Raw genomic sequence first — 143,095 nt, 5'->3', positions numbered from 1 at the left:
CAAAGTATGGCTCATTATGCTCAAGATCTTGGCCTTGTTTAGGGGGAGGAGTTGGTGCTGGAGTTGTAAAAGGAAGTCACTAGGTGAGCGTTGCAGGGAGGGAAAGGAGTTTGAGGGAAAAAATGTGAAGGAAAAAAACGTCCAGTGGCATCTGTTAGGATTTTGATATATATATGATGCAGTATTGCAGAGGCTGGTAAGCAAATGGCTTCAGAGCAGTTTTCTGAGTTGCATCAGAATAAATGCTGATAAAAAAGGAGAAGAAAAGTTTTATAACCCAGGGTGGAAATGTGTATGCTGAGTAGCAGACGTGCAGCAGATACTCTGTGTGATTTGAGCACATGTAATGGTGACAAGAGAATATGGTTAATTCCATTTGCCAGATGTTTACTTTCAATCTCTCTCTCATTTTTCCCAAATGATAATGGTTCATTATCAAATTGTCAACATTTTCTCAGTGTTGATAAAACTCCAAAGATGGGAGAGATCCCAGCAGTCAACGTACATAGTTATTTCATGCCCACGCTGAAGGAGATGCACTAACAGAGACTCTGCTCTGGCAAGTGCTGGTAGAGTGGTCTCACAGAAACCCTAGACTGGACAGTCCTGACTGGATATAAAACCTGTGGAAGCTCGCCAAAGATCTCACTCGTGTGCTTTTAGATGTTTAGTCTTTTGTGTCCTTCTGAGCTTACGCAGCAGTTCAGCTCCTGCAAAAGGCTGAATATTTTAATCATTGGAACAAAATCCAAAAAGCCCTTTTGCTGTGTCTGTGAGGTGTTGCATCAAAGCTGTGCCTGCTGGAGATCGCCACATCTGAGATTATCACCTGACACACCGTGATAAAGCTTAAATGCCTTTCCAAAAGTGACAGACTAATCAAAAGCAGATTTGTTTTTAAAGTTGTTCTTGGGAGATTTCATTCTTGTTTGTTGTTTTGTTTGGGTTTTTTTGGTTTGGTTTGGTTTTTAAAGACAAAAAATAGCTGGTCGTTCCACTCACGTAGTAAATGGGTGACATCTTGAGTGCCGATGAAAGAGTGCTGCAACTGTAGGTAATAATTCCTAATTCTGAATCACACTTAATGGCTTCTGTCTTCTAGGAAACAACACATTGGGAACAGTATAAAGTTAGAGGAACTTCCCTATAATTTTGAAGCAAAGATTGATGTAAACAGAGGTAGAAATGTTCTGAGGAATATGTTTGCAACTACCTTCCTGTTTTACTGCTGCAAAGAAGTTTTGTGATACTTGAATAATCTAAAACTGGTAGAAAGAGAGCAGCTCTTTTATTAGATTAAATGAGAGCTTTTGAAAATACAAACTTTTTTTCATAAATACATCATTTATTTCTAATAAATTACTATGCTTTTACCAATAAGTTTTAACTCTGTCGTTAGTCCATCAAATGAGAAAAACTTTGAATCATATAGAATGCTAAGGTGTTTTGATGGTATCTTCAGAAAGTATGAGTTTAATCTGTTTATTGCAAAAAAGTATACAAGGAAAATCAAATCACTGAATTATTGGGAAAAATGCCAGCAATTTCATGAACTAAGTAACGCAGCATTATGTGAACTTCCCTGTGCCTGCTTTTATCTGTGAGCATTGAGTCCTCATTTAGTTAATTTTGACAAGTCAGAGCAAAAAAAATAAGATTAGGTATTTTCCACATACTTATAATGATTTCAGCAAATAAGTTGCAGGACATCTAGAAAATCCTGAATTCAGCATACTGCATGATTTAAAAAACCCTGGTGTTACTGCTGATTCTTAGATGAATTAAGGAATTGTCTCTGCAAATAATTAATTTTGATTTGACCACAGTATGCAGTAAAATTCATAATGGCCATTTCTTATCCTTTGAATCACAAGATACCTTTGCGTTAGGTCATCTGTGAATAGTGAACAGTTTCCTGGCTGTTTAAAATATTGTTTTTATAACGCATGTATTCTTCTACCACCTCACGCTCTGTATGCTAGGAAATGCCGACGCTGCTGTTTTGCCGTTAAATAGTATTGGGAGAGAAGCAGAAATGTCAGTTTGTTCTTAGAAGGAAGTAATGCCAGGGACAGAGGTTTGAGTATCAAGATCCTGCGAGGCATCCTTGGCTCTTGCTATTGCCTTGTTTAGATTGCAGCCATATCCCTTTTTCCTCTTTATCAATTGGAAAATAGGAATGTAAGTGTGATTAAAAATACGGCTGGCTTAAAGGGAAGGTTAAGTGATAATTTATTCAGCTGACAAACATCCACATTGTGACACTTCTACTAATAGAGTGTGCTTTGCTTGGCAGCCGAAGGGATGATAATAGCCCATCATCTCTTGGAAATGAAATTACACTAGAGGTAAGACGCAAAACGTTCACAGCGAAGGTAATTAACAATTGAGTGTAATAGCAGTTGACAGGGTGGTTTCCCCACTGGGTAGGATTTCAAATTGAAGCTGAATATCTTGTGAAGGCTTGCTTCAACTCAAAGTTCTGAGCCTTATAAACAGTGGATTCGGAACTGGAACCACCATGTGAAATCCTCTGTGCTGAGTACTAGTAGGTAAGATGATGGTAATGTGGGCATCTGATCGTCCCCGAGTGGGGAGTTGTGAACGTGGATTATTATGCCCAATGCTTGTAATGTCTTCCAGGAGCCTTGGCTGAGAGATGCAAATTATCATTCATTGTGATTATTTCATATCAAACTAGATAAACTAAACCAGCTTGAATTGATCCTGTCTTTAAAATTATCTACAAACTTAGCATAGGACAAACTTTCTATTTTTGACATACTTTTAGTTTTTCTGATATATATGGGTAAAGGGATGAATTATAAAGAACATAGAGAATTATAAAGAACATAAGGAACGTTGCGTCAGAAGAAGGACTTGAATTCTGATCAGTTAATTTGGAAAGATATGAAACCTTAAAGGAACCAGTTGATTCTCAGGGGTAATACTGAGAAATCACCAAGGGTGGTAGCAGAGGCAAGTTCTCCGATACAGCAACTGCATTCAGAAAGCTTCAATTCAGCTGGGGTGTTAGGTTATTTCCAGCGGGTGGAGTCGGTGCCAGCAGCATGTTGAAATGGCAGGATGCTCGGGGTGGCTGGCAGGATGCAGCGCTTTCTGGGTATGGGTGAAAACAGCGTCGTCTTATGCCAGATCGTACAGAGGTCTGTGTGTGCCAATGTTCTGACGTCCCAAAAAATGTGTGGGGATTCCTTTGGTTTTAAACAATTCAAGTTGCCAGCAGAAGTGGTGCTAAAATATGGGGTTTATTTCTGCTCCCCCCGCCTTCCTTCTTTACTATAGGAATTACAGTAATGGAGAGAGATGTCCTATAGCTTTCAGAATCCTCCCCCGGTGGTTTTGACCCCCTAGTGAAATGCAGGAGATACTTTGTCGCTGGTGTGGACTTCCAGACAGAGGTTCAGCAAAAGAAACCCAATCTCCTGTAAATTCCGTAGATACAAAACTTTTGACAGATGTTATGGAGTTTTCGTAAGCGTCATCTCTGTTATGTTTTTAGGTAATTGTGCCATGCTCTTTTACTTTCTTTCCTAAACATCAGGTATTCTCTGTCCCAGATTTGACAACATGTTGGAATAATTCTGCAAGTGGAGAGAATCCCGAGGTAAAACACCCAGGCAGAGCGGAGAGCAAGGGCTTCTTCACCAGTTACAGGCATAGACTGTGCTGGGCAGTGGGGAAAGGTAAGTGTGAGCCCTCTGCAGCTGCTTTCCATGGGACGAGTGACTCGATTAAGATATCTACTGAGCAACAAACGCACGTGAAGTAGCAGGTGGTTGTCTGAGCCAAGTTAAGAAAGATGTGCCTAGGCACGTTAAATCCAGCTCGAATAATCTTCATCAGTGAGGACAGCAGATTTATGTTCCTATGAACAGGCTGTGTCTGAAATAGCGGACACGGCTCCCAGAAGGGATTTTCACAGGCTTTGGCAGGCAGCCTCCGGAGGGATTTTCACTGGGTGGGTGTTCCCAGAACAGATCGTGCGCATTATTTTAAGGGAAAGTTAAGAAATGAAAGCATTTCCCCTCTACTCGAACACTTGGCCAAGTTTGAAACTCCTCCTTGTGGGGTTCCTGCTCTGCTGACCTGGCTGCAGGATGCCTGAGAAGTGTAGATGAAGCTGGGAAAAGTTCTCGCAGTCTAATGGCTGGCTGTCCTTGTGTTAGGTTTCCAGGGACTGTGCTGTGTCTATATGCCTGTGTATAGGTCCAGTAAAGCTAAATTGAGAGAACTGGATGATGATGCTGGAGGAATGGGAGAGTGCTTTGCTCCCCCCCCTCCAAACTGGGTGTGCTACCGTAGGTCTGCACACCCAGCTATCTTGAAGGGTGTCCATGAGAACTTTGAATGGTGACTCTTTTTGAAGTCCACCAGTACAACCAGCCCGCTGGCTGGGCAGAGTGGAAGCCATCCTGCAGCAGCAGAGAGGGAGGGCATCCGTCCCAAGGCCACAGCCTCACTCCTCTGCCTTGAACACACAGGGAAACTTTCTTTGCCAGTAGCTGCTTCCCAGAGCTCTGTCCTTAGTTGTAATCCATTTGCTATGCTGGCTACGGAGAAAGCAGCTCCCAGCCAGTTTCATAGAGTGTCCTCCCTGCCAGACCCCCTGCTCCCATTGTACCCATATGCCTTTGGGCCAGCCTGGGCTCTGCATCTTTACTGGCCAAAATTGGATCTTGCCCTGGCAAGTTAATGGGATTGATGTGGCAGGTGATGTTCAGGATCAGTTCTGGCAGCGCAGACAAGCTGTGCTTAGGAATTATAGTGGGTTATTTTCTCCAGGGCCTGGGGAAATTTGTGGAAGACTCCTCCAGCCTAAACCTGGCTGCTTCTTAATCCACTCTTTCTTGTCTAGATAGTGAATGCAAACAATCCCTAAAACAAGCGGCCCCCGTGCCAGCTGGTGTCCTGTAAGTGCAGTGGCTGGTGCGTGCCCCATGTCCATAGCCCCCAGCCACGCTGGTGGCCTCCAGCAACGCTGTTCTGAGGGACCGCATCCAGGAGAGAGGTGTCAGTGGAGAGCGGTACAAGGCTCCCTCTTGTTACTGTTTCAGGAAACCTCATTAGTTTCAGGAAAAAGTAAAGAAGTTTTTTGTTTTGTTTCTATAATGACTCTTGCCGTGCCATCTGCTGCTTTTTATTCTTGAGCCTGGCGGGTGCCATGTAGCTGATCAATAACTCGGGCACTTACTTTGGCAGTAGGAGAGACCTTCTCAGTGAGGACCTGCACCCACACACCGGTGGTCCCGAGGTCTGTGCCCTGCAGCAGCACTAGCCAGAATTCCCCTGCTTCCTGGGAAAGGTATCTGGATTTTTCCATGCTACACGATCCATACCTGTGTCACTTTAGTCACCTGTACTTTGAGGGTCTGGCACATACATTCATTAATAAAAATATTTATTTTATTAAATTAAAAGCCTCGGCACCCTGCTGATGTCAACAGGTTCGAGTGCCTTGGCATTCCTCCCCCTCTACTCTACCCTGGTGAGGTGACATCTACAGTACTGTGTCCAGATCTGGGCCCCCCAGTTTAAGAATAGGGAACTACTGGAGAGAGTCTGGTGGAGGGCTACGAAGATGATCAAGGGAATGGAGCACCTCTCTTACGAGGAAAGACTGAGAGACCTGCGTCTGTTTAGCCTGGAGAAGAACGCACTGCTACTTGGAGAACACCTCTGGATAATCAGGTAAAAAAAATCCGTCAGACTTCTGAGAACTGATGGAAAGTCTCTCAGAACTGTGGCTTTCCAGTTTAGCTAGTGACAATTCCTACAAAAACGATACTCAAGTTTTGAATTAGTTTAGTTTTTAACAGTTGCCTTCATATGTAGCATTCTTTTTGGCTATTTTGATTTAATATTTATGAGACTCCTAATAACTGTGTGGCCTAAGTAAAGCCCGTAGACAGAAAATTTGCCTTATCGTCTATTATCAATACCAGAAAACTCTTACTGAAGGTATCAACACCAGGTGTTCGTGTTAAAAATCATAAATTAGGCGTTGCAAATACATAGTTTGGGTTCTCTTATATCTGCATTTCAGCTTCTGACCACGCTGCCCAGGGAGGTTGTGCAGTCTCCAAATTTGGAGGCTTTCAAGCCCCAGGTAGACAAAGCCATGGCTGACCTGTTCCAGTGTTGGAGATGATCCTCCTTCAAGCGAGAGACTAGGCAAGAGCTGTTCAGGGGTCCCTTCCAACAGGCCTCTCTGTCATTTTGAATCTGAATTACATTTATCAGCTTTTTCCACAGTCAAGAAAACTTAACTTTTACAATTACATGAAGTCTTGAGAGCATAAAGGAAACCTTCTCATGTCAAGACTTGAAATAACAAGCACGGCAGCGCTAAAGGACAGGGGTGCCCGAGATTCACTTCATGGCAACTATGAACGCAGTCTCAGCAAGTTTCCGATTTGACCTTGAGCGCTAGCCCAGAAAAAGAGACACTTTGGGACCTTATTTTAGGAACATTGGACTCGACAAAGTGACTTTCTTTTTTGAACATATCTGGTATAATAAAGAAAAATTTGTCCCAGCTGCATAACCTTAGGACTCTGTCCAGTGGGGGACTCGGTAAGAATAATTCCCTGAGTAACATGGAGCTCCTATGAATACAAGCACCTTCCTCTTTATAGAAGTACGTGGGAAAGTAACGCTCTCGGATATATAATGTGCTGCGGAATCACCGGCATAACAATCCTGATCAAAACTGACACCTCCCATCTGTTTCTATATGCAGTCTGTTCAGCATAAATCATACACAGATGGTGTCACGGTGTCAGTGTCTCACAAGTCATGCTGCAGTCACCGGGTGTTAGCTCGGGCTCAGTTGATGCCTAACTTTGCCACTTTACCCTTAATTGTTGAGTGTGTTTCATCCATAGAAATAACCTTTTATCCATTCGAAGCCAACTGCTCGCTGGTTTCTATGGCGTGGGTGGCCAGAGAACAGGTTTTTCCACCAGCCAAGCTGTTCATCTTCCAAAGCTGCCTGGCTGCAGTACCATTGTCAACAAGTTTTGCAGAGGATCAGGGGCTGGTAATGCATACCGACTCCCTCCAACCCATTTCCCATCTCTTTGCCACCCACATAGTTAGCCTGATTCTCAGAGCAACACATGCTTTCGCTCTCTCATGCTACTAATTTGTTAGCTGGGGTAGCTAGTCATCTTGCTTTATGCCACTTGATCTCCCGAACTAGACAGAGCGTTGGAAGAATAGCCTACCTTCACATAAAAGCCTGCCATCGGTCAAGGATTTTGAAGGATTGGATAATGGTGATGTAGGGCTTAACCCTTATTATTTGTGACTACTGTTGAACATCTGGCACTTTAATAGGAGTTGTTTCTGGCTCAAAATCCAATCAGCTAAATTCTTCCTCTCTGATTTCTCCTTGAAGTTGCAGCTGAGCATATTCTGCATTTGAATGACTGAAATTAACTTTTCTCCTTCGTGGTTTCTTCTTTGGCCGTATCAAGGATCAAGTTTGAAATTCACCTCTCTCTTGCTCTGATTTAGAGCCCGATCAGCAAAGCTGGAGCAAACTCCAAAGTTTCTTAATTCTCCTTGATGTTGTCGAGATCCAGAGTCTTGGCTATGTCCTGTTCGGAGAGGTTGCTAGTTCAAAGCTTGGATGTAAGTCTGGACCCAATGAGCTGGAATGGCTGGGAGTCACCTGCGCCTCAATTTACCTGATAACTTTGTCAGACTGCTGGGCAACCACTTTTAGCAATGCAGCTCTACCTCTGTGATGTGACAGCTCTGTTCCAGAGCCCATGGCACAGGATAGACTTTGTCCAAAGTGGAATGAGTTCTTAGTTTGCAGAGACAAAGCTTCAGGAAATTAATTCCTCACCTCAGCAGCGGCTTCGGCTCTTCTTGGATATCTCCAAAGCATGTGAGAAAATCACGCTGCGAGTGTCAACAACATCTGAGTATCTTGCAAATCAGAATGGCCAAAGTTCAGCTGCTGTCCTCTCGCTTTGACATGCATGTCTGTCTTCAGATGTAAGGCACCACATCAGTGATTTATTTCAAATAAAGCAACAGCAGACAAAACTCCAAAGCAATTTTCAGCCTGAGTAATCACTGCAAATTTGCTCCAAATGTTGAACAGATGGAATCTGTATATGACTTCTCTGAGTATAAACACAAGCACCCTGTCATATTTCAATTGCTGATGTAACAACACAATGTGGCTCTTTCTAAAGGGAAAGTACACGAATTTGGGGGGCTGATTATTTGTTTTCTCAGTGCAGTAAAAGATCTGGTGTATTCACTTGCAAATAACACATGACAGTTGCCAATTGGTTCCACTCCATTCAAATATTTGCTCAGCAAAGCAGTAGTATGAGTTCTCTGCAAAAGGTGTATCCTCGCTATCAAAACCAATTTATGCTTAATTTGGCTCTGCTGTTGCCACGTTTGGTCACTTCCGATAAGCAAACCGGCATGAGAACGGAAGTGGAAGAGAGGGGGGCCTTTCTTGAGTCGAAATGAAGGACCCCGCCAGGGCTCTCCTACTGTCTCCTCACTGGCCCTCTGGCTTTAGGAAAGTCTCTTACCAATTCATGCCTGTATCCCTGAACTGAGAATAGGTGGGATTTTCCTTCTGTGAAATGTTTTGAGAGCTGTTGATGAAAAGTACACAAGTTAATATTCTTAATGTTATGGCTCGAGATGGGGATTTCAAATGGGGAGAGGGAGGCTCTGTCCGGCCTCTGCTGCGGGTGTTTGCGACGGCACGTAATCACCGCTGTAGCAAAGGAGGAACAGGGGTGAGACATCCTCCTGCTTCTCAGGGGAATGACTGGGGACCCCGCAGCTTCTGTGGGAGGTTGCATGGGACAGGTTGTGCTGACCCTTCATGGCTGGAGTTCCCCAGAAGGAACCTGCACCCTCATCCCCAGTGCCTCCATAGAGGACTGGGATCACAGGTTCCCTATGAACGTGTGGAAACTCTCTTGCCATTCCCTGCCTTGATGCCTGGCTTTTACCTTTCTGTATTTTCTTTCTATTCTGAAGAATGAGCTGTGATATTCCTCCTGCCTTCTCCCCCTCCACTGCTGCGGGTCTCTTAGTGCAGTTTTCACCTCCTGAGCACCTGGCATCGTTTTCCCTCTTCCCCCTCTGCCAGCCCCAGCCCTGTGAGTGATGGGAGCCATCCTGGCGCTACCCCCCTCGCTCTGTCACCAGTGCCACAGGACTCGCCCTTCAGAAAACAAGACCCTGCTGCAGGCAAGCTCCCGGAGCTTCTCCTGCTACTTTTTTCCCAAGCACATAAATTCATTACATCCAAAACGTATCCTGAACGGAAGAGGGGCCAAACAGCCAGATGACTGCTGTAGCTGATTGCAGCCTCTGCTGGAGCCTCGTTAGCGTTTTAGCTCTCGGACATGGTTGCGGGATAGATTTGCTAGCTTCATTTGCCTCCACCAAAAGCTGCTTTAGGCTTACACTTGTGAGGCCAAGTACCCTGAAGGAGGATTTAACATGACAGGCCTATGTGTTAATGTTTTACATAATGTTTAATAAGAAAACCAGCTGTCGTTTGCTCTTAGTCAGTTGACTGGATCTTCAGCAGTTTCCAATACTTACAGCAAACTTCTCTCCCGCCGGAGATGCTAAAGGTGTCAAAGCCTCACACGCAGCATAATGTTTGGGAATGTGTGATCTTCTGAAATGTGCGCAGGAATTTCCAGCTTCTGCTCTTTCTTTTTAGATCCTGCTAATACCGTCTATATAAATACACAGGCATGCAAATTCTCACACCTCAAACTTCCTTCTATGTTAGCTTCCTCCTCTCCTTTTTAATAGATGCCTTAAAACTCTTCGTGTCGGTAGATTCTCATCACCAGCCTCCACTCTGGATCCAGTTATATCTGCCTGACTTTTTCTTATGCCCCCCCGACTCTTTTCCACCTTTTTCCCTCCACTAGAAAAAGAGAGAAGAGGAAGGAGGGTTACAGCAGTGTTCCCACTACAGATCTCCCAAGGGATCTCTCTTGTGCCTGCCATCGCTGTCACAAAGTGCAGAAGTTGGTCCGTGAGCTTCCCGTTGTATCACTCGCTGGCTCTGCTGCCTTGTTTGTGAGCCCTGGCTGATCTGATGCTTATGGCAAGGGCTTGCCGTCTACCCTTTGAAATCTGTCACACTGAAGAGCTGTCAAAATATTTGCCAATAATAATGGTGACTGAGAAGTGTGTAGTCTGGGGGCTACAGCAGCAAATTGCAATTTTGTTTTTTCACCTCCACTCTTCCAAGTCTGTCCTGCGTGTGCCTGTCCCCCCTCTGACCTGTGAGCAATTACTTTCAAGCACGCAGATTCAGTCAGACTTTTGTTGCTCTGATTCTGTTTTTCAGTGATGGGTGGTGTGTCACGGCTCACCAGTCACAGGATGGTCTCCTGATTCTCACATGATCAAGAAAAGGAAATTTATTTTAGTGCCCCAAAGCCCCTGCTACTCCCTGCTTGCTGTGTACCTTTTTTCAGTTGTGTTCTGAGCTGCTGCATGGACCTTTTCAGGCCACGTCGTAGATGAGCCTCAACATCCTTTAACTGGAACCTCATCACCCTAAAGGCACTTTGGTCTTTGCTGGCTGTTTCCATTTGCCGTTCTGCTGCTGTCGACTGGGAACTGCTGAGTTTCATCCCACTGTTGCTATTGGGTGGATTTAACGACACTTTGCAATCTGATATAGCACCTTCCCCATACTCAGCTAGGTAATGCTTCTGGTGGTGCTATGTATGAGAATGAAATGGAAGCACATTCAAAGATACAGTTATCTTCTAAGTGACAGAAAAGAATGGTCTTGTTTTTCACTTCCCTTCTTGATAGAGAAAGCCATGATTGAACAACAACGCAGACTTTCGAAAATCAGGATGATAAAATCTTGCTGAAAAAATGATCATTAGTATGTTCTGAGCTAAGCTTTGTCTTGGACCCTTTGTAATGAATTCTGTGGGGAAGGCAATACCAAATGTTATTGTTCTGATGCTTTATCCCTCCTCAATATCTCTGTCTGGGGGCAGTCCCTAGTACCATGGATCTAACTCATACCGCTTGCAACAGGAACAGGCTTTAACTCTGCATGTCTTTTACCCTGCTCCTGGAGGAGAGAGCTTGGCTTGCAGGATTGATCTGGTTTAATTTTTCAAGACCTGGGTCACAGGCAAATGTTTTTTCTCTTCACTTGGGCCACCGAGAAAGTATTCACCTTTTCTTTTATGGTTTGGTGTCAGATGGAAGATGCTTTACTGAAGACAGACTGAGGAGGGGCATGCCCCTGGGGACCCGACCTCAGCCGGGCTGTGACACTGCCGGAGCTGCTGAAGGAGAGGCTGACCAGCTGAGAGATCATGAGAGTTGTGTGATGTTTCGTAAGCCACCCGCTTGTCCCTCCGCGTGAAACATAGGTAAAAAGGTCATGTTGTATTCGATTGTATTACTCTTCAAAAATCACAGTGTAGTTTTCCAAACTAAGTCGCTCCATGTGTGACTTGCCATCTGAATAATATTTAGCCCCATTGGCTCTTTTTAACTTTCTGCAGATTTTAAACTGCCGCAGACTTTTAAATCCTTCCTATTTCATAGAGCTTTCACTGTTTGAATCCTTGAAAAAAGTTTCCTGTACTTACGCTTTTGAGAGATGAAGCTGTGCCAAAATGCCTTCACAGATCCTGAAAATGGTAATTACAGAAATGGCAGTTACATGTACGCACCAGGAACCTGGGGAGCTGCGATGTTTCTGGCTGCAAATAGATACGAGGCCCAGGAAAGTTTCATGTTCGTGTGGTGACTGTTGATAACAGAGAGGCATGGAAGAAATTTGGACCAAAGCAAGTACTTTTCTTTCTTTTCCCATTATTATTGCTATTTTCAGTATTACTTTTGGTGACATATGGCTCCTCAGAAGAAAGCCCCCACTTAAGTGTCTTACTGGTCTCTACTCTCTAGAAGTTTATGTGACAATCTGGGCTGGGGAAGGAGAAGAGAAAGAGGGGCTATAATGGGGAGAACAGGACCAGAAGCTCCCTGCGTAAGTGAATGCCAACCTAGACGTGGTGAGTATTTCTTTTTCCTCCGTGGAAAATGCTAATCAGAAATAAAATTCCTAAAAATTACTGGGTTTTTTTCATTCTCAGCAACTGAACTCTGGGAAACTGTCAGTTTTTCACCTTAGCCAAGTTTATCTAGATTTTGGCTTTCCAAAGAAAAATATTTTTTTTCAAAAGAGCAGAGATTTACCCGGAAAAGTATTTGGCTGAAACATACTCTGGTTTTTCTTCGGATAAAATAAATCTTATTTATATATAAATATTTATATATTTATGTAAAATATATAAATAAATCTTATTTATATATAAATATTTATATATAAATATAAATTGTATACTGTCTGTTGGAAAAAAAAAGCTTTGAAAGAAAATTTCTGGCCAGACGCAGCCTTTGTCCTCGGCCCTGCAGCTGGTCCGAGGCCTCAGATCAGAGGGAATGTAGATTGCAGTCATGCTGCAAGCGACCTTCCTCTGGAATTTTTGAAGGTTGCTGGTTTTGCACTGAGTATTTTGGTCTTGGTGGTCTCTGGCACGTGGCAGCTTTGCGTGTTACGGGGGCGTCTCTCCTGCGCTGTATATAGCTGCCGCTGCTGTGTCTCTAAAGGTAGGAAAGCAGCTTGAGTTGTACTCGATAGAGGAATCGAACACACGTAATGGGGGCCCAGCACAGCTTTTGTGATTCCCAGGGTGTTGGTGTTCTCTTAGCAAGCCTTAAAGCAGCCTCGGTGCTGCTCTGACTTGGCCTGGCTCATGGTGGCTCGCAGCAGCACGCTTACGCTGGTTAGATGTCCCCAGGGGCCTTTCTGCAAGCGCTTGCTCCCTGCAGGGTGTGTACCCTGGGTGTCAGCAGCACAAAGCATTTCTCTTGGCTTCCCAACAGTACCTGGAGATTTCTCCGTGCAGAGATAATGTGGAACAGGTTTACGGCTTCTTTGTGTTCCTGGAGCTGTACACAGGTTCTGCTTTGACAGCCAGGATCCAGCGAAGAGGAACTCAGTAAGAGGCATGAGGTCAGCTTCTCTCTATAGCGAGCAATTTATATTAATGTTTGTATTTTCATCACATATGTAATTAAGACTGAATGGACACATTTAGCGTATCATGTCTATAAACACAACCCTGTCTTTGTTGAGTTGTGACATCACTGGTGATGAAGGTCTTGCATCGCTGATCTCAAACAAGGACATTTTCTGCAGCTAATCTCTGATGAGCAGATCTTCCAACAGACACCCTGAAAACATATTTCTATGTATCCTGAAACAAATTTAGTAGCTTGATATTTTTCCTAGCAAATGATGAATTATTTATGCTAATTAAAGTAATTGTTTTACTCTTATTCCCCCATCATCTAGTTGAAAATCATTTCTTTAATCCATCACAAATCTGTTGAGAGCATTTGGAGAAAGAGGAAAACCTAAAAATCCATCGCACCCGAAACGCTGCTGTGCCTCACCGATAGCTCCCGCAGCCGTTAGCTGCTCGGCGCCCCAGGTCAGTGGGGGCGGCCTCTGAAAAGACTTCCGTTGTTTTCTAGAAACCTTTTTGTAAGAACACTATCAAAAAGATGGCAGGGAGCATCCACATATATTATTCACAGTTAATACCAATACTCTTTTTTGGTCTTTTTATAAGCAACGCCAGGTGAAGAAATCTGTAACGACCTGCAACAGAGCAACCTACTTAGCTCTGCTTTGAGGTGGGTCTGTTCTTAAGTAAAGGACTGCTCAAAAATTTTTGCAAATGCTATTCAGTAACTTTTTCTTTATCACAGGGACAGCGCTGGATTTTGTAGATGCCTTGCCTGCAATTGCTAATAGTTTTTCAGATTATGGAAAAAGGGATTGTGTGAGAAACTTTCACTTGATTTTCTCTGATAGTCTTTTACATTTTGCCTGGAAAAAAACCCTAATAGATTTCTTTAATTTTTTTAAATAGCCTCTTTGCTGCCTGTTTCCTTTGTAGGGCCGCATACACTGGCACATTCACGTACAGCGTGCTGCTGGCTCTGCATTATTCAGATACGACCCTTCTCAGAAACAACCTGAAAAGATAATTTCACTTGCAATTCACTTCTAGATTAATCCTTCCTCACTGTAGCTAACTAATCTAATTGAGGTTTTAGGTGGATCTTACGAAGTTGTGCCTCTTTTCTCTCCATTAGCAGCAGAAATCAGGGGTGACTGAGCTCATAGCTCGTTGGACTCCAGCTACATGCTTGAAGTGTGGTGGGATGAATCCAGGTTACTGCCTCATGCCCTTTGTGCATCCGTACTGGTGTTAAAAGCAGCATCACAGAGCACAGGATCCAGTCACGTGTGTTGGAGGCTGTTCTTGTTATTCACAGTAGGGTTTGCAGCATATTTCCTGTGTGCGAAAGCAGAACTAGTGTTCTGGGCAAGCTTTATCCTGGTGCTTATTGCCGTCTCCACGTTCTGTGGACTGCAGTGAAACTGATTGCCTCATCCCTGGTTTGCTATTATCCGTTTTTGGCAGATGGGAAATTGAGGGAGGGAGAAAGTAAGGGCAAAAGTATGCATGAGATTTGGGCTTTTGGGGTAGCAAGGCTACCTGCCCTTTTAGAGCTAGTCCCTCTCTCACTGAGATCCAGCCCTTTTCGGGGCAAGTGTTTGGGTATAAGACTTTGTGTCCATATAGTTAAATAAAACAACATCCGGTAGTGAGCTTAAACACTGGACAGTAATTATGCATATCGCTTAGTTGGCAGGTTACTGCCTGCCGTGGCGGGGCGATGCCAGTTGGCAGTCTGTGGCGAAGGGATGCTCCAGAAACCATCCCTAACAGGCAGGATGGAAGATTCTGTGCAACGTCTGCCTCCCTCCTCAGTCCCCTGACACCCTCCAGCAAGCCTTACTTCCTCAAACCCTCCTCTGCGCCCTCATGCCACGCTGCATGGCACATAGATTTCACACACACTTGCTATAAAATCATCCCTCTGCTGAAATCACATGATGTGTTTAAGTCCCATGATTTCAGGCATTTTGAATTAAACATCATTCCCTGTCCCAATAATGTCGTAAGCCCACACAGCACTACGTGGATCCCAGAGGACACGCAGGACCGAGTCTATGCGGTGTGGATGTGACCCACTGTGGGTCTCTTGGCCTCCGTCTTGGTCCTATTGTTACTTAACAGTACAGATACAGGCTGGAGGTCTGGAGCCAGGTACCTCCGAGGGAAAAGAGCAGGTGATGGGGGTGCAAGCTGTTAAGACATGGAGCTGAGGGAGCTCCTAGTGTTTAGGACAAAAGAGGAAGAGCCACCTGCAGCACAGAGGCACTGGCCAAAGGATCTTCTTTGGGCCAGCAATGTCATTTGGGGATTTGTGCAAGCTGATGGTGCTGCCAAAAAGTGATGTCCTGAAGGGAAGGCTGAAGCAGCCTTTGCCTGTTGGGATTTTTATGTGCTAGTTGTCCAGATCTCCAGCCCATAGTCTGGCGCAAAAGTCACATGATTCATATGTCCTATTTTAGGTGTCTAAAAGATCTTTGGATCTTAGTGAAGTGAAACCCACCCTGAAATCAGGTAGACAACTACATTTGGATGAATGGCTCTTTGTGCTGGGACTTCTGGGGAAAGTTGACAGCCTGAGCCTGTTTTGGCTTCCCTATACCTTCCTCCCCCCAGTGCTATTTGGTACCAGAGTTAAATGCAGCAGAAGCTGTGCCCAGCAGGAACAGTGCCCAGCAGGAACTTCTGCACATTTGACACTTCTCCGAGCTCTGGCACTGACAGCTAGAACAAAGCTAGGATGAATGAACTCGATCACAGATGTGAATATCTGTTTCTATCAGAATACCAAAAAAAGAGGCAATTATTTCTGATAATTTTCCTTTCTGCAAGTCTGCAAGGCTTTTTCCCCGCAGAAAATGGGAAGTACTTTTTGGTTAGACGTCTTCTGTAAATTCTATGCTTTGTGCTCCTTGTTACTGACTAGTAACAAGTGGCTACTGTTTTCTATTGTTATTTTTAGAACCTAGATATAAACGGTGCAATAAAAGTAGAGGGGAGAAAATAATGTCGTGCTTCAGACTTGCAATGTTTTGAAACCAGCTTCTAAAGTCAGAGGCTCATGCAGTAAGCTCTGGTATACCTGGCCATACTGGCAGGAGTTGGGTAGGTATGTCTGCAATGCGGGGAATTAACAGCAAGTCTCAGGTGACAGGTCTTCCAAATAAACCAGACATGACATCTGTAGATCACAACCTCTACCAAAACCCAGTGGCTGAATTTCATATGGCTCACTAGGAGGAACGAGTCTGAAATTTTCAGCAGTAAGCCTCCTGCCTTAGGCTCTAATAGCTGGAATTAATGGAGACTGTTGTCAACCACTGAATATGGAGTTAGGGCCTGTCAATAAATCACTGAATGCTGATATGTTATTTCTGGCTTTGTGGTGCTGGGCAGTCGCGAAGGTCCTTCTGTAACTGATCTAACCTTTGTAATTCCATTTCCTTGTCTGCAAAATAGGATAGTGGGTGATCATATTTGCAGAAAAGATCCACTGATGAGAAGAACTAGATTGCAGCTTGCGGGTATGGTTGTCTGCCCACATGCTGAGCAAGCCTTTTCCTTGTCCTTGTTAAGTAATGGTCTGCTTGTCCTTTCCTTCACCTTGCATGTGGCGTTCCCCTGAGGGGAACCAAATGGGAAGGGCCCCGTGAGACAGCCTTGCTCGCACCGGCATTCCTATGCTGAGCAGTATCTGGTAGCTGGCTTTGAAGGGTTTCCACTCAGCCCGGTGCCAGGCTTAGCACATCACTCTTAGGATGTGCCTTGCTCTCTTCATTGCCCAGCAGCGGTTCATTCCCTCCAAATACAGTCCGTAATGTCAAAGCAAAACCCAGTGCCTTTGTTTTGCGAGAGTAATGTTTACGTGACTTTTATGTGGAAACTGATTTCCACGAGGTTCACTCAAATGTTTAATCAGCATTGTTCAGATGTTTTAGCCACTTCCTACTGAACCTCAAGACTGTAATAAAACCTGAAACTGAGCAATTTATTTGCAAGCCTTTAAGACAATTCAGAAAATTATCTTCTCTTCACAAATGCATCCTCCAGGAGCACAGAAAGTAATAGCTTTCTATTTCACCCACAAAGAAGAATTAAATTTCATTTTCAGTTAGACTTTTGCACATTCACATCCTTCCTCTCTAGGGAACTTGTTTTACTAATAGCTACAAAGCTTTCCAAGCTCCCAGAAAGAAGCCAGAAAGGACTGTAACAAGCAGATGTTTCCACAGGACACCATGGTTATGCAGGTAGCGCAGACGTGGCCCATCTGCTAACCGTCCTGCATTTCAAACTCTGGGCACTGTCTGATCAATTGTCTTCTCGTGGAGAAAAGGCAGATTTTTCTTGTATTACCATCACTCTTGGAAAATAAAGCAGACGAGGTATGCTCATAAACTACTTTTGCCATGGCTATACTAGGAAATATCTTTACTTAATTAGTTCAATGGATTGTAACACTCACTCACAATCACACATTGAGGTGCACTTGGGTTCAGGAAAAGGCAATATTGCATGTGGAAGGGTTAAACTGAATTTGTTCTTCCTGCAGAGTAGCCAGATGTGGTTGTTTTCATCTCCAGGCAGACAAGCCTGGCTGTAGCCCTATGAGGATATAAATCACTGTGAAGACTTTCTGTGAAACTCAGCAGTGTGGGTTTATATGATCCCAGTTTCATCTTTCTTTGTTCAGCTGTGAAGCCAAGTCTTGTTGGGGTTTTTTTGGGTGATTTTTTTAACTTCCTCAAGTCTTAGTTCCAGGTTCCTACATCTAGTTTGGTTGTTGACTGTAGACCATTAGTTGAAGTAGTGTCTATTTTCTGTGAGTTTCCTATGAAGAGTTGGACAGTAAAGCAGCTAGCACTAGAAGAAATAACCAGAGGTGCTACTTAAAGACTCTTTAGATTAATTTTTGAAGTTGTCTTTTTATTAAGATACCAACAAAAGCCATACAGTATAATTTAAAATATTGTTTTCTGTTCTTTCACCAGCAATGGCTCTGTGTACATAAAACCCCAGAGAGACTGGGTGTAAACCAGTGCAAACAACATTACTTTTCACCCACTGGTGACTGATCAGATGAGCACAAGAAGTTGGTCCATCTCTGCTGTCACTGTTTCTTAGCAGCAATGTATCTGACTAAAAACTTTGTTCTCAGGTTTTGTATATGGCTTGAGTCCCTCTCTCTGGGAATGTGCAGTGCTGAGCAATGCAGCTAATTTTTTTCTAACGAATATGATGAGATATCCTAAACTGTCCTGATGGCATATGTACTTGTTCTGAGGTCATCATGCCCTTTCGTTTAACTCTGCTCAGGCACTTGTGCTGCCACATAAGGATCAGCAAACACACCCTTTCTGAATCGTTAGCCCAAACTTGTGTTTTGTTCTCTTCTAATTTGGGAATTTGGGAGAAAAACAAAACCTCTGTGACATTAACTTGGTGAGTACTTTTCTTTAAGTTGAATTATCTTGAAAGGCAGAAGTAGGGTGGAACTGAAACTTCACAGCGAAAGGGCTGTACCTTGCTTGAAGATAACTTAGACCCACTGCATCTTTAGTTGATACTCAGAGAGTTAGAGTTACAGCTCTCTTGGGTAAACACAGATTTGATTTTTCTTTTGATATTTCTTTTCCATCTCCTCCATCTCTTGCTCGGTTGAAAACTTCTGTTATTGGTCTGCATATGTCAGTTGACAGAACGTTTCTTTGGCACATCCACATGAAGCTTGTGGATGATGTTTACTGCTCCTCAGGCTGTAATAGTAATTATGCATCAAATGGCAGAGCGAAGCCTCTAGAATTCCTATCTAGAGGTATGAATTTCCTCTAAAATATGAAGCCTGTAACAATGCTGTCCACCTTTTAACCATGTACTAATTCCATATGTATACATAAACTTCTCCCTAATTTTATTTATATGTTAAAAAGATCTTTTGTATTAAATCTTCTTCTGATTTAAGTGTTAGTTCTTAAATGCTATTTTTGGATGTCAGTGATTTAATTCTCACTGCACAAGGAAATGCTTTTACCCTGAAGTACACATGGGAAACCTGTGGCAAAGAACTTCTGTGTGGCTGCCAACAGGGAGGAGGACTTGGTGAATCAGAGGCAGAGGAAGGCCCTGTGGGTGTGCGGCTGTGCTGGAGTCCCGTCTACCCAAGCAGAGCTAATGGGTTTTGAATTGAGGTGTGGAGGAATCATTGTTTCTCATACTGCTTACAAGGGAGTAAACCAGGGGGCCTCACTCTCTGCTCTTCAGTGCCACCTTGTAAACACAGCTTGAGGACCTGGATAGCGCAGACCCAGGATGATTTAAATTCATTATTTAAATAGATACAGTGACTATCTTATTGAATCTCAATGAACTGTTTATGTGTTTGAAACGTTACCCCTACTCAAACACCAAGAGAAAAGAAACCTTCATGTTTTCATTGAGCTCTGTTGTTCCATTTTATCTCATAATAAAAATTGCCCTATTTTATTTCCTTTGTATTGAGCCTAAGATCAAAGCAATAACTCTGTTAAAAAGCAATCAATTCTAATCAACTTAATAAGCAGAAAAGGAAGTGCTTTGACTAAATGAAAAGCTTTTGGCCAAGTCTGTGTGGCTACCAGAGTGTGCTTGCTGGCACTGCTCCGTGCTGCGTGTCCCAGTTCCCTTGGTCCCTGCCCCAGTCTGTCCCCGGCAGTGCAGAGACGGCCTCGCAGCGCTGCAGGTATCTGCCTGCTTTTCCCACTCTGGGAGTGTGGGCAGCATCAGTCTATTGAGCTCACATGAGAAAGGCCTGAATAATTACACCTTGGAGACTTTCCTGGAGCTGAGGGTAAAGAGCAGGCAAGCGAATTTTATTCACTTCTAATCTAAGCAGAACTTACCCAGCTCTTGGTATCCAGCGTGGAACATTTCATTTCATTACATTTTTTCACTTCCCACTGCCCAGCCCAAAACCAAGCAGTAAGTTGGTGCATGTGCACAGGTCATTTACTTCCTGGGGCTTTCACATACCAGGGCCACATTTCTGGAATTCCTTCTATTCTTTAAAACATAAAGCTCCAGTTATCTCCAAGATGCTGGTGTTAACTATGTTCCAGGCACCAAACTTCAGCTTTTTGCGACCAGTTAGGACAAGATACTGCTCCTCCAGGGGAGGCTGCTGTAAGCAAGGTAGACCACAGTTCAACAACTTAATTTACTGTACAATTTGTGCAGCTGATCTGGAACGCCAAGCAAGAAAGCAGTGACTGGCACTGGCATTAGCATTAGCTTTAGCTTCAAGATGGGAAGCAGCCTTTGCTGTCTGGTTCTGCCTATTCTCTCCCAAAGGCTATTTCTGATATGCACAAGCCTGCAAAGAGGAGGAGGGTAGAAAAAGAGGGAAGAGCAAAATAAGTGCACAAGACAGAGGCTGAAGCATCAGAAGACCATCATCTGCTGTAGCCACAATTCAGATTAGCCAGTCATGCAGGACATGCTGGCAGCACTGCAAAGAGATGCACTCTTTGCCGTAGCCAATGCAAATATTGCACCAATGTATATATCCTGGTTACATAGGTAAAAATTTATGTAAAAATGACACGCATTTTTATTGCGTGGCCTCAGAATCCCCTACAGAAAAGCACTCTCAAAACTCCTTCAGGTCTCAAATCTGACTGATTACTGACCTCAGCAGTGAGTTAAAAGACAAGAAGAAAACTTTTATTTTGGCCTCTTAAACTAGAACAGTATTTATCAGTCCTCAGATATCTTTGGTACAAAGGCACTATGTTAATAGTTTTAAAATGACAAAATCTGACAAAAACCTGGTAGAAGATGTCCTTATTATGTATTCTCATGTGGACTTGGGAGGACACTTGAGAATTATTATAATGATCTATGGAGCTTGTACTCAAACTTAAAGGCAATAAACGATTTTGGTTCTTGAGCAGGGAGCAACTAGCGTTGCATCCTCGAAGGAGGCCAGAGAAGTGTTTTAAATGCTGTCAGTGAGAGTTTTAAATCCACTCAGGACTTCGTTAGCGTTTGCATATTTTGTAAGACATTCAGATACTACAAAAGTGATGAGCAGCAAGATAAAACCACAAAGCAGAGTGGTAGTAACAGCTACCACTGTAATAGCTGTAGTTGGGTCAAGGACAGACTAAGTCCGTTTGTCAGAAGTAAATTGTTGAGAGTTTACACTTACCTGGACTTATTTGATCTAATAGACATCTGTGGCGAGCTGCCAGTAAGGATAGCTCTCAGAAAGTGAAGGTTAATGCAGAGTCTGTGGATTGCTTTGCCAGTGAGGTAGAAGTCACATCTGCTTCATGTTACCAGCAGGGATTTCAGAAAAGCGTATCATGACCCGTGTACCTTTCCATTGCACAAACAGATCCCAGACCCACACAAGAAGAAAGTGCCTTGTAAAATGAGATTTTTGTTCATTACATAGAGATCATCTTTCAAAAAAGTATATAAATAACCCACAGAATTCAATCCCATTGAAGGTATAGGTTGTAAAGATCCTATTGCTACCTCTTGGTCTTAAAGCTACAGACTTCAAAACACATCTTATTTAAGAATTATCTATTATCCCTAAGGTGATTTGGGGGTAACTGTGCTTTAAGAGGTGCCTAATTACATATTTAGCTGTGAGGCTGGAACCCTTTTGTCTCTTGGGCGCTAAACCTGCCTAAAATACATACTGACCCAATGTACAGTCTCTTAAATAATTGAAAGACAACTTAAGACATTTTCTCATTGGATATTTGCCAACTAGAATAGCTCACAGGGGTCTTGTGGAGAACATAGCAATGGCGTGGAAGATTTGACAACAGCACCGAATGCAAGAAAAGGAAATGTCTTTATTAAAGGGCCTGATCCAGCTATAGTTAATGAAGGAGGGTGTCTTACTAATGCTTTTGAAAGAAAATTGAGCTGATCTTGGATAAGATTTGAGAAGTTTCTGATGGATTTTGATACTGCTGTTATAGCTTTTAATCCTGTAGGTAGGCTGCTCTGACAAGAAGGTGATCAGGAGAAGTCAGTGTGGCTTCACCAAGGGGAAGTCATGCTTGAGAAACCCAATAACCTTCTACAATGAAATGACTGCCTTGGTAGACAATTGTCAAAAGCAATGGATATTGTCTACCTTGACTTCAGCTGTTGACACTGTCTCCCAGAAGATCCATGTAGAAAAGCTGATGAAGTATGGGCTGAATAAGTAGACAGTGAGGTGGGCTGAAAATTGGCTGAACGGCCAGGCCCAGAGTGTGGTGATCAGCGGAACAAAGTTGGAAACCAGTAACTAGTGGTTTACCTGAGGGGTAAACCTCAGGTAGCACAAGTCTTATGAGGAGAGGCTGAGGGAGCTGGGGTTGTTCAGTCTGGGGAAGAGGAGACTGAGGGGAGACCTTATTGTTCTGTACAAGTACCTGAAAGGAGGCTGTAGAGAGACGGGGGTCGGTCTCTTCTCCCAAGTCACAGATGATAGGACAAGGGGTAATGGCTTCAAGTTGCGCCAGGGGAAGTTCAGGTTGGATATTAGGAAACATTTCTTTACTGAAAGGGTTATCAGGCATTGGAATGGGCTGCCCAGGGAGGTGGTGGAGTCACCATCCCTGGAGGTATTTAAGAAACGTGTAGACATGGTTCTTCAGGGCATGCTCTAGTGTCCAAGATTACTGGTTTGTGGTGGGGTGCTGTGTGGGTGGGTGATGGTTTTTGGTTTGGTTGTTGTTGTTGTGTGTGTTCAGGTGGTGGGTGGTGGTTTTGTTTGTGGTGGTGTGGTTTTTTTTTTTTTTTGTTTTTGTTTTTTTTTTATACTGTTGGTTGGACTCGATGATCTCTGAGGTCCCTTCCAACCACTATGATTCTGATTCTGATTCTGATTCTGATTCTGATTCAGTATTGAGTCCAATCCCATTTAACATCTTCATTAATGATCTGGCTGATGGGGCAGAGCAAAACTCAGCAAAACTGGGAAGTGTGGCTGATATGTCACACTGTCATCCAGAGGGACCTTGACAGGCTGAAGAAATGGTCTGACAGGAACCTTATAAATTTCAACAAGAAGAAGCACAAAGTCCTGCACCTGGGGAGGAACAACCCCATGCACCAATATATGCTGGGGGCCACCCAGCTGAAAAGCAACCTGGGAGAAAAGGACCTGAGGGTCCTGCTGGACACTTAAGTTGAACAGGAGCCACCAATGTGTCCTGGCAGCAAAGATGGGCTAAAGGTATCCTGGGCTGCATTAGGTGAAGTATTGCCAGCAGGTCCAGGGAGGTGATCTTTCTGCTCTATTCAGCACTTGTGAAGCCATACCTGGAGTACTGTGTCCAGTGCTGGGCTCCCCAGTACTGGAGAGAGTCCAGCAATGGGCTGCTACGTTAATTAAGGAATTGGAGCATCTCTCTTATGAGGAAAGGCTGAGTGAGCTGGGACTGTTCAGCCTGGAGAAGAGAAGGCCGGGGAGGATGAAGGGAGGGAAGGGGGCAGGTCTTATTAATGTATGTAAATACCTAAAGAGGATAGAGCCAGGCTCTTTTAAGTGGTGCCCAGTGACAGGAGCACAAACTGAAACACAGGAGGTTCCCTCTGAAGATGAGGAAACACTTTTTTGCTGTGAGGGTCACTGAGCCCTGGCACAGGTTGCCCAGAGAGGTTGTGAAGCCTCCATCCTTGGAGATATTCAAAGCCATCTGGGCATCGTCCTGGGCAACCGGCTCTAGGTGGCCCTGCTTGATCAGGGGGGTTTGACCAGATGACCTTCGGGGGTCCTTCCAACCTTAATCAATCTCTGATTCTCTGATTCTGAAGCCTTTCCCTGTAACAGACTGTGAAGGCAGAGGATGAACTTATAATTTCAATCGAATTTAATACTGAGCATCTTTGCTCTAGCTAACTTAATATATGACAACAATTTATTGGTGTAATTCTTTTCCCAGATCAAATAGTTTGAATGGGAGTGTATTGAAGGAATCGATTACCTGAGACCTTTGGGACTGCAGGAAGCACCCACAGGAAGAAGAATGCCTAAAAATAGATGTGGCAGATGAATGCGAGCATTTCTGGGTGCCAGATTACATGTTACACAATCATGCTCATCCTTTGCCACCCACGACTTCCTCTGGACGCACACCTTGGCTTGGGCTGCACGAGAACCGCACTGGGGATCTCGCATCCTTTTTCTTCAGAAGGAAGTGGTGTGAAGCAATTCAGCAAAAGGTGAATCTCAGGCAGCTGATGACTGGGCAGGCCCAGGTACAACAGGTAGCGCCAGGCAGTCTTACAGAGGGCAGAGCTGTACGCAGACATCAAGTAGCTCTTTAGCCTATTAAAGGACTCGTGACATGGCACTTGGACTGTGCTTTTCAAAGTACTCTCTGCATAATCGTATTTTTCATTGCAAAGCTTTATAGAGCTTTAGTACAAAAGTGTAATCAATAACTACTGTGTTTTCTGATGTTTGCTAACAATCAGCTGCGACATGCTATTTAACATGAAAGCAGCAAGTATCTGCATCGTTTCTACTATAGATTGACACTGAATAACCTGGCAAATATATTAACCTGTTCATTTGACTTTAGTTTGTCTAAACGCTTCAATCTAGGCTGCCTTCCCTTTTAAATATCTCTATATAAAACAGTTGCAAACGCTAAAGCCAAACCAGCAAAACATTGGGGGAATCATCAGGTGAATACTATTATTTTAAATTTACTTTCAGGTACTTCTCCTAACAATATCAGGGATATAATTCTTGTATTCGATAAAGCGCATCTTGATGATAAGCCAGGTACTAATTAACATACCCTGCATTTAAGATTCCCTAGTGACAATCAAAGGTCTTGCGAATGATTAACAATCAAAGCTAAAGATAACAGTTGACTTCAGATCAATCTGATCTTTACCAGAATGCATTTGGCTACAAAGACATGAAGTAACCCCTGTAATCCTTTAAGTGAGGTTACTCCGATCATAAAGAGGCCATAAAAATAGCACTTGAAATTTAAGAGGTTTACGGTGGTCAGCGCCCGAGACTAGTTGCTCTGAAGAAACATCAAAGGAAAATATTCATTACAGATAAAGCCTGCTTAGGCTCGGGAGGCCATCTAACACCTATAGCACAGCTTTCAAGCTGGGGAAAATGCACTTCTTTTTCCTGTCCTCTACACAACTGGTTAACTTTCAGTTCTGTCTCTCCCTCTGCCCCCTCATCTTCAATAAATGCAAGAGATCTTCTCTTATACAACGTTTAGGTGACTTACTCTCTTTGGAGCGTGCTGTTACACTCCACTGTAAATATGATCAACTCTCTGCTTTTTCACCTTAATGTTCTGCTTTAACTATGCCGAATCCTAAAGCATATTCTATTTCGGGAGCATCCTAGATTTTGGCACGCTCATATATCAAGTCCTCAGCAACCTGAAAGTAGAGTGATGGTTAGTGTTCAAGGCTGCAAATCAGCTTAGCTTGCTTGCTGATAGATATGACAGAAACACGTCTGCAACTAGTAATTTTCTCTTGCCAGGACATTTTTAAGGACAAAAAGGAAGATTTTAACACGTCCAATTGGAAATCGCTCTCAGACACGCTATCTGCATCTTCTTAACATACTGTTCTGGGGCTGTTAGCATAAAAAGAGCAGGAAGAACAATTTAAACCTTACTGAAATCGAGCAAATTGGATTGTGGTGGCTAAGTTCAAGTGAAAGCTTCTTGTCTATGAAGAGCTTACAACTATTTGGCTGGCAGAAAGCCATGTGATCTTACTCTTATAATTAGAAGGAGACTTCTAGGTGGTGACAATTCCTACCGCTCCGCTGGCTGCAGGTGTGCAGGTGCGGAATCACAGAGGTACTGAAATGAATCGTGAGGGATAAACAGCAAGAAGGAAAGGCAGGGGCCTGCTGCTCTGTTGTCAGTGCTGCCACTTGCTCTCCCTGTGACAATTCTGTTACTGTAATTTCCACTCTTATTTATCCCTTTAACACCAAAGACTCAGGAATGGTGGACTTGGTTCCCAGTGTGGTCGGTAGACTGCAAACTCAGAACAGAACGGCAATTTCTGCCTCTAACCCCAAGCTTGCCATCTAAGAATAAGATATAATCCAGCAGGTTGCAGACAGCTAAATGGGAAAACGTGGGATCCAGTGGAGACGTTATGCTTTTTATCAGAGGCAAGAGGCTCCAAATACCAGAAGCCTAGCCAGCTGCTAGCATTTTGGTGTCATCATGGCAAAAGAGAATTTAAGAAATATTTGAGCATGTCTGTGGAACTTCACAGAGTGCCTATCTTGTGTGAGGGACAAGATAAAGAGAGATGATGCACGTTTGGGCTCCAAATAAGTGGGTCCTGACACAAGTCTGCTGAGAAGCATGTTTTGATCCCTCTGAGAATGACTACAAGACAAGAGTAGGATGGGGTGGAGCGTTGAAGAGCTGAGAGCGAAAAGATGAGAAAGAACAGACATTTGTGCAATGCAAGAGGATGAGAAAGTGAAGGATCCAGGCAGCAGCACAGCAAAATTATTTTCTAGAAGGATTTTGAATGAGACAAGTAGATAGCAGGAATACTGGTAAAAACAACCTCTCAGGCTGAGATGATGCCTGGACATGGGAATGGAAGATGAGACACAGAGTGGCAGGGCTGAGAAGATGGCAGTGTTATCCCAGCTGAGCTAGAGAAGAGGAAGGAGACATAGCGGGACAGACTGTAGTCCTGTTGACTTTGTGTTAGAGATCATGTACGTATAAGTAGGTACCAGAGAGACAGGCAGATTTGCAGGCAAGTGAAAGGCAGGCCCAGATGGAATAGAGCAATAGATCTGTCAAATACCTGCACACAGACAGCATGTGTATTGGCTTGGCTAGTAACTGGTGAGATTACCAGGGAGCATGTATTGATGGAGAGTAGACAATCAAGGATGCAGCTCTGGGAAGGGTGCTCAGGTGACTGCTGCTGCAGAGGATGCAAAAGAGGAGCAATTAGGGAGGGAGAGGAAAATCAGAAGTCACTGAAGCAAAGCTATGAAGAAAAGTGTGGTCAGCAGGAACTGGCAGGTTGCAGCGGAGGAGGCTGGTTCAGACCTACTCCTTCAGCTGTGCTTTGAACCAGGTTGTTAGACATCCTAGTGAGTACACTGTTTTTCCTCTATCACCCTCTCTTTCTTGGCACACCAAGTTCCACTGGGCATGTTTTAGCAGGAACGGGCATCTGGTGAGGCCTTTTTTCATGCAGAGAGGAGGTGCTGTCCTAAGGGCATCAGCTCGGCCAGCCACAGAAGAGAGCAGATGTTTTGTGGGAGTTGTCACGGTGAAGACCTTGCACTTTCTTGCCACCGCTAGCACTTATTATCCCTTTCTTTTCTTCTCCAGCTGATTGCTAGAATGAGCCAGTGGAAGAAGAGGGGGATCAGAGACAGAGTTTGCCCGAAAGAGAGCTGTGTCCTGGCAAGGCTGCCCAGGGAAGTGGTTGAGTCACCATCCCTGGAGGTATTTAAAAAGATGTGTAGATGTGGTGCTTAGGGACATGGTTTACTGGTGGACTGGTAACTAGAGATTCTTCCACTTCCAGACACCTGTTGTTGTTTCATTGCAGGTAGAAAAAAACCCAACAAACTAGCTCCATGAATTTCAAGAAGCTTTGCTAGTCTAAAGGAACAGACTGAAGATCATGAGATTGTGGGGAATGAAGATCTCTTCAGTTTATTTTCTGAAAGACACCATAATCCAGCCAAACTTCTCACATGCATTAAGCCAACAGACTTTCATTGGTTTCCCAGGTTACAGTTCATTAGTGACTGTACCACAGAGCACCAGGAAGCACACTAAAATAAGGACACTGCAGATTTCATTGTTGCATGGTGCTAACAGAGAACTCACTTCTCATACAGATGATTAGACAGGCCGTGGTACTGCAAGTATTTTTAACTTGTGATCTGATGAGAGTTTTAGAAATAGGAGAGCTGGCAAAAAGGATCACACAGAAATCCACAGTTCAGAGCTTAAGGTGGTGCTCTTCCAAGCTTATGGCATCTAACAGCCACTGTGATATAAATGATACCCGCGGGTGGGGAGGATTAGTTTGCTGAAGGCTCTGCTGGACTCCTCTTTCTAGAACCTGCATGCTGACAGGTTTTCTGACTGCAGGAGGGGTGGCTTGAGGCCTGGGGGACTGCTGGAAAACTGGCACTGTGGGCTAAGGCACCTACCCAAGTGTGTGGTCACAGAAAATAAATGCCCTTAGCACTCTCCCCACCCCACTCCAAGGAAATATCTCCTTCAGCTACATGACAAACAATGTGCCATTTAAAGGTCATTGGGGAGACTGGGGGGATTTTATGCATTTTGTGCATTCAGAGGACCTAACCTTGAAAGTTGCTTCCTGTGGGAAGACCACGGTGTTTGCACAGGGCTCCATCAGCCTCAGTGGCCACCTTGTAGATGCAGTGATCCAGGCACACAGAGCATCTTCCAAGGACCAGGGTCATCAGTAATCAGTCTAGGAGTTGGGACTGCTCATCTGCTCAAATCAGTGCTTGTCATTCTGACTAGTGCTGCTTCCTTGGTCCTTGTACTCTGTTCCCTGGGTGTATCTCACCAGCTATCTTTTTCTAGCTCCTCGGGGCATGCAGCTTTGATGTAGTGCCCAACACCACAGGCTCCTACACAGTATTACCATGGAGTAACAGCAGTAACAGAAACAGGCAGAAGGGGACAGTGCACCTTTTGTGCTTGATGCTGCTTCAAAAGAACTACATAATGATATAAATAGCCGGAGTCTGACTTCTGAGATACTAACAACTAAGCTTCATAGTGATTAAAAGCTACTGAAGAAAAAGATGAGCCTGGAAAATGAAAACAGGCTTCCTCAATCCCTTTTCCAACTGTCTTGCAAAGAAGGAAAGGGGATCTTGGTAGACACTCTCTAAGAGTACATTCCTTCCCTAGTTACTTTCCTGGATTTGCTGATGGATGGCATAGCTCACTGCAGAGGTTATTGGTACATTCAGACATCAGTTTCCTAAGCCCGTTATTACTAGAATCTGTGGGCTAATTAATGCTTGCATGAGAAGTTAATGAAGGACAAAGATTCTTTACTGCTGATGGTCTCAGTGAAACAACTGTCTGGAACATATAAAAAACCTATTGTCAGTAGCAAATTACCATTACAGGGAGCCACATGAATATAAATCTCTCAGAAAAGGTGACATGCTCTTTATTTTGTGGCTCTTATTCTAACAGTGGGCCTGTGGTCCATGTGCAGCATCTCCCTGGTGCACCCATTTGGCTTCCTGGTGGGCGTCTGTACAGTTCAATGTCTCATCGTTCTGCAGTTCTGGCAGCGTCCTGTTTACCTGCCACCTGGGACTCGCTCTTCTGTCTAAAATCCCTTCATCTCTTCTCACTCTGATTTAACTGCATCATGACTCATATGATCCCTGAGCCAAACACCCGGATGTAACGTCAGCATTTTAAGCAACATTAATGTCATTGTGTGTAACTGAGCAAACAAGTGTTATGTTCCCTTCACCTGTGCAAGGTACTTTTGTACCTTGATAAGGGCCAGCAAATCCTTGGACATGGACTTGGAGGTACTTCAACTCCTACCTGGTAAATCAGACTGGATGGGAGTGTGCATTAGAGGACAAAACCTGCTTGAATTCAGGCAAACTAAGAGTAACAGGATAGAGGAATGTAGGTCCGGATAATAGTGTTAACATCATCTTCAGATGGGATCGTGTTTGCTTCCCAGTTTAGAAAAAATATGACATACAAGCTAGATGCACTAAAAGCTACTACATTTTCAGTTCCTTTTGTCCTCTCTTGCACATTTAAGAAAATGTTATATAAAACAGTGTTGCTTTTCCTTCCAAGAAAAAAATCATAATTTCTGCTGAGTTCTACTTGGCTGGTTGATGAAATGACTTTCCACCTGGGTCATGATTATCTGGCTGGCTGGGTATGAGCTGTTCCTCAACCCACCAGGCTGTGATTCTTCTGAGATTGCTACAAATCCCATGAGAGTCCCTCAAGTCTGAGTTTTACCATTAGATTTAAGTTAGCTGAAAGATATGTAAAACTTTCAGGGAAAAGGAGCTCTTGTTCATTTGGTTGCTGGGGAAGTTCTTGTAACTTTTTTATCCCTGCTGGTACTTGAAACGACTTGCAAAGACAAACTGGTGTCTTTGCAGTTTTACTCAAGTTGTTTGTGTGTTGCTCAAGGCTAAACCCTGAAAATGCATACCAGCTGGGGAAAATGTCTTGAATGTGGCCAGTCAAGCTCTTTCACAAAAACTATGCCTACAATAGAGAAAACTGGCTCATCCCATAAAAACCGTTTGGTACTTGAGGCTATAGGTGACCCTACGAGCATCCTCCTCATGCTGTTTTGGGAGGACAATTCATGTGTAGACTTGCATTCTGGATCAAACCTTTACAGTGCCACTTCTCTTGGTCATTCTTCATTGATCTTGCTAAGATAGGAGCCCATACCTTGTTTGCAGAGAGGTTATTTTCATGTAATTACTTCTCAGTGGTTTCAGTTAAAGGAAAAAGTGTTTTTTCTGAAGAGGAAGGGAATGGCTGCAATGCTTCTGTTAGCATATTCAGCCAGGTAAGGGCACACAATGTGCCCACACAATCCCATCTGTATGGAGCATTCTTATATATATATCCACACAGGGACTGCATCCAAGCCTGGTTGAAGTTTTATGAAAAGCTTATTTTGAAAATATCTTTAATGTAATAGAGAATAAAACTGGCTTGATTTCTGTGTAGCCTGGAGGAGGAAAAAGGGAAACAATGGGAATATTTTTTTTCTGTCCTGTTTTGGATCTGATTCAGCTTGAGGGGCAAGATACTGGTGACTCCTCTGCTGCAAACTTTGACTTCATAATGGTCCGTGTGCATCTGTGTCACTATGGAGCAGTCCTTTCTGGCATAAATACCACCATTTAATTATTAGTCATCTTGGTACAGACAGGATGAGTGACTAGACAAAGGTAATGCAGGAAGTATAGAGCTGAGCAGGGCACTGACCTGTGGTTTTCAATAGGCGCTATTCCATATAGGAGAAGCTGTTGAATGACTGTACCTCAGAGTTCAGAGCATTCTACTTTCAGGAAGTGCTAGATGAGTGGACAGGTAATTGGAGAAAGGACTAGTCCATTGCATAGCCTGGGATGTCTGTCTGTCTTAATACTGAATAGCACAAAGGAAAAGAAGCAAAATAAATAAATAAAACAAACGTGATTACAGCAACACTGTAGATTTTTCTACTCCTGCTGGGCTGGACTTAGGGGAGGATCAGTTTAGTAGCCCTAGTATGTAGATACAATGCAAATCAGAGTAAGCTCAACCACACTGACAGCAGTGACTGGTAAAAACTTCTACATACATTAGCAGGAGCATCAAACCAAGACAAAATCCTAGTGATGCTTTAAAAACCATTTCATCTTTCAAAAGATGTCATAAATAAAAGGTTTCTTTGTGAGAAAAGATCTGGAGAAACAATAGACCAGCATATCACAAAATAGTAAGCTCCTGTATTGTCACTTCTAAAAAGGTGAATGTGTCAGAAATGATAGGGACAAGACAAATGTGCTTGACTAAGGCTGTTCGGGGAGCTCAAGTTAACTTTTACTAAGAGCCACAGACAAGTACATGTGAACACATTCACCTCCAAATGCAGAGCATAAGAGGTAAAGAGACTGAGGTAATTAGTTTGCTCATGAAATACAGGAAAATACACCAATAGTTGTGCAAATGCAAAAGGCAGAGAAAACAAACTGAATATAAAAGAAAACGTGAAGATATGATGGCAAGTGGAAAATACTAGTGGAAAATGTCCTACATATTGGGCCATGTGCAATAATTGTTGCAGAGTTTACAAATAAGTAAAATGAAAAATAAAAAATCACCATACAAAGACAAAACTAGTCAACTCCAAACGTGTGATCTGAAATGAATATGACATGCTGGAAGGTAAATAATTTTCAAATACCTGATTGGCCTTAATTGCAGAGGTCAGGCAGTGATACGCAAGCAAAAGCAGTGCAAGAACAAAAGAGTGTAAACAGTTTCTCTAAGATCAAGAGGAGAAACTGGAATTGTCACCCAGCAAAATTGAGTCATTTAATGGAGGGAACATAGATTGTGGACCACATACAGGATGGATAGCTTTCCCATCAAAGTCAAGCAAAGTCTATCCATTTAGGAATGCTCAGAAAACTTATATGAACTCAGCAGAGAGCTGTAGACCTCAGGTTCTCTATTGCCAATGGAGTAAAACTACCCTTGACACAATAGAGGTAAAACTACCCTTGACACTGCAATAGTCTATTTCCATATTAGGACTTAGACTCACAAATCTAGGGACAGGGAGCAATTCAAAGCCCTTCAGTGTTGCCACAAGGAACCCAAAACACTTTTGGTGAATGCTGTTGGAACTGCAATTCTGCTCTACACTACAAGAAAGGGAATGACAGAGGGACAGAGAGACAACTGTTGTCTTATCTAGAGCAGCCTTCCAGTATGAAAACACAGCAACAGAAAATAAACTGCAAACAATACAGACACAAACTTCTTGTGAAATATCAATGAATCAGTGAGAAGAACACAACACCTATACAAACCCAATTGACTCTTTACACTCAGGTTGTTCTTTCTAGTATACCTCCAAATCACTCAAACATTGATACTTGGAAAATGAGCTTTGGTACATTTGGTACATTTGGTACATTGGTATCTAGAATATGAGAAAAGTTCTTCACTGAAGCAAGATAAGCAAAGATAGCAGAGATCTAATGAGCTAGGGTATGGATATTTGGCAAAATATTACGGCATTTTTAATTGCAAAAGGGTAAGCAGCAAAAATATCCCACACTTCAAAAGCAATGATATTGACACAAGAATGGGCAAAGCTGAACAGACAGATAAAATAGCTAAGATTTTTAAAGAGTGCTGAAAAAGCAAAGAAAATGGGCAATAAGCTGTTCCCAGAGAGAGGAACATTTTGAATAGTTCTTAGTAAAAGTAACCCAGCACAATGGCTGATTCTGTAGCTGGGACTATAGTACCAACACTACTCCAGCTTGCAAAGACAATCAGTAAACTAAAGCACTCTGAGCACTTTGGGGTTACGTAAGGATCCAAATGTTTTGGGGAAAAAGGACAGACTCCTATTTCATGGGGACATGAGTATGTATAGTCACTACAAACACAAGGCAAAAATATAATGGTGGAAGATGGTGAAATATTAATTGTCTCGACATTTGAGCATCAGCTCTCAGAAAAGACATAGGCCAAACATCAGCTATTGGGGGGAGCACACAAACCAGAGCTGCAGAGGCAGGACCAAGTGCCAGGGCTTTTCTGCGGTTCCTGGAGACACGCACTCTTGCCACAAGTAACTTCTTTGGAAAACTAGATGGTAATAAAGCATGAAAGCGCTAGTGTTCTAAACTGAGAGGAAAATATTCTCTGTTGCTAAGGGAAATCAGGGCTTAGTTAACTCATCACTTTTTTCATAGTGGACACATATATATGGATACAGAGTATGCCTTATGATACACATTCACGGAATGATCACAATATGAATTTATTAACTCCTTTCATAGACAACTCCTTTCATAGACATGATCTTCGTGTTTAGTTTTGCTATTTACATTCTAGTAACTGTCATTCCTGACTACAGTGCGTGGAGATGTTCCTTTGCTAGATTTGGGCACTCTTAGCAACCCAGCATATGGTTTGATGCCAGCTGATCTGGGTATTTACCTGGCTTCTTATGCATGTGACATTTAGCCACTGGGTTGTTCTTCATACTGGTGTCCCTTTTTTAACTCAATCTTCATAGAGACAGACAAGAATTATTCTCCTGCATTTTGCAAATATGATAGTTTTAGGTAACAATTTAGCCCTTTCTGGGATAACAAAGTATCATCTGGTGTAGTGAAAAGTCCAAAGCATCGGTACTTTGTGATAACATGTACTACATGTGATAACTCTCCAAATATTTTTGGCTACTAGTCTTGAATTTTCACTCCCAGGCAAAATGTACACACATCACAAATATAACTACAATGTAATGGCAACACTTGTCTTCTGCCTCCTTGGTACCGAGGAGTTTGAGGCTTAAAATAGTGATGTGCTTGCTGCATGGGTAGTAATAGATAGACAGATGGTACGCTGTTCTCACTTTGTAATCATACAGCTCTGTATTTCCAGGGACCTACGTAGACAAACACGTATCACCTACTGCCTGGTAGTCTGCATGGGAATACAAAAGGTTAACTTGCTAGGTGTGCCCTGGTAATGAGAGAATTGTCAAGTGTTTTCTGCACTGCTGAGCACATTGGTGCATGCTGCTGATTTTCTAGGGTTTTTTAAATGTATTTAATAATTCCTGCCAGAATGGAGAAATGTAACAAAAACTGATGTGCACGCAAAGAGACTTCCTTCTCTCTTACTGTTTATACATACACAACTTGGAAAGTTGTGTTCCCCTCATGCATTATAGTTGTTGCCTTAATTAGTGGCACATCCTATAAATGAGGTCCAGTTTTCAGGGGAATTGTTACATTTCCTTTGAGGCTCCTTCTAACACAGAGACACATGTTGTGAGTGTCCTAGTTTGCTCTTTGTTACTCTTTTTTTGCATTAAAAGATTCAATCTATTTTGTAAGTCATGCTCAATAGCGGCTGCAGCGATATCATGGTTTGGTTTAAGTACCGTTTTCCATTTGACTTTGCCAGGATTATATGACTTTCTATCCCAACTGTGTAAGCTCTGTAGCAGTTGTTTTGGTTCCTTTATTTGTAGCTGAGCTTATCTCAATGTGATTTCTACTTCTTTATTTCCAAAATGTTACCTTTATTAAACTTTTGCTTTCTTAGATAAAATATGAAACAAGCATTGCAGAGGTGCATAGGGAAATCTATTGTATAAACAAGCAGTATCTTTTTCTGCAGATATGGAAAAACTCTTTGTTTAGGGAATTCCTCAGATATACAAATGAAACTGCAGTTTCTCTCCACACACTATTGGTTTTTCTGGGATTTCTCCAAATAAAAGAATCACATTTTAATACTGGGTTATTACACAGAAATATGTTGCCAGGGCTCTACAGAAAAGTTTTCCTCAATTCCCACTTCTCTGAAACAGTCTTGTCATACAAGCTTCAAAAATGCTCAAACAGAACACTGGGAAGACTTGGTGAGGTATATTATCTTTGATTTTTTATGTTGGCCTGTGTACAAGTTTATCTAATCAGATGGTGATTTCAGAAGCCTGGATTCATAACAGTTGTTAACATCAGCCGAGGTTTGCTGAGTCTTTCCTTTCATCTTTCTCAGCTTGTCCACAGAGAGCAGTATCCAAATTGATCCAAAGCAGCTATTCTTCCTGGAATGATTATAAGGAATAGTTGGATAATGATGATTGGGCAAAATTCATTTATTACTCTTATTCTTTTCTGCATTGTCATCTGTTTTCTCTGGCTTGCTATGGTGCAAGGAAAAGATCTGATTCCTATTAAGCAAAAAAAAAAAAAAAATCCCATTGATTTCTCTAGGTGTTGTTTCAGGTTTTGTGCCCCATTTTAGTCATAACCATGTCAGGGTCCTGATCACAACAACTGGTACATTAAACAACACAAATAGCGTTTGAATGCTGAAAGCTGAACAGTGGCTGAACTGACAAATAAATCCTTGGGTTTTGTGTTCTTCAAAAATTTTGTAATATAGGGCTGGGAGCCATTCAAAGTTTCAATGTTTTGCTGGCTAATGAGAGCTTTTTATGGCTTTACGGTTGTGTGTATGTGATGGTATGGACCAAGGAAAAATATCAGCTTTGTTAGTGACTCGGAGTCCCATCTGTATTCTGCAGCAAGCAGCCCTTTTTCTCTCTGTGCCTTTTGTAGGAAAGTATTTTAATTCCTACTGGAATTCCTACTGTGAAATCACTTTTGGAGAAGCAGAGAAACTGGTACTGATGCAGAGACTAATGCATCTGCCTGGAGGCTATTCTTTGTTTTTCTTTTTTTTAGCACAGCTGGCCTAGCCCAGCAAAGGGAAATAAGATGTTAGAAAAGGTAAATGGTTTCTTCATACCTCTGTTTTCATAAACACAGAGGTCTCCCTCTTATGTGCATTACTGAATAATGCCTTTTCCTGTGACTAGTTTAAAACTTGCTAATATCTCTAATCTCTGATGAGCAAACCCATGGGAAAGAGTGAAAGAGAGTGATTTATGTGGTACTTCTTGAAACTGAAGGGCACTCACTGGGTTCATCTGGGGTTGCTTCCATCACCCTCTATGTAATTAATCCTTATTAATATGTGAGAGATCAAAATCAGCCCCCCACAGTATCGTTATAGCAAAGGGTATTCCAGATACTCTTAATCTGGGAGAAATGCAGGAAGCGATTAAGTTTCTTAGTGGAATACTATAGCAGGAACTATGGGAGACTTTGCATGAACACAGACGTGTATGACTGGTCAAAAATGAGTGTTTGCCTGGGGACTGTTTGTGAATATAGACGGTCTCTGTGTGAGCAGCAGGAAGAAGCAGTAAAATCATGTGGAGAGGATTAGAAAAATGAAGAAACAGCTTGCCAGAGGGCATGAAGAGTGACACCGAGAAAGACTTTGGAGGTGGAAGGCTAGCCAGACAGGCGGGTCTCAGTTGCAGAGGGAACTGGCCGCCTGTGGCTTGGGGTTCTGATGTGATCAGCAGGACAGAATCTCATATAGCTTTGTAAGTAGATCTAGAAAACCTCAAATGTGGATGAATGCCTGCAGACAGAGAATATGGAAAAGAAAAGACAAGGTACAACAGAAATTAATACTCTTTTCTAATAAAAATGCAGCATTTTGTAAAATATTCTCAATAGCTCTTCCAGTAGATAAATGAGCCACAAAATTTGAAGCATCTGAAGTTAGCAGTAGACTTGGGTCCAAAATGAATTTCTGAAATGTCTGTGAATGTGTACATTTGGCTTATTACTGGTCAAAACACATTAGACTAAATTCTCAAAGTCCAGTGACATCAGCAGAGCAGAGAGCAACAAGTTTTGGTATGATCAGGATTCAAATGCATTTGAATATAGTTTGTGTACTAAAATGGAAATTAAAAAGTGTAATTGCAAGGGTAATAAGATGAGAAAGAAGACTTCCAAGAATAGAAAAAATAATAATAATATATATATATATATAATTTTTCCAACTTTCTCTCCCTTTCTGGCATTGACAAACACATCCTTGAACAACCCATACTTTTTCCTCTTGCTCACAGGGCAGGGTCACAAAGACCCAAAATACATTCCTCTGTGCTCCAGCTCCCACCCATCCTCTCCAAACCACAAAGGCATGTGCTCACTGATGATTTCCCAGTGCCTATTTCTCTTTTTCAGTTATGGTGAAAATGGTGTGACTAATCATGACAATGCAAAATACAAGAATTACTTGGTTGCTTGTATCAGTGCTTTAGTGGAAAATACACTTCACCACCCACTGGATCAAAAATATTAACCCAGTCTCTGATACATCAACCCCTGCTGCTGCAGTTCTGTGTGAGGCTTGGGGATGGCACGCTCAACAGATGTGCATATTCTGCCATCTTCAGCAGGCTGTTAAACATTAAACTAATACTTCAACTCCCTTCTGAGAAGACATATACTGGGAAAGAAGACATCCAACAGATCATGCAGGAAATTAGCCTTTCCATATTTCTCTGAGGAGATATCCTGGAGAAGATGGTTGGAGCTTCCTAGAAACAAGCAATGGATAAACCTTGGGTTTCCTAACATCCAGTGTTTTTGCTGACTTTGCTTTTGGCTCCCTCTACTTCCCTATCTTTTTCACCCTCCACTTGGTCTGTCCTCGATCCTGCCTCATTGCATGCATAGAAAGCTCCACTCTAAGGCATGTGCAAATTCACACAAAACATGAACGCTGTTTTGACAACATGGGACTTGCGCTGGGTCTCTGTGGTGCAGGACGGCGTGTGCTAAGCAGTGGGTTACTGCCAAACTCTGCTCCCAAGCTCTCACTGAATCACAAGGCTGCAAAGTTCACTCAGATGGGTTTCCACAGTCTTCAGGAATAGCATATATTTGAATTACCACATCTCCAGTTCCCAGTTTTGGATTTCCTTTTGCCCTGTGCTGTTCTTTTGCATACTCCCTTGTGAAGGAGTACATATCTTCCTGTATAAGATTTTAGAAATAAAGGGTATGAAATACACGTACGTCTTCAGCAGCTCTTCAGCCCTACAATGCATCATCATCATATCAATCTTAAAACCCCAAAGAATAATTATACATCTGGAGAAAAGTCTAGCCATGTTCTCAAAAAGAAAATACTTTTGCCAACATGGATTTTTAATGTAAATCACATCAATTACCATTTCATAAGCAAATATGCACAGTCCTTTATAGCTCCTCAGCACAAAGGAAAAACGTATGAAGCCAGGTTAGGAGAAACATCCTGTTAGCTGCTTGTACAGACTAGAAATTAGCAAGATTCATGGAGAGGCTGGATGTTTATGAGTATAATAGGTACCCTGACTCATTAGCTATGTAAACTGAAAAAAACCAAACAACCCACAAACAAAAAAAAACTACTGAAGGATCAAACTCCTCCAAGTTTCAGGATTTAAACTAATCTCCAGTTACCTGGCACTAAAAACAAGCCTTCTTGTTGAGACTCGATTTCTTTAACCTTCTTTTGTAAGCCCCAGCACTAATTGGTGTTCAAGATACATACTGGACTAGCTGGATTTTGTATTTGTTTCCACCTGCAAAGCCTCTCCCTATCTTTAATAAATTACATTTTCCAGTCCTTTGCATGGATGGATGATCATTAATACTGATTCTCACTAAGCCTCTACATACAGACACACACATATATATTTACAATGTGCAAATTACTTTCATTTTACTTGACAGAGTTATAGAGTGATCTATTGAGACATGACAGTGTGTGCATGTTGTAAATAATTCAAGAGTGAAAGAAGCTGCATGAGCCTTCAGAATAAATATTGCACATCACCTAAAATCAGACAGACATTTGATTTCACTTCCTTAAAATTCCTCAGGTAGCAAAACAGATATGACTGAGAAGTTTAAAAGTACAGTTGAACTAGAGCTAAAACATTTTATCTCCCTCCCCTTTAAGCCCACTTCTCTGTAAAGTCAGAGACTGTAAAACGTTTTACTTGCTAAATAGCACTAGATTTTTAAAAGCGTGATGATGCCTTAGTACCTTTGAGTTCACTGCAGAAATCACTAGCATTCATACTAGGCAGGTATTTTATCAAAGCAAAGATTTTCAGTGTTTTGGATTCTATGGTAATGATTTTCTTCTTATAGCTTTTTTAACAGCCTGTAAGTAATAAAAGTAGCAGCTGGGATACTTACCTGTTCTAAGTTAGCATTTGAAAATCACTGGTGAGCGTGCCAATGCTCAGTGTCAGCTGCTCACAAGTACCTCAGTGTAATCCCCTCCACAAAGCTCTGAGCCAGGGGTACTGTGTTGGTAGCAGCAAAACCCAGTCTGGGTTTCATGTAACTCTCTGCACATTAATTGGTTCATCTGCCTGTTGAAATATGGAGAAAAAAGTATCAGACCCTGGGCATGATTATTATTCTATGAGTGACTTCAAGTGTTCTTTTTCTTGATGACTGGCTTGCTCAGAGACTTGACCATGAGCCGAAAGGTTTTTCTTCTCTTAGGACTCGGTCTAGGGTCCAGTAAGCCAGTGAGCAGCAACTCAGACAGAAACACTGAGAAAAGCAGGAGGGTAAAGAGATTTTTTTCAGACAAGAGATGAATTGGTTCTTTGTTCAGGAAGGGTACTTGATGTAAATATTTAAGAAAGAGTATATATATGCTTATTGGCGTCCTAACTGCCACATACCATGCAGCAGTGCAAATCCTGAAGTCTGGGGGTTGCTGCATTCCCACCTCAAGCACGCGGGCATGACAGGACATCTGCCATGGCAGCTAACACAGCCATGGCACATGGTGGGGTAGGCTGTGCCAGGCATGGAGCATAAGGAAAGCAGGAGGCAGCCCCACTCTGGAAGCTTCTGATCTGTTCTGGGGGGACAAAAAAACAACAAAACCAAATCTGTGTCCTTTTGCTCGGTTTTCATGGCAAAGTCACAGCTAAGCCCCTGGAGATTTTGTGGGTTTGCTTTGCATCTAATTAAAAATCCATTAATTAGGATTAATTTAAAAACTGAAAATCAAATTTTAAGGCTAGTTAAATCTTCCAGAATACTTGCCTTTTTTTTTTTCAATTAATTTGTTAGAGCTTGGAAGGCTAAGATAGAAAATGCAGTTCAATTACACAATAGCTTGATATGTAACATTCACCTCAATGATCTGATTTATTTCCAGCTTATCAACTATCTTGATAATTTGGGCAGGAAAAGTATGATAGATTTCCAACAGTGACAAAACCAAATTGCATAAAACACAGCTCATCTCTTCTTTTCCTTTGCACAGTCAATGCCAACAGCATAACTAATTCTGTGAGACTACATCAGTCACAAGGCTCAATGCAACTCGATTCTTCTTTAAAATGATTGTGAAATAGACAGCAGATCCGTTTTCTCCAGATAAACATTTATTTAGCTGTACTGTTATGCTGGTTCAAAGAGATTTGATATAATTTTCTTTTTGTGTAGAGAATTGTATAAACTATCTTTTATCAAAAGCTGCAAAGTGAATATATTCTATGATGACCATTATGACTTGTCTGATGCCCTGATGCTCTGCCAGCCTGTTGTGAATTGCCCTGGCTGTTTGCTTCCGTGTGTTCCCAGGCCAGCTGGGTATGGGTAGGATCTGCTCCTTGGGGTTTGCTGGTAGCAAGGTCCCACCAGTGTCCCAAGCCTCAGCAGATCAGTCCCCTCATGCTCCCTCCTAGTTTACTGAAGTTGTGGTTATGTGGATATCTCATTTACCATCTGACCTTCTGCCCAAGCCTCCAGGAGAAAGGCACTCTCAACAGTGCACGGTTAAATCAGTGTTTCCGGCTTGTAGGATTTGCCTCTCTCTCCCCAAGGCACTCCTAACGTGCAGTGGCAGCTTTTTACCTGCATAGAGTGGACTGCCAAGTCTCCAAATAAGAAGCTCTACCAGTAATGCTTCCATCTCCTTGTGGATCCATGTGAAGGAGAAAACCATTATTCCAAGGAAAAAGACTCTTCAGAAACTGAAAGACAGTAAAAAAACCTCAGTTGGTCCCAAGGGCAACCCTTTGAGCAGATGCTGGCACCCTTTCTGAGGAGGGCAACTGTGGGGTGGATCCAACAGGCCACCAGCTGTGGGGTGGGTACTATAGGCCATGCTGGGCACCAACCGCCAGGTGCTCAGCGTACAAGTCAAACCAGAGCTATTGGTTTGCTAGAGATGTATCCTACTCTGCCAGTCTACAATGACTGAACTTTTCTAGTGGCCCACTGATGGCCACTAGATTGGCTCTTCTTTTAATCATCAAGACAATTTCCAGCACTAGGGAAAGATTTTAGATATCTCCCAGGAGCCTCCCTTTTCCCACAAGTGAAGGTACGATGCTTTTAAGCATGATCTAAAGGGTTATGAAAAGCAACTAAAGCTCAAGTCTCTAATGCTCTGTTTCTGAATCTGTTCTGAACAGAACATTTTATGTGGCATATTTAAACGTATTAAGTGTTTCTGTGGTCAATTTGCCAATGCGAGAAGTGAATACGATCTTCATTACAGGGGTTTTTTTTAGCTTTTTTTGCCTCACACACAGTTGAAACATTGGATTTTCCTTTTTTATCTTCACTATAGACAACATGTAGTCCAGTAAAGCTAAGGCTGTGTAAAGTCACAGGAAAGTGTTTTATGATGTGAGCACAGGCCAAGAGAGGTAATTATGGTATTTCAGTATATATGGTGACAGATTGGCAAAGGTATGCTTTTATATTTATCCACAAGGATAATTTAATACCCACTTCTGAGCGGAATGGCTCTGTGTATTCATTTGCATAATTGGAAGGGGCTTGCCATATCTAGCTGCATTTTTACTTCCACTAATGCTAAACTTCTTTTTCCCGTAGTCTGATTAAACTTTGCAAATATCTTGGATCACAACTCTCCAACACTCACAGCCCACTGCTATCAGTAGGGACTAAGTTGTTTGAGGAAGCTGGTGTTGCTGACCCTTAACAATACCATTTCAGTTGCCTGACCTTGCTGATAACTAACTCCAGTGGTCATCTCCAAAGAGTGGTATTTATCTCTTGTGTCAAAACGGACTTTAGGTACTGAAAATTCTGCACAGGGAAATTTTATTTCCTTGTCACAGGCAAAAAGGCGGCCTCTTGTCACTTATAAGAAAGCAATAAGCACAAACACGCTCAGCAGCAGCCCAATTAATTATACATTTTTTAATTTCAAGTTACCCCAAAGCATGTCTCTGGATTTACTCTTGGACGACTTTCTTTCATGTTTAGCTGCCTCCTCACTCCATTGTTTCCATGGTAACACCTCTGAAACATTGCTTCTTTCCGAGAAGGTGAAATGTAAAGTGGCTGGAATATTTGAGTGTTTAAATATTTAAATGAAAACAAGAGAAAGATGGTGGGGTGAGTCAGACATGACAGGTAGGTGACACCCACAATAGCTGCTATTAAATTGGACTATGAGGTAGCACTACCTTTGCTGTTCTCCTACGACAAGCTGAAAAGAGCAGCCAGCTCAGAGGAGCTGTGCTGAGCCTGGTGCTGAGAGGCAGCTGAGCACGCTTATGACCAAGGCTAGCTGCAAAAGCCTGCTGCTAACCTCTGCAAGGAGTCAGGAATAGGAAAGAAGTTAATTTGCAGGAGCGTTGTATTTATCATTTGCTAGTGATAAACATTTCTTGTTAAAATCATCAATAATTACTAGTTGTGTTAGTACTTTACTGCGAAGTCTGTTAGGAAGTTAACATGGAAATACTGTAAGAAGCGTTCCTGCCAATGCTTGAAAATATGCCAATGTTTGCTTTGACCATGACTTTTCATTAACGGTAATGAACACCAGTTATCTGGGTTTAGAGGAGGCTGTGCTGCAGATGTGCCAGTTTATAAAAGCTTAAAGGGAGCTTTTATGGAGGATGTTCTTCTTAAAGTACTGCAGCTACAGCGACATCTCTCTCTCCTGCTACACTGACCCTTTTCAAATTCGCAGTACAAGACTTGGTCTTCAAAGTGGATGTAGTGGTGCTTGTTTCCCCATTTTAGTTCATTTCACTCGCTTTCCAATCCACTTTGATTAAGGTTCCCTTTGTTTGCTGTCACAGATGGCTGTGCCTAGCCCACTTGCTTAGAACCATCTCCTTGTTCTTGTGTACCAAAGCTCTCCCTTCCTTCCCTTAAATGCCTCCTTAGACAAACACCTTTCCTCTTGCTGCTCTGAAGCTGGACTCTGAACCAGCCTCCTCTGCTCTCCCCTCTCTTGTCTGATCACAATGGGAAGCAAATTAACCCTCCTTTCTTATCCCTTCCACAGGAGACAACGTGAAACTGCAAAGAAATAAATGACCTGAATTCTTCATACAAAACACTCCATTGAGCACTGTTCCCGCTCACTTGATTTCTCCGATTGCCATTCCCTCTAGACTATCATTTTACATGATTTTATACACTGAATTTATCTTCCCAGGGCAAGGTTGTTTTCTTCCTACTGTCTATAAAGTAACATGATTTCTACTAGCTTTACAGAAATAAATGGTAAGAATATTCTTCCCCTTCTCTGACTGACAGTTATGATTCCTCTTAGCTTTAACATGATAGGTTTTCAATAGAATAAATTTTCTTTTTTGAAAATCTGTGGTCAGATGAGGGGGAAAATTCCCAGAACTCTCCAGGCTCCGCTCACTAACAGTGTTAAAAAAAGATGCCAGCCGAAGTAGGAGGTGTAAATTTTCTTAACGTTATTCACCATCATTTTATTTTAAAAGCTTTGATAGGCAGTCAAACAGCAATTTCAGTATCAAGATGGATATTAAGTTTCAGAGCAAGCCCACTCAACATTAGAGAGAGTTGATATTGCTTTAGAAAAAGGGAGTGAACAGGATGACCTCTACGGGTTCTTTCAAGCATATGTTCTACAAGTCTGAATAAAGACAGTTCTCACCTTTTTAATATTGTTGTTTCAAGGACATTAGTTGCCAGGACATACATTCCTGCACTTGCTTATATAGCGTTTGTGGAGCCTGCAGTTTGTTTTTTCCACAGTTGCTGAGGATGAATGCTTGTTCTTTTCTTAATGATTTTGATGGACTAATCTAATGAGGGAAAGGAGCTGCCCTGTTGAATCTCAGTTACCCCAACAGGACTTTCACTGAACCTCTCTGGCCTCCAGGCTTTCAAGTGCTGACATCATCCGAGGCTTTTTGTGTGTGAAAATTCTCCATGGCTTCCTCCTGTGTATTCATAAGATCACAGCAGTCTGTGGTTTGGGCTAACAACACATAGCTGTTGAAAATTTTTCTCACTATAATGAATCAATTTTTTCTTAGTTAATGATCCTTCTCGTTCTGAGGGACTAGCAAAGGGTTCTGGAAACAGATCCCAGGAGGTATGAAAGCTCAACAAAAGTGTGGTTGATTGAGGTGTGTGAAGATGTCTCCCCAGCAGCTGTTTTGAATTTCACTTATTTCACAGACATACAAAAACTTTCCAGAAAGAAAACAAATGAAGAGCATTTTACAGAACTGAATTTAGTTCTTCTGTCTGGGAGAGGAATGAGATTATGGGGAGCAAACAAAGGTGTTGTATAGTGATAGAAGAGAGTGCTGCAGTCAACCTGCAGAGCTTTGACAAGCCAGAATTCCTCATGTTTAGCATGATGTCAGCTAACCTCATTCCTCACAGTTAAGGGTAAGCACAGTCAATTTTCCCCAGGCCTTTGGGAACATGGTTAAGAGTCAATACTAAACTCAATTCCGTGTGTAGATTTAAGGGGAGATTTGAAGAGGAGGAAGGAATTCTGCTTACAGAGAGTGGAACAAATGAAAATTTACACCGGGCCTAGAAGATCAAGAGGTGGGGAACAAAGTCATGTAGAGCAAACGAAGGAAAAGAATAGGGGAAGTAGAGAAGTAGGCAGAAGAGAGAGTGACTGTGAGGGCAGAAAGGAATAGAAAATCACTGGCAAAATGTAAAATCAATTGAGGCTGGGAATCAGTGGAGACAGCATGCTTGAGAAACTGAGAAAGACAAAAATGGTATGTGTATAGGGGACAATATGCTGTGTAACAGAGTCCCTGTAATTTAACCCCCATTTCAGTATGGCTTTATGTATGTGCATGAGTTCTTCAAATCTGGCAAGGATTTCAGTAGACGCCTATATCCCTGAGAAATCTAGTGGGCGTTAAACATAGATGCTCTGATGAATTTGGAGGGCTCAGACAATAAGGAAACAAATATTTTTGTTTTCCTAACAAACTCCTTTTTTTAAGTAGATATTGACTGAAACCTTATGGTCAGATATGCATAATGTCTCTCATTCGGTCCTGAAAGACATTTTGGTGGGCTTAGAGAAATGAATAAAGCCAATGCACCTAAATTAAAATTTGTTAACAGCACATGTGGGCCATCAGGAGTCAACTGATCTTTTTTCTTGTAACTTAAAGTAGATCACATCAAGAGCCTAGATTTGGTTGGTACCTTTTATGCTTATTGTATAGCAAGAAGATTATATGTAGCAGCCTGAGCTCCTTCCTGGGCTTATGTGAGATTGTTTATAGCATGTAGGATATGAGGAACTCTTGCTTGTAGCATTCCTGCATACTGTGGGAGAATCCCATTATTGTTAAGTGACTACTGTTAAACTCCCAAGTAGGGTCTGGGTGAGTGTGCGGCTGCCAGCTAAGTGCTGAATGTGAGGTATAACCACAGAAACTCATTAGGAATAGCATCACCCAAGATTATTAAAGAGAAATGAGCAGTAGGAAGGCTGCAAAATATAAAACGCAAGGGAGGAGTTAAGTTAAAGGAAGATGTGGTTCCATATTACAGCGTGAGACTGACTTCTTCTTCATAGCATTTAAATTCTGGATCAGGGCTGAGTTATTTATAGCCCTGGAAGCAAAACAAAGGTCTGAGTTAAACTACAAAAATAACTCTGTATTAAGGAAAACTTCTGCCTTTGAAGCATGCAGAAGTACAATATGATAACACAGCTGACAACTGTCCAGAAGAACTGGAAAATGGATGGGAGATAAAAATCTGAGAATGAGTAGAAAGACATTGACAATCTTAGCACAAGGATGAGTCATTTGATGGGCCCTACAGTTGGAGTTTCTCTGTAAACGTAGTGGTCCCCGCTTAGGGTTTACGCACTGCAGAGACTCCGGCAGGACCCTCTGTGCTGATGCCAACAATGGATCTGCATTCTAAATTTCAAGTGTGGTTCAGCAAAACACCTTTCACCAACACTTAAAGAGCCACCTGGATATATATATACCTAAGGACATATGTTGGCCTGAGTTACAGTTCAACTCTATGATTCTATTTGCTTTCTGCAAGCTTATATTGTCAAGTCATATTACTGTGTGCTTCTTTTCCAGGGACTGGGTCCTAAATAAGCACAGGATTGCTCCCTTCTTGATAGGCAGGTGATTATGGACAGCACCAAGCTAAGGTCCTCTCCATGGCTCCCTCATACGAGCCAACTTGCCCAATTAGCAAAAGCAGGATCCCAGTCTCCTCCCTCGCCAATGCCTTTCCTCTCAGTTTAGTTTTTATGGCTTTTTGAGGGAACATTGTTGGCTTTTCTTTGATGTTATCTCTTCATCTTGTGGACAGGGATGACTGATACCAGGATGCTGGTTATATCTGTTGGAAAAGCTGGACTTGAACAGGCTCCTAAGGCTGGTTGGGTGCCTGTCACAAATGATCTCCTAATCGTCCAGGCTTCTCAGCTGATGCATTCTCAGCTCTTCTGTGCTGGACAGCCTTAATGGTCAACTAACAGAGTCTCAGTTTCCAGTTACTGTGCTCTGCTGCTGCTTTTCCCGCTTCTTTTAGGGGGTGCCATAGAGAATTAATGCAAACGTTATACTTCTGCTTTGACTCTCAGCAGCATCAATATTTTCTTCTCAGATGAGCTGCTTTCATGGATCTCCTGTGAGACACTTCCCTAATTCAAAGCCTTTTGGCTGTTAGTGAGTTCAAAATACTAATTGTGTTTGAGATGAGAAACAAGCAAATTTGGCAGTGCTAGATGAAGCTAGCATTACTCTGTGCTTCTAGTGAGACATTTTAGCGTGAGACACACAAAAGTTAAGTGATCACAATGATAAGCACAGTAATAAGAAAGAAAGTTTATTTCTTGCATCTGGCTTAGTTTAAGACAACAAGTGCTATTTAGTATTTTCTTTCTCTACAATTTGTGTTGATGATATTTCCCAAATACGTCTACTTTCCAAAAACGGAATTCCTTCAGGAGAATTCATAGATCTAGTCTGGAAAACATTTTTTTTTCTGATTATAATGGAAACAGAGAACACCCAGAGTATCACGGAACTACTCACTGTGAAGGAATAACTCAGAAACCCATGTGTGTCTTATTCTTTCTTTTTTTTTTTTTGAGACTATTAATGGAAAGACCCCATTGAATTTATATACAGTTGTTCTGGTTGCAGTAAGACACAGCAATAATTTAAGATTTAAAAAATGAATGTAGATTTTTCAAAATCCACCTTATGCAGAAAGCGTTTGCTTCTTTTTTGCCTCCGACATTGTATCACCACTCTCTCATACACAGCATAGATGTCTCGAAATCAGCAGAGACATCATTCCAGTAACGGCCTCCGTGTGAAGGGCTTGAATGTACTCAAACAGACCCTCCAGATGCAGGTCCTGCCTGCTGTTGGAGGAGAAGTAACTGGAGCTGAATTCTGCAGTGCATCACTTCCCTTTGAAACACCCTACACAAACAGTTACCTGACACATTTTCACAGGAAACACCAAAATAAAAGTGATTTGGAATTATGTTCTGAAAGTTTAGTATTCAAGAACAATTTTGAGGCTGCCCTGTGATCACCAGACTGATTAAAAATGCTAATCAGAAGCTTGTATGATTAGGAGATTAGTATGGCCTGAACTTTGATCTGCCTCATTTGTGTACACAGAGAGGGAAAGACACACACAATCACGCTGAGAACTGCTTTCAGGGTAGCAGATTTCTTTTGTGTAAAGGATTCATAAAAGATCTCTTCATTTTTTTGGTTTTTGTTTCTTGCTTTCAGTTCCTCACAGGGATGGCCCCAGGGTTTCTATAGTCACTAACTGTTACCTCTAAAACAAACAACTTTTTAACAGCTAGAAAAAGGAAAAAAAACCTATTTCAAAAAAGGCAATATTATACTTACATTCCTGTAATTAACCATGTGCTTTGGTTTGATCCATGTGATGTTCATAGGACCCGACAGAATTAATGAAAATCCCTCACATGTGAAACTCAGGACCTCTAACAATGCTTCAGTTCCAGGGTCTTTATGTAAACAACCTATAGGCACAAATATGGAATATCTGTGAATCACAGCCTCATCTCCAGACTCAAATTTACCTCAATTCCAGACAAACTTGTCATTCATGTCTTAATATCAGTAAGTCTTCAGATTGGGAGTGCCAAGGCTTTTGAAAAGGTCTTAAGTGTAAAGAGCAAGTAAGAGAGTAAACCTGGTAAACATAAAAATCACAAGAAACCTCCGTCAGCTGTGGGGAGAGACCTAACCGTGAGGACAGCCTCTCTGAAGCCATGGCTTCGGTCTGCCTTACCAGTGAAGATTATAAACTTACGGCACATGGATACTGAAAAGACAACAAACCTCTGCAACCCCTTCCAGCATCACCATCCTTCTATTGCTAGATAAAATCTTCATACAGAAAACTACAGTCTTGTCAGCACCACGACTCCTATTAAACACAGAACAAAGGGATGGCAGACTGATGTTTATATTGCCACTTTGAGTGGAAGGGGAGGCTTTAGTCCCAGAAATGAGGTGATAAAAAGCCATATGAAGAATTAGCTCTCAGGCATTATGACAGCTGATAGGGTATGCAGTGGCATCTCTACTTACATGGCCAACTAACACCTTCACCAGAGCTTAAAGGTCTTCAACGAAAAAAACCAGTCCACTATAAATAACAGTCCTGATCTAAAGGGCTTCAGTTGCCTTTATCCAGCTTTCCATGCCTCTGCATCTAATTAGCCAGTAAGTTCTTTCAGTCAGGGATGGCTTTCATCATTGTGGGTTCAACTGTGAGATTTCCTATGTGGCCAATGGAGAGAAATAAAGGAATATAAGCTGACTTGTAATCTTCTCTACTGCCTTTTCTGTACTAGGCAAGAGCTTTCAGAGTTACTTTTCCTCTCTCAGCACCTACAAAAAGAGGATACTGGGGCATGCCTTAGTGCCATTCTTCTAACACGCAGTTGTTTTCCTGCTTTTATTTGTGAAGATTTGCTTTTGTAGGCTAGGATATTTGTATTATAATTATAACACCATTAGAAACAATGCCAGATATGAAGAGTTGTATGTTCTGAAGTACAAGGACAGATATCCAGGGGGAATCACCCGAGAGGCCTTCCATTGTAAACTAAATGCTGCATCAAAAATAGTATCAGATGAGTTAATCCCACCTCATCTACACGCACTTCCTTGTATGCATAGCACTTCTGGATACCTGGAAGGAATACAGAACCAATGCCTGTGCTGTTGTAGAAAGTTGCCAGAACTGTTCTCGAAGGCTAACAGTAACTACTTAGTCAACATAAATACCAAATTTTAGTTTCAAGTGCCATTTCCCTCCATGGAAGTCCATCTTGAAGTGCATCCCCTACAGACAGGTGGAAGAACCCAGACACTATCAACACCTGGCCAGTCTCTCACAGAGGCACCCCAGCACTCTCCCTCCTCAGTCCTGCTCTAATGGCCACCCTTGCCCCTCAGGGCCCTGTCCTGCCCACCATCTCCCCAGTAGCTCCTGCACCTCAGGCAGCACTGACCCTGCCCACCATCTCCCAAACGGTCCCCACGCCTCAGGCGGCACTGACCCTGCCCTGCCCTGCCTGCCAGCCATCTCCCCAACGGCCCTCGCACCTCAGGCACCGCCGGCCCCTGCTCTGCCCGCCGTCTCCCCAACGGCCCTCACACCTCAGGCGGCACTAACCCTGTCCTGCCCGCCGCCTCCCCAACGGCCCTTGCCCCCGGCGTCGCAGCCTGTTCCCCTCCTCACACCGATAGCCCCAACAAACACGGCACTGAAAACGGGTAATTCCTGCGCCGTTTAGGGGAAAGGACTAATTTAGCCAGTTAATTCCGCCCCCCTCCCCCCAAGAGGCGGGGGAGAGGAGGGTACATGCGCGTTGCCATGGGTGCCAGAGGAGCACCCAGAAAGTTGCGGGAGAGGGGCGGGGAGAAGGGGGCCGGGCTGCCCGCCGGGGCTGACTGGCCGCTCGGCGCCGAGCTCAGAGCCGCGGGGCCAGCTAGTCCCGCGGCAGCGGCTGTTTTGCCTACCTGCCGCCATCGTCTGGGGGCGGCGGGAAGCAAGGAGGGAGGGAGGAAAGGGATAAACTTTAAACTTGGCTGGGGCGGGCGGGGAGCCGCATGGATGCCGCCGTCCCTCGCTGCTGACCCGCTGCCCGCGGTACGCTGTGGGGCGGCCGCTGCCAGAGGAGCACCGGGCGCCTCCGCGCCGCTTCTTCCGCCGCCGGCCATGGTGCGTGTGGGGCGCGGGGCTCGGCTCAGCCTCTGAGAGCGACGCCTCGTCGCCCCCCCTCCTCCCGCCCCCGGTCTCTCACCGCCGCCGCCGTCTTCCCCGCGCCCCCGCCCGCCTCCACCTGCCTCTCTGCTCCGCCGCCGCCGACCTGAGGCGTTGGGCATCGGCTTCTCTCCGCGCTGCAGCCCGCCCGACATGGAGCCGTCTACGGGAAGCCGCCGGGAGTGATCCCGTCTTTGCGACCGACCCTTCGGCGCCCGCGCTCGCTCCGATGGAGCCGGACGAGACGCCGCTCGCCCCTCCGAAGACCATGCAGCTGATGCTGAGGAAAGTTCGCAAGAGGCGGGAGATGCTGCTGCAGCAGCTGGGCTTCATCTGCGCCATCCTCTTCTTCGTCTGGTGCATGTCCAGCCTGCTTTCCAGACTGGGTGAGTGGCTGTGGCAGCGGGACCGGCGGACCCCGGCGGGGCGGCTGGAGCGGCCCGCGGGGGGCCGCTGCCCCGGGGGTTGGCGGGCTCAAGCTGTTCCCGTTTTGAGTTTCTCGGTGGAAGTACCCCGGCGGGCAGGCGAGGCGGGGGGAGCAGCCCGGGTTCCTGAGGAGAAACCCCCGCGCCGGGCAGGTGCATGGCCGCAGCCCCGCGGAGAAGAGGCAGCGGTGTCGCTGGGCGACTGATGGCCAAGGGCTTCCCGTCAGCGAGCCCTCCCGGGCGACGGCCCGCCGTGCCTCTCGGAGGGAGGGCTTCGGGTCGGGAATCGAAGGGGGATCGAGGCAGCTGCCGGCCCGGGAACGGCCCTGAAGTAGTTTCCCCCCCCCCCCGCCGCTGCATCAGAGCTGAACCCTCTCCAGCCGCTTGTGGTCCCCTCTGCAACTTCGGGCCGCCTTTCATTTTTATCCTTGGGTTGTAAACCTCCACCGGCTACAACTGCTTCTTTTCTCCATCTTTTCCCTCCAACACCCCCCTCCCAATTACAGAAAATTCTGTATTTTAGACAAGGAACAGTGCTAATCTAATTTTATATAGAGAGAGTGTTGCATCCTTTGTGTAAGTGTCGTGTTGGTAAACTGATGTATTTATAATTAACTGCATCATTCCCATTTGTTTTTTTTTCTTTTTTTTTTTTTTTTTTTTTTTCCCGCCTGCTGGCACAGTTTGGGCTATAAGTGTGGAGCTTCAGGCCCTCTTTCTGCAATACACTTTGCATCCCTCGGATAGAAAGTCTAAGGTTGTTGGGAGAGCATATGGGTCTCTAGGTGGGACTGCCAACAGTCCTTGAGAGTTTAAGAACAAAATCAAACTAAGATCCTATGTCCGTGTTTAATGTAAGAAAATCTGATTTCAGCTGAATTAGGATGGGTCATCTGCTTAAATTAAAGCTGAAGTTAAAGTGTGTGCTTTAGGGAAGAAAAATTTAGTGGAACTTGTCATACTTTCTAATGCTCTTTTGCTCAAATTATTGCCTGGGTTGTTTGAGAGATAGCTAGGATGGTAACAAGCCAGGTCGTAGACCATATTAGCATATTGCTCATCTTAGAACTTTCATTTTTTTTTTTAATTGTGGTTTTAGAGTATACTGTTGCTTGCTTTATTTAGCACTGCTGTTTGTCATGCCTGTGCTCCCCCCCCCCCGCCCTTGCACCCGCTATTTATTTTCATAAACTTACTGATTTGTGAAAGCATGTCATTAGGGTATGATTACGTTTACATAGTTTGAGGGGGTTATTTTGTTGCAGATAACACTTTTGCAGAACTTGTTTAGGTTTACATGAAAAATGTCATGACTAATGAAAGTTTTTAATCTCCTGGGTTACCAACTAAATCCCTCATAACCTAATTTTTGATGGTAAGCTGCATCAGGTAGTTTTTTTTTCAGCTGGCTAATTTACAGTATATTGTATCCATAAACATTGACCATCTGTTCTCTATGTTTCTTATAATTGTGCGGTCAGAATATTTTAGCAAATACTCTAGCCAAACTAACTTCCAAGCTAGATTTTTTTGCAAGAGTCGCTGTAACAAAGCACATGCATTACGTGATGACTGAATATAAACTCTAAGATTAGCCATGGAAGAATTTTTGTCATTATAATATGTTCATTTGAAATGAATAAGGTTGAGATGGAAGTGATTTAATTAAGAGGTTCTATCCTTCCTTTAATTATTGTAATAGCATACGCTACATTATCATGAGTGCTCCTTCTGTACTCTATTCAGCCAGTTCCATTGAGAATGCTTCTGGAATACGAGTTTAGGCAAAAGCTCTATTGACTCCTAAGGAAGTTTGTTTTTCTTGAGATTTGTGGAGATTCACAGTGCAGTGGTTTTCCATTTTCTTTGACAAATTATGCAGGGATTGATATTATCAAGTATACCTAACACTGAAAAGATCAGTCCCTGGACTCAGAATAACCCAAAATGTAGCTGGAATATGACCATATGCATTTCTATTTTTTGAGAAAACAGTAATATAATGTGTGCAAGTGGAAATGACTAAATGGAAGTGTGATTGTTGCTCGTGTCAGCATAGCTGGGCTGGTTTCATTTATAGAAACTGCGAAGTGTTGAGTTTCACAGGTGCAGGCTTTAGCATTTGCTTACTGTAGAGTATTTTCCCAGTGTGGGTCACAACCAGGTGTTCTGATAGCCGGAACATGCTAACAGCTCTGATACTATGCCTTCATAGCTAGTTTCACCCTTTGTTGTTAGGAGGACCTACCATACATATATTGGTATGTTCCCCAGTCACACCTTCATGTTTTTTCTTTCATGCCCTGATGGTCTGTCTCTCCATGCTCGTTGCTAGTGGGGGCATGCAGTCCAGTTAGGATGATGCAGGAAAAAATTAGTGACAGTGGACATAACCTTTTTTCTATTTAATATAGGCCAAGAATCAACTATTGCAGACAGACGTGTTTTATCAGAAATATGGAGGAATAGAAGGTTGATGGCATCACCTAATGGGACACATGAAGAAAAGAACTGTACAGAGCCAGGTAAGATGGGAAAACTTTGTGATGTCTTATAAGCTCTCGAGATGTATTGTGTAGTGCTGTCATGACCAAGCTGCAGTGATGTGTTAGGGTAAACATAAAAGTGTCAAATTTAAAAAAAATAAATATGGAGGACTGTTCTGTGTAGAAATAAGGTTTATTGTGCTATATAATGCCATGACTTTATCTTTCAAAGGTAAAAGTTAATGTTCAGGGATAAGAATGTTTTGGGGTCATAATGAGACTTGTGCTGACAATTTGATTTGTCTAATTTTGTTTCTTTTGATGATTGTTCCTGTGAAGCTGATGATGTTTATGTTGCACTGGTAACGAGAGATGTACTCTTCTTGAAAGTCTGGGTAGCTAAACATGCAGTGTTTGAGATACCATTCGAGCTCAGTGTGTTCAATGTGTTCATTACCATTACACATTTAATCATGTTTTGCTAGTTTAATGACAAACTATGTATTCAGAGTAGGAATTTATATTATGTGGAGGGGGATGATGAGGTAAGTAATATGGAAACTCTGGAATCCATTTTAGCTCAGGATATCTATCCTGGCCAGGCGATAATAATTGATTGAGGGCAGGGAAAGATGACGCATTTTAACATCAGTGTCAGTCCACAATGCTTTCATCTTCCCATCTGTCTTTCTAGTGTGTATTTCCTTTCTCTCTCTCCTTGCCTCTCTGTGGTTGACGGTGTGTGGGAGACAAGACATTTTGCCAATGGCACTAACCAAATTAATTTAAAGTTCAGATTTTTATTTTTTTTTCAAATATGACTCTTTGATCAACTCTTTGATGACAGCAGAGTCTGCGCCTTCTTACAAACAGTGACAGTGTGAGTTCTGGGATACTGTCAGCCCCAGGTGCTAGAAGAGTTTGGAGCAGTACTTCCCCCTGCCTCACATAATTGTAATGCTGAGGCACCTGTTGTATAGATTGAGGATCACTACTGTGCTTGTGCACTTCTGAGAGGAGTGGAAGAACACTGCGCAAAGTATGTGGCTCCAAAACATATCATCTTGATGTCCAAGAGCTTCTCTGTGCTTCTGTTAAGAACTTTGTGGGTTAGTTTGCTGTTATCTGCATCTGTAACCTTACGATGCTGTTGACTTGTCTGTCGAAGTTTTTCACAGACAAGAAAGAAGCCAAAAATGATCTTTTGGATACATGTAATTATTCTTGATGAATAGTCAGAAAATACTATTCTTTGCCACTCCTCTTTTGTTTTTCTCCACATATGTGGATGCATCAATGTGGTCATATCTGAACATACTTGGCAGCACAGTTGGAGCTAAGCCAAGAAAAGCCACAAGACCATAGAAGCTGGATCAGAAAGATGCCCATCAAAATTCTTCATGGGGATTTCCATTTAATATGAATAAGATCTTTTTTTTAACCATGATATGATAAAACTGCCAAGGGAAAACATATATTTATGTTAAATTGGAATACCAGGAGCAGTGCTGACTTCTCCAGATGTTTAGAATAAATAGCTCATCTCCCTCCATTCCTCTAAAATTGTAAGATTAGTTTAAGAACAATTGGAATAAATAAATGCAGTCAGATCATTTTGATGGGCTTTCTGAAATTTAGGTTGTTGAGATGCGCTTTTCTCTGTAACCACAAGAACTGGACACAAGAGAGGCCGAAATGTGCCTCAGGATGCTGAGGTTTTAAGAAAAATATCATGAGACTTGCATTAAACTAATGATTTCTAGTCACAGTGTTGGAATTAGTTTTTCTTTTTCAAGGTGTTTCTTCTGTTAGAATGCAGATTTACAGATCAAATATGTCACAGGATTGCGATTGTAGCATTTTTTTAGTCACTTCCTGTTATTCTGCAGTTATGTGCAGCTTATCTCTATCTTCTGCAGCTGAAGGGGGGATTTAGATGCTGAAAGAGTGGCTAGATGCAAGATAGCTGCAAATAAAGGGAGCATCTGAAAATATCTGAAATTTATATTTGTTGCACAGGAATGGGTCTGTAAGAACCTGTGATTGTTATTGCCCAGTAACAACTTCTGTAGGTTTAGAGGTTTCTTTCGTTTGGTTTTTTTTGGGGGGTGAGGGTGGTGGGGTTTTTGTTTTGAGTTTTATTTTGGGTGGTGGTGGTGTGTCTTTTTTCATTCTTGTCTGGTAGCCAGAGACTGAGATTTGCTCTGTAATGAGAACGTGGTACAGTAGCCTAAAACCTATAAAAAAGGAGCAAATAACAATGCTCATCTCCATGGGAATGTAGCTTGTATAAGCCCCTGACTACATCTGAAGAAAGTAGTCCCAGGAAAGGTCAAGAGACTTCATCAAAATTGCATAGAAAATTGGTGAGAATCTGTGGATTTTCCGTTTGAATATGCAAGCTTTCAGTCATGTGTATATCCCAATGTAGTGAAAATCTCAGGAATGTGCTGTCAAATACTTTAAATGGCGGGACTTTGTTTCTGGTCTTTTTTTTTTTTTCTTCTAATCTTAAGAACAGATAGTTAATATATATGTATGTTGGATGAATACAGTGGTCTCTGTACGCTCCTTTATGAGAAGTACTTATTCTCACCTATGTCATTTCTGTATCTGCCTTAAGCACCAGGGGCCCTACAGATGTATGTATGTCTGTATGGTATATAGCAGTTTTCTTACGTTATGTGGATATTTTTCTATGTGTGTTTAGGGTACAAGAACTTCATAATACCTTGTTGCTGAGAGCCTGTTAATCCTTTGTGTCATTGCAGTGCTATTGCTGTGTTCCCTCTTTATTAGCTTCCCACACAAATCTGCAGTTTTACTTCCGTTTTCTCAAAGGCTTTCAACAAAGTTAATTTATTTACCAATTCAGTCCCTTTTCTTACATACATGCTAATAAAAATAATCCCCAGCTGTCAGAAATTGCAGCTTTAGAAGTTTATAAGACCATGAGATCCTTGCAGTTCATGACAGTGGTAAGAAGGGATCTTCCTTGGTAGTATACCTCAGGAGAAAAACTCCATAAGCTTCTAGAAGTAATGTTAGAAGCTTGTGGAAGCTGCTATCTACTAGAAGCTCACATAGCCTACGCTGTCTGAGATTGTCTCATTTACTGAAGTAGATAATTTTGTTCTTCTGGAAACATTATTAATGCTTCTGGGGCCATTGTATCAGAACAGAAAAAAACTTTGAAGTCTTGGCAATGCTGGTTTTAAAAAGAACCCTGAGGCTCTGACAAAAGAAAGGTAAATATCTGTGTGTATGCATGTATGTGTATATATATGTGTATATATATAAAACTAGCAGAGAAAGGTTTTTCTAACATTTGGAGGTTAGAGGGATTGATATTAATGGATATCTTAAGAGGTGCTACACATTTTTTCTGATAGTATCTAGAAATCCTTATGACTGCAGAGTAGTTGCTATCTATCCCATAACAACAGAAATGGAACTGTAGGTCAGCTGCAAAAAGGAGGTGGAGCATTTGTGAGCACTGAGCCAACCTCAGTTCTAGTCTGGACTAAGACCAAATCCTCACCAAAGTTAATGTGTTGTGTAGCATTTTTCCATTAAAGATCCTTCCTGGCTTGAAACTTCCCCGTTGCTGGAAGCTCCTCTGCCATGAAAAGGTACAAGTCTTTATGTTGTCCTGGAGCCAGACTGGAGGGCTTATAGATGGTATGTAGAAGGCTCTGGACTTCAAAAGTTTCATGAGAGCCTGGGATTTTTGAATTATGGATCTTACAATTATTTCGTATTAACTCTCTGGATGGCTGCTGTGGGTATCCCTCTTTGGGGGAAACCAAGCTACTTTTTCTTTACAGCTCTGAAAAGTTTAACTGGGTAAATGTCTGTGGGAGGAGGGGTTGATCTGACCCTCATTTAAAGCAGAGCGATCAGAAAGGGAGAGTAGTCGTCTCTAGCATCTTAACAGATCTCATTAGTTTGCAACCATTTTTTTTTTTACCTTATCCAAGCTCTCACTTCCATCTGCCATCAGCTCGCTAGCTTGCAGTGCCATCTGCCCAGCAAGTCTGATTTATAGCTTCTCTGCTCCAATGGCTCGCCTCTTGTTTCAAAATGTTCCCATGACTCCATGTCCTCCAGAACTCTGAGTAACGTTTCCAGAGCAATTACAACCTGGGGTGACTGGGTAGTGTGGTGTTTCTAACCATGTGGCTGCACTGGGTCGTGTTAGGCTATTAAAGAAACTGTTCCGGACTCCTTTCTGCTGTGAGTATTTTCAAGTAATCCCTGTATACGGTACAGAGAGTATTCAAACTACTTGCTGTGAATTAGAAATGCGTTGGAATATATTTCCATTAGTATTCTGACACTAGTCAGTGAGTTGTCTTGAAATTGAAAGAATCGGTGGGATTTTCTGTCCAGCGGTTTGTTGGCTGTGGACAGTTCATGAGCTACATTGATTTTTGAATAGCTGGGGAATTGGTTCAAGTGTGCTCCTCTCATTGTTATCAGTGGGTAAAGATGAACTGCGGGCTGGGGGAAAGGCAGGGGTTAGCATTTCTTTCTGAGCCATGACTGCCTTTTTACTTTTGCTAGAATGTACCTTTTAATTCAATGCTTGCTGTTCTTGCAGCGAGAGACAAAGAATCGGTCCTCTACAGTGAAATAAAGCATGTTTCCCAGCAGCATGTGTATAACTGAGTTCTGAGTTAGGATCAAAAGTCATTAGGTCTCTGTATATTTTACACTGGCAGTTATAACCTTAGGAACTCATGTAGGATGTGATGTGTTTTAAAGAAACTAAAGAAGTCTTAGAGAGTTTTGTTAATATACCATAGAGAGTATAAGAGCCTGTTACTTTTTCTACAAAAATCCATGATGGTGTTCTCACTGACTAGGGAAGACAAGACTGATTCTTCAAAGTAATTTTCCAAAAGGATAGAAAATCCTATTTTTTTGTACATTTGTAGTAAAGACGCCGTAGCAAGCATTGGTTTCCATAAATTTTATTTAACAAATCCAATGCTTAGTTAAATGCATCTTTGTTAATATACTGGATTGAAGTACCCCTTTTGTTCTTAAACCTTGTAGACACCTCAATGTATAAGATCATACACTTTGTGTAATAAGTGCTGATCTAAATATACTTTTATTGGTGGTGGAATATATCATTTTGTGCTGATTGAAATTCTCTTTAAACAATGTGATAATATGTATTTCTTTTAAACAATGTGCCCATGATCTTCCCTAGATCTAACTTTCGTTTTGTAGCAGGGATAAGTGCCTTAAATCCCTGCTTTTTGGGTGGTGGTAATAGTAATAACTATAACCCTTTGTTTCATGAACAGTCTAAATTGGTAAACTCATCATAACCTGCAGGTTCTCCTACTATGCATTCGTGCAGTACCTAGCACAGAAAGACCATGGTCTCATTGAGGTAATACAGACAATAACTGTATTATGTTATTTGCAAATATTCCCCACTTGCCTTTTAGTCAGACTTGCTCTCTGCCTTGGTGCATAGAAAACATGCAACTGTTGTAGTATGGTAGATTTATTTATAGTGCATACGTTTTGATTTAAAATGTTTCTTTACTCCAATGCCTTATGCTCTCAAAGCCCAGGAAATCTACCAGCCTTAAATATCCTATTCTTGCATAGGTCTAAAAGGCGATGAAAATGAGGAAAGGTGTAAGAAAAAATTTCTTTGTTACTTCATGCATATGGTATTCACATAACATACAGGTGCAGTGTCCAGTGAATGTGTGTGTATATTTGCACAGATGCACATATTTATGTAGTGGAAAGACTTACTAACCAGCTAGCATGTAGCTTATTTCTGTAGCCACTTGTCATATGCTTGTGGGGTTTTATTTGTTTTGGGTTGTTCCCTGCCTTCCTTCCCCTGGTGTCTCTGGACTCACTCTTGTCCCTGTAGATGCTAAGTGGTAAACTTTATTGATTGTGATCTCACTTGGATGGTTTCTGTTTCTAGGGAGAGATAGATACGTGACAATTTAAAACCACTTTTAGTAGACTAGTTGAGGGCAAATGACAAACGTTTAATGGCAAGTTTTTCTTGTGTGGCTCCCAAGGCCTCCTAATCAGAATTCATGCCTAGATTTAGGTTGAACTTCTGACGCTCTTTGCCTGGCTTATTGATGTGAGTATTGAAAGGGTTGGCAGGTAGATGTCATTGAAGTTAATTGGGAAAAGTGTTTTGTTTATTTTTTTGTGAACTGGTTTACAAAATGTGCTTTGTTTGAAACTAGAATTTAAAAAGTAACCGACTTTCTCTGAGAGCTGTTAATTTTCTAGCAGTGTATTAATAATGGCATCCAAAATAGTAGAAAGAAATGAGACAAACGTCTCTCTCTGCTTTGGCTCAGCCAGCGGCATGCCCTGGAGAGTGGAGAACAGAAAACGAACTCCAGGGTGATTTATCCATTTCCCCAGGTCTAGGTGCCAACATCGCAGGAAGTAGTTTAACACACAGTAAATAAGTGTCTTGACTAAAATGCCATTTAGAGATGTACTAAACAAGGGCAAAGGAAACAAAAAGAAGTACTATTTAATATATTACTGTATATTCTCAAACCTAATAAAAATGTTACTTGATATAATCTTTACTTCATATGACACATTTGTTTACAGTTAGTTTTGGTCCAGTTGAAGCACACTGTGGATAAGGATTTTTACAAGCTAAGTCTGAAGCCAAGAAGCAGGTTTGAAACAAAAATCAGAATTTCTAAAATGTAGCAACTTCAGAACTGAATTTAACATCTGTGGACACAGGCCCTTACCTTCTTTGAAGGGAACAAAACAGCCAGGTTGAATGCTCTGGGGTGCTGGCCTAAGACCTAAAGTTTCCTGTATTAGCCCAGCTCTAATATTTAGATGTCTGCCTATATTTCAGGCCACATTACCTAAGCATTTCTCAAATGTTAATGCAGTAATAGTGCAACATCTCTTTTTCTGTGACTGCAGACAACTCAGGCAGACAGCAGCTGTGTAAATTACAGACCTGAGGTCAAAGAGGAAATATGTGGTAGAACAAAGAGTCAAATCCAAATACCTCAGTCCTGATCTAGGCTCCTGCAGAGATGATGTTTGAACAGAAGTTTGGACTAACACGACCTCCTGAGGTTCTATCCAACCTGAGTTTTCCTGTGATCTGGTATGAAAACCATATGAGTTACAATTCACTCAGGACGTATTTGAAATCCTGAATGGAGGATTTCAAAATCAAAGTTAGTGAGACTTGGGTGTGCAGATCTCCATGGTATTGCTGACTGTCTCACCCTTGAGGTGGGATAATGCGTGTATGTTAAGATCTGTTCTTCACTAGTATAACCATGCAGATAGGCCTTTTTGTGTGGAAATCTGCTTCATTTTCCACTCAGAAAATTGTGCTGTTGGTATAAAAGCCGTGTTTAAGTTTACCCCTCCTTAACCATGGCAGTTTCACTCTCACTCCTTGCTTTTTACCTTATTGTCTGTGACATGTCACCACGTACTGACTGCAGTTGAGACAGAAAATGCTGCTTTGTATCACGTGCAATGGTTACCACACCTCACTTACTGTTGTAGGAAGCAGGTTGAAAAGGCATTGAAAATCAGTCTGTGAGCAGTAATCCATACCCCTGTGGTTGCCTAGGACAGAATCTTTATGAGGTACTGGGTTGTTCCATAAATGTTAAAACTCTGCATTCGTTACTTCATCTCTGTGGTCTCTGTGTCTCATCAGTCCATAACTTGGACCACCAATGTGGAGGATTGAGGCAAAACTGGAAAAGCACAGAACTGGGCTACAGGGAAGTAGATTGAAGAGCACCTGGAGGTAGAAAATGGTCACCAGAAGCTGCAAGAGGGATAGGGAAACTTGGGGTTTGGAGCTGGGTGGTAGAAAGACTGAGATTATCCAATCATGGAGCCTGGTGTTGGAGTATAGGTGAAAGGGACACAAAGACATGAGTGGAGGGAGGCTGAATTTGGATAATGAACCATGGAAGAATCCTGGGAATAGCAGGGCAAAGAGGCAGGCCCTGGTAAGTAGTAAGCAGAGAAAGTGATAAAAGAGGTAGGAAAAATCAAAATGTGGTGTGAGGTTTGGTTTTGGTTGAGCAAGGAATCTAGAATGAAAAGCAAAGGAAGCCCCTAAAAAGGGCTTATGTTACAAAAGGGCTACCTTTCATCCTTGTGTTTGGCACATAAAACTGGAAGCATTCACAATTTATATCCATTTTTTGTTTTATTTTTTAGTTGGTTTCTTTTTTGGCACAGATTGGGTATCAACAAGGAATGTTATCAGAGCTTGTACTAATGACACCATCTAGATATAAAGCAATTTAGAAAGCTTCACCAAAACTGGACCCTCCTGAGCCTCAACTTTGTCTCTCTGAATCTCACTGTTTGTTTTGAGGGTCAAAATGACTGATTTAAAAATACACTTAGGCACAGTGTGCAATTTCATTACAGTAAATTAAATTTAAATTTTGTTCTGCTAATATTTCTGATAAGAGCACTCATAATTGAATCCTTTTTAGAAGTTACAAAATTATTATACATATCTATTACTGTATTCACTAATGCCAGTGACTTTTTACAAAATACATGTGGCTATCCGCCTACCAGGCTGAAAATATTCCATAGAACCTGCTGGCAATGAAACTGGCATCACTCCTGTTGCACAGGAAGGCAACACCTTCAGGCAGTAAAGAGTGATGGTTTCGTTTATTCTTTAAAGTTGACAGACATCGAAGACATTATAGTAGAAAATGTAATAGCGTTAGAAACTGAGTCAAATTTATTCCTGCTGGGACTCTACTGCTAAGTTGAAGTACAGCAGAGCAGACGCTTCAGGTAGAATGCAGGCCACATGTATATGTGCTCCTTCATTTTTTTCCTTTTTTGCAACATTAAATTAATGATTTAATGTTAATGACAGGTGCTGCATCAACAATCTTGAGAGAGTGACATTCTCCACCCATAGTGGGGAACAGTGGCAAATGTGCTTTCCTGTGAGCAAGAAGATAATTTAGACTCTGCCTGTTCAGTTTCCATATGTACTTGCTTATTGGGAACTATTCTCAGGGATTGCCAAAACCTGATGAATTATTTTTCCTTGTACATCTGATGCACTCACTTGTTCAGTGGATGGAGGGTAATATGACTGGATCTATTGCACAGAGGTATTTAAACCTTTGAATAGCAAGGTGTAAATATTCACAGATGGTGGGAAACATTTACTCTTTGGCAATGTTAGGGTTAAAATGGATGAAATTTATGTTCAGAAGCTCAAAGAGACTGAAATGGGGAAAATAGATTTTTTTTTTTTTTTTTTTCATTTACTGTGAATCAGCGTGTGCTTTGAATTTTGTGAGTTCCTAGCAGAAAATACAGACTCTTGAAGAGAGAGACACTTGTTCTTTAGGGCTTCTGGGAGCATATCTGCGCTGGCGTACACTGCCATAACTCCACTATGCCATTACAGCCATGATAGTTTACAGCAGCTGAGGTTCTGTCCTACAGATTTTTTGCTGGATGGCGAGATGCTGCTTCTGGTTTAGTTCTTTGGTGAGAATCTTCTCTCTTTAGATACTTTTCATGCCTTCATAAAGGTTGCATTCTTTGCCTGATTATGTCATGCTTTTTTAAATCTCTCTGCAGGATCTTTGGCTACTGTTGCCTAAACTTGTAAGGCTTTTTCTTACCTTCTTAAGCCTTTCACAAGCCTTCCCCTTTCCTGTTGCTGCTTTTGTCTGCTTCCTTTACCTGCACTGAAACTTTGAGATGAGTTTCCAATGTCCATTTGCCTTTCTTGTTATTTTTATGTAGCCCTTTGCAGATTAGTATGTGAAAGGAACTACCTGGAATATTATAATTATCCTTTTCTGAATCCCACTTTGTGAGCCATGAGTGTCATGGTGCTCTCAGGAGACCGGCCACCCAGGACTGGCTAGACAGGGAAGAAGTCAAAGGTAGCATATTAATTAGTCCTGTTTCAGTCGTGCACAGAGGCTTTGCTGGTGGAAGGAGAAAAGGAGGGTCCCTATAGAGCTATAGTATTGTCTGTCCTTGTGAGATGCAGTGGCAGCCCCTGAGAGTGCCTCATGGAAATGGACAAGGAAAAGGAAAAAGAAGACTGAAAAAGGCAAAGTGACTTGCCTAAAGTCTGCAGAGAGGGTCAGTAGCTAAACTGCGTTTCCCCTCCCCTTCCCCCCCCCTTAATTATAAATTCTAGCCATACTAAGTTCTTTGAGCCTGGAGCTGTTGCTGCTACCGCCATCACCTCTCTGCTGTCCTTCCGATCAGCTCATAATGACTATGCTCCTTTATCGTGCTTTTTTCATGAGAAATGTAACTTTTCACAGGAGAGGTGTTTTTTTCCCATGCTGTATGTTTTTACAAAGCCTAACACGGGGCACCAAGGCTAATCACTAGTATAAACGGGGCAAGGGTATGCCCAAAACTGCTTCGGTATGCTTAATGATTTTGATCTATAGTGATACCTAAAGGTTGTCAAAGGAAGTATCCAGTTTACCTCTAGGAAGTAAACTGGTTACCACTTCACAGCCAGTTACACCAGGTAGCTGAACGCTACCTTACAGAGCAATTATAATTTCTCCTTCTCTTCCGCTTAGTGGGAGAAGCACTGATGGAGGAAACTCGGAATGTATAGATCTTTTCAGTTGCTCCCACAAGGAGGGATGGAGATGCCTGGCTGACACATGCGTGGGCCAGCTGCTATCCACAGGGAATGGAGATGAGAAGTTGTGACTAGGGAGGTTACAGGTCTCTGCTGTGGTTATGGTTCTACCACTGCGGAATGTTTTTTTGGGACCACTGTGTGAGAGGGGCTGTATAAAATATGGACACTCCTTTGCCATACCAGGGAGAAAATGAGCACCTCTTGTTGCTTGCAGGCTGAAGAAAGAAAGAAAGAGTTCAGCAGTATTTCCTCACGTGTGAGCAAACCTGGGCTTGTGCCTGACTCAAAGGTTTCTTGAATATTTGGAGTTTTTTCCTTTGACTGGGAGGTGAGGGCAGGCTTTGTTTTGGCCGTAACTGACTTTTGAGTGCGGAACAAGTACTTCAGATTTGAAGTTAATCAATTATGGTTTTTAATTCTGTATGGATTTACTATAGTTATTTGGTTGTCCAGGATTGATTAGTAACAGCACCTGATGGGTAAGTTCTTACTTGGAAAGACTATCTGGGATCATCTCCAGAACTGCTTTAATCTCTGGATATTCAGGGCAACTAAGTTTAGTAAGTACTACTTAGGTAATTAAAGGTTGGAGCTGGGCTGCTTTCTCTGCAAGACGACAGACTGGTAAAGGGAAATTAGTCAACTTGGTTCAATGCTGTCTTCTGTATAGCACAGAGTCTGGTCCCACCCAACTCAGAGTTTGATTTTTCTAATGTGTTATGGGGTTTTGACAGTAGAAATAATACTACTTTTCATGTAGTCTTGGAGGTAGCAAAACTAGCACTAGTTGCTTACATTGAAAGGAGTATTTATAACTGTTTATGAAACAATCACTATACTAATTTTGGTCTCTGGACTCAAATTTGCTTCAAAGCAAAAAAAATGCAGGCTGACTAAAGAATAATTAAGTCTCTGCTAAATAACTACTTGTGAAATTCTCTATACTTAATAACTGTTTCACCAGTTTGTACCCATAGATACAGGTACAAGACCAGTCTGCACATGTAAGAGAGATGTTATGTTGAAAAAAAGACAGTTGTCGTGATCATACAAGTGCTTCAGGGTCTTAAAAAGTACTATGTTTCTAAGCTCAGTGGCTTTTGAAATTGGTCAGATTTGGTGGAATCCATGAAATTATTTACAGAACCTTTTGGTTTTGTTGGACACCTTCAGAATTCGGTATTTTCTCCCCCATTCCAGCCCCTGCAGGGTTGAATGCCATACAAGCACTACTAGCATTGCTGTTCTTCTGCGATGAGATAGCAGATGTGATGGGAATAGTGATGCATGTACTATATGCTTCTTAATGAATAAAATTATCGTCCTCACAACTAAAATTCTTCCCTTCCATCCAGTAACTGATTCCAAATATTTTGGTCCTACCACATTGCTGACTCCAGACTGGACTCCTAGGGTTGAGCACTGGTGTGCAGCTCTGAGGAGGAGAGATTGCATCTCTGCCAGATGCTTTTTGATGGGCCCAGCTGTGGTCTGTGGGCCAATTCTGTCCTCCTTCAAAGGGGTTTCAGCTGTGAGGGGCAGCACATCTGGTAACTTGTGGAAGAGATGAGGACCTCGGGTGCCCAAAGTGTAGGGTGGCAAATGGCTATGTCAGCCAATGCTGGCTGTGTGCCCGTCTGTGCTGAGGCGCTTAGCCCTGTGACATCTCACTCTGCTCAGGCTGTAGTAGGGGGTGACATCTCGTGATTCTGGAGTGCCTACAGACATGACACCAAACTGATGTCTTGGATCATTATAATAAAAAAACAGATTATAATCTGTTTTGTATAGAATACTAAGTTCAGTCACTGTACTAAGTCAAGAGAGTTTTTTGTTCATCTTGTTTGGAGTATTTATAACAAAATCTTGCTCCTCTTTTTATAAGTTACAGATACATATCTGTCTTTTGTTTTAATGTAGTAGCTGAGGTTTGTGTTCTGTGCCTTGACGTGAAATGTAGAGGGCTGCATAATAACCTTGTACACAGATCTTTACTGCAAGAGGCCCAGGGCCAGTGTTTCAGCATAGCATGGGGACAAGGCAATCCTCAATTTTAGTTGTGGATGCAGCAGTGACCTCCCTTTCTGATTTTCTCCTATATTCCTTCACTCCACAAAATTTTTTTCTCCTTTTTTCCCCAGGGTCCAAAAAATTAATTGAACACTATTGGGGAACCTAGATCCCTTTATCCCTTCTACAAATATCATCTGGTTAGATGGACTCTGAACATGAAAAGCATCTTTATAATAGTAAGCCTGGTTCTCCATAGAGAATGAAGATGATCCTGGCTTTCCCAATGGTAGATTTGCACCTAGTGCTACGGTATAAATTCTGATTCATAGTGAGTGTAAATGTGGTGTAGCTTGTCAATGAGGCAAGCGTTTCTTATACTCAGATTATTCAGTTCATTGCTCTGATTATTTCTTTTTTTCTCTGCAAAAATACCTTTCTTCTTTTTCTGCCTGTAAAATTTATCTTTAATATGGGAAAAACAAATGGATTGCTTGTTTTAAAATAGTGTTTCAGATTATGCACTTAGAGGAGTAAAAATTCAAAGTTTTACAGTCATTATGTTCCAAATGAATGCATTTATATTCTGCTAGTAAATATATTTGAATGTTAAGGAAATAACATTAATTTTTTTACAAGGGTACTTACTAAAAATGATCTTTCTCTTCTTTATGTAAATGGTGTAGCATACCCTTCAATGACTTGCTATTTTAGTTGCACGGTGACTTTATACACTTAATCTAGAGAGGCAACTTGGATCGTATTATTTAACAACCATGGATAAAGGCCTCTTGCAATTAAGAGATTAACCAGAGTTATACTATGTTTTGATTCTTCCTGAAGTCTGATATGTGAATACATGGTGCTTTGACTGGACATGTGTTTGACTTTTTTATTCTTCTCTTTTTTTTCACCCCTTTTTTCTCATTGCTTTACAGAAAAGTTCTGTTAGCTGAAAGAATTTAGAAGAATTTAAAAGGCTTAAATTCCATGGGTGTTCCTTCAGATGCTGCTATGAGTGCCAGGCAGCTTTACCACTGGAAAATAACAAATACCAAGAAGAGAAATTTGTCTTTACTGGCTGTTGAGCTGTATGGTCTATGTTTTATGAGAAAATAATTCAGGTCATTTGATTTTCTTTGAAAGAAACTTGGGACAGGAGTGTGCTTTTTCTCCCTTCTGGGAAAACATTCACTCTCCAATATATGAAGATAGAAACACATAATTAAAGTTGTGAGGAAAAATCATACTGCTGTGAGGTATTTATTGGTGATAAAAATCTCTAAAATCCTTTTTTTTTTTTTTTTTTTCTCCCACTCCCCTCAGCTTACCAAAATTTAATACTAACTGTAAAATTGCTCTGTCTTTTTAGAGCATGATGCATGATTGTATTTGTTCTTAACTAAAACATTTAACTTCATGATGCTAAGTAATTTTATGGGGGAAAATATCTCTTAATTCAGATACTCGAAAACAGGACCCGGTTGGCTTTCATAAATCAGGCCAGCTCGTATTTCTTGAAGTTGTGTAACAGCTATTGATGTGATGGTAGAATTTAAACTTCAGAAAAAGCTGATTAGCGTAAACCTCCCACATAGTGTTGAGGACAGGCTGGAGTGACATCTCAGCTGAAGTGAAATGACCCGCACAAACATGATTGCACTTCAATATTACAGAAATTTTCCCTCCTCCAAAGTTAGTCCAAGTGTATGACTAGATTTAGAGGTTTGTATTTATTTACTTTGGGTGTTTGGATTAATTTTTCATTTAATTGACATAGTATTTTTTTTTTATCCACTTTTTGGAAACTGACTATGGAATGGAGTTTTGCCGCTGAGGTACTAGCACACAAACAACAGTCCCTGGAGGGGACCATTTTTGCCTCAGGACAAAGCTGTCTAGAACAGGAATTTTGCTACAATACCCCATACTGCAGTGTGTGCAATTCAGTTTGAAGGGCAGATTTTTAAGTATACTCACCATGGATCATTATTTAAGTATACTCATGGTGGATCATGATTTCACTTGGCTCCCTTGAGCAAATACTCTGTTTTAGTACAGCATTTATGCACGACTTCAAAATTAAATGTGTAATTAACCTGGAGTTGTTCATCCTTTCTTAAATGGAGACACTTCCAGTGCCTTGAGTACCGTCAGGAAGGATCGTTCACGTTTCAGCCTGTGTTCAGGCAAAATGGGGACTTGGAGTCATGGAGGAATCAAGGTTTTTGAGTGTTGGTTTTTGGTCTTTTTTTTTTTTTTTTTCTTCAAGGAATACTTTAGTGTTATGGCTCCATTGACCCTTCCTAAGCCACTGTTTACGTTAGCAGGACTTCTTCCTACACAGCAAATGCAGCATTGGCTGCTTCATCTAGTGGAAGCCAGGTTCTTCCTATTATTACCTACGTGCTGGCTCTCTGATTTACATCAGGGATGATATACTCTAAAGAAGCACTGCACTTACAGTGGGAAATGGAGATTTTATATGTCTCTGTCGATTATATTTACATGATCCGTAGAGCTAGTGTGTGAGCTGACCATCTAATGACCTTTAAAAATGCAGCCTTTGGAGAGATGAAGAGGGATTTGTTAGTTGACAGATTTGTGCTAGCAAGCTCCAGGTTATTTACGGAAGTCTGGAATTCTGTGCTCTTGGATTTAAAGAATACTGTGTAATTCAGATCAAAGGCAAAGTATTAAAATCTTAATTCCACTGAGAGAAGAATCCTTTATTTTGGCATTCTCAGAGACATTATTCTTAATTCATGTTACCTTATAAAAGAGAAAAGAAATTAAAGTTTTCTCTTAATTTATTGTGAAACCATTTTTCTTTCAGAGCAGGACTATGTAGCAGTCTGTGAAGCTTATTCATAATTTTAAACAGTGAAATTCTGTTCTGATATTAAATCTTACAAAAATCAGAGTTTGCTGCCAGATGTTTGCATTTCCTCCCTTAATTACATAGCAAAAGCATTGATGTGCTCAATTTTGTCGTTTAAGTACTGAAATATCCCTGTGTCATTAAAATGATTAGAGAGTGTATAGATAAGTAGGAGGAAGGAGGGGAGCCAAGGGAAAGGACGTTTCAAAACTATTATTGTTGCTGTTCAAGAAGAATGTTTAAATCAGTACAGATGGAAGATGCTAAACTAAGTTTCTGTGGACTTTGACAACCAACTTAAAATTCATGGATTATATGTCTGAAAAACATCACAGTGAAACTAATTTGCCTGGTGGAAAGCAAAATAGCCATTGTTTGAAGTGTTTCCCCCTCAGAGAGGGAGATGATTAAAATCAGTTACTTCCAGGTAATCTTCTTATGCCATCTTTTGCATAGAAGTGCCTTGAATCATGGTAGATGACTTTGGATGGTAAAACAGAAACTGTAATTCTCTATGCTTGAGGCTGTTTGTTGTCCTTGGCCTGTGGAGAAGTGCCAGATGATGTTGGCAGGTGTTGCATGTGGTTCGAAAGCGCTGTGTCCCCCTTAAATTTCTTTACCTATTTATGTGCATCCAAAACTATGGAACTGTTATTGGCAGCTTAATAAAGCAAAATATTATTGTAATATGAGTTGTACTCCTGTCTGTAGAAATTGTTTCTCTGACAGTGAAATAACTGGCTATATTACTAAAAACAAATTGATTCCCTTCTCGTTAAAATCAGTAAGGAAAATTCCCTTAAACAGGAAAGGGAAATTGGGTGTAGAGGGGGTTTTAAGGGCCTAAATACTTAGATATAGACAGATTCTCTGTCACGTTTTTGGAGTAAACGTTCTCAGTTTTTCTGGATCTCAGTTGGAGCTAAATGTCTCTGGCAATCTCACTTAATGCATCCTTAGGTACCTGGAGATCTTGGCTCTTCAATGGTACGGGAAAAATTAAAGAAAACTTTCTGCCATGTTTGAGAAGAACTGTATTTTCTCTCTGGAGTGCTGTAGGTCTGTAACCCCAAATCATACATACCTGCAGCACTCCCAGTGAAGTCGGTGAGGAGTTCTGAACACAAAATGGAGTTTTGACAAGAACCTCTGGTAAGATGGGGTGAGTTGCCCTTGCTACAGAATCTTTCACAGCACACGCAAGGAGCTCTTGAGGGGGAGAGTGAAGCAGCAGAGACCAAAGGTCTCTGACTGTAGAGGAAAACTCATGTTTAAAAGTTTGCAGTTCTCATGGAGCAGGTTGGAAACTGTGGAGCTCTTTTGCCTTGCTAACAACACTTTCTCCCTTATTTTGGACTGGCTTATTACTAAATGTGCAAAGATCCAAAACTGTTACACTGTATGAATCAACTTTTTTTTTTTTTTTTTTTCGGGGAGAGGTGATTCTTGAATTAGTGACCGGTGAGATGTGAGAGCACTAGTGTGGAAATTGAAGGATTTAGGTTTAGCCTTTTTAATGAAAACGGCCAAAGTAGCTGTGCCTTGTGCTCAATTCAGTCCTATTGAGATGTGTAAGGAGTACTTTGAGCATACTTAATTGATTGAGCCTCTCTAGGGGCTTTGGCAGATTTTTATGCTGTTTTACCCTGTTAGTGGAGAGTAGTGTTGCTCAGGTACAAGCTAGTTGCCTCTTTCCCCTGATGAAGGTATCTCTGCGCAGGTGAAGTTGCCTGGGGAACCTGCAAGATAAACAGGGAGGTGCTGAATTTCTGCTTCCTCTGGGGATAAGTAACTGCTAGTGCAGACTTTCTGGATTGTTTCTTTAGACTTATTTACTCAACTTCTGTATTAGGACTAAGTTTGGTTGTTCTGATCTAATCCTCTGTGTTGCAGGCCTCGCTTAATGGAGTTTGACCTAAAAATAGTTTTCTGTCTCACAAAAGTACGATGAAGTTGCATGCATCAGACTAAGATGCTGTGCTGCAGTAATGGAAGCTGCAGAATAAGACAGTCACAACCACAGAATGCTCGACACTAGGCAGTTATGTATACTCAAAATACACTTAAATTGTTTCTCAAACTGAACATTGCATTTGAAATAACTCCTCCCTGAAAATATTTAATGACAAAAATTGCAGACCTTTCAAAGAACATACCAGATCTTATGCTATAGTGATTGTATCTGCAAACTTAAAATAATATTCACCTATTCAAAAACAGCGATGTCAGTGTTTTTTTTTTTGTTTTTTTTTTAAACTGTTGAGTATTTGGCTCTTTAGACAGCAGTGAGCACTTACCATTAAAGGTTTGGTTCCCTGTAATGCATATCATGCCGGTTGTTTGATGAGAGTAACTTCCATGTGACACTAGCCATTAAAAATTCAAACTGTTAGTCATGTAGACTATGTTTATCCTCAGTGGAGACAGGTATCCCAAATACCTTGCACACTGAGGGTTGGGTGAATTTGGTGTATCTTACTTTTCTGTTCTAAACAAGCATCCTTCATAGTCAGTGTTACATGAGAGAAATTTGATCCCCAGAGACAATTCTAAGTGCATGTTGGTGAAAACGTACTAAGATGGTAGAAACATGACCAATTTATCTCTTAATTTGGTATTGCATTGCATTTCTTTACATTTTGCCCATGACTTTACATTTTGCCTTGCTTTGTCTTAGGCTTTTGTGAATTGTTTTCATTAAGAGACCCCTCTTCTATAAATATGATTTTGGAAGAACTTGTGTATGTGTGACTTTGAAGGATGTTTAGTTGTCTCATTTGTGTTGCTGCAAGCATTACAGCTCTGTCTCATAGAATAAGAGATGAGATGTATAGTGTAACTGAGCCTTTCCATTATTTGTTTCTTATTATCATAGAATGGTTCAGGTTGGAAGGGACATTAACGATCATCTAGTTCCAGCCCCCCTGCCATGGGCAGGGACACCTCCCACTAGACCAGGTTGCTCAAAGCCCCATCCAGCCTGTCCTTGAACACCTCCAGGGATTGGGCATCCACAGCTTCTCTGGACAAATTATATTTAAACTAAAAATTAAATTTAAATTAAAAAAAATATTGATTACATGTAGTAGAGGAAGTTTAGAAAGTAAAAATTAAGATACTGTGCTTACTGTCACCATCTATATATGGAGAATGTGATGTCAAAAGGCCAGCTGGTCAATCTCTCATATGGGCAACTAGGAGTATTTTAGGACTCTTGTCCTCTCCTTGCTCTTCCAGGACTTGCAGTTTACCTCCCAAGTGTTAACATAGAGTGCTCCAAATCTACTTTCCCACCAACTAGGCATTGCTGACTCACTCCTCAAACACAGTTCATCGCCAAATTTGTCATGCAGGCTCCCCCAGTGGCAGCCCAGCCACCACTGCTGCTGTCACTGCCTCAGGCAGCAGCTCAGCACTCTTTGCTTGTGACTGAAACCTGCACTGGAGGATTCAATCCATCCGAAGCCCAAGTCTGCAGAAGCTGAAACTGTTCCTTAGACACTTTATCATAGATCATCCTACTGTGTACCTTCGAGTGCTTTTTTTAATTGCTTTCTTCATGCATTTACTGAGCGTGGACACAACATCTGTTGGTAGTAGCATTGTATATCTTGTTCATACTATATATTTTTAAATTTTCTATTTAAACACTTCCCAGTCTTCATATCCTCACAGTACATTATCACTAGCTCCTGTGTGGAATGCCACCCAAATGAGGATGGACTGCTGGCTTTCTGCGTGTCTCACTGCTTGTTGGTCTCACTTGCAAAGTATGTTACAGCTGAGTAGCTGAGGTAGTAATTAGAATTCATAATTTTTGGGCATGCATAGCAATGCTTCTTCCATCCAGAGAATATAAACAGTAATAAACTTGGGGCTCTTTTTGTAGTGTGGATCTCATTCTAACTAGAGGAGTTGAACTGAGAGAGTGAAAATCATGAGGAAATTGGGTCATCACAAGAAATTGATGTGGTGCGATTTGTGCCTCTCTCCATCTGCACTTACAGCTCCCCCTCGTGTCCACTTATTTATATTTTACCCTCTTTGGGGTGAATGTCCATAAACTCCCAGTCCCATGTATGAACACTGACGTGGCTCCGTCCCTCAGTAATGTGTATGTTCTGATTGAGTGTATTTGACCAGAAAGCAAAGATTATATTTTTTTCTGTAAGTAACCATGCATATTTCCTGAAACATCAAAGCTGAAATACTTCCCCCCGCCTTTTATTTATAGTCCTGCTATGTTCCACGTTCTTCCCTCTGTGAAAAGCAAGTCCACCCCGTAGCAGTCAGATGGGTGCAGTGTAGCACAGGAGATAGAAATTTTGTTGGCCAGCCAGCCAAACTCATAAAAATAATTGGAAGCGTGCAGCATCTGAGTAGACAGACTCAAGAACAGTGCTCGTAGCCATGTTCCTCGGCTATAGCAGAGCATTTCCATTATGTCCTGTTACTTTGCAACAGCAACTAAGCGTGTCCTTTTCTGGGACTCAGTGGTCAGCATTATTTTGTGATTCTGGACACTTATATAAAAATTGTATGCCTTGGAGCACTTGTTAAATACAGACTTCTTCAGGAAAGAACTGAGAGAGACAAAATTGCAAGAGCAAGTCATGTTATTCTGGCATAATTATGTAAAAACCCGCTAGGGGTTATGTAAAAACCCGCTAAGATGCCCAATTGAGAGATCTTTTGATGTATGTCACATGCCTGCTGTCATGGATGTGTGCACTTGTGCTGAGAGACCGAAGCAGGAGCAGAACACACAGTTGAGTTTTGTGTCACGTGAACGTTTTCTTAGTGTTTCCAATGTTTAAATATGTTAGTGAGTAATAGAGGTCCTCTCAAGTGAATACTAAAAAAACCTGTATAGTATACCATATCCCACTCTGGTTTTGCTTGCTCTAGATATTAAAGCAAAATTGCTCTTCAGTAAAATGTTTAGAAGGTTGCATTTTTTTCACAAGGATGTTTTTTCCTGTCCTCTGCTCTACGAAGGCAGCTGCCTTAGTAACCATAAGTCCAACAGCACAAGCTTCCAAATGACAAATTACTATTAGTATGTTTTTGCAACCTCATTAAATTATCTAAGATAGCTTAATTTTATAATTCTACATCTGTGGATGTTTTAAGGAAGTATTTTAAAATCAACTGCCAGCTTGATCTCATGCAATACATAATCAAATTATTTCCCTAATTCAGGAGAGCAATTAAGCACATTGTTAACAGGCTCTGCTGAAGATAAAAAATTTGAGTATTCTTCAACAGAGTCCTCGAAGAAAATTTAATTTATTATTTTTTAACCGATACTGTTGTGAGAGAGGGATACCCTTTCACAAACTGTAAAACAATACTATTGAAAAGAAAGATTGCTTGTATAAAAAGAAACAAATCCTACCTTCTAATTATTACTTTTCCATGCATACCTTGAGTTATGCTCAAGATTAACAGGGCAGTGCTTTGAATCTTAAGGAGTGAACATCATGTCACTGCTTCATTTCTTCTGAGTTTGCAACCGCAGCTGGAGGTTTCTTCTTGTGTGAACTATTGATCTCATTCCAACTATTTTATTTTCCCCCACCAAGTCCCTCTACAGATCATGTAGCATCTGCAGAACAGGTCAGCAGGCATTGCTCCAGACTGAGAGCTCAGTAAAATATAAGTACCTTTTCCACATAGGTGGCCTACAACATTCTGGTATGTAAGCCCTCTCACTTAATAGATCTGACAATAATGATTAATATTAAGTACTTTATTCTTACAACCTCTCCTCTGTCTAGAGGCAGAGAACAATTATTGGACCCATTTTATAGACAGAGAACTGAGCTCAGGAGCAAATTTAAGCACATAAAGGACTGAGGCTATGCACAAGTCGAAACCAGGAAGGTTCAGACAGGATATAAGGCAAAGGTTTTTCATGATGAGGGAAGCCAGGCATTGGACCAGGTTGCTCAGAGAGGCTACAGAGTGTTAATCCTTGGAGATTTCTAAAGATGTGATTGTATAAGCACTAAGCAATCTGGTCTGATTTCACAGCTCAGTCTGCTTTGAGTAGGAGGTTGGACTGAAGACCCCCTGAGGTCCCTTCCAGCTTGAATTTTTCCATGATCTTGTGATCCACAAAGCCCAATGAGAGAGAGCAACACCAAAATTTACATCAGAGTTCTGACATGCACCATGGGTCTTGCCTGTATTATCCAGGTGCCAACACTATTTGCAAACCTGAGCTTCCCTTGCAGGGAGTGGTATAATGATGTTCTTGGAACATATAATTTCACTGAGTTTAGCCCAAAATAGGGAAGCTGTGGCCATTTTCTCTCAAAGCTGTGGCTGAAGGAGAGGCAGCAGTGCTTGCTTTCTGTGTAGCAGTCTAGGAGTTGAGAGGCTTGCTTGGGGAATTCATAGGGAGTCATGTCATTTCCATCACAGCCAAAGTGAATTCAAAGCCACCTTTCCCAGGAGCATGCCCGAATGACAAGACTGTCAAATAGTCTGTCTCAGAGTATGGTCCACCCTTCTGGCTGAAATTGGATGACTGCAGGCAGGAACCTGGCACTAGTGTGCCTAAGGGTAAATGCAGGTAAAAGAAGTTCATTAATTTCTACTCTGTGTAATGCAGAGTTTACCACTTCTTGTGTTTCCTGGAACTGACAGATTAATCTCCGATTGAGAAAGACAGCAAGCAAGAGGGTCGTCTTACTCTGTAGCCTCTTGATTCAGCCAGCAAGTTGGACGGGATAGGTGTAAAGGGAATTATTTGCGTGTATCCTAGGTGCTGTTACTGCCAGCTATTTTTCAACATATGCATCTGGAACAGAGGCACTGAGACAGACTATAAAACTCAGGAAAGAGGGGTGATTATTTTACTGATCCCCTTTGGCATACCGTTATTTCACTATTCCTGCTCCTAGGGCTGGTACCTAACAGATTAGCAGGCTAATGTTTCGTGTCATACGGCCTACGCATCTTTCCAGCTGTGGGTTTGAGTAACTGAATCTTCTTCTTCTAGGTCATAAGCTTTTAGCCTAGAACTATTTTTTGGCCAAAATTAAAGCTTATGATGTATTTTTCTTTAGTACATCTCTTAAATTCTTACTGTATTAAAAATAGATAGGAATTATACCTACCCAAAACATCCGTGATACAAAATGGGCAGCCAGTAAATCAAACATTTGGAGCTAGCAGAAAGCAAAGAAGAAGGTTGAAAGAGCATGCACCTTACTCTTATTATGGGTCTCCTATCAGTATTTCTCTGGTTTTCTCACTGATTTTTTCTATTAAGCAAAACTATTAAACAAGTATGTGTCAGAAAATTGAGTCATCTTTGAACACATGCTAAAAGAGAAGAAATTGCGGAGTACATTTTGATCTAAAAAGCATTGTAATTGTGAACCATCAAAAGCTTTTCCAAATGTCTCTTGAAACCACGTACCTACTGTACTGTGCTGCAAGCAAGATAATGCCTGCTGTTTGTTGCTACTACAGATTACTAGATGTGCTATTTTACAGTGTTAAAACATCTAGCTGAAATTTTGTTCCCAACATAATATTTTCTAGCTTATAAAAGGGGTATTTTGATTCTGTTCATATTGTGCTTTCTGGTCATACGCGCATGAGAAGTGTTGATATCATAAGAAAATGGGGTGCAAGGTGCTCATACGCACAATTACTGAAACACGCATTTATTGCATACACAGGCATGGATGTCACATATCCATTACACAACTATGCCCCATACATATGATACAATTAAATGAGAGAAGAAAATCCAGCTAACCTCGTAAAGGAAGACGGGAGGATCAGTAGCAGAACCCGCTTTTATTTTTTGTAGTATTTGGGTCTGTATGGATGAGTAAAGGGATGTGTACGGCTTCCCATATGCCAGTACAGGTAGTCTGTCAGAACCTGGCCTTAGGTAAGGATAGTAGTTCTAGGCTGCTACCTCTGGTGCTGTGCAGTGGGTAGGAATTGTCTGGAAGCATGTGAAGTCTTAAAGCTCCTTCTGTGAGATGTTGGCTATGGTGATAAAACTGACCTAAGAAGGCCTAACCTTTGTCCTGTTGTTTCTGACTCATGACTGCCATTTGCTGTTACCTTTGTGCTGTAAAACTCTAGGTAAAGAACTGCCCTTATTTGAAGACATCTTAGAATAGATGTGCATGCACAGCTTGGATGGTGGGGCGAACAAAAGTGGGGAAAAAATTGTGTGGCAGGACAGATACAAGACAAGAACTTCTTATTCCAGCTTTGCCACCACCTAAAACTTGGCTTTTTTTAATTACATGTGGAGTTACAGTTTTGGCGCAGCACTACCTAGAAAGGCTAATCTGCTTCTCAGGCTTGCACAGCCCCATGTTGTGCAATACTGAAATGCCCATAGTGCATCCACAGAAGTGCTTTTCTGATTCTGGGACCCCCAAAAAATCTGAGCCTATATGTGATTCTTCTTCTAACAAGGTAATAGCTCTTCCCTGCCCCAAATAAACCAAGCCTAAGGGATGCTTTCTGCTCTGAAGTATAAGTCCAGAGACGTTGCAAAAAATATAATGACTTCAGCTTTCAATGGAGAGTAAATCTGATAAATACTGTATTTTGAAATACATGTGCAGGCCAGGATGATGGTCATGAGCCTCTGATTCCTACCTTAATCCTAGTCAATGCAAATATGAACTGTTCCTTACTCGGGATGTATTTTTTAAGGTTAAACATTCTTTTAACAGCTGTGATAAACATAATAGTGCAGGTGTATCAGGTGACCAGGTAGGTGGTAGAACAGAGCTGTTTCTGTGTCCCTTGTCACTGTGATATTTTCTTTTATCTTTTTTTCTTTTACTTAGTGAATAGTTTGCAAACACTATTTACTCTTCTGTAGTATCTGGAACTTTGAAAGGTTGTTCTTGTCTTGAAGAAATTAGCAATTCTTAAAGGCATAAATAATACCATCTAATTACTTTCTGTTCCACATTAAAAAAAGTCAGTAGTCTTGCAGAGATTTTCTTTCTAATGGCATGGAGGTGAAAATTTTCTATTTGAAATAGCTCCATGACAATATGAGGAAGCTCTGAATATTAAACAGCAAAAAGTTTTGTAGATGTGTAACAGGCAGGTGTGTGATTTAGTTGAGGCCATTATTGCCATTTTGAAAATGAGCTTAAGAATTATGTTGGTCTGGGAAGTAGTCTACCATGTAATTGTCTTTTGATTCTAAATACGGGCCTTCTCTACTCATCGGGAGTGCCTTAGAGCCCAGTTCCGAAAAGCTTCTAGGTATTATCTAAGCTACTGATGTGTGCAAATTTAAGTGCTTTCTTGAAGTGGTGTAATAAAGAAATGCAAGCCTAAAAGTTATACACAGGTGTTTGTACTCAACTTTTTATCACTGAAAACTACCATGAGATTATTAGTTCCTTTATCAGTTCAGCTCTAAATACTATATAGGTTGTAACAAAGTCAGTCAAATGCAACTCTTCATTTTGCTGTGGGTTGGTACACTGAGTATAACCTGTTTGTCTTCTGGGGAATGACAATGCATTTCGGAGACTCTTAAAATATACTAAAATTGCTGTATTATATCTGAGGACCACTCAGTTTCCTTTCTTTTATTGACCAAATTGTGTGTAAAGAGTTGGCTCTTCCATCGTAGTGGTCAAGGATTTCCTCATCTAACCAGAACCTTTAAAATCTACTTGGTTTCATGAATCAAACTTTCCTTGGCGTCCAGTATACCATAGCAACTGGAACCATAGAATTGAAGCTGCGACAGAACTCGTCTTGCTGCTCTCCACATGTCTAGGGGTTGCAATTATATACAGTGCCTTTGGCATTAGATGATGTCTGTCTGCAGTTGTTTCTCTCATGCCTATTAGAAAGAACTTGGGAGTTCATTGTCTAGGAAATTGGGTCTATTTTATATTGAATCAAAGCTCCATTTGGCTACAGTCAGCCAGGGCTTAGTGTGGATTTAGTGTTTATTTCATGACTTAAAATTTAGGAGCAAGGTAGTGGCACTGATGAGGTTTTAAGGTGAAACTCACTTTGTAACTAAGGAACATTACAGGTTTATTTTGCTGTCTTATTACTAGCTTTACCACTGTTGGCCACACTGTGGCTCTCACTTATTTGGTTGTATGTAGTAATTGAGGTACATAAGCATTTTGTGCAAGGAAACAGCTTGATTTTTATTGTTAGTAGAATGCTGGTACTCTAATAGTGATAAGGAGTAATACTAGTCTGTTTAATACGTGTTCTCTTTGCAATTAGAAGTATCTTTAATCTCTAGAATAACCTGGACTTCAGTGCTGTAGGTACGCTCTTTGTAAAAAGCTTAACTCTTGTTTAAATCCATGAGTATCTAGTTTAGGCATTCTAGTAGCTGTTCAAGCATACATATTTCTCTCTTTAGCCCATAAGTACTTCTCAGTGTGGTCTCTTCACCACGCTGCCTAGTTCTAAATGAACACTCATGAATTAAAGAGAATTCCTGTACGTCCAGCTGAAGAGACTGGAAAGAGTGTCAGTGTGTGAGGAGTGAAGAGCATCTATTGCTTTTTTAAATGCACTCATTTAAAAGGCCTTCTCACAACATGTAAATAACATGAAAGTCAAATCATTTATCACTGCTGTTGTCCTTTGGGATCCCTCAGGTGTCTGTCTTGATATTTTTTTTTCCTCTTCACTCTTTCACTGCCATCTTTGTGGCAGTGACTCTCATCTCTTTCTTTTTGACTTATCCTGTGACTGTCACCAAAACCAAGCTGCTCCTAAGCTGTCTCTTCTCCAAACTCATTGGAAACTTTCCTTTTGTTAACTCAGGCTGTCGGCTTTGGTGAGATCTCAGGAGAGAGGCAGCTCACGGCTTCATCTCATATGGCTTGTAGTCAAACATATTTTTTTTAATTTTTTTTTTTAAACTTTTAATCAGGTAATAATAAGGAGTGTGTGTGGATACACACACCACCTAATGTGTTTGGAAAGGCCTATTCCTCAGCACATCTGTGGTTCTTTTTTCCCCCCACTCTCCCAGTATTTTCTTAATTCTCTTTTTCCTCCTCCAATGTAGATACTAGTGCTGAGTTGCTGAATCTGACCATTTCCCCATTATGTCTAAATTTTATCCTTCCTTTCTTTCCCAATATGCATTCCTCATGTATTCCTGCGTCTGATACCGTCCATGCATGCAACTGCAGTACTGTTATTTTCAGATATGGAAAACAGCTGAAATGTGTAAACACAACAGTCACCTGTTGAATGTACATCTTTTTGATTCATATGCATATTAGTAATGAGTAAATGCTAATTCAGATATAGGTTTTTTCTCTTGACATCGAAATCCTCACTTTTGGAATGTTCTTGTTCTTCTCGATACAGAGAAGTTTGCTAATGATGTATAATGTAGCCTGTGGCTTCATTTTCCTCATAAAATTTATTCACGTGTACATATTTGATGGCAGAATTTGACTTTCCTTAAAACCAAGATATTTAAAAAAGTGTCATTACACCGGCCGGAGATGACTGAGTATACATAGGAGTTCTTCAGATTCAGCTGCTTTCTTCATTTTTCACAATATGGATTCCCAGCAGTACAAACTTCTGCAGCACTGACACTGGAGTGGTGCAGCTGGGGTCCAGCACCTCACCAGCAGCCTGACAGGGATCAGATGGTAAAGCGACAGCCCTTCCTCCCTTCCCTTCGAGGCAAGCTGCAAGCCATGGACTCTTCCCAGCCTTGGCCACTGTCCCTGTTTCACCGTGGTTAGTCTCCGTAGCTGAACTGCAGGTCGGAGACGGTTGTCCAGCCAGGGGAGGGTTTTCGGGGGCTCTGGAAAGATGCGGTGCAGGATGTTGCCTTCCCTAAACAGGCTGCAGCAGATGTTTACCTCTGGGTAGAATACCAAGGAGTAGCATCAGTCTTGCTCGTGGTCACTTTGTGCTTTAATAGTACTGGTGTGGGCACATAAGCTGGACAATTTCCCATGTGAAACAATGAAGAAAAATGCAGATAAAGTTACCTGCTTCATGTATGTAAGACCTGGGTAATTTATTTTGCTTAAATAAGAAGTGAATTAATTTGCTGCATTTCATAATTGATCTATGTGTCAATCTATTGATACTAAGATATCCTAGTGTAATGGGATTTTGCAGCACTAAAATGTAATACTGTTTGTGTGTATAATATATAGATATACTTTAGCCACCAAGAACCCCTGCCAGGAATAGAACCTGCTGTTTACAGGTTTTTTATGGAGGTAAAAATTTTATTTTTATTATATTTATGGAGATAACCTTGAGTCTACCTCTGTGACTCAGGGACACAGGAACACCCATCCCTGACCAAAATAGCCCATCATCTTTTTTCTTGTTGCAGAACTGAATGCCTCAATGCCCATATGCTTATCAGCAATTTGAAATAATTTATTAGATAAGCTGTTGAAAATCTTGCAGTTTTATATCTCATCATGTCTTAAGCAGTAATGATGCAGAACTGTGCCCTGGGATACGAGATCCTTACCTGATACAAATGAGTGTAACTGTCCTGAAGTCTTTGAGAAACTGACACTTTCATCCAGCAGAAAATGGAAATCACAAGCAAGTCTATGATAAATTCCCAGTAAAAAGCAAATGAATGTTTTAATAATGAGCGTAATCCAGCTTCAAAAAGATTAGTTAGCGACATAATGTATTGTATTTAAATCCAGAGTGGATTAATAAAAAATGATTACGTGGGGTTTCCTGGCATAACCTATCCTGCAGTAGGTTAAATACAAGATTAAGATACCTGATCAGAAATGTGCTTTCTAGCTTCAAAATGTGCAAATCTATGACAACTGATTGAAAAAGAGGAAAAAGCATTTGCTGTGATAGAAGCTTATGCTAGGATATCACCTCACTGATTTTTGCATGTGTTTGAGAACTAGATATGAAATATACAGAGGACAAACAATATCGCATTTCTGATTTGAACATTAGGAGGGCACTTTAAAACTGATCCCCTATCAAGGGAGACCATTTAAAAGAAATCACACCAGTTGCTCTTTGGAAGAATAGAAGTTAGCATTTAGAAACTGAGTGTTTAAAAAAAAAACCTTGCTCAACATGTGAAAGATGATCACTGCTTGATATTTTGTCTTTTTTTTTCTTTTAGTTTTTGACTTGGTTCTTAGGAAATGGAAAAACCACGCTGAAATTAAATGTAAGCGTAATTGAGAAAATGGGCACTGCCTCTCCATTTTTGGGGACTGAAGATGTTCAGATTCTTGGACGTATGACCAGTCCCAGTTGAGGCTTTTTGTTTAAAGATTTCAGACTTCCTGAAGCAGGACTGGCCGCAAATGAGGAACGTAATTCTAATAATAGACTAAATGGTTTCTTTTCTCCCTTCAAGGGGGAATAAGCTGGAAGGTATTTTTCCAAGACCCCTGCATGCTAAGAGTCACCAAGCTGTTTCATACAGACCAGCTTAAATAAGTAGGCAAAGCACAGCGAGCGGGACACTTCCTAGGTTCAGCAGTTCCCAAGGACCATGAGACTTCTCTAAACCTTTTCTTGCACACACTTGGTGTTATTAGGTAAATGTTTAGATTCTGGTGATAGCTAAGTAGAATGGAGGTCACTGTTTAAACCACTTTTCTGGCATTTTGTATTATTTTTGGTAAAAAAGCATCCTTGAGTTATTTTTATGGTAACTCTGAAGGTATGTTTCATAAACTGTTAGGCATGAAAGTTTAGAGTTAGAAAATTTATACTATTGTTGGAATAATGATATACATTATTCATTTGTACAAGTCCAAAAGCACTTGATCTTTCCTTTTCTCACTTTTTTTTCTTTTTTGCTTTGTATTTGGATGAATCACATGTGACACACCAGAAGAGAAATTAGAAATTTCCAAGGCAAATTGGATCTTACAGAAGAGGTGAAAGGTTCTTGTCAGCTTACTTTATCAAAAGCGTAGACCTAATTAGTTTTTCAGGATACTGACAAGGGTTTACATATATTTTGCTCACGTAATTTTCTTGCAGAGGGAGTAGTTTCTTTGAAAATTATATTCAAAATTGCCTGATATTGTTTTACCTAATTTAATTGCTGGCAGTTGATGGTGTTCTGGTGATGCATACTTTCAACCTCAAAGAAAAGACGCTTTAAAAATAAGCATAGACTGGTCCTAAGGGAAACTTTAATGACTTATATACACATAAAATGAGAAATGAAAGGGATAAGCAAACAGCAAAATGAATTTTCAATTACCGCTAGAGCATTATGTCTATTTGTGACTAACATTCACGCTTTTTTCTTCCACTGAAACATATCCCTCTGTATTTTAGAAGAACTTGGCAAGTGGTGTCTTTCGGGTAACAGATCTTGAAAATTAAAAATCTAATAAAGGAAATTTACTGGTTTCTTTAGGCTGTTTCAGCTTGAGTGACAGTGTTAATACCCAGTCTGTTTTTAGGGGATTATCTTATAGGACAATGGGTGATGTGCGTGCACAAGCTTTTTGCATACAGACTCAGAACTTACGGAAGTGATTTAGCTTATCGGATTCCTTTTTGTAATGGCATTGCAATTGCAAAAAAAACCTATTTAAAAATTGCCAAAGTGTCTGGCAGAATTTGAGAGGTAATTAGAAACTTAGCAAGCTTTTGATTGTAAAGAAAGACCTGCCTGCAAGTTGCTTGGCCTTTGTGCAAACTTGTGACAGTGCCAGAACAAGAATGTAGATAATATTGAGTGTTTCAGAAAGCACCTGTCTGCCCTTCAGTGTTAGTTTCACCTTTTGTGCTGTATGCGTCTATAGCGAGATATGCCAGTTTATAGTGAAATATGCCAATTTGTTCATGAAACTTCTATTGTGATTTGTTGTCAAGAGTGTTCTTCTCTTTGCAGAATGGAGGACGGTGGATTACTGGTTACAAAATAATCAGTTTCACAGAATATTTGGACACCAGAATTTGGCAGGATTAAATAAAATTTCTATGTTCCATTCTAAATTTAAGAACTTTTGTGTGACTAGACAGATGTAGCTTGTTCTGTACCTAGCCAGAGATGCACCTCTCTTCCAGTAGCCTGGGACAAAATATAAATACAAGCACCCTAAATATCTGTGGATTAAAGGTAATTGGTGTAGCTGAGCACACCAGCTCATTTCTTGTCTCTGGCAAGAGAAAGGTCTGGCTGATGGTGTAGAGGCTTTTGGGGCAGATTTTCTGCTAATCTATACCAGTTCACATTCTATTGGATTTCATGCAATTATTCTTCATTTGTGACAGCACGAGAGGTAAATGTGGCCTTTTGCTTTTTGTATTATATGTGTCATACAGTAACTTGTCTTTTTTTAGCAGAGAAAGAAGGGCAAATGGAACACTTTATAAAGCAATGCATAGGGTGCCTGTGACCCAGATACATAGAAGTTTTACAGTGTTCCAGACACGCTTTTATAAGGCTGTCTATCCTAATACTGATACAATAATGAAAGAAATAGTTTGTCTAATAATTTGCCAAGCAGCTAAGCATGTAAGCAACTAAGCACAATGCAGTTAAGTGTGCTGTGTAGTCTTGTATGTAGTATCAGCAGAACGCCCCTTCATCACCTGCTAGAAAGACCTCTCACGGGATTTGAGGGGTCATGCTGCCTTGTATCTTGATCTTTACTAATCTGCCTTCTGTTTTCACATTGAGATTTCCCATTTTTCTGCTTGAAACACTCAATAACATTAAATTTCTAAGAAGACAGTGGCATGTTTTCTTGCTTGTTTGACAGTCATTGTGGTGTGGGAAGTCAAGGGGTTTACCAACAGCGTATTTTTTAATTAAAAGTGAACTCTTAGTCTTGTAACTGGAATTTTATGAGCTGCTTCTGCATCTAATATTGTTCAGAAATGTGATTACATATGAATTATGTCTTCCAAAACAAATAATTTAAATTGAAAAAGAGAATGAAAAGCACCAAAGGTATGTTACAGTGATGAATTCTGCACTGGTTGACAGGTAGATTAGGTGACCTGGTAGGTTTTGTCCACTTAAAATTTGTATCCGTGGCAAGCCGCACCAGGTGGTGCTGTAATACATGAACTTTGCAATTCTCATTCCTAGCAAGTTAATGCTTTCTTGGGAAGTTAAACTGTGTATTGACAGTTAATTTTTTATTCCAGATTCTCTCAAAAGGGAATAGTAGAAGCAGTAAGGACTCATCTTGAGCCTTGATCATTCTTGAAACATAGTTATCAGGCTGAAATTTTTGAAAGAACAGATTTCTTAACATTCAGATTGACTACATCATTTTGCAAGTGGTATATTTGTTTTGAATATATATTTTAAATTTTGCATATATTAGCTATTAATAGAAATTATTTCTTCTCCTAAGCATCTAGAAGGTGCTGGAAGGCCTGCCTTTGGACTTGTATCAGATAGCCGTAGGAAAGGGTGCATCATATGCAGTCTTCCAGGATTCTTTTTGTTGTATCTTCGTCCCCTCCCTCCTTCCTTCCTTCCCTCCCTCCCTTCTTCTCTATCACTTCCTTCTCATATTTTATATGCTTTATTTTTCCCTTGCTCCTTTTTTGAGGAAGAACTGGATCGACCTGCAAAAATTTTGGAATTCTCTTTCATTCTTTACATAGGAGCTGAACATTTACATTTCAGTTAAGAGCTGAACTCCTAGTATGCCAATATGGCGGTTCCTCAGCTGGAGATAATTCTGTTTTACATAACAATTGCAATTAGATTCTAAGGTAATTGGCATGTTAGAAATATTTAAGTTGGTTATTTTACTTGAAAACATTCAAGGTAGAGTCTTAATGGAATGTCTTGTTAGATCCACTGAGTGTAGTGTCTCTTATATTACACTGCACGTGGAAACCAGAATTTTAACATTTTCCTTCTGGTGTCATGAAATTTGAACTTCCTAGCTGAAATTTTCACAGCTGATTAATGGTATGTTTATGTCTGTGAACAAGGAAAGTAGTTTTTTAGCTTGCCATTTAACGTAGATACTATTATTTACCTAATCTTCAGTTGTAAAACCTTTTCGTTTCCCAGTCATCAGAAGAGACAAAATGGTGAGAAGAGAAACATGATCGGAATCTAAGTGGTTTATTCAAGGTCATGTGTCAGGGTATTGCCTGGGTTGAGAATAGAATAGTAGCCCAACTGTTATAGTTTATTAATTAATACTGTTCAAATGTCAGCCAAAAAGTAATTTTGATTTTGGCAGAGAAAAGATTCTTGAATCTAAAGAAAAATGATGTTGAGTTGGGCCAAAACGTGCAGTCATTTTTCAGGGGAAAGCTACAATGAAAATAATTGGGCTTAAGTAAATACTGATGTTTATTTACTGCTTTAAAATTCAGTATTGCAAATTATTGAAGTCTTGCAGATTACCTGCCCTGAACTGCAAGTTTTACCTGACTGAAGGAGTGCGATCAGGCTCTTTATATGTTATTTATTTTTGTGGGCTCTTTGATGAGAATTAGTTTGACTGTTTTGGTTAAAATGTTTTGAACATCTGTGGTTCCCACAGGTTCTCTCTTAATGAAATACATGGGGCAATTGCCATTTGTTTATGTGTCCATGTCCTTAGGGAGATCACTGAGACAGTTCTTGATCTGTCTGTACCCTTCCTCTCATACGACTGTCGCTACCCTCTGTTCCTTTGCTGCTCGTCTTCTTTGGTGTTGTGCCCTATAGGATACCTTCTGCTTTGCTGACAGTTTCCTTGGCCTCCTTTTCTTTTTCCTTTGGCATAATTCATGTTTCTTCCTTCTATTGCATTCTCTTCTTTATAACATCTTCAGCTCTACTCTTATGGGTTCAGTCTTAACTTCTCTGATGGTAATTTCCAAGTATGTGTGTCTGTGCCTGCTTCTCACACATTGCTCTGTTCTCAGATCTTGAACCTTTGGGCATTTCTTCCTGGATGTCCTCATGTCTCATTAGCACATCCCTGAACGTTTACTCAAAAATAGTACATCATTTTCCCTCTTAGTAGTTATTCCTTACTGTGCATGTTTTATGTAATTTCCCACTCCTTATTTTATTTTCTGTACTTCTCTCTGTATGCTCTGCACTTGTTTCGGTCGTCTCTTTCTTAGCTCTGTCTTCATAAAAAGTCTTTGATTTCTTTCCCATTACAAGCTATTTTTCCTTAAAACCTTTTGCTCCCATGGCAATTTCTTTAGCAGTAATCTCTTCATCCTGTCTAGTGTTGTCTATGTTTGCTTTTTGTTTTCATGACATTAACTATTGTGCTTAGTTGTATTATTATGTACATACCTTTTACAGTGCATATGTAATAATGAATTTTAAGAATGCTATGAAGATAATCCACTATTCAGCTTCTGCTATCAAGGAGAACATGCCATAATGATGGCATGACTTCTGTGTGAACTGATTTTGCAGCTCTGCTTCATTGGATTTGAATTGTAGGAAATTGCTTGCAGGATTAGGCTATTACTTTATTACTTTTTTTAACATATACAGGCCTGTGATCTCACTTTCATGTCTCTAGGATGTCAGTGTGGTAGCATTTAAATGCTTACTAGAAGTGCAGCTGGCATTTAAGCCAAATGCACGTAAACTGGCTTTGTGGCTTCTCCTCCAAACCCTTCCCTCCTGCACTCTGTATCCCTTAACACTGAGCTATGCGAGGTGAGGTGGCTTTTTTTTTTTTAGGGAAAATGACATATTCGATTGCATATCAATGTGTGGGGAAATGTGACTTTGTAAAATCTGTGTATGTGTGGTTTTTTCCTGTAGGCATTAACATTATTCTGTATCCTGTATCTGGTTGCTGTTAGTACTCTTACTGTCACTGCTTTTAACAGTGATTTATTCACTGAAGGTTAGTCAATGTTCTGATGCCTTTATGTGGCCACACTTATTAGTAGAAAAGATTCAACTCATCTTGTGATTGTTCATGTCAGTTATTCATGGGTACACTATTCTTTCTTTAAATGTTAGTTTTAGACAATTACCACCCTCTCCTCAGCTTTTTCCAGTTGACACCTCCTCAGCCTGCTGGCACAGCTGTACCATCCTCTTCTTGGAAGCTATGCCTGCTTTTGATTTTTCAAACAAATTTCTTCCCGCTTGATGTGGTGGCTGGGGAGCCCTGTGGACAGTACTCCATCACTCCTCCTTGGCTGCAGCCTTTCTGTCACTACTATATATTGCTGGTATTTTTTAAGGTCTACAGTTATTACTGTATGTGTCACAATCTGTCATTTCCTTACATTTTCATCATTCACAGCCCAGTCTTAAGTCTGTTGTGCCTCATCCGAAAACCAGGGCAGGCTGCTTCCAGTGTGAACCACCACTTGTGTCTTTTAGTCCTTTGGTGATCTCCTGGGGTCCAAATATTTCCACAAATAATTGAGTTTATTTCAGTCTGGCAGTCACATACCTAACTGCCACAGCATTCCTTGAAGTAAAAGGGGTAAGGCTTAGCCTGGGATGTTAGTGTATGTTACGGTGTATGGCTGGAATTCTCTAACATGGACATTATCCTTCCTTCCTTAAGGGGTTATATTCTGATTGCTTTCTACAAGGAATTTGTCTTAGGTGTGGGAGCTCTTTTGGCATCATATTTTAAGAGAGCGCCTAAGTAATTCAGATCATGTCTATCCAGGGCTACCACTGGTTCACCATGCAGTTAGCAGAGCATAGTACTCACAATGCCTTCATTACAAATTGGAGTACAGAGCCCAGTCTGACATAGATGTCTCAGTACTTTTCCCCATCAGTTGTGTAGAACCTGGTAGTTCCGAATATTTAGCAGAGCCTGTGTGCTAGCTCGGCTTTATTTTATCTGTGCTGTTTTTATAGTAGCTGCGTGAACTGGCCTTCTGTTAACCTTACTGGCGTGAGTCCATTAGAAAAGGGCATCAGTGGCATTCATTATAATTAATGGCTAAAATGTCAACGTATGTTTCTCAATATGTAGGATTTTGTTTTGCCTACCAGTGATAATTCCTTATAATTAGTCCTCAGTGTAAACTGTAGTCTAGTAGAATGTGGTTTTGCTGTTTAGTTACAACTTTAACTGTCTTCAGGGAAATAAACTGCAAAGGCAAATAATGTCCTTGCACAGTGATTTTTTTTTTTTTTTTTTTTTTTTTTTTTAGATAAGACCATCATAGGAGCTTTATCAGAGTACTTAAATAGATGCCTGACTCAGAAGACGAGAAATCTAGTGGAAATGGTTAAAAGTATATAAAAGTAACATCTGTAACTGGTGGGCTCGATTTGTGCTGATGACCTTACGGGGACACAGGACTCATAGCCCATTACAGAATCTAGGTCCTTGATTTGTGCCTTGTAGGTGTTATGAGAAACCATGAAAACTTTGTTTCTGTCTTTGTTGAAATGCACCATCCACACATTTTTTCTGCTTCAGAATTCTTTTGTCTAGTTCTAAATTCATACTTGAGAACAACATAATGCACTTACAGTGTTTGCACTGTTTGTGCCTCTGAACCTTTCTAATTAAAGAAAAATATGTGGGCTGGAATCTCAAGCTGATGTAAATCAGTAAAGCTCCATTAACTTTTGTAGAGCTTTGCTTCTTAATTTCAATATTAGCCTTTCAGCAGAAATATGGTTAAGAAATGAGAGTTGAAGAGAACAGAAATTGAACTGAAATGAGTTTTACTCGAATTTAAGTCTGCCAAGTGCAAGTATGTTAAAATCCCCATGTTGACAAAAAAAAAAAATCCATACAATTATTTTGCTCACTGAACCATTTAAGCTGTTGATTCATCTGCAGACACATTTCAAAATCTCCCAACTGTTAAATTTAGGAAAAAAAACCCCAAACTGAAAAAAACAAGCTGTTACTTGGTCAACTGCCCAGTCTTGTATTAAACCACAATATCTGCTTTCACAGTAAGAATGGGAAGAGATTTGTCTAGTGGATGGAACAACTGCTGGAAATCAAACTGGTACGTATCATTCCCAACTGTGGTATTAACTACACCATGCAGTTGGGAAAACCACGTTCTCTCATTCCGCCTGTGTCTTCACTGCAAAATTCACTTGAACGATCTATCTCGCATTAGCTTAACGTAGGTGAGAGCAAGAGCACTGGAAAATAACTCAAGCTTCGCACAGTGATTGAATGACTGCAGAGTGATTGTGTTAGCGGCTGATGAGATGTGCTAATGTGAGCTGTAACTAGTGCTTTCTGACAGCTTTGCCAACTTGAATGAAAGTAGTGCCATGCTCAAGTTAAGGTTTTTAAAAGGTACCAGCCATTATTAAGCAAGAAAGGTTTACCAGACCTTACTGTTTCACAAAGCAGGTACAACATTTTATGCCCGGTAGCTGTAACAGAAGCAGCATTTTCACAGAACAAAAGACTAGAAAAATGGTACTCATTTGGTAATGTCCCTTGGTGTTTGTAACTGGTTTGCTAATTCTTGAATCCAAGTAGATGGAAATTGGTTTCAGAAAGTGTTCGTGCATGCAGGACTGTGACAGTGTGATGCTTGTTTTCAGAAAGCAACACTCCGAGCTTACAGCTGGAGTATTTTTGCAGTAACGGAGAAACACCTGAATTTAAATGAATTAGCTGTGGTACCAGCAGTGAAGCAGAAGCTCTGCCTGTGACCTATATATCCAGGCTTCCAGCAGGGTTTCTACTATATGTGCTGAAGTTTGTGTGACAGTAGTTCCCCTATTATTAGTAGCTGACCTGGCTAGACTAGAGAGAGATGTGTGTTGTTTTAAACTATACATTCTTCCACACTTAACTTCTAAAGTCTAAAAAAACCCTGTACTAATCTTTCATGGTTGGGCTGTGACATTGCTAAATTGTAGTACCTTTTTTTCCTCTTTCTTTTCTTTTGCTAACTTCAATTCTTGTACTCGGCTTCATGTGTGCACTGCTCAAAGTGAAGATTATGTCTCTCCTTTATGTTAGTTGGCATGAGCTTCATGGCAATATTAATTTACAGATATGAAATAATCATGGAGTAGGTTTTCACGTTGACAAAGACAGCGTGAGATGGACTGTAAATTTGGATTGTGGAATTATTGTAATGTTTATCTTTTCACCTTCCATCAGTGGACTCTCCTGCTGTATGCCTTAATTCTGGATTAAGATCAATTTTATTCCGGAATAATTACTATGCATTTAGGAACAAAATAACTTTCCCTCCCTCAAATCTTAGGTGCTGCTTAAGATGGTGCTAACTATGTGGAAGTCTCCAAATCTTTTAAGAAGATGTTTTTTATTTACCGGATTTCATATCAAATGTGAGGCTGCTGAAGTATGTAGTAGAAGCTAGAACTCAAAAGAGATCATTCTTGAAGTACTCCAGTACTGTGTACAGCTCCTTATTGAATTTCTAGAGCAAGGAGAAAATGCCCTAAGGGATATTATCTTGGAGAAAATAGCACAGAACTGTGCAAATCTGCTATTTGAAAAAATATCTAGTAAATGAATCATGACATAGGAGTTGGAGGGTTGGTTGCCTTAGATGGGATTACTTGTGTGGAAAATATGAAACACATGGTTTAAGAAACCTATGGTAGGTTTAAGAAACCTAGGTTTAGCCTATGGTTTAAGAAACGTGTTGGCATAATTTTATATCATTGGGCAGAAACCGCATGCTGGAATGTGCATGTATTTGTGACTGAGCTAAAGCATACGAACCAAGGAGTAATGCTGGTAATCCTGTGTGCTCAGAAAGTGTAAACCTGGCCCTGCAAAACTGTGATGTTTGTTTAAAAGATAAACAAGTCTGGGTCTCTTTTTTCGTTTGTCTTCTGGATTTCATAACTCTTTTAGATTTTTGGGCTTGGGCCCTCTTCTTCAAATGCAAAGGCTGGAAGCAGATTTTCTGTTTTAAGTGAAAGCTGATGCTTTTGCATAATTGCGTGATTCCAGGACCTTAGCTTCAGGAAAAGTAAAAACAATTACCACATGGTTTACAACGAAGTAATGAGAATTGGCTACGCCACGTGAGCATGGCCCACAGGGAGAAACTGTTGTGCTTCTGTGTGTCGATATGAATATGAGTTTTTCAAAGCACCAAGGGGTACATGGAACAAAAAAAATTATTCTAAATACTCGACTACAAAACCTGACTTCGCTGTAGATTCAGTGTTTTTAACACTGTTTTTCAGAGCTTAAGATGTGCAACTTGAAACGATTTTTCAAAATTCAGCTTCCTTCCAAAGTAAAAGCAAAATTCAGAGAATTAATCAGCTACTCTCAGTTTGTGGCATCAACAGCCTGATTTTTATAAGGGCTGGACATGGTGTCCATGTTGAACTGAGTTCCTTGAAAATCTTGGCTTGCCTGTGCTGAACCCTTGTGGGAATCCTGGCCCCAGAGAGGTCACCTAATGAACAGCCTTGAGGGGCTTCCTTTGCCTTATTATTGTGTCTTTGTATTTTACCTATTCCCTCTTGATTGATGGAGCTTTTTGGACAAAGCACAAGAAAACTCACTGTTGGAAGCAGTCCTGAATTGGCAGGGGGTGGAATAAGTGTTTGAGTAGGTCTTTCTGCTGCTGCCTTCCAGCATTTTCCTTCTATATCCAGAAAGAAAACCTTCTAAGTAAAGAAAGATCAAACAAAACCCATGTCTGACTTTATTTTATGCCTTTCTCTGTTTGACCTCTATAGGCCTGACTTAAAGTCTGCTGTTGCTCTGCTACCTTGTGCCCATTTGTTTCTAGAAAACCAGTTTACTTAACTTAAGATAATCTTAGCCTGGTAGAAGTTATCACCTAGAGTTTTTGTGCTGTTTCAACTTGGAGAGTAACGCAATTTTCCCGGATGGTTAAAATCCCTAATTGGATTTGGAATCAGAAAAACAGTAAAAATATGTATATTTTAACTATGGAATTTCACTTCCTTTTCCATGCAGTTGGGGAAAAAGAATGGTGTGTGCCAATACAGCTGCTTTTAAATGAGCCATACTGCAGTTTATGCTGAAGTAGAAGGGATTCAAAAGTCCATTATTATGTATTTACTGTGCTGAAGGCACAATAGCACAGTTTCATTTAAAGTGCACTTCTATTCTGAAAGATAGCTGCTCTGGCAGCTCTTGTCGTTGCTTGTTTCTTCTTTCTCATTGTTTTCTACATGAAATCTGTTCAGTTTGCAAGTAACCTGGTAGCTTTTCTAGCTGCCAGCAGTTCAAACTTAATCTGTGGTCTGGCTTTGATCAAGTCAAATTTTGCCAGTCATTTTGCAGTTTGAATGTGGTTGTCGCTTCTACTGAGGATGTACCAGGCAGGAAATAGCCTCATATTCTATGTTATTTGAGGTCTATCTCCAGCAGGTATAAGGAAGTAGCAACACCCTATTTTATTCACCGAAGAAGGGTAGGAAGAAGGAATTTGGTTGTATAGAAAAATACTTCTATAGTCAGTTTGCAAGCAGAGATGTTCATTAAACAGTATCAGTGATATTTTCTAAGGAAAACTGCTATTTCCTGCCACTCCATCTACATCCAGTCATAAACGTGATCGTCCTTCATATTAGTTCTGTCACTGGTAGCCAATTTTTGTCTTTGAAGGGCAGTTTTGATCCCTTTGTTACGTGGCATCAATGGAATGATAACGCACCCCAGTTCTGAAATTGGTGACATCTACCAAATGAGCTCTTCAGATGTTCAGAGAGGAAGGAGACTTCAACCTTGGGCCAGATTCACTTAACTGATCCGTCTTGTTTGCATATTCAAGCAGCGCAGAGAAGAGATTCTTCCAGCTATGAAATTCTGTAGCGTAAGGAAATCTGTCAAGGAGAACTTCTGTGGTGGTTGTTCCTTGTATACCTGCTGAAAGAGTCATTTTGGAAACGAAGTGGGAGGTAGTGGTCTACTCTGACTGTTGATTGTTGAGCTGTTCATGAGGCATAATACAACAGCAGCATATACAAAAGCAGCTCCAATGTATATTCAGTGACAAAATTGGGGAGTTATAACCCACCTTCTGTAAAAAAATCCTTTGTTTGTGCCAAATGGAGTGTATTGTTTCAAAGAGAGTTAATAGTCCACAGTGTCTTAAAATTATGTTACACTTTTCATAATCTTTTCAGTAAGTGCTACAGCTTGCCTGGTTGATTTTCAAAGCCCTCTGGTGTTGAAACCAGACTGTCATTTTCCCTGGCTATACAGCTTACTAATAGATTTGTAGAGAAATTCCCTTGCAGATGTCATGGATGTCTTCTTTCGTATCAGCTAGTGATCTTGCCAGGGACAACACGTTCTACCTGTATTTAAAAAGGACACAGCCAAGTTGAGTCCAAACCCCTGCATAGCCAAAGGTCTCCCTCCCTCAAATGAAATGAGAGGCTGTTGACCATAGAAACCATCAACTTTCAGGAAACAAGAAATGAGAGAAAGGTGAAGGGGAGAGGGGAGGTTGAATGTATGAAGCTCAAAGTGAGAAACCAGAGAGAAATTCCATGTGGAAGACACCAGTTTTTACTGATGTCTGATGTCTGTGGTTAATCCACAGACCAATCATGAGGTTTTAAAATTTAAACCTGTTTGCATTATTCCACAATGATTATTTGGTCCTGAGTGGAGGATGAACCATATTATTCCCCCTAAGCTGGGAAATGCCATGTCCGAATAAGCCGCACCAGTACTAGACCCTGCTAATGTTTGAACTGCTTTGGCAACCTTGGCTCAGAGTAGTGTAAAGACAGCTGAGGGAGAACAAAACAGTAAGTAAAAAAGGGGAAGAGGTGAAAAAAAATTTTCATATCCTGGTTTAGGAATCTGAGATGTAAAAGAAAAGGATTGGTGTCCATGGGAGGGGTTTTGAAGAATACACATGTGCTTTGTGGAAAACCAGCACCATAATCATGGAAGATGTTAGCAGATTTCAGAAATTCTGTGAGTGGTCACTGAGACTAAAAGCTCATTTCACATAAGCGCTGGAGAGCTGTCAGATGGAGGCAGACTATAATCAAACTAGGTGTTGGTATTTTCACCTCTGTTCAGCACTGATTCAGAAATGTCCATGACCTCATTCTTAGTTAATTTGAGTGGAGTTCACAGTTTGGTAGTTGTACTGAAATCCTGAGTCATGGTAGAGGTGTTCCAGACAGATTCCAGTTGTCTTCTATGGAACTGCTACTTTGTGGTATGAAGGCATCAGGCAAGCGATGTGAGAAAATAATGTGAAATAACTAACTCTTGCCAGAATGAAAACTCATCGTGATGTTCTTGATCTCTAGCTCTTTAAAGGCAGGTTCTAGAGTATGTATCGGCTGGAGGCCAGGGAGAAAAGAAATAATCCATGATCCCAAACCTTGGAGTCATTTTAGAGTTATCTTGAGGACATTTCAAACCATTAACACAAGGCCCAGTGCGCATGAAGTGCTGCACTCTATGCCGATGTATCCCCGTGTTGCAGTACTTGTGCGTCCATGTGTCATCACTGACTCCCTTGATTGGGAGATGAGATTTCATCGTACTTTTCAGTTTTCTTTTCATTGGCAGATATATGTTAATGTTTTTTTATTTGATTGTTTGACATTGCCTTAATGAATGCAAATACTTTTTTATAAAAGAGAAAAGAAACTAAGTCTAAGTCCAGAGTTTAACAAGGTATTAATGTTACTTTTTATTGTAGCTAATCCAGTCTTGTATAGATATTTTCATAATTTCACATTGAGGGAAGGAGGGTTTTGAAAGCTATTTCATTAATATACCATCCTTTACATATATTAAATGGATTTAATAGTTTAGAGTTGAGTCAGTTATTTGCTTCATAAGCTGCCACTTACCATTGCACAGATAATCGCATTTGACAGTCCTCTTTTGGTTGTGCAACGCAAATTGAGTTAATATACCAGGGAGATAAAATTTGTTCATAATTCTACTGTTTGTGAGGTGAGGGCTATGGAGGAGGATGCTTACTGTGCCTCCTGCCATATGGTACTTTGCCTGGAAATAGAAAGCTTGATCTTTGGCATCACATGGCATTACACTGATGCACAGATGTCTCTCAAAGAAGTTGGGTGATATTTCATATCATTTCATCGGACTTCATTTGGATACTGTGGTTCTGTCCAGGTGGTATAATCCATGAAACCAGTTTACTAAAGAGTTACCTCTAAAGGAATTTCCTTGCAGAATTTTTCATGTAAACTTGTGCGTTTCTCTGAATTGCCCATTCCTGATTTGCTTTAACACTGGTGCCTAGATTAGTATCCAGGAGAAGCTGAATTGAGTATTTAAGGGAAAATCCACATGTCATCCTGCTACGGAAAACTGGAAAAAGCTGTCTAACGAGAATGGAAGCTTAATGCTTGGTAATTCTTATTTTTTCCAGATGTTACCCAGGATCATCAGTTAATTGTTCTTTTTTTCTTCTTTGTTCCTTGTAAGATTTTTAAATTGCCGGCTTTTATGTATGAAAGCATTTGCTAAATATACCATTTTTCTCTACTGACAATTCAGAATTAAGGGCATGTTAACTTGTGGTGTTAGAAAGGGTTATTTTAAAATTTAAGATTTGTGTGATTTTTTTTTTTAAATTAATTTAGAATTTCTGTAATTTGGTAAAAAATACAGCTTTAATATACTATAACATTTAGGATTTTCTAATGACTGTTAAAATTTATTGTACCTAATTTGGGAAGTAGTGTTAAAAAGGATGACTTTCATATGACACATTTTACATATGAGTAAACTAGTTTCACTGTGTTGATATGATCTTCAGGTTGACTTTGTTTCCACTGTTAACACCGGAATACATAACTAAAACAAATCAATACTTTTCTATGAGCAAAAGCGACCTGGCTCTTTTCTAAAGTACACAATTGCTGTCACAACACTGGCAGGGCACAGGCTATGCAAGGGGTTCGGAGGAGTGTATTATGCCATTCCCCAAGACTTCATATCTGTTTGGCTGCGCTGAGCTCACCACAGTCATTCCGGAGACTGTCACCATTTCAGCACCTGAGCAAAGATGTGAAACGTGACAGGGGGCTCTTGACATCAACAGTAAAGAATATGGGAGGAATTTCTCCCATTACCATTAGGTTGCTTGCAAATCTTTCTGTAAAAATCTTCCCAGTGCACTGGTTCTAAAGAACAGCGTGGGCCAAAACCACAGATGTTTTGAAGGCAAGGGTGGTTCTAAGACATCCTTAACCCATTCGTTGCAACTCAGCTCATACGGGACCCCTGCATTCAGGGAGATGTGGTTGGTAGAAGTGATGATTTTCTGACTTTTACTCAAATCTTCCAACAGATTATATTACTAGAGAATTATAAAGTAGTGCAAGTTGCAGTACCGTGAAGGCTGTTGCAAGTTCAAGTCTTGGTGCACAAACTGCTGACATTTTACTGCTGACACCGGGTAACAATGCTGCATTTGCTTGACAGGTATGAAGAAGCTCATTCCTGCACACAGCGAGGAGTTTGCTGTCACTGAGGCACAAATACATGTGCATGAACACAACACCAGCCTTTAGGAAGATGAGGCTCTGCAATGTGAAAAGGGATTTGCATGTAAACAGAAATACACTAAGTGCAGAGGTTCCTAAAGCTGCTTGTAGTGCTTAACCAAGTGACACATTTGAAATATTCAAGCTGGCCTGTGAATAGAATTATAGAGGGGGTAAAAGTGGAAGTATGTGATTCTGTCTTTGTCTGTCCTTCTCCTTATATCTCTGCCCTGCATGAGTCTGATGATCAACAACCCCTGAATGCCAGGGCAAAGGGGTAGGTGTCACAGTCTGTACATGTAACGTGTCCTGAAGGGACAGAGGAGCGACATGCAAGCATTAAAAGGAGAAGTGGGCTTCTGCATACATCATGTGCCTAACCCCAGTCCTGCAAAGGCAGAGGGGAGCCGATGGCGTGCGTCCCTTCAAACAGCTACAGCTCCCTTCTCCCTATGAGGAGAAATTAGAGTTGTAACAGGCTTGAACGCTTAGCAGGTATTAAGAGCTGGCATGTTTGTTGCCTCTGTGAGTGAATCAACTGCTGATAAGGTGAAGAAATCACATGTTGAGGCAGGTTATAAAACCACAGATCCACGTGGTTGTTGAGATGTTCTGTCAGGCTTAGGAGATTTTGAACCTTAACTTCATTGGCAGACTGCCTGTCACAGTATGGATAGGGCATGTGGGAACAATGCTCTGATGGTACCCAGAAGTAATCCGGTAACAGCCTAAGTCCAGGCAGGTGTCACTGGGCATGGCTGGGTTACCCTGGCTGCTGCGTGCCAGATCTTCACTCCAGAGCCATGCAGACAGCTTAAGCTGTGCTGCTGCTACTATTTTCTGTTCTGAGGCACGCTATTTGCATGCCTTGTGTAGCTCTTTAGCCACAGACAGCTCAGCCAGTGCTTTTTATCAAAGATGAATCATCCTTTCTGTCATGGCATAATCAAGGATTTTTTGTTGCCATCACTCAGGGGAAAAGGTGGTGGTGTCCTCTCCAAGTTGTGGCTGGATAAGCTGCTTTTGTTTCCCCAATCATTTCATGACTGGGGAGAGAGAACGAGCTGCAGAAGGATGACAGTTCCAATGTAGACTTGGCTTTCTTGGTGCCCTCCCTTCCCCTTCAAAAAAATCTGTGCTTGATAAGATGAGCTGCAGGAGCCATGGGTTTGCAACAGTACCAGCAGGATAAATATTTCTATATTTCTAGCTGATTTTAAGATGATTGGTATATGTTCCCCTCCTCTTTTTGCCAAAGGTTAGCCCCGTTAGATGTACTGCTCTTCGTTTCATCTTCTTCCATCTGTTCTGTCTGTTTTCAGTAGAAACTGAGGAGACTCTCGGGCTGCCAGATAGCTCTGTCTCCCATAGATGAGAAAATATCTCTGTGTGAAGTAGAGCAGTGCCCTGCTGTGCACACACATCAGATTATACCATGAGGGCAGACCGTGCTTTCTCAAACTCTGTGATAATGTCATATCCCCTCTGTCAGCTCGCACAGATGAGGGAATACTGCGCTCCCTCTCAGTCAAGTGATGTTGATTCCCAGGCCTAAGCTAGGAGCCAAGGGAATCCAAACAAACTTTTTCTGAGCAACCAGGTTATCATAGCAGTAGGTAAGAAAAACAAATATTTATTTAAAATATTAAAACCATGATACCGCAAGTAAATAAAGAACAGTGCATGTTGATAAGGTATACAGAATTTATAGATGACAACTACACAAAACCTATGATCATCTGGATATAAAGCCGTAAAGACAGCAAATGCTTATACTGAAAAACTCTGAACTTTACCTTGGAACTCACTATCAGGTGGCTATTTCCTTAAGGAAGAAATCTTACTTCCCAAGCTCCAGACCCTTGCTTCTTTTCCATGACTTTTAAAGAAGATTTTGTAGTGTGTGTATGTGAGAAGGATGCTGTGAGTTCTGTGTAGAGAGGAGCATTATCTTTGACATAAGCTGTCTTCATGTTAATTCATTTAAAATTATCTCTGTGAGGCAAGCAGATATTTAATACAAGTAGTTATTTATTACAAATACTACATCACCAGACTATATATGAAGCAAGATAGTTTGCAGGGAAGCTGCTTTGCTTTTGCTTGGTGATCAGATGCCTACCTTTTATCTTCTGGTCTTCTGATTTCCTATTTAGTGTTAACTTTGAATAAGTAAAGTTAGATTAGAAAGATTAGAAAGTGATTTTTATTCATGCTTCTTGAGACTTCATTTTATACTGACTTAAGCATTTTTAATATTATACTGTGAAATATTTTACCGTCAGTTGAACGAGATTACCAGGTTGGTAATACCTTTCCAGATGACACATCCATTTTGCCAAGTTATGGGCCAAGGGGCATGTTCCCTCAGCTCTACGGTGGCAGTAAGGGGCATGGTGCCTCTGGCACAGGCACCTGTGATGGGAGCTGTGAACCTTTGCTTCAGAGCATGTGAAAAGATGTACCCCATGTGCAGGGTCACGTTGTCACTGATAGAGAGTCAGGCAGGGCTCTGGTCTTGTCTCTCCTAATGCCTTGCTGGAATATGTGTATTCTCACAACCAAGGCTCGGATGGACGAGACAGAAGACAAATAGGGGATATGCTAAGAAAAATACTGTACGCATTCTGAATGCATCCATGTGGGCATGGTATTTTAGCTGGAACAGCTGGCTAAAATGCAAGAACAACCATATTGCATAAGATGCCAGCAGCTGTACCTCTGGGTCTTTTCTTCCAAAGAAGTCTCCTTAGTGCTTTTTTAGTTATTAATCATTTTAGTTAATATTAATTGTTAAAGGAGATAATTTATTTAAAACCACATGCTTTGAATGCTGATTAATTTTTTGTCATGCTTTATTTCATGTGCTAGGAAATAATTCCTCTGAGAAATTCTGTGTTTGGCAGCTAGCGTAGCTGACAAAGTTCTTAAATTTGTTGGTAATCCAGCGTTATTGCAGAAGCGTATTCCTCCCTGATTGCTAAATGGGGGGAATAATTACTGTATTTTATTATATTGCATATTACTATGTTACTATATACAGCAATATATTACTACAGGGAACATGCTTGGCTGTTACATGCATATAAGGTTCTGTTGGCATCTTAAAAGGTTTACCTGTAGATAAAAGCATTGCAGATTGCTGCATCTTGACCAACAGTTTGTGGTTTATCCCGCACAACGTCAACTCTAAATGCAGTGTGTCTCAGAACTGCAGTGCAACCAGTTTCTGCATATTTTCACTATCCTTTTGCTTCTTTGGGGATAACAGTGACAAAAACCAAACAAGAAAGGAAGATGTTTTATTCAGATATTTTGATTTTAGAAGTATTGAGTTTGTTTGACTCAATGGGCAAATATCTTTTATTTACGGTGTGTTTTGCGTTTGTGTGGCAGTGCTTTTTCCTCAGACTGTTTCATAAGGTCACAAATCTCTTCACAGTGCAAATCACGGCCCTTGAAGACTGTGGGCTTCTGTAGCAAGACAGACCCACTTTCTTGAAGTTAGTCCTGCTACACACTGGTGTGCTGATGGTCTTTAGGCACTGAAGTACTCTGCATACCCCTGAATGGTGTTCCATTTACTCAATGAGTGATTGGGAATTACTGTGCTATTGTGCTGATGCATTTCTCCATTTATATCCATTATTGCTTTCATTTTTCCTGGTGATTACAGAAGGAGGACCAGGAACAGAACCTAGGCATAGAAAATCACACTCAGGAGTATCTAAGCAAAATTTAGTATAGATTTATATAGTTTTTGTTGTCTGAGATATAAAAGAAAAGATGCACCTATACCTTGGGAAAGCTCTAATCAACATACCAAGCGCCGATACCAGTTCCAGTTAGAATACGACAGTAAGAACAGGCCTTATTGAAAAGCCTAATGAAAATCAGTAGAGGAATTGCAGCCAGTCATTGTTGATGACTTTTATTTTATGCTAAATATTTTATCGATCGTTAGTAGTTTTGTTTAAAACTATAGTGGCTTTCAAATATTAGGTTGGAGGATTTAGAGAGATTTCACAAAATGGTAGCTTTGACTTTTGGAAGGAAGGTATGATTTATGTATATAAGGTTTTAAACACGGACTGCTGCCAGTGTATTAATTAAAAAATAATACATTTATGGTAGTGGGCACTAAAAACAGAGCTATGGGATCTTCAACTTTGCATGGAGACACTGTTCAGGGTTTTGTCACACTAGACATACAAAATATATAGGTGTAGTACAGGTGAGACGAGGCATTTTTGTATTTATATAAAATTCAAAGATTGAGGAGATGAGAAGTCATTCATGTTTTTGAAACTAGGTTATCCTCTCACTGCAGCTAAGATTTTCAAGTGTGTTTGGTGATTACAGGTAGTGCAAATTTAAGATACTCTAAAAATTATAATCTTCAAAGAGTTACTGTGCAGCATTTCCTGAAAATAAAGCTAGTTTAGTGTGTTTGAAGTTTAGTAACTACATCAACCATACTTCAAATTCTTGGTTTCTATGTTCATGGTTATTGTTTGCAGAATTATATTGAGAAATTGAGAAAATATGCTATTGACATTGAAAATGGAACAGCATAAATATAATATGTTGTCCTTTTAAGCATTTCTTTATACTGACAGACTTGAATATGGGGAAGATGATCATATATTCCCTCTTGTTTCCTTCCCCTAATTTCAGTATATTATTTTAAGTTCATACAAACCTCTGGAGCTTATCTTGTCAACCTACATCTACAACTCCTTGCGGAAAAGAGCATCTCTTTCTGAATAATAATTTAACGTCTTCAGTACGTTTGACTTCCAGTGGCTGAAATTTTCACCCTTAAATTTCCCAGGCTCCTGTCTGAGGCGCTGTAGGTCTCTGTCCCTGCCTGTCTTGTCAATCTGGATGGCTTTTATCTCATATATTTCTTCTGGCCTTTGATTTAGTTGCTGTCTTTGTCTCCGCCATCTGGAATCTTTTTTTCACTCTGTTGCCTTTGTTGAACTCCACACAACTTCACTGTCACCCAGAAATAATCCCAAAACTCATGTCTTTGCACATTTCTGTCCTCCACCTACTATTTCTATCTCATTCCTTCCTTTGCCAGATTTAGATAGTACGCTTTCTCCAGAAAGTACTTGGAATCACTTTAACCTTTGAAATTATTTGTAAGACTGTGGAGCCCTATAAAAGTTTGTGGTTAAGAACCGGATGGAAGGTTACAACCATTGCGTAATTTTTCAGGCAAGGCACACTTAAAGCCAGGAATATTATCACTTTGGAAGTATATTTAGAGACACAGAGGAGATGATAGTAAAAATAAGGCATTAAGAATGTGAAACTTTTAGTACAGTGGTGATTGGTTTAAGTCACTGGAATATTGATAATAACAGCTAAGTATCAGTTCTCTGTTTTTTCTACAAAGCAGAAAAGAGATTCTGAGGTGGCAAGTTATCATGTATAAATTGGAAGATACACTCATGTTTGGTCATGTATTTCTACAGATGCATTCTTATTTTTCAGTCTTCCATTTATAGATGCTGTAATTTAAAAAAAAATAAATGTATATTTCTCTTTCAGCCATTAATGAATTTCCTGAAGATGTATTTACAAATAAAGAACGGCAGCAAGGAGGAGTTCTGCTTCATATTATTGCTGTAAGTTTTCCTCTACTGTGCTTCATTTTTCTTTTCCTTTTATTTGTCTTGTAAGAAGTTAAATCACCTACTGCCTTACTAAACAGAGCTCTGTATATGTCAACATGTTTGTAATACTTTGATTTCAGTATTTCTAGTATGTCTATATGGGTACAAATGCTCAAAAGGTAACATTTTAGGGACATGGTTTGGTGGTGGACGTGGTTAACAGTTCAACTCAATGATCTTAAGGGTCTTTTCCAACCTAAATGATTCCATTACTCATTTATTTAAGAAAATGATGCAAGTTTGAATTTGCAGTGCCTATGCATTCATCTTCTTGGAAATGAAATCCTGGTCATATGGATTATAGGCCTGTATTTGTTTCTATTTCATCTCCTATAAACAGGATTTGGGATACCTTTGTTGATGACATCAAGCATGATGTAGAAGATTCTTGATTCTCTTTCTTTCCTATTGTGCCTCTATGCAAAAGATGCGATTGTAATTAAAAAAACCCCAACCCTGAAGAAATAAGAAAATGCCGTAGGGAGTTTTATATTTTATTGTAGAAAAAACCAAAACAAGCAAGGCCTGTGGGCTTCAATTTTCGATTCCCAGCTTAGGGAAAGTAAAGAGGAGTTGTGTTTGATGGACAACAGCAGGATGAGGCCCAGTGCATGAGCACAGCACACAAAGGCATGTAATAGAGTGGGAGAATCACGTGTGCGGGGAACCAGCATCACTCCTGAGAGGTTCGGTGCAGTGAGCCATGGTCAGGGTCTGCTTATTTCCAGGTGTGATTATTTCTTGAGTATTGTTGATCAACATGGTGTTACTTTCTATTTAGTTACTTGATCAAATAATTAATTGAAAATATAGATGATGACTACGTAACTTTGTAAGCCTTACCCGTTACTTTATTTTATATGAAGTCTGTTGTGGTACTCTATTCTGTCAAACTGTGGCACCTTTCATATTCTAGGGTGTGGCAAACATTCTTGTCCTAAACTTAATCTTACATTCAAGAATCTTGATTTTATGCCATAAATTGGTCAGCACAGGGATTTTTATTTGGAATGGAATGAAAAATGAAGCTATATATTTCCACTAGTCTGAACAAATATAGTATTACCTTCTTTCCTCTTTTCATGTACAGGAAAAATCTGAAGTATTTCCTGAATTTATTTTCTTTACAGGCTCTTTATATGTTCTATGCTTTGGCTATAGTATGTGATGACTTCTTTGTTCCATCCTTAGAGAAAATTTGTGAGGTATGTTAAAGACCTTTATTCCTCTTTTGGAAAATTATTTAGAGAATATTATAGAATCCAGTATTTTGTGCCATGATTGTTTGGAGTTCATTCCTGTCAACTTTTTGGCCTCAGTCCTTTTCAAATTATTTGAGCTTTCCATCCAAAAATGAACCTCTGGTTTTGGCACATTGGCCCCACTGGTGACACTCAAGGAGAAAAAAAGAAAGGTGATGAGATCAGATGGCAAAACCCACTCTTTAAATACCTGAAGCATGTAGCTAGGATGGATATGACATATGGATGAGTTGGGTTTATTATGGTACTGCTAGTTTTAAATGCCACTTATGAAAAGAAATCATACATAGATAAATTAATGTGTTGGCTATGTGAATTTTATTGCACATCTACCACTGTATCAGCAAGGAGAAAGCAAGCATCCCAGCATAAAGTGGAGAAAAGGGAGAAAAGGCAGAATGCACAAGAAAAGTATGTAGCTTGGTTTGATATGGAATGGGAATACATATTTTGTATGCAAAAATTAGTAAATAAATGTAATTCCTTTACACAGTTGTTGAGGAGACTTTGCAAAATGACATGTAGAATTCGAATTAAGTGAGTTCATCAGGATAGGGTAGAATTTATACTTGGCATGTAAATGTTGTGTTAGGTTAGGCTTTGTTCAACTACTACAAACTGAATACAAAATACAAAACCAGATTTTAATTCCTTTTTGAGGGGAAAATGAAAATCTCATCTCCTTTGCTTTTTAACAAAAATGTGTGACCATTTTTTTAAAAACTCCTGTGGCTAGTTAAAAAGTCTATTTTCCTATGGATAGATGTACTAAATTCCTATTAGTGCTACTCAGAGCTATATATTTACACTTACCAATAGAAGAACAAGAGAGGTGGCCAAAAATAGTAAAATACTCATTAGGGATCTTTCTCTTTTCACATGTTCTGTCTTCAGCATGCACCTTATACACCGTGTTTAAGTTGTACCAGTTGGATTGTACCAATTAAGTTGTTGCTAATCCTTCATAAAATCTTTCCCTCTTGTGTCATGTTCTGCTGAACATTAAAACAGCTAAGAAGAATTCGGGTAGCACACTTACTATTGCAGGAGCTCAAACTTCTGGCTGGTAATAGATCAAATGGTACAGTAAGGGCTTTGTGTTTATGTTTTGTCAAGTTCTGTAGGATGCCATTTTCATCAGCTCAAAATATTGCATGCTGCCTGAAAAATACAGGATTTCCGTGCTGGTCCTTCTGTCACTAATCGCTTTTCTATCCTTGGAAGAAAAATAAGGTACTAAAGTTGAGTCTAGAGACTCTCAAAAAAGAAAAAGCTCCTCCATAAAACCTTCTTTATAGTTCAAGGGAAAGATCTTCAGACAGTATATGTTTCTGCTGGTCTGAGAACTCAGAAGTTATCTATATCCTATTAAAGCTTAAGAGACACTGTTATATAAATAGATCTGTCTATGGTACACAGGCCTCTCTGTGTCTAATTGGACTAATTTTGTGTGTGTCAGTGGCCTCACTTCTGATTAACACAGTAGTAAAGTGAAGCCAGATTCAGGCCTGCTGTTTGTAAGATTTATTCACAGAGGTTATGTTTTGCTCTTATGGATTTTTATTTTCAAATTTGAGAAGCCCCAAGAATTGCGCTTAATTCTTGAATGAGTGTGTTTAGAGTTCTAAAAGTAAATTAGTGGAAATAATTTGAGGTGTTTACAAGCTTTTTGAATCTGCAGAGATGCTTTTCTCTAATTGGCTACAAGTAAGCTGCAATTGGCTACTCAGTTATATATTAGTAGGTAATTTTATCTGACGCTTCACTGAATTAGGGTATAAACATTCTACTTGCCCTAAGTATGTTTGCCTTCTCAAAAGGCAGTGTCTAATTTTCTATCATAGTGACTGTTCATCCTTTAAGAGCACCATGGCCAGAAAATGAAGAGATTCTATCTTTGCAGCTGTAGAACTGTGCAATGTAAATACAGTAGCAGTGCTGAAATTACCAATGCTTTTCTTTCAGAAACTACATTTGAGTGAAGATGTTGCTGGAGCCACATTCATGGCAGCAGGGAGCTCCACTCCAGAACTGTTTGCATCTGTTATAGGTACGGAGCCCACACACTAGCTTTTATGAGATCTGCTGTTAAAAAATCAGCAGCAGATCAAGCAGAGGTATCCAAAAGTGCTACCATTCTTCAGCCAATTTATAATCAGCAATTGCAGCTGTCAGCTAGTCTGTGGCTCATGGTATAATTAGCTACTCAAAATATCTCATGAAACTGTGAATCTCCTCTCAAAACAGAGAGGAATGGCTGATTCTGAATATTGCAGTCCTCTGAGAGAGAATTTGAGATATTTGATGCCTCTTTGGCTTCTTTCTTCACAAATAGAGGGAATTAATTTTAGCAAGGAAGTAGGAGAACAGGGAACATGGAAAAGAACAAGTTAATGTATAGATAAGTCAGATCTATTAAAGCCAGAAGGACATGGTGTACATTACTTACAGAATTATTTGATGTAATCTCTGAAATATTAAAGATTATTGGTGTGGAGAGGAGCTCTGAATGGCAAAAGCAGTACCTGTTAAGAGAAGAAAGGACACAGGATTACCCTAATAGAGAAGGAGGAAAGCTGCAAATTTCATAGAATAACAGAATCTTAGAATAGTTTGAGTGGGAGGGGACGTTTAAAGGCCATCTAGTCCAACGTCCGTTCCATGAGCAGGAACATCTTCAACTAGATCAGGTTGCTCAGAGCCCCGGCAAACCTGACCTTGAATCCAGGGATGGGGCATCTACCACCTCTCTGGGCAACCTGTTCCAGTGTTTCACCACCCCCATCGTAAAAAATTTCTTCCTTCTATTTAGTCTAAATCTTCCCTCTTTAGTTTAAAGCCATTACCCCTTGTCCTATTTGAACAGGCCCTGCTAAAAATTTGTCCCCATCTTTCTTATAAGCCCCCTTTAACTATTGAAAGGCCACAATAAGGTCTCCCAGGAGCCTTCTCTTCTCCAGTCTGAACAACCCCAGTTCTCTCAGCCTGTCTTCATAGGAGAGGTGCTCCAGCCCTCTGATATGTATGGGGCCCTCCTCTGGACACCCACTCCAACAGGTCTTTCCTGTGCTGAGGGCTCCAGATGGGATCTCACAAGAGTGGAGAATCACCTCCCTTGACCAGCTGCCATGCATCTTTTGATGCAGCCCAGGATGCGGTCTTTAGTGAATCCTTAGTAGGCTTTCTGTTACTGTCCTGACTGACATTTTTACAAACTTTAGGGAAATACAGTCTAAAGGAATGCACTATAACCTCATGTCCAACTTACTAAAAAGCAGCGAGTGTAAGCCTTTAAAGGCTCCCTTTAGTGGAAGATTTGAAGAACAAGTTGATACAGCTCTGTAGTGCATTCGCCTTGCCTTTGGTTCTGCCTCAGTGCTGAAGATTACATTAGATAATCCCTAGAGGTCCACTCCAGCCATTAATTTTTGTCATTCTGATACAGTTATGTTACAGATAGATCTGAGGCGTAGGTGGGTTCAGTACTAAGGGAAATCTGAAGGCTGGTACTGGAACAGGTTAATTCTGAATCCTGTTGTCTGTCTGAGTCAGAAGGTGCATATCACTGTACTTGAGGGAAGAATCTCTTACTCCCATGAGACGTTGCAAGGAAGAACACACTAAATATTAAATACCTGGGAGAAAGGTTTCTGTGTTTTATTATACAGTTTGAAATAAATTCCAGGGTCCTGATGTGACTGGAGATGTTTTATACTCATTTGGATGGATTACTGCACCACTAATAACCAAGCTGTGAAATACAGGACTTACTGTTGAACTAACTAGCTAAGAAAAAGTTTACTTTTAATAAAAATATGTATGTAGATACGTTAAGCCAAAAATGGGGAGCTGCTAGCTAGACTAAAAGCACAAAATACTCCATAGAAAAGTGAGCATTTATTACAAAACATGTTTTGGTTAAGCTTTCAAACAATCTCTTTTTCTCAGGTAGTACATGTTCTAAGTAATTGCCTGTGACCTAAACTGAAATGACAGAGATAATAATGTGTGTTTTTCTCCCTCTGCAGGTGTATTTATCACTCATGGAGATGTAGGAGTAGGGACCATTGTCGGTTCAGCAGTTTTCAATATCCTCTGCATTGTCGGTGTCTGTGGAATTTTTGCAGGACAGGTTAGTAAGATACTGTTAAGATACAGAGTTCAATTGCTTACAATTTAGGGGTTTCCATGAGCAAATATTAAAAAAAGAGTATTATTAAAAAAACAAAAAGAACTGGCATTGTGAACATTGTCAAATGTTGGAAAGAATTTACAAACGCTTTACAAATAACAAATGTTTCCAAAAAGTTCATCTGTAGTTTCAACACTCTTAACATGTAGCATCAAAGGAAACTGGTTCCTCTTCATACAATACCGTGTTCACAGTTAGCTGATCAGTGGCATCTGCTAATCCTTCCTGGTACGGATAGCAAACAAAGAATTTCAGACACAAGCATGAAATTTGCTCCACTCAGTAGAGTGTTAGAATTTGTATTATGTTTTTTCAGGTATTAAGTCCAATATATCCACAAATATAATAAAGTGGGAATAATTTGCTTTACAGTTGAAATTATGACCAATTAAAATAACATTAGTAAAAAATCTATTTCATTAATGGAGGTTTCTGTATGTTTTTTAATACTGGTGGTTATTATAGATCCATTGTCTAACAGACGGATATGTCTTCCTGTTAGCATAAAACTGCAATTAGTTCCAGAATCGTTGCTAATAATAGCTAATAATAATTCTGCTCACACACCTAAGTGATTGCAAGGTAAAGGCCTTTGTTTGATCTTTAAAATTGCATATTTTTGTTGACTGAAGGTGTGATATTTTTCAGGTGGTTTGTCTCACCCAGTGGGCTGTGTTCCGTGACTCTGTGTACTACACGTTATCTGTGATCATACTTATTGTTGTAAGTAGTGCTTTTACCAATTAATGTCTTTCATTGCTTGAATTTTTGGAGGACCAGGCTGCTAACCATTTTATATACTGATAAACAATTATTTTCCTAGCTAGTTCTAGTGACATCTGGAAGTGAGAGCTCAGGTCCACAATATGGTCCAAATATGAAAACATCCTACAGCCCCACAGAGTATGCGTCTATCGTGTCCACCAATGTCCATTCATATTGTACCTGCAGTCTGTAAAGTTCTGCAGTCTCACAGGCTGCCCTTGCACAGTGCAGTTAGCACTCTCTGCTGACCTGGGGGGCTGCTTATTGTGGAGATGAAAAATTCTGAGCCGCACCTCTGTTTTAAGTAGGGAAGGTGGCTGTTTCTTGCTTCTACACAGTAATTTTATTTCACAAATTCTGGGTAAATTTTTCTAAATAGAGCACGGGTGAGATATCACTAAAGCAGTGTAATAGTTCCCAAATGTGCATTTACTGTGTCTGGTGGCAAGGAGAGGAGGAATCCACTTTTTGTAATAAATATGGATCATTTAGTGCAGGAGTTACATAGGATGGAGTAAAATGTGTATAACCACTTGGCCTAAGAGTAGAAGTAAAATGGCTGCCTTTTCTACTAGAACTAGTCTAGCTGTTAAAATGACTCAGACTTTGGTCTCTTCAGAATACATGGATTTGCTGTCATTTACAGAGCACAGCGTGTGGGTACATTTGTGCAACTCTGTCTGCCTTTTACATGCTCACACTGTTTTACTAAATAGTATTATAACAATCACAGAGAGGGATCCAAGCCTCGCTCACATGGTTTGTGCTTTGTGAGGGGAACAGTCCATACAGTGAAAGTTCTGGTAAGAAAGGGTCAAAACTTGAGTATCTTATGTCTAGATACGACTGACATTTATTAAATAAATTTGACTGTTTTTTCAAGATAGATCAGAGAAATGGTCAATTTATGTGTTTCTTTTTTTCCTCCTTCTTTTAGTTCATATATGATGAGAAAATAGAGTGGTAAGTTGTGTAAATTATTCCCTGCAGTCCTGTATTTGCCATGAGAATGATCAGTAAATAGAGTTGCAGTGCAATTAGCTTTCATTCATACATACTGGGAGGATGAGCTGGATTTGACACCTAGGAAATCTTATGTATTTTCTTTGGAGATACTTTTCATGATGATCAGGGAAAACTAAAAGAAAATTTAAGAACTTGGAAACATTAACGAAGTAAATAGGCTATTATGTAAGGTCTGAAGACTCACGTGCAGAGAGGGTACCCAAAGTTCTGGCTACCAAAGTTCTGGTTCTGGGTACCAAAGATTCTGGCTGTTAACATTTATGGGGGTGGTAGGTGTCACAAAGAAAAGTCCAAGGTGGAATCCTAGTAGAATATGATAAACATCTTCTAAAAGAGTCCTCTCAGAATGCCTGGCCTGTGCTTCAGCACTGAAATGACAGAAGGCCTTGGTGTTATCGTCCTCAGAGGGTAGCTATGGTTTCAGTCTGCATAGCACAATTCTGAAATATATGCATTACATTTTATTTGCATGTTTATTGGAACATGAGAGTCTGCTTCCCCCCCCATTCTGCTGAGACACCATCTAATCTTAATGATGTGAATCCTGTGTACACAAATGTGACTTGTACTAGACGTTTAATGCACACTCCTTCGTAAAACTTGTAAATCATGCAGCTGTTTGAATGGCCTTTTAATACTTTTTTTTGTCTCTTTGAGGTGGGAAAGCCTTGTACTCATCATTATGTATTCATTCTACATACTTATCATGAAGTAAGTGCTTTTCTCCTCCCTATGCCCTTTAGGTGTTAATTGACCGTCATTCTTTTGGTGTGGTTTTGTCCTTGGCCTTCCTGCTGAGGACAATAATCGCAGTCATGTTTCTGTGTACGTTCCCTTGCTTTTTTATGCTTAATCAGTTTTGCTCTAGATTTGGGCTCAGTCAACAGCAAATATTTTCATGCATCCTTTTCATAGTGCACCGAGGTAAAGTAGATTTCAGAAATAGTTGAAAGAAAATGTCATTTATACAAAGATATATGAAAAAGTCCACTGGGTGCTCTGGATTGTAAGCACACAGCCTGTCAATTATTACACGTGTTTTGTAATCTCTGGAGAACAAAGTCAAGGAACATTAGACAGACTACTAAGCATGTATTAATCTTCAGACCATCTCATACCAGATTGTGTACTGACGTTCTCCTTCTGTAGCGTCACTGCCTCTGACAGGAGAGCCAGAGGTCCAACTTTTACTGCTGGGGTCTGTGTGTCCACCCTTCTACTGCAAGTTGCTTAGACTTATCCCTTGATGCCCTCCCCTCACAAATCACCTTTTTGGGAACTTCAGCCTCCCTTTTCTCCTACATCAGGTCTTAGGAGGGTTCATCGACAGCCCTCTTAAATCGCACCCTAGTGCAAAAATCGATGCATTCTTTCTTTAGAAGGGTATGGTCAACAGTTCCAGAAACGCTCAAGCATCTGCCATGGGGAACACAGTACTGAGAGAAACAGCGAGGTGAATTGCAAGCTGATGCAGGAGGAAAGAAGCCGTTGTATAGTAAATGTCCTGGCTCCAAAATCCACAGCTCTGATATTCTGCCTTCGCTTAAATCTGCTCTAGTGTCTGTTTGCAGTTTGCTGTATCTCATGAGAGATAGGTGCAGCCCTTGCTTTCCTATCGGCTTGCCACTGAATTGGATAGTCCTTTCTCTTAACTTCCTATTAGTTGTCAGAGAACATGCATCTAGGCTTTACTGTTTGCCTGCATAAGTTGTTCTGAGATATTTAAAAGTTTGATGAGGAAATGCAACAGTCCAACCTTCTCAGACCTTTTCTTTGCACTTCAGGTACAACGTGAGGATGCAGAATTTCTTCAGCCTTAAAAGCAAGAATGTTGGAAATGGTGACACAGTCAATGAGCTGGAAGATGGTAATAAATGTTATACCTCTAGTTGTGATGACCCATCCATTCCATTACTATGCAAAGGTAAGGCTGAGCAGACAGGACGTGGGAAAAAAGTAGTTCACAGGATATCCTTTTTATTTCTTTACTGTGATCAAAACAGTGTTACTGTTTAATCATAAGCAGGAATTTTTATTGCGTTAACTTGACAGTTCAGCAGTCAGACTGCCAGATGAAAAAAAACCCACAAACTATCAAAATTTTTTTTGTTTATATTCTGAAAACAAGCTGCTTTGCACATTGGCAGTTTTGCTTCCTTTTGATCTCCTGTTCAGTGATGAGCTACAACACTGTGAACGAAACATGGTTTTTTGCCAGGAAGAAGGTAATTTTCACTTCAAAAATTAGATTGGAACTAGAAGCTGAGGCTTGGGTGTTGAAAGAAAGGCCATGGGCAGATCAGTGGGCAAGAGGGATGACGTGTTGAGTTCAGATCCTCAGAAGACTGGCTTTCACGTGCCTAAATAGCTCTGCATACTTTGTCAAGCACATATGTAAAATTGAGAATTGCAGAGACTTTGCTGTCTGTGTCTTTGTCATAAAGGGGAAGAAGATGATACCCAGCTTCTGGTACTAAAGGTAGGCAAATGTACCTGGATAGTTTTGGCTTTTTTGTAAGCCTGTTTTTATCATTGTCTTATCCTCTTCTCTTCCATTCTCTCTTTTCTCTGTAGAACAAAATCTTTCCTACCTTCAAAGCACAAACCGTATAATTTAGAGAGCTCTTGGGCTGCTCTTAATGAGTGAGGTCTCTTGGCTTTGTTATTTGCAGAGATCTCCCATTCTTGAAGACTGAGCTCAGCAGCAATGTAGGTAGCATTTGGAAAGGTCCTCATGTAATAAAAAATAGTGGCAAACAGGAATTTACAGCAGACTCACAGAAGCCTACTCTTTTCTGCTTTTAGTGTTTAGGCTGAGATCTCTTCAAGGTAGGTACTGTCACTTACTACAGGTTTATGAAGTGACAGCACAGTAATACTGTGTTCCTAGATACGGTGTTTAGACATAATTTAATAGAGATTTAAAATTACTTCTCATAGGACATTGTAACATAATTAAATTTGAAATACTTTGATCTCATTTTACAACAAATTTTTGCCAACATTGGCTATGACATAGTGAGGTCTCTCACTTGGATGTGGAGATACGTACATTCAAGGTTCAGAGGATACCTCCTAGGGTGGTTGTTACTTATGCATTCAAGTGGGGACACAGGAAACGGGTGATCCAGTTAAAGAACACAGATGTTAGTGGTTTTTACTTCTGAGGCATTTGTTTGGGTTCTGCTGACATCTCCCTGCATGCTCTCCTCTCTAGCCACTGTGTGGTAAAGGGATGAGAGCACAGAGTGCTTGCCTGTCCACCTATTTCCTTTTCAGGAAACATGAAGGTTATTTAATGCTTATGAAGAACATGCAGATCTTTTAGGAAAAGGAGCAAGAAAGCTAATAAAAACCTGGAGTCATGAGATTGATGTCTCCGTTGGCAACTGTCCACAGCAGATTTTTTTTTCTCTAATTTCCCTCAAAGATGCACTGAGACTGCAGTTTCAGTCAGATTCCCTTTGCCTTCTCCAGCACCCATTACATAAATACATGCTGTGTTGCAGGGACCACTCTTCAAAGTGTGAGAGTGTAGGTACTATCACAGGCAAACCTACCTGGGGTGAGAGAGGAGACGAGATGAAGGAGGCAACAGGGTTTGAAGTGAACAGTGGGGGAGGACGATGGCAGTGTTAGCTGAACTGCTTTGTAGGTGGGTGCCTTATGTGTCAAGAACCTGTCCTAGAAAACCATCTCGTGGCTGCCTGTTGCATCTCCCTCCCATTGAGTCAGAATATGCCATGACCTATCAGTGACTCGCTGTTAGTTGACACTTGCCTGGCTTCACAAGCTGAGCTGCACTTTCTCCAGCAGCAGCTTTCAGAAACAGGAGCAGTGGTAGTAGCAGGGAGGGAAGGAGAACTGGCCTCTGCCTTACCTCCAGCCAGTGGTTAGCAAGTTTCAGGATCCACCAAAAAACCTCCCTTGGCTTCACCAAGGTGTAGGTCTAACCTTAATCTGATTTTCTACAGGAGGGAAGTCTGATTACATCCCAAAAAAGAACAGTTGCTTTGGGTGAGGAACTTTCTTCCTACCAAGGATGGTTAGTCTGTTGCTCAAGGTGCAGATAAAAGGGGGGTTCATGTGCTGCACAGCTCTCTTTTATGCTTCTAAGTTTTATTACTTTTAAGAGCTTCAAATGTTACAATATAAAAGCTTCCATTACTCAAGTTCCAGAGAGAAAAAGAAGAGCTTTCACCATAAGATAAATTCAATTTCAAGGGCAAGTTCTACACACACTGGTAAAGGTGAAATATTTGTACTTTGTGAATAGCGCTCCTATTTTAAAAGTACAAACATGTGGCTCGCTGCCCATGGCTTTTATTATGTTGACCCAGATTTCCACCAGGTGGCATGGTTCGATTCCTGCCTAAAACCAGAAACTTGAAAAAAGTGGGTTTCTGAGGGCCTAATCAGGAGTCAACTAAATCAGCAAGAAGCTTTCTGTTGATTTTGACAGGGTTGTTGGTGATGACCCTTCGCAGTGAGCAGTTAGTTCAGGTAGTTTGTTAAAAGGAAAAGCTGTTCTCAGAAGATATGTTTCTAAGGAATATCACAAAGTGAAAAATGCTTTTCTCTGTCTCACATTTACGAAAACTGCTTCTGCGATTTTTAGATGGACCCCGTTTGTACCATATGGGGCCAAGGTATGTATGTTTATAGGCATAGGGAGTGAGACTGAAGAGCTGTTAGGAAAATGTAAAAGCAATGTGCTGCAATAAGTCAAAACATCTGCAGTTAGTTATATATATATATTTATAGTGATGTATTCTACACCAGTGCAGAGTCTTTTTTGATGGTATTTCATCAAAGCTGAGTATGTTTGGTCACTGTCTCCTTAGTGCTTTTAGAAACAGTTCCAGAATAACTGCAGTGCTTCCATCTTTTTCATGACAATATAAGACAAAGAAGCTCTTTGGAGACTTCATTGGAGAAACTCGCTTGAGAGCAGTTAATCTGATGAGACTGTTAAAAGAGATATCTGGCCTTTTTGCCTTACCAGGATTGCTGTCAAACATTTCTTTTTCTTTGTCTAACTGAAATAAATGTTAAGCTACTGTGGTTGAGTCCTCTTCTGTGAGGACTTGTTCCTAGGAAGCTTGTCTGTTTATATATTCCTTCACAGAAAAACTGCTACACTCTAACCGTAGGAGTCATTGGAATGGATGTGTTCCTTACTTGTGTCATCAGCTGCAGTATTCAGCAAGGTTAATTTGTTTTAGATGTCGGGGCAGGGGGAGGATAATTGCTCCTTTATGTTTTACCAAATGCAAAATTACTACTAGTTCTATTCTCCATTAGAGATATTAAGCTACAAGACAAGATTACAGAGTGGATTCTTCGAGTAGAGCATATTTCTTTGTGAAACTAAAGCTCCCTTTATGACACTTCAGGTGACCCCAGTGTACTCGCTGAAAACTTATTTTAGTGAAACAAAGCAAGACTCAAATGCTAAAGGATAAAAGATACGACTGTTTACTGGTGATTTACAGGCTTGCTAGGTTTTTCTTGTTGAATGGTAGTGGAAGGATATATTTCTTCAACTTCAAATATGTTAGAAGATGCTTGAGACAGCAAAGCCTTTTTTGCATGATGTGATTTATATGCATGCATGGATCCAGTCTTCTTCCTGAAAATATTTGAAAAATATTTCAACACGGTAACAATGCTAAAAAATAACAATATAGATTTCTGTGTGTTTAGAACAGGTCCATTTTAATTCCTTTGTTTGAGTTGAATGTTTTCTTAGATTTCCTTTGCTTGCTGACTGGGACCATTCACTAATAATTTTCTTTCACTTCTACCTCCTAAATTCTCTTCTTCTTCTTAATGTAAGTAACTTAATGCAAAAGGGGACCGGGAGGGTGAAGCCAAGCTAAGCAAAGCAGAAAACAAGCAGCAAATAATTTTGTTGGGCTTTTTTTTTCCATACATATTATTACCTATAATAATTAATATTTATTACAGTCATATACATATTTCCTGCCCTGCTTTCTAACACCACATGGGTATGTCTCCTGTCTGCTGAGCCTTGCTTTGCTTGCTATGTGTAGTCTGTAGTATTTGTTAAGAATATTGGTTTGTTGTCCAGCTCTTAAAGTCCTTGCCTGTATTTGTGTTGATTCCCAATGTAATTTTGTCTCTCTGTTTCTGTTCTTAACACGGTACAACAAAATTCTTAACCTTGGTACAAGTTCATTTATATTAACAAAGACTTAATTCTAACAGACATTTGTTCTTGACAATTGTTGTGTTTCATCATTTCAATCTTGTCGTGTTAGAGAGATTGTTAATATTCTCTGAAGGTAAAGTGAAGATTTCCAAAAGGAGCGAGTGCAATGTTAGGGACTTCTGGATGTGCAGCCCCTTGATCCGATGGGATAAGTTTAGAGGGTTCAGGAGCGCTGTCTACACTGCCACAGTGCAAGTGTTTTTAGAGAAGGCTTACAAAATTGTAGTGTGACATAAACGGAGAAAATGGCACTACAACATGAATGGCTGGGTAAAAACTTGTTTCCACTCACCCGAGAATGGGTTGGTGGCTACCTTAGCAGAGTGAAATCCATTTTCAGCATGTGATCTATACGAAGTGCATGACTGATGAGCAGATTCACCAGGCTGTAGAAATACTACAAGAAAGTCACTCATAAATTCAGGCATTCAGATGAATATTACCCCCAACTGAGCCTGAAAAGAATGACTCTGGGTGATGGGAAGCATGGTAAGATCAATTCCACAACTAACTCTGTCCATTGTGATCGTTAGTGAAGGGGATGCAGCAGTATGGCAAAAACAGTGTTGTGATGGTGGATGAGATCATCTGCTCAAGTCCCCCGAAATACCGGTTCCCCGAAGCTGGATTACGGATTATGATTACAAATAGGTTTGGACCACGCACCAGAATGCGGATGGCAAGTCGACTCATCATTAATGAGGTATGTTCATTAACAAAACAATAAATGGCTGTGAGGCAGAGGGGTTGCCAAAGAGCCATGCTTATAGTGATTCTGAGTTTTCTCTCTTCTTAATTACAGTGTGTTAACACTAGTTTCAGAATTTTTTTTGTGTTGCACAGTTACTTTATTTTTCAAGGCATTTCAGAGCACTTTTTAGAAAGTTGCAACAATTTGTTGTGAAAGAGAGAACATTTATTGACCCTGCATTGTCTCATCTAACAAACTAAAAAATTATATAGGAAATTGCTGTTACACCTCGCATTCACATATTCTGGGTATATATACTGACATTTAAAACCTATCCCTGTAATTGTTGTACTATGTATTGGAACTGTAGCAGTCTTATACGTGACTGCAGGGGCAGTTATGAGCTTCATGAAAGTATATGCTTGGACAAGGGCAACAGGGGTTAGTCTTGCTTTTGAAATTATAAGACATTTACATTTACCTCGAGGAATGGGGATGAGAAGGAGGGAAGGGAGTTGGACTTGAGTAGGAGAGATCCTGGGTAATGAGTCGTTCATAAGCCAACAGTGCGGAAATGTCTTGAGTGTTACCACTAGATTATGGTGCTACTGCTGGTTTGAGTGGGAACTGTTGAGTGAGAAGTGCTTCAGAGTAACCACGCTCATTGAAACATGGTGTGGGAGAAAAGATATGACAACTTTCTCCATCATGGCTTGAAAGACTCCTGCCAGTAGTTTTGAGGTGGATGGTCAACACTGGCCTGATGAATACAGGTAGGCTACAGACAAATTTGTTTGTTGCTGACTGGAAGGAAGGAATTGTGGGAAAACATCATGGCTCATCTGACTGGGGCTGGACAGACAGCAAAACTCAAGTTTAACAAAGTCAGTATTTTCCAAACCATGGCAGTTTTTTCTTTGCACTGTGCAGCGTCAGCGGTTAATCCAATCTGCCAATGGCTCAAGCAAACCACTTCAGAATGGGAGACATGAGAATATTGAAAACGGAAACATCCCTGTGGTGAACCAAGAGGAGGAAAATGAACAGGACAATCTATCTCCCTTTTCATTGCCAGGTAAGGCTTACTTTCCAGGTTTTTATGTAAGGAAACAGAAGATAATTAAAATGCCAAACACTGGGTTGTAAGAAAAGACAGCACGTGTGGGGAGAGCGGAGGATGGGGATTGATTTGACTGTCTGAAGGCTGGATTTGATAACAGTAAAACTGGGCTGGAGGCTATGTGGCTAAAAGCAGATCTTAGAGAAGTGTTTTCCAGCCATCATGCACAATAACAGTAAAGCGCTGGTTTGCCAGACGTGGAGGGAAAGCAGGTAAGGCAGGCTTATGTTAAAAATGTATCAGACCCACACAAGAAGCACTGCACTGCTAATAATTTTGAAGTCAACAGTTAATAATGACCTGCTGGAAATTGCTAGGCCAGAAGCAGCAAGGTGTATAAATATATATCAACTTGATTTACTGACTGTAGGGGAGGATGAAGAGGAAGAAAGGTTTAGGGGGAGAAAGAGCGTTTAATATCTTTGACAGTGTTTAGAATGCTTAGAATAGCAGTATGTAATAATACTGACCTTCTGAAATTTTTTGGAAACTCTTTGATGAGAACAGCTATATATAACCAACCTTATTATATTGGTGCCCTTAGCACATTGCAGGTTGACTCTCCCCCATAGATTAGATAGCAGAGATTAGATCACCCCTGACAGACATGTAGTCAGTAGTCATCTGTCACACAGTTATTACTTGGCATAAATGAGTATCACATGCAGTGAGAAAGAAGGAAGAATTTTCCATGTGGTATATGATTTTAATTTCTTAGAGATCCTGTTGCTTCATTTGCTCTCATTTTAGAAGAGATGTTTGTGACTGAGCGAACATCGAAGCATGCTATGTGAAGACTGGATAAAATCAAGTGTTTTCATATGTTACTGTACTGTGTACTCTTACAGGAGCTTCTTGCAGTCAGCAGTTACAGACATTCATCAGGGGGAAGAGTGGAAACAAACTGATAGACCCATTAGATGGGCTCCTGATAATCAATGAGATAATGAAAAAACCTGTTTTTATTGTATGGTGAAATAAGTGGATCCAAGTCAGCAATATGCTTGTGCATGTGAACATGTTGTTAACAATAACAATAATATCAGCAATAACAGTAATAAAAAAATCTTGTTTGCCAACATGTGCATTGAATCCTGCATTGTTAGATGGTTTGGGGAGATATTTTTGTTCTTTAGAAGTTTTTTAACTTAGTTGTTTTTAACAAATTCTTGGATTCAAGTTTTAATTGGGGCAGTGCAATCATGCATTTCTTCTTACGTGCCAGGACAATGCAGAAAACTTCAAATGTGGCAAATATTACCTGGAAACCAAGTTGTCATATTTGGATTTGTTCAAGACTCAGACAACTTCTTTATGAAGAAAAAATAGATTTTGGAGTAGAGCTTCCTAAGTGTGTGACCTTCACAACAGATGAAATGCTTTGTACTAAGGAGGGAGTTATTAGTTGTGCCATCGGCCTTTTTTGAATGCAGTTTTTCTGCATTTTTGAGAAAGTCTTTAAAGATAATTGAGGCCAAATTGAAACCACTGATGATGCAGTTCATACTGGAATGGAGCAAAAGTTCAACATAAATTCAAAGAGTGCGCAAAAGTGGTAAAGTGATTGCTTAAAATCCTCATCACTATCTTCAGGTTTTGTTACTCCTCTGTTGTCTGGAGATGCTTATCTGTTGGTTGGATTGTCATTGCTCAACTCATGTATTCTGAGGGAGAATACTTTTATTTTTCCTTTCAGAAGTACCACTTCAATAATTTTGGAGAAAATGTAAAGAACCAGCATTGTGCTTTGTTGGTGTTTAAGTACTGTGGCACAATCAGAAGCCTAAAAAAGTCCTGACATTTAAAACTGGCTTTAGGCAAAAGGTAGCTTGCAGACAGTTTCCCAGAATCCCCTCTGTGTTGCTTTTGATATATTTTCAGGCCAGGAATAAGGCACATACATTTTCTAAAGATCAGAAGTTCATGTATTCTTTCAGTACTATAAAGAGGTCTGTGAAGAATAGGCTTTCACTTCTCAATAGGACTTTCCAAGTCAACTGCTTACCATGTGCTAAGTAGAAAATTCATTCCGATATTTTAAGAGCTCCAACAGAAATGGCTATGAATTGGCCCAAGCCTTTTTTTCTGCTGTTCTGTAGTCACCTTTTTTTAGCCTAGTTTGGGGTTTGACTTTCCTCCTTCAAAATGTGTATTCTAGATCCTTTTGCAAGTACAAGATTTTTCTGAAACAGAAATAAATATAAGTGGAGTTTAAAGCACTACATCATCTTTGAGTGATTCCCAGTAATCATTTGCCATCTGTAAGTTTTGCTTATTTTTTCTTTTATTCTCTATCAGTGGCAGTGCTCAGCAATGAATGTAGGGCTTTATTTAGCACACAGAAATAGAAAAAGAAAAGTTACACGAAAACAGTCTCAAACTAGAGCATCTAGCCTATATCCCATATGTCAGACATCCAGAGAGATTCACCCCCAGGGTGTGGTTCAGGCCCATCTTGAAACAGGAGGCAGCGCATAGTTTTATGGAAACTACACAAACCAGCCTTTGCCTTCAGTTTCTGTGTTGGAAGAAACATTCTCTTGAAAAGAGGATTTTCTTTCTTGACCTAACCTTTAGGTCATGATGATTATCATCCAAGAGAAAGGCTTATTTGATGCTTTACAATTTGATTACTCTACAGTTGTTTGGAAACAGTCTTAAACTTTAAAAACACCCAAACCAGATCAGAATAAAGCAGGATGAAACTGAGAAGGCATATGTTGACAACAAAATGATGTGTAAAAGCCCTTGCATAGCTCAGTAGTCTTTTAGAGCCCAGACTCAGAAAAGCATTTTTGTGCAGCTCTTAATGGATGCTTAAATCCCATTTGCTGTCACATGTCCAGGATCCTTTAAAATACTCAGTGTTCTCAGCTCCTGCTGGTTTCAGAGAAATGAAGAACTCCTCCTCTTACAGGATTGGACCACGGATGCTTTATGTAAGTCGTGATGGGTGTTAGCTAAAATAGGAATAATTCCCAGAGCTGAAATGGGATAGCAATAAAGGAGATTATCAATCCTCCCCTTTTTTGTATGGATCCAAAATACAAACACAACATATAGCATAGAAGTGAAAAGGAATTAACAGTATCTACTAAAATAATAAAAAATGTTTGTACTTGGTCAAATCTAATGTTTGTCTCACCCAATATTCTAACTCCAACCATGACTTTATGAAGAAGCCTAGGGAAGAATAAGACAGGACAAGTTGGCCTTCAGCTCAAGGAACTTCCTGGGCTGGGTGTAGTATCCGAGCATTTAAAAGTCCTTAATGTATTTCTTCTTCATTAACCTGTCTAATTCTCATTGAATCTTTGCAATCGTTTAACGCCTGCATCATCCTTTGGGAAAGACTTTCATGGTTGCGTGAAGAACCATCTCCATTTACTTGCTTTGAACCTATCTCCTAGTAGCTTAATTTGATGTCATCTTTTACTGGGAAACACAGTGAACAAAGCAAACCCCATGTACTTCACTTGGACACTCAGGATGCTGTAGCTTTTTGTTATATTCCTTATGGAGTTGTATGTCCTCAAGGTTGAACTAGAGACAGAAGAGCATTCCATGTGGAAAACTGTAGATTCTGTCTCTGCAGACACTGATGCAGAGAGTTCTTTTAGCTTCTCTGCAGTGCCCCTATATTCTCTCAGTGCTCCTTTATACTTTGATCACCAGTAGACACAGCAAACTTCCTGTTCCTAATGTATTTGAAGTAAGATTTATTGAGAATTTTGATTCCTCTTTGTAGTTGTTCCTAAGACTTTCTTTTTGGCCTGCTTTATTGTGTTTTTGCCAAAGTTTGGAAACATGACTTAGGTGGCTGAGTTAGGAAGAGAGCTAGTTTCCATAGCTTCTTTGATGTTGTAAGAGAGAAGTTCTTCCAAAACGGTAGTTCAGAGCAAGACAGAAGTGTGGTATTCTGAAATACTTTTTTTGGAAGAGCTTCCTCTTGACACTGTGATGGCGCATTTATCTTAGAAGTTTATTTCAGAACACAAGTGTGCTTCTGAGGCACATCTCCCTGTAGTGCACTCTGTTTTGCATTGTGTTCTTGGAGCTCATGAACCAGACTCCTTTTCTAGAAGACTAAACTGGAAAACGTGCTCCAGAAGAGCAACGGGTGTGCTCTACCTTGGAGGAGGATACACAGGATAAATTGGAAGAGAAGTGGGTAAGGATTTAATTTAGTAACTCATCACTTCTCTCTGAAAGGGCAAAGAGGGATTTGAGTCTGTAAATCCCATTTCTCCCTTAAAAAAACCGCATCAAAGTAGACAGCAAGGTTAAAACATAGAAAATAAACCATACCAAAATCCAACCAGGTCAAACAAGATATGGGGAGTACCTTTGCTCAGTTACATTTCACTTTTGTTGAATATTGTCCTGTGTAAACCTACAGTAACTCTGAGAGTAAAGCTTGTTTCTGCATACTGGAGCAAATTCTTTTTTCCGGACCAGTTCCCACTGTATTAAAAATGTGTCTTTAAGAGAAGATTATTGGCATAAATCTGAATATGCAAAGTGTGATAAAGGCACTGGCTGAAAATAGAAATCTGGGTTGTTTTGGACAGATCTCATAGTCTGGAATTTGGAACTTGTATTCTGGAAAATGGAACTTCCGAGAAAAATGTCAGTAGTTTGGAAAATAGTCTGTTTTGGATGAGGATGAGAAGTAAAACCTCGGTATTTTCCACAGAAAAAAAAAAAAAAATTGTTTCCAGTGCTCTGTTGCAGGAGAGTTGCAATGAGAATGTTTTAATTTGTCAACTGCCCGCTTGGAGGGCTGGCAAAGGTTGGGCTTTGGATGTCCTTTCACACACTATGTAGCCTGTCTCTAGTGTGGTAACACAGGGAGTCTCTTGCCTCAGTTCCTAGGGAAGGTTGCAGAGATGAAACCAGTAAGGATTTCCCAAGAAGGTGGAGAGGCAGCTGTTGTGTTAATTTTTCTAACAGCAAATTGAAACTATTTTCTCAGAATTTTTTTTATTTTGCAACAAAGGCATTTTTCAGTGGAAAATAATTCTGATGGAAAATTCACAATGGATCTAGTTTGTGATACCTATTTCAGTTGTTTCTATGTTGAGTCTCATACTTGGGACAAAAATTTACATTCCTCTATTGTGTTTTGCATACTGCACATGCTCAGAAGTAATTAGGCTTTCACATTGGCTAATTTACGTATATTAAAGTTTTCCAATCAGTCTCAACTCTGATGAACAACAGCACTTTCCAGCAGAAATTTCCTTGCTGTCTGGATTATTACAAAGCTCCTGGTGTGGAGGTGTGTATGTTACTGTTACCATTTTCAGGTCGAGATTTGAATTAATACTGCTAATGATATGTGGGTGTAAATATGTCTTTGTAAATATAAAACCTAATTAGGACCAAGGGGACAGGTGATTTAAAAATCACTTTATGCTGGGAGAAAAACAGTTGAGGGTTTTACTGTTTGGTTTTTTTTTTTTTTTTTCAAATAAAAATGGTAGAGAGATTAAAAAAAGATAAAAAAGGAATTTAAAAATTACAAAGTGGAACACCAAATAAATCAGCAATAATAATCTTTCTAGACCAGCCTGGATGTGCCTTAGAAGAAAAATAAGTTTACCATTGTCAAAAGCAAAATCCCAGAAAAGTAGAAATCAATAACAACCTCCAAGAAGCCTTTCTCATTTTTCAGAGACTTAAATTAGAGAAAACCTTTCCCATTTTTCAAGTTATCTTAAATTAGAGATTTATATGAATTTATAATAATATAGTTATGAAAATCCTGTGTGCCAATTAGATTCATTCTTTCCCGGGCTAATTTTTTTAGATCAGTCAGCTACAAATTGCCTTGTGTAAGGAGATGTTTTTTCACATGTGAAGGTTGAGGCACGTTCTGAAGTAGGGAATGGGTGGAGCAGTGCTCTATGCTTGACTGCCACACTTTTAAAGGGGAGGCTAGATGGAAAAGCTATCAATTTTAACTAGCTACAGCAACTTAAATCTGACTCCTGACAATGTAGGTGCAGACTCAAGTCTGTCTAAGCTCAGAAAAAGTGTTTTCTGTGCAGCTTATTGACTAGGACATGTAGGTTGTCTGCACTATATGTGTTTGGAAGTTCTGTTTCAGATTAGCTCTAGCTTGGTCCATGTCCATTATTATTTGGAGCACTTCTAAGTTTCTGCCTCTGTTTCAGCTTTATGCCAAGGCAATCTCTTTGGTGTGATGCAAAGCTGCTCCATGGTGCAAACTAAAGTACAGTAAATGGGGACAATCAAGGGATTTACTTCAAGGGTACAGTTCTGATCTGAATGAAAATGGAAATGTAGTTTCACGCTTTCATACTGAGCTCTCAACTCTTTGTGAATGTTGTGAATAAGACCTTATAGCAGCCTTCCAGTGTCTGAAGGGGGGCTACAAGAAAGCTGGAGAGGGACTTTTTACAAGGCCATGTAGTGATAAGACGAGGGGTAATGGCTTCAAACTGGAAGAGGGTAGATTTAGATTAGATATTAGGAAGAAATTCTTGACTGTGAGGGTGGTGAGACACTGGCACAGGTTGCCCAGAGAAGTTGTGGATGCCCCATCCCTGGAAGTGTTCAAGACCAGGCTGGATGGGGCTTTGAGCAACCTGGTCTGGTGGGAGGTGTCCCTGCCCATGGCAGGGGGATTGGGACTAGATGATCTTCAAGGTCCCTTCCAACGAGAACCATTCTGTGATTCTAATACAGTATTTTTCCTGTAAAAAGGCACTTCCTTTAGTGCCTTTAGAAAATACTCCTTTCAGTGCCGTGATGTGTGTTGTTGACTTCATTCACCAGGACATTATCTGTATGTTAAAGTAATTATTGTGAGTGTAACATCTGGAAGGATGGCAAGCCCAAAAATGTATTGAAAATTAGCAAAGAGCTCTTTGTTGTAGGGCTGCTGCTTTGTTTTCAGAAACATTGTAATCAGACCTTTCTGTAACGATACCTCTCTGAAGTACACGGCATGCTTGGCTTCCAGATATGTGGAGAAACAGAAAAATGGATGTATAAAGTAGGAAAACAACTTCATGCAAAAACCCCTCATCTTTTACAGTCTTTTACAGCAGGGGGAGGTAAACGGAATATAGACCGGTGTTGCTTTCTGTATTAAGGCAATATTCTTTCATTATTGTCGTGAGAGGTGCAGCAAACAAAATACACCTTTCCTCAGCTCTGTGGGTTTCCGCAGGAGCCTTGGGACCCGGGGCTCACAGGAGTGGCCGGTACTGCTATTAAAACAACTCAGCTAAGCCCTTGAATTGGAACTGTTTGTCTATTTTTGCAGAACAGCTATGTATTGAATAATAGCCTTAATGAGGATGATAATTTTCTTCCTTACATATGTACTAGTGAGCTAAGCAACAACCATAAAACAGTTTGTGGTGAACTAAAAGCATATTCCAATTTAACAAATTTATCACTAAATCATTTTAATGATTATTTTAGAGTGGGCGGTCAAAACCAAAATGACAGAGCACCACAAGAAGAAATTTCAAAATAAATAAAATTAAAAAAAAACAATACATTTCAAGCTGTATATTGTTTGTGCATTCATCTAACCCAGGTGAAATGAATGAAGTCTTCCATTTCCTGAGGAAATGAAATCTCGCTTTATTGAGGTTCCTGCTAAACTTACTAAATTCTTAACTACCAAGCTATAACATGAGAGTAGACTTCTTTAGCACTGGGTGCCACACAAGTTCTATGATCCAGCATAGTAGAAGCTGAAGAAAATGGCCTGAGGCAGAGGGCAGTTATACTTAAGGGTTTGTACAGAAGTTTATAAAAGCTGGCAATCCCTGACACAAAAGAGAAGCCAAAGTAAAGTGTGTCAAGTCGGCTGCTTTGGCCGTGGTGGTTCAGATCTATTCCAGGCTAACTGCAAATGTCCAGTCAGCTTCTCCGTTAACCCAACAGAACCCAGAGTCTGTTCCCCAAAGTCTCAATCCTGGTTGCTGTGTAATGAATGCAAATATCACTTCCATAAACCATCTAGCTGTAAAAACCAGTTCTGACTCCTGGCATTGTGTGGGCAAAGCAGCACTATTAATAGAGCCAGGAGTTTTAATCTGACACACATCCATTCAAACTGAGCGACGATAAGGGAAAAGCACGTCCTCCTCTGCTAATATTGTGGTTTTCCTGGGACTGAGGGAGCATACCAATGCCAGGGGTAAGGTACTGTGAATTTTCACAGTTAAGCATTTGTGTAATTCAGGGCACTAGACAGGATCCCTGACAAGATACATGTTCCCCAGCAGAGGCCGAGTGCATCTGTTTATTCTCGGTTTGTTCTCCAGGCATTTTTGTTTCTTTTATTCGTGCTATTAAAAAGAGAAATGGGACTGAATCTCCAGTGTGTAGCAGCACTGAAGTCAGTCAGATTACACCCACATCAGATCAGAATTGGATCCATACTTTTCTGTCAAGCAGTCGCCCACTCACCCTGCATTTGGAATTACGCACTGAGGAAATTACTGGCCGAGGCCATGCTGACTTGTTTGACTATGAACCAAGTTTAGCAACTTGAGTAGAGGAGGAGTAAAGATTAACTAGCAGGAGTCTTTTAATGACACAAACTGTAACAAATTAAACAGGAGGCGGTATAGATTACTGTAGGACATTTACAGCCTTGTTAACAGAATTCAAGTGAGATGTGACCTAAGAAGTGTCATTTTGTGGACACAACAGATAAAAGATAATTACTTTAAAAATCTGTATAGCAGTGTATGTAACCAGAGGGAAAAAGGACTTTCCTGCAAAATCTGTAGTAGATCCCCAGTGATACATAAAATTCTAGAATTAGAGTTGACCCTGCGAGACTTCAGTAGTTTTATGAAGTTCCAAAGACACAAGCTAAATGGAATAAAGAGTCAAGCTTAGTCTAAGATTTCCTGGTGGGTTGATGCCATCTCAGAATTTGCAATGAAATCTCAAGTTAAGGAGCCGATTCATAATTTAAGCAAGACAATGAGTACTAGAATACATACTGAAGTAAATGAATAAAGATTTGCATTTGGACTCACCAAGTTAAAGTAGACTAGTAAGTAGCCTCATAAATTACAAAAGTATTATTAATTTTTAAGTGTTTAATATTAATTTCACTGCATCTGGTGCATACTGGTCCAGAGGACAGATTACAATCTAATTAAATTCACTGACAAAAACTTCTATTAAACAAATCCTAAATCCCAATGGCATATTTTATTAGGTCTCATGTATATCGTTATCAGTTAATGAGGGAAATCTGTACTAGTATAATACTAAAACCATGTAAAGAAAACCCAAACAAAAAACACCATGCTGTTGGGTGTGATACTCTGGTTTAGCCTGATAAAAGAATGTTATCCTACTTGCAGGATACCTCATGAAACATATAAATATAAGTGCCCCACTTACTTATGGCCCAATTACAAAATAATTCTCTGTTGTGTATTGAGATTTATGTGCACATTTTTAAAAAATGAGGTGGTGTGTACTTGTCTTCAGTAATGACAGTTCTCTGGTATTTCTCACCAGCTGATTTTGGAGAACTGTACAAGGGAAGTCGTTATCTTCAGTTTCCATTTCTAGAGGAGAAGAGACCATCTCAAGGTGGTGCTATATGCAGTTGGCGAGAGTTAACAAGTCTATATTTCTTAAGTACCGGTTTAAAGTTCTGCCCAAGCGACCACAGTGGGAATGTGAAACAAGTCTGTCATGATCATAGATTGGGTCTGTGCTTCAGTTGCCTGTGAAAGTATTTTCTGTTGCTACAAGTTATTTTCACTGCAAGGATTTCCATCTTCTTTTTTCAAAGTGAGGGGGGTGGGGTTTTTTTGTTGGTTGGTTTTGATCTTTTTTAAAATTTTGAATTAATAGTAATACAGCTATTTGGAAGAGCAACAAACCTGACCGTTAATTTTGATTTTAAAAGCAGCCATGCTTTTAAATCATTGTAATTCTTTCATGCATTTACATAGACCTTGGCAGGCTTAACTATAAAATTCTGGGTGTACATGCAGAACTTGTCTGAGAGTGACGAGAGCAAATATAGATGAAAGGTACAATGGAAAACGAGCTGATGTGCACAGTTGCAGACATCCTTCTGGGATCTTCTGGGATCGTCTGCTGTGTTCAAAGAGGTGTAACAGGGTCTGGGATAGTGATGGGAAAGCTGAACTCGTTCTTTCCTTTCTTTGTCTTGCAGATGGAAAAATGAACAAAATTAAATGGATTTTGACATGGCCGTTGATATTTGTGCTCTTTTGCACCATTCCAAACTGCAGCAAACCACGCTGGGAGAAGTGTTTTATGCTGACGTTTATTTTATCCACTCTCTGGATTGCCTTGTTCTCCTACTTCATGGTGTGGATGGTGAGTGCATGTAGCAGACTTTCCATACCGAGTGAGATGTGCAGCTCAAAATAGATAATAGACCTTTGTGTATTTGTTAAAGAAAGGCATGTAATTGTAGTGCAGTCTCCTCAGCTCATACTCTTAATTATTATAATTCTAGCTTTCTGCTACTCTTCTGAACAAATAATTGAGCCCTTACTGCATAGGTCCCAATGCAGTACAGGAAGGTACCAGCTTGATTTTCAAGAGAATGTGGACATCCACATCCTACTAGTAAAAGGGAGTTTAAATGAAAATGTTTAACCCTCATCAGCTGAGACAGTTTTAGAAATTTGGCTACAGGGTCTGATACTGAAACATGCATAAAAAGCAGATGGATGGCAAAATTTGAAGGCTCAGAAGTGGTGTAAAACACCTCGAATAGACTGGAATAATGCAAGAAAATCCCTCTTAGTGAAAAGTATTACGATTGCTGATATGTTTCCATTTGCCGTAGGTCTGTGAGAAGCAGTGTATCAGGCGTAGCTCTGTAAATTGTCAATTCCGGTGCACACTTACTTGAAGATTTGAATAAGTTCCTATTTTTTTCTCTTACCTTTTTCCAGTTTCTCAAGTTTACGTTTTCAGTCACAGAAGAGGTATGAATAGGAAGGCTCCTCAAATAGTTTCTGTGATGGGAAAATTAGCCATAGTTTTGAAGTATTGAAAGCTAACTTTTTCTACACTGAAAGATGGAAAACTAAAGAGCTGTATATACTATAACTGGAAAATCGGTAGGATGTGCTGCTGAAGAATTTATATGTCCACTTTTCTTTTTTGAAGGAAAATATAGTTAAGAAACCTTCAGCTGATTTCATACTGGAATATATGTATTGTCTCACATATATACTCTCATAGTCATACGTGTGTATATATTCTTCTAGTCATGCATATGGAAGAATTTTTGTTCATGAGCTTCTTACCTGCAAAACCTTTTTTCAGTGGAGAACATCTCTACCTTCCTCAAACATGTCAGGCATTTGCAAACTCCTTTATATTTATGTTAACTCTCATGGAAGATTGTCTTTTGTATATGCTTTTTGCAACTTCTTGTGTAAGTTTTGCATTGTAAAGTAATCGTCTTTTCTCTTAGTCTAGACTGTGTTGGAGAAATTCATATGCCAGCCACTCATTCTGCCTGGCATAATTGTGTCAAATCTACACATTCATTTCATGCCATATGTCCTTTGCAAGGCCACACTCTCTACCTTGGTTCCATTTGTAGATATCCCCTTCACAAATGGAGATGTGCTCATGAAGGCTGCAACACAGCTTATTTTAAGAGGCAGCCAGACCTTAATGCCCCATTACCACTTGCAGCAGGAGAATCATGCCCACTTCTATGTCTGAGTCACGGCTTGCCCCTGAGAATAAGGTTTGTGAGTGGGTTCCTAAAATACACCTTTTCTTTGGCAAAGGGTCCAGTTTCCCTTGTGTAAGAGACTGACAAACTATTTCAAGAAAACAACACAGACCCTTTAAAGGCTTCCACCTTTAGCACTCTCGGCAGGGAAGCAGCTGCCTGTCCGTGATTCAGTCTTCTCACTCTCAAAAGGCTATTTCCTTTTCAGCTGCCTGTTCAGCCTTTTTTCTTGATGCGTTTTCAGCCGCCTTTGGACGTGCCAGCTAAATACAGTTCCCTGTTCCTTCCAAGAGCTCTGCTACAAGCTTCAGCCATTCCCTAAGATCTTTTAAAGCTGCATCTGGACTCTCAGGGGACAGTATAAGCAGACTTGCTCTCTTTGGGATTATATCAGGAGTCATGCAAGAAACTGATTCCTTCTTCATGTGTCAGGATAAAATAAGTTCTTTATATCTCTGCCCCTCTATCACAATATAAGTTGGTTCTGTTCTTTTTTGGGAATAGAATCTGTGAGAATCCTGCCATTCTTGGGGAAAAAAAAAACAACAAACCCAAGCCTACAGGTTGGATTATGTCTGTCCTCCTCCTTAAAAGATTGGTATGTCCTGTTAGAATTACAGAAAATGGAGCTTTATGTTGGCTCATAGATGTTGATTAATATGACCCAAAGTACTTTTCATAGGGTTGGTTTGGGGCTAGTTATTCCACAATTATTTAATTTACAGAGATGGATAAGTATCCTGAGTCTAATCCTGTCAGGGTCCATACCAGAAATCAGTTCAGAGTATGCCATAACTGTATTGCAAAGAGGAGAATTTCCAAATATGATAGGTTAATCTATTTTCCTCACTGTTCAGGTGACTGTGATTGGATACACCCTTGGGATACCAGATGTGATCATGGGCATTACTTTCCTAGCTGCAGGAACCAGCGTCCCAGACTGCATGGCCAGCTTAATAGTAGCAAGACAAGGTACTGTGTCTGCTGAAGCATAAATGTGCTCTGTGATTTGCTTCCTCCATACACACAAATGCTCAATGCAATTTTATTCTTTTTTTCTTTTATTTTTACTGTTTCAGAGCCTCATTCAAAGCCAAAACACTTTGCTAATTATTGTAAACCAAAAAAAAAACATAATCCCTCTCCTTTTATCTTTTGTTTATTGGGACTGGGCACACCATAGCATTCTAGAAGGCCATTCGACACTCAGATATCTCATGCATGGTATGTATCGGGGTAAAAAGATAAAAGTAGTAGACAAAACTGCAATATTATCTATTAAAAACTACATCAAAGAACATATGCTGACCAGCACTTGTTTATGTAAAACTTCCACTGATTTCTAGGAGACCTCTCAAACCCAGGGAAATGAAGTGGTTTAAGAGGATCTGGCAGAAGTGATGTTGCTCCAGGCGTACTTCTCATCGAAATGCAGACCTCTTTCCCATTGGGATGTATGAGTAGCCACACTGGAAAGGGTTTTAGATAAATGTCAGCTATGTCCTCATGAGGTTTCCAATTGAAATTGTCAGAGGCTTTCTCATGTATCTTTAAGTTTTGATTAAGGCTCTCTACATATACTTTTTTACTTGAGAAATACCTGTAGCTGCATCCCTTCCTGTTGTTGGAAAACATTAAACCTGACAGTGTGATCTCCTGTACTGCAGTAGAATAAGAAAAGGTCCTAATTGTATTCTTTTCCATTATTCCAATTCCCATAGCCTTTTTTTTTTTCCCAGATAACAAGATCTCCAGCACACATCACTGGGCAAAGAACAAGGGTTCTGAAGTGATAAATTAAGTACTCAAAAGCTCCACCTTTGTAGTTTGAGATAGGAGCGGTGCTGTTAAATTTTGCTTGATTGAAAAGAATTATATATTTAAAATATTTCATTTTCCAGCTTGTATTACTTGTTGTGTGCAGGAAAATCTTACAAAAAGCAGTACAAAAAAGTGTTCAGAATTCTTATGGAACCACTTTCCCACTGAATTAGTTGTCCATATGTAGTATTAAAGTGAACAGATTTTTGCAAGAACAGAAGGAAAACGTGTTACATTTTTAAATGAACAGACTGCTTCTTTAGTTTATTTCTTCTTTAGTATTAGGCAGATCTACTGTAGGGATTGTTACCTCTGAAAGTGAAGGCAAGCAGTAGCTTGGCAAAAAGCAGCCCCATTCTCTTAAAGCCGATACAGGGACTTTGCACTACTTGAATTCAAGAGAGGTGTTTACTGACAGATTGCAGACAAATATCTAAAAAGTAGAGATTGACATAATATGGATCAAAAGCATAACCTTTCTCTCGCCAGCTTCCTGTAAGAAAATGCTGTACTTAATGGTGTGGTAGTGTCTGTCTCCACTGTGTAATCTCAAAGTATTTGTGGGACATGTCCCACTTACATCAGAGTTCCTCTTCCTTTCCAGTATTCGGTTTGTGGAAGTGATGCAATAGTTTCATCACTTAAAGTGCCTAAAGGAAAACTAGCAGGGGCAGAGAAGAATTCTGCCTTCCTCACATCCATTGATTCTGGTGCAGAATGAGATGCCAGCCAGTGATGAGCATTAGGAGTAGATTTTGAGTAATGCCTATGGACTTCACCACTATTCACTCTTTTTTTCCTTTCCTGTAGCATTTTATTGTTCCTGAAGTGAAATCATTGCTAATTAAGCCCCACAGAAGTGCTTAATATATTTGACTACCATCTGGCTGGGTTCTTTTCAGGATCATTTTTAATCATTCACATGAGATGAAGGCCACGTGTCCACATACTAAATCCAGTACGTAATCTCCAGGTTCCCCATGGCTGCAGACTGCCTAGAACAAGACTTGGGTTTTTTTAATTGGCATTGAACTCGGATGCTGAATGGGTACCACACACCCGGTAAAGACTCCAGGACACAAGGAAGATGTAGTTGGAGCGAGCAATTTTTGCACTTTTTTCAGAAGTCGTGTGAAGAATATGGAAATTGCCTCCCTACCTCACATACGGTGGCCAGTTCGAGGGGACTTGGATGAATGTGGATCATTCTCCTTTAGTTTCCTTTAGTACACAAAGCAATGGTCCTATACTTTGTTTTTACACAAGAGGTTGTGTTTTTTTTCTCTGCAGGCCTCGGTGACATGGCAGTCTCCAACACCGTAGGGAGCAATGTCTTTGACATTTTGGTGGGCCTTGGCGTTCCGTGGGGTTTGCAGACCATGGCGATTGATTCTGGATCAACTGTATGTATACTTGGCAAATCTTTAATTTTACTTCTTTGCCTATTTAAAAAAAAAAAATTCCTAAAAAGAAAGCATGCAAATAAAACTTGAAAAAACAAACCAACAACCTGATGAGCATGTTATTGATTGCTAAATAAGGTGTCATTTCTTTGCCAAGGAACCAGGAGTTGAGGAACAATTCTTCTTCCACAAGCTGCAATTAATTCCCAGTTTGTCAGCTGGAGTACATTATACTGTATAGCAGAAAAATAGTGTCATGGGTATCTGTTCATGGCTCTGTCATTTTCTTACTTCACAGCTTCAAGCGCACCTGTTTGTCTCCCTGTACTTTAGTATTTTTGTCTGTAAGATGAGAATAACAGCTCCTCTCCTGAGGATCTTTTAACATAAAATGCGATTATTTTTTTTTTTTATGGAGGTGGGATTACTTATACATTTATTTTGATTCCTTAATCTTCCCATTCTTAGTTATGAAAAATGTCATTTTAAATGTCATTCATAAATGAATTTTCATAGTTTAAAATGTGTAAGTCAGTCATTATTCAAAATAGAAGGTGGACCATAAATCAGTAAATCAAATTTCTGATCTCCCAAGCAGAGTTATTATATGCTGAGTGTTTTAAAGGTCTCTTCTCTGTCTAATTCCCACAGGTTAAGATAAACAGCAAGGGACTGGTCTATTCAGTTGCACTTTTGCTAGGATCAGTGGCACTTACTGTAAGTATTTGAGTGTCTGCAAATATTCCAATTGCGAAATACTTACTAGGTATTTACATGTTATAGAAGGACAAAATGGAAATACTTATTATCCCCAAAGCATTGATTCTTGTAGAGTATCATTCTTCTAGCAATATCATGAGTTGAAGAGCTGCCATTGTCCTCAGTGAGGACTGAAATCTGACATTTGGTGCAAGAGGTGCTGGATACATGTAGGTCCCATTGATCTCAGTGGCAGTGTTGAAATTGTGGGATCCAATAATACTTTGCTTCTGTGTCCAGCTGCATACCCCAGGCCTGTCTCTACTTTATGATGGGACAAGACCCAGGGGTGCTTCATCACCTTTTGTCCTTGTCTCTGATTTCCAAAACCAGCCTGGACTAGTCAAGTGCTATAGCCAGAACCCTTGATGACTAGTCTGTGAGGACTGTGAACCTCAGGAATTTGAGTAGGCATGCTAAATGCCACTCAGCATAAGACACTTACTGTTGTAATACATGACTAATTAAGGTGAAACAATATTTCTGTTTCAAAAGTCAATTTTGCTGGTACTTAAGGTCTGATCCTGCTGACTCCCAGAGAACCCTCTGTGGGAAGAATCAAATCCCAAAGGTATAAAAATATCCACTTATACTAACGTCTTTCACTGAATGCCTGTGGAGTCTCTGTAGAGGAGGGGATCATCACTGGAGGTTTCACTGTTGCATGATGAGGTCTTACAAAACTCCACATCACCTGTGCATGACTTAAGTGATAGAATGACCAAGGCTGTTGACTCTGCCACTAACTTCCTAATGCATTTGGTATATAAGCTGTGGGAGCCTGTTCTTTTGTTTCTTTATCCCTGGTTCTACCATGCTGCACAGTGCCTGTGAAAAAACAAAGATGTTCTGTAGACATTTGTATCTGATGTTGCTGCATGCATATTGGTAATTGGCATTTTGGAAAATAGTGGGAGGGTTATGCAGATGCGTTACCATGCTAGCTGTTGATGCTTTTCTGAAAGGACTCTTTTCATAGCAGAAGCCACCTGAATTTGAAGCATCTATTGTTGTCTCATTTGTTCTGCTGGATACCCTGATTTGCACAGGCACTCTCAGCAAAACTCCAGGGAGAGTTTTGAGCAAAACAAATAGTAATTTAGAGGCACTAAACACCGCTGAAAATAGATGTCTTCATGAGGACTTCATTGCTTTGCTACATGCAACTTGTAACTCCCCTTAGTTCTGGAGCTGAGCAAAACATCAAAGCAAGCACCTCTTCTGAAGCTGTTGAAAGCATGAACATTAGGTGCTGGTGTACTACTGGGACATAAAAGATCTGTAGGGGAACACTGGAGGGAGAGGCATTCATGTAGTTCAGGACATTCCTTTAGTTCATACTGAATCACTGAATGAGTGCTGCTTGACTAGAACATGCCCCATGTACTGAAAATGCACCACAGACTTAAAACTGAACACCTAGGGGCCTGTTTCTCAGTTAGGTGAAGAACTTGTGAAGGGCCCTTAAAGTGGGTTCACTTAATATTTTGGAAAAGGATCTTAGGACAACTGAGAGTCAGGCCAGAGTTCAAGTTCTTAGTTCGGGCTTTTACATTCTTGATCAGAAAAACGTGTGTTGCCTTTTTGGTTTATAAATTACTGAGAATATATTTTTATCTTCATTCAAGATCTCTTAATTCAAAAGACATTCATTTTTAGCTTATAACGGTTGTTTCCAAAAGTCTCCTTTGGGGCTTAATTAACTAACACTTTGTTTGCTTGCAGGTGTTGGGAATCCATGTAAATAAGTGGAAACTTGACAGGAAATTAGGCATCTACGTGTTGTTTCTTTATGCTATTTTCCTGTGTTTCTCTATATTGATAGAGTTTAATGTCTTCACCTTTGTCAACTTCCCTATGTGCCGAGAAGAACTTTAAACTACAACAAGGAGAGAGACTGAAATTCTTCTTCTGATTACATGTGCTGTAAATGACAGGAGGCATTTCACATTTCTACCTTCTTTCCATCAGTAATTTGAGTGTCGTTCCTGCTTCATCAGCTAACAAGCACTTTTACCTGTGTGGAAGGAAAGCATACCTTTCTCTTAACGTGCTAGCTCGAGGCAACCAAAGCATTTTCCTCCTCTTTGGATATTGCTGCTCAGTCATAAAGCTCTGTGGATCTTACGCAGAACTCTAAAATGACCCTTTTCTGGGACATTCTGTTGTGGTTTTCATTCTCCTTTTGCAGACAATCAACCACCACCACCACCAAGGTTAGCAAGAGGATGGGAGAAAAATCTTTATAGTCTTTTGGTTCTGACATTTACTTTCCATGGAAAAATAAGAGGCAAGTTCAGAACTTTTCTTGGCTCAGTCAAAATATCTCAACTACAGGACCAGGAAGTCCGAGGCACATATCACGGCATGCACTGTTGAGGACATCATTTCCCCCTTCAAGTGCTCTGCTTATAGAGGAACTGCACTGACAATTTTTGATGGCAGTGTTGAATAGTAATCACTCTTTTCAATGAACATGAACAATGTGGCAGAGAAAGAAGAGGAAATGTTGTTTGTTGTATCACTTGTGATGATGCACACTAAAAGCCAGAGTATCTGCATATTGAAGAAGAGAATTACATGCAGAAATTCATACTTGAAAAATTTGTTTTACCATTAATAAGGAATGCTGTATACATAAATATAAACTAATATTTGTGGAATATTACACCACAAGAAAAACTTTGCATTGGCCCTTGTAAGCCCATTGTGTAAATTTAGATGAAACTAAACAAATAAATATAACTGGGTGCTCAGTAACTATCAGTTATTGTTATCAGCTGAGAGTAGTATCTGAACGTAATCCCGACTTTCTGACAACAAAACCCTCCCTGATTATGATTTGATTTGATTGGTGGGGGGAAGAAGTTTATTTTGTCAGTCAAGAAGCTGGTCTATTCTTCTCTGTTTTTTATTTATTCCCAGAAGCTTAATGAAGATGAGTCTGACACTGAGCAGTGCCGATAAGAAACACCTAGACAAAAGCAAGTCTGCCAAGAGAATACGGTCCTTGATTTGATTGCATGCAAGTTTTGAAGCATGATATACTTCTTTTTCACCCCCAGTAGAAGCCAAGTTTTTCTATCCTTTCCACCAGCATAAATCCGGTATCAGGAATTACTCTGGATGTAATTAACGGCAAGATTTGGCCCAGAGTATTAAAAATGATGGGTAACATTCCACATTGTAGCAGTCACGTGATTGCAGATCACTGAGATAGCGTATTTTGAATTGCTACTAAACTTTAAAAATATTTTAAAGCTGTATGTGAATGGTCACATGAAGTTTCTAAAGAAGCACAGTTAACTTTATACATAGATTTTTTTTAATTTTTTAATTTTTATAAACCAAAACAAATCTATGATCTAACAGTTGATGCATTTTTAAATATATTAATATTTTGCACTTAAGACTATATATAAAAATCCCATTATTGTGTCAATGAGAACATATGATAAAACCTTAGCAAATAAGCACTAAATCAGAAAGTTTTGACATATATGACAAATAATTCTCTTTAGCCAGCTCACATGCAGAATACTGTTTACACTGGGCAATGTGTTTACAGTTAAGGCTATTTTTAAAATTATTTTGGTATGAATTAAGGAGTGTATTCTGCTGTTGAATTTTTTTAGTAATTGGTTCCTTTCAGCTTAACCCTAAGGAAAAATAAGCAACATATTTATTATTTGCTTTACACTTTGTTACAAATGTCAGTATTAGTATCCATTTAGGGTTTTTCACCTTAAGTAGGTATGTAGTTAAAGTAGCCGGTCCTAAAGATGTCAACAAAACCAGCATTATTAAAATGCTTTATTGAATAGGCAAGCACGACAGTAAACACATTTGATGTCAGCTTTGCCTGTGACCCCATTTCCAGGCATTCAAGACATTTTTGCTGCAGTGTAAAGCTGAGGAGATGGAATTCATGTTCATCTTTATGAGTCTTCTGTTGCAGAAAGGCTGTGAAGATGCAGCATACTGCTGCGCCGTTGTAGGAGCATCCCCCTCCCCTGCTGTCTTTCAGGGGGACAGTTTGCTGCCGAAAGCCTTGTGATGGCTTAGATATGAGGCTGAAAGGAGCAGAGAGAGAGGCCGAGTAAATGAGTTTTTTCCTATGTTCTGCTGTTGGGTGGGCTTGGAGAACTAGCTGCCTCCAAGCAAACATTTGTTCTTCTGTGCACAGTTCAGGCAGCTCAGATGTTTTACACTATAGAAAAGTAGTTCCAGAATCTAGTTTGGTATGCCTAGTGATCAGCTGAGTTGACAGTGATGAGGGCATCAATGTTTACAGTGCCAGAATTAGCAAATTGTACTGTACCTTTGTATTTCTGAGCCAGGCAACTTTAGAAGACTAGGGACACCAATTTATTCTGTAGCAAATATGTCCAAATATGCATGAAATTGTGTTTGCTAATGCCATGAATCCTCCAGACATCATTGAGAATTATTCTGCCTAAATTGAATATCACCTGCTCCAGAAAACCAGAGTGTTCTGTTGTAGCAAGAGACAGTCTCAGAAGGTAATACTGACCTTAAATCGCATGGCTGGTCCTATCATCTATAACCCTCCCTAAAACATAGACCCACTTCAGGACAATTTATATTGAATTTTAATGCTGCATTTCATGAGGTGGTCTCATATGCATCTTCTGCTATGGGACAGGTATCATGCCGCGCTTAATCTCATTATAAATAATATTAGTAGGATTCTCCTCTGACACCACCGCATGACCAGGGATGTATTGTTTGCCAAAGAATTGTTAGACACTGTATCAGGGCCTTGATGACACATAATCATCTGAAGTAGTTTAAGGAGTCCCTATGTAGTCGTTATCCATATGCTAAAATAAAGAAAGATGGCAGTTATAGACCAAACTATGCAGATGAACTGAAGATTTGATCTGATTGACAAATTGTTGTGTTTCAGATAAACCCACATCAGAATGTATCAGTAATTCAGGAGGCTATTGCCACGTAATAGTGGACTAGTGCCTTTCACATGTATACAAAACAAAGAATTTGTTCATGTGGTCAGGAGACCACTCCAAATTTTGCCATTTTCCAATAAAAAAAAAAAAAAGAGTGATTTGTTCTTGGCTCACTGCAGTTAGTACAGTTCTGTATTGCAGCTGTTCAGATTGTGTCTGTAGCCATTTTGTTGCACTAACCATTGCAAAAGTTAGCTGGCTGGGTTTGGAATGTATGTCACAATGTTGTGTAAGTTAATGTTCAGCTTCAGAGTGAAAAGAGAGCGGGTGGATGTGAGAGAGAAAACTGTTACTGTGATCTGAAAATTGCCAGCATGCTAACACTGAAAAGTAATACACCTCCGAAAAAGGTACCCCATATCCAGCAAAGCTTAACTTCAGTAGGATTGATTCCATGCTTAAAGCTAAGCATATATCCAAGTGCCTTGCTGGATTGTGTCCTAAGATGGCAGCGGAGCATGGTTTCTGGGTTTTCTATCATATTCAGATCTTGTCACATTTTATTAGTTTTGTAATCTAAAGATTTTGTTCCTTTCTCAAATGAAAAGGTTTGGCCAGAATCTGTGGACTTCTGCTCTGCTGATACTGCTTTGGATTTGCACTCTTGTAAATAAGAGAGCTGGTTCCTTGTCTCAGACTTCAAAACTGTGCGTCTGCCCTGGTGTACAAGCAGGATCAAAACTGAATCACAGATGGCCAAGGAGAGTTTTTAGCAGCCCTTTTCTGCTGCGGTTCCACTGGAGTAGCACAGTCCCCCGTAGACCCACAGGGTGCAGTCCTGTCTGGTGTGAGCAAGTGGGAGTGTTTCCGTTGAGTTCAGCAGTGTTTGATTCCATTTATTTACCATAACAATTGTCCTGCATTATAAAGTATTGCCTGAGTAAAGATTTCAGGCTCAGAATCTACACGTCTAAATCTAAAAAGCTACAGTTAGGGTTATTTTAATGACCATTTGGTGATCTAAGGGCTGCTCTCTGGGCTGAAGTGTAGCCTAGAAGAACACCTTAAGTCTTCCCAACAGGTACAGCATAGTCAACCATCTTTCTCCTGGCTCAGTCATTGGTGTGCCAATTTTATTTTATTTTTATATGCTTGCTGCAGCTGTAACATATAATTAGTTTCTGTCAACATGTAAACAAACGGAAAAGGTCTTTACTGGTCTAATACTTAGCAATTATGGAGAAGATTCTATTCTGTCTTTGATTTCCTTTGTGACTATGCTTTAATTATACACACTTGTTTCTATTATGTGTTTGGTCTAGTTGCACAGATCCCTCATGAATTTTGTTGTCTTCCTTTCTTGGGTTTCTTGCAATTGTAACGCCATTTATTTGTGTCCTACAGTTAGATGTTTTTGGTAGAGTGCTTTAAGATGTGTAAATACTGCCTGATTATTCATGCCAAGGAAAGATCAGACCTAATGTAATACAAAACAGACACTAAAATAACACTTATAGCCAGGTGAAACCAAAGAATCTTCCTAATTGAAATGCATCACCTTCGAGCATAATGTTCTGTCATTGCAAGCCTCAGATCTCTCAGTTACTTGTGTTTAAACACTCAGAAGAAATTCTCTGCAGCTCATGCATTTACTACATAATTTCCTTTCTATATGTTGGAGTCTGAACTCCAGATTTTTCATTTTGTTGGGTGGTGATATTTATATGATGGTTACACAGGTAGATGACAGGATTTAGTTCCAGCAATTCTGTACCAAACCCATTATTATTCCCTTGAACTATTTTGAAAACCCTGTATGCAAGTGGTCAATGTTCTGCTGAAGAGAAGAGAATGTCGTTCAACTGACATGTACATTCCAGTTCCTGACCTGCTGTGTACATGTTTAAAAACCTCCTTCTGAATTACTCGCACGTACGCTTTTCTCATATTTCTCCCTGTGCGGTGTCCTGCGATTTTGTCCCCAGAGAAAGCTGTGAAATCCTATACATCCTGTCCTGAAATGTGAGATGCATTTAGCTCCTTCTCCACAGGCTGAGATGTGTAGTGATTCTGGCAATTTGTACATCACGTTGTTCTGCTTGCTGCCATACTTTTGACATACAGTGTACTGTCTGAAAGAAATGAATGGGTATGGGAAACTAATGCCATTTGGATATTTTCTTACAAGAATTGCCAGTTTGAATTTATTTCCATTTATTTTTCTTTTTTACTTGCACAAAGAATGTAAGCGATCATTGCCATCTTATCACTGAGATGATCTTGTTAAACTTGAAAGACAAATATAAAGGTTGATTTATAGCAATAGGGAATTGTGACAAAATCTAAAGGTATCAGAATATATTAAAACCAGACAGGTATAATCTCTAGAAAGAATAATATTAATTGATGCTTCCTTCCAGAGGGGTTTTACTGCAAGATTATGGCCTTCATTCATATACCAGTTGTGTATGCAAAGAACACACTCGTAAATCTGCTTCCCCAGCAGCATCTATGTTTCAAATGGCTGAAACTCTGCAGTGAAGTTATGACCAAATTCCTGCCTTCATGTTCTTGGGAGTGGTGCCAGTGCGCATTAATGTCCTGGTAGTTGGCACAAATTTATATCAGTGGAACAGAGGAGAATTTGGCTCCTGTTATCCTCCTCTGTTGCGAGAAAGTATTTGAAATCGTTCTATGATCACTGAAATAACTTCTGAACCTTTTAAAATTCCCTGTGTTTCATACTTGCAGGCATTTGAAGTGCACCCTTAGGAGGTGCGATACCTCTTTAAATATAATTAAAACTTTCTAGAACTGCTTACTTTGAAAACAGAAAGGGATGGGTTTGTAAACTGTAAATAACAGAAATCTATTTATCTTGTTATTTATTTTTTCAATGACTGTGACCTTATGCACTGTGAATGCTCTGTGATATGGGGTCCTTTGTACAGACAAATATGTCATGAAATCCAAATGGATTTAATGTGATAATTTGTTACAAAATGTTGGCATGATATTTGATTATTTTTGTTGTGAAAATTTTAAAAAATAGTTAATCCAACATTTATAAAAGATTATAGCAGTCAGTATTGTAATGCACTATATAAAACTATGTACACTATCAATAAATTATATTAACAACTAGAGCGTTTGCTGTTTTTTTTCTCAGATGATGAGAACATGTGAAACATTCTCTTATTTATTGTTGAAAATCTAAAATTTCAGGACTCAACTAGGATATGTGCCTGTACTTTCTTCATGAAATCTGGACCCTGCTGAACTGAATGACAGAAGGCTGACATTTTCATCTATTCCAGGGAGTATCACCTGGATCAAGCCATTATTTGGGGTGAGTTAAGTGTATCAGTTTCATTTGCAGCAACTCTGAAACACACAGTTTGCTCTTTTGGAACTAGAAATTTGTGGTTTGCTGAGAACACAGTTTGCTGTACTGAGGCCCTGATCCAGAAGCAATTATAGCAGTCCCAGAAACACCCTGATCAACAGTATTTTGGCTGCTTCGTCCCATGGTATAGTGGTATCCAGCAGGTTCACACTGAGTACTGGATGCTGACTAGAGGGGATGGAAGCAAGGTCCAAAAGCCGCACAGTACTATTTTCCTTTATTTTCCTTTCCTAGTTACCGGGGCTCTGGAGGTACTGTG

At 40.3% G+C, this 143,095-nt stretch overlaps 1 protein-coding gene across 1 annotated transcript; it reads left to right on the top strand.

Annotated features, from left to right (window-relative positions):
• The first annotated feature begins 51,121 nt into the window (after positions 1-51,121).
• Positions 51,122-136,377, top strand: SLC24A4 (solute carrier family 24 member 4). The gene is made up of 17 exons (XM_074149121.1): positions 51,122-51,278; positions 53,732-53,842; positions 103,349-103,425; positions 104,604-104,678; positions 106,701-106,785; positions 108,764-108,867; positions 109,576-109,650; positions 110,630-110,655; positions 111,376-111,429; positions 112,503-112,642; positions 117,487-117,656; positions 118,575-118,719; positions 128,966-129,132; positions 131,374-131,488; positions 133,628-133,740; positions 134,392-134,457; positions 136,225-136,377. Exons 1-17 carry the CDS (start codon positions 51,122-51,124, stop codon positions 136,375-136,377), a joined length of 1,833 nt encoding a protein of 610 aa, XP_074005222.1.
• The last annotated feature ends 6,718 nt before the right edge of the window (positions 136,378-143,095 follow it).

The sequence above is a fragment of the Numenius arquata genome, chromosome 6 (assembly GCF_964106895.1).
Source record: "Numenius arquata chromosome 6, bNumArq3.hap1.1, whole genome shotgun sequence".
In the NCBI taxonomy this organism is placed as follows: domain Eukaryota; kingdom Metazoa; phylum Chordata; class Aves; order Charadriiformes; family Scolopacidae; genus Numenius; species Numenius arquata.
The sequence above is the reverse complement of the archived record's forward strand: the minus strand, read 5'-3'. Positions and strand labels throughout refer to the sequence as shown.

Coding starts and splice junctions, on each gene's coding strand:
- SLC24A4 (XM_074149121.1), top strand. CDS start 51,122: ATGGAGCCGGACGAGACGCCGCTCGCCCCTCCGAAGACCATGCAGCTG. Junction 118,720..128,965: donor ATCTCCCTTTTCATTGCCAG/GTAAGGCTTACT, acceptor TTTGTCTTGCAG/ATGGAAAAATGAACAAAATT. Junction 131,489..133,627: donor CTTAATAGTAGCAAGACAAG/GTACTGTGTCTG, acceptor TTTTCTCTGCAG/GCCTCGGTGACATGGCAGTC.